Raw genomic sequence first — 142,226 nt, 5'->3', positions numbered from 1 at the left:
CAGCTTTAGCATATTAAAGCTTTATATAATAAAATACATTGTTCCATTTTCTTCCTCTCTTCAACAGCGCTTACCCTTATTAGTTGCTACATCAGCAGCAGGTTCCGCCTCGCCACTTGCATGTTCACTGGTGGTTTCTGAGGTGGATGGTATCTCTCGTGCTTGTGGATATTTTTGGTCGAGTTACAAAACGATCAATTTTTATATATAAAAAGGTATGGTCTTCCCAATGATATCGCAGCGTGCGTCCTTGTATCTGGGTCCTTAGTAAACTGGGGACTGAATAGGCTCTCGGCCAATCACGGGGAACCTGACAGAGCCAGCGTGTGTCATAAAGCTTCGTGATTGGCACGGGTCCTCCCCTTTGTGTACAGGAGGCCTGGCGGGACAGGTCCGGGGTAGTCTCCTGCTGGGAGTGAACCGGCGCCTAGCTTGAGATAGCTACTGTGTGTAGCTGAATGCATGCATTGCTGACTGAAAGATAACATCTTCTGCCTCCATTTCTCCGTTCGCTACAATATGTTGGATTCATGTTAATGTGCATTTAAAGACATTTCAATTTGTGGGAAAAAAATGTTTGGAAAAAGATTTTATTTTTAAGAAATATAAAAAATTGTCTAATCAACCAAAGATTTCGCGACCACCTTGCAGTACCTCCGCGGACCCCCTGGAGCGCAACCTAAGACAAAAAACAATAAAATGATTACATTGCCATAAACTGCACATGAAGAAAACACTATAGGACAGTTGCTGGCCTGGTCCTTTTGAAAAGGAAACAAACATAACATGTTAGTTGCCAGCCTCATTCAACAACTCAATATACAATTAAAGATTTAAAAACAAGGCATACTTTCACAGAATTATTTTCCAGCTCATCTAAATTCTGCAGGGTATGATTGAATCGCCATTGACTGCACCTTGGGTACTGGATGTTCTGTTGGGGAAGGGCTGTGGGACATCCTGTGGAGTTGAAGCAGGGATTTCATGGGGTCTTCCTTTACTTATCCAACCCAGGATCTCTTCATCTTCACTACTGCCGGAGTCACTGGCAGGAATGTTTTGGTGACTGGAAGACAGGCATGGGTTGGGTGTCAGTGACTAGCATCCACCTCAAGGACAAAATGTTTTTGGAAGACGGCAAAGGTTAAGATGGGTGTACTTGTAAACATCGTCTTCAATTCACTGAAACTGTGATTGCATTCCTCCGTCCACATGGTAGGCAGTACAGCTGCCGGCCTTTTTCTGCTTTCTTTGGCTACTTTGATGACATTTGCCACCAGTTGGTGTAGGGGCACAGTCAATTGTGCAAACCCCTTTACAAAGCGACGGTAATAGCTTATATCTTTGGCGGACAGGGGCCTCATCAAGAAGTGGAATCTCATCAGTACACACTAGGTCTCCCTCATGTTTAGCGAAGACTTGACTATACTTCCCTATCAGCTCCCTTGCCTGTATTTCTTCTGCGGGTGAAAGCCCTGGCCAACGTAAGGCTGAAATAGTTTCAGAAACAGTAACTGGGGCCTCTGCAACAACCTGTGCGCTGACTACCGTCACCGGTGCAACTTCCTCCACTTCACCCTCAACATGTTCTTCCTCAAAACTCAGTTCTGACCCCTCACTCCCCTCAACAACATGCAATGTACCCATCACGTGTTTAAAGTGGACTGCAGCTCCGGTGGCTCCCACATTAACCACCGCTTTCGACTGTCACTAGGGAAGAGGACAAAAGCAGGCCTGGAGCTAGAGCTGAGCCCCCAGGTTCTAAAAGCATGGTGGTGGGCGGAGCGTATGGACATTTTGGGCAGGTCACCTGCACAAACTTTACTGACCCAGCTGGTATAAACTCCCCAGTCCTGCTGAGGACATGAACACTACCCCCCGGAACTAGTGGGCAGGCTTCGAGTCTGTGAGAGTAGCGGAGAGCTGGCCCCCAGCCTGTCTCTGCCTGGATGGCAGACAAAGAGGCAAACAATGCGTCCCCTTGTTGGGCAAATAGCTCTCTGTAGCATTCTGTGATTACATTCATCCCCAAAAGCCCTGGCACATTGTGTTGCTGTAAGGCAGAAGCAGTGTCTTTTAACACCAAGACCCCACGACTTGGAATCTTTTTACCCAACACCTGGATATCCAACTCAAGATATCCAACATAGGGAATCTCTAGGCCGTTAGCAGCCTTCAAAGCTAACCACCCGCATGTTTAAAGTTTAGGGGCATCCCAGTGTTGAAACACCTGTTTAAAGACTGTCCCTCTCTTTGTTTTCGATCAAAAAACTGTTTCTGCAGGTTTACAAAGGAGGAGGAGGAGGAACCATACAGCTCTTTCAGAATGGTTAAAATGGTATCAGGAGGTTCCCTCTCCACCAAAGTACGAAATCTGAATTCAGTTTTTGCTTCCCCCTCCAAATGATCATAAAGAAAGGGCCTTCTCTCTGGCAGTCATGTGCCTGTCTCTCAAACATGACTGCAACTGTTCTATCCAATCATATATGGACATGTCAAGCTTAGAGCTAGAGCCTGAAAAGTAGGGACATTTTCTCTCTTTTTGTATGTACACAAAACGCTCAACTTGGGGTGTAGACAAGTTGGGTGATGCTACATTACCGCTCAGAGGTAAGCCACCTGTATTTGCACTGGTAGTAGCTGCATCTGAACTGGCACCTCTTTCTTGGAGTAGATGCTCATTAGCCACACGCAGTCTCTGTACCTCTTCACGCAGAGCCAACAGTTCCTCCACCTCTTGATCAACACTCATTTTTGTAGGTTGGTTAACAACTTTGCAAACATTTGACACAAGTGTTGGAGATAAATATACGATAAAGTTAAACAGCAATGGAGTCACATGTGTTGTCCATGGCCTTTGGTTTCCATTACATCCGAGGGCCTTCGTCCGGTTGTCCAGCACCAGCCACTGTCTCTATTTCAATAAACAAAACAAACCAAAGAAACCAAAATGACAGGAATTTATGCCTCTGTAAGTAATCCTGCTGACAACGCCAACATTTGGTAACCGTGACTGAGGTTACCTTGTTAAAGCTGTACAGACAACGCCACCTCCTGCTAAGGGGCAGGAGGAACTCGTGGACCCTAAATGTAAGAGTATGTTGTGGACCGAGTTTAAAGCTTCTCTTAATAGGTTCAATTATGACAGAGGCATGAATTCCAAAAATGTAACGTAGCTTTATTTAACAAGTATTGAAATCAGTTTAAAATGTCAATTAATGTAAAGTGTTTAAAAGGCAGATACAATTCAACACGTATATAAGTTACCCTCCTCAGTTGGGCAGGCCTGGTCCGCTGGGTTGCAGTGCCTGCTAATCGTGAGGGACAAAAACAAGAAAAGCCACACACCAAAACAACAAAAGCATGCAATATTCAAACCACAATCTCTATAAAATAATAACAGTGAGGTATTTAGCATACAGAAAAGAAAGTGTCACACCTTGCAGTCCCTACACTGAAGGCAGGCAGCTTTTCCACCCGGACCCAGTCATACCGCGGAGGAAGAGGAGCACAACCTAAGACAAAAAACAATAAAATGATTACATTGCCATAAACTGCACATGAAGAAAATGAACAAGAAAATACTAAAAAACACTATAGCACAGTGGCTGGCCTGGTCCTTTTGAAAAGGAAACAGCATAACATGTTAGTTGCCAGCCTCATTCACCAAGTCAATATAAAATGAAAGAGTTAAAAACAAGGCATACTTTCACTGAGTTATTTTCCAACTCAGCTTAATCCTGCCGGGGAAATGGTCACTTAATATCCGGGTTGCTGGGCCGATTGTGTGAATTAAACTCTGTAAAACACATAAATAGGTTGGTTAAAACACAATTAAAAACGTCTGTTAAAACGCCATTTAAAAGCAAATGGCTCGTAACAGACACGGTCTCGTGCCTGTCGGGAGAGTTTCCCTCTGTCAATGGTAAAATCACCTCTTGCACTCGCCTTAATAAAAAACTTGCATAAGTTAATTTCAAAGAGCATACAACCACCTTAAAACTGTTATTCCTACCTTTGTGAGAGCGAAAAGACCAGTGACCGTGCAGCCAAGAGAGAGACTTTCTTGAACTGACGGCAAACTTTTTATGACTTCCTGTTTACCCGGTCAACGGTCATGTGACCGCATCAGGTGACACGTCACGTGACAATGATGTGAGATTCCCACATCTCCATAGTACCAGTCCAAGCTAAAGCCAAAAAGGGGAACACAACAGGGGCGGATCTAGACAAATATTCATGAGGTGGCCAGAGGGTGGCAGGAGAATTTCAGGGGTGGCATCCCCTGGCAGAAGTATATGCTGATTTAATCGCAGTCATATCAATCAATGTTAACTTGGAAAGCAACAATATTGATATTTTAACTCAATAACATTAGGTGACATTATTGTGGCACATCAGTAAAGCCTTAAATATAAATATATAAGGTGGCAGACATCATTTAATGAATTTTAACTGAATGAGTTGGTTTCACTCTTAGACCAGCAGGGGTACCAAATATGCAGACTGCTGCAATAAGTACATTAATTAACTGTCTCATCGATGTGTGTCTGTATGAATATGATAATATTAACAATCATATTATTCCTATCAGCTGTCAATCACTGTTATGATTCACATCTTCACTGTTATTATTAAATAAACTCTATTTTTTGGAGGAGTTAATGATGAACGTTCCTCAAGATGCTTGCTCACCCTCCTTCACATTTGAAAGACCAGTAATTACTATCATAATTCAAAAGAATCAAAGGAACAGTTCAGCGCCCCACGACTTCATTGCAAACAGTTACAACCTGGACTTCACATCAGAAAGAACAAACATTAAAGAAATGACTAACTGCATCAGTTAGGGTTAAAAAACGTGTATTCATCTAAAACATACATCGCTGCAGTTATGATCCAGTGGAGAGTCCTTACCTGCTGGCCTAGTTAAATCAAAGTGGTTACTTCCTGTTGGCTGGGCAGTGAAGTTTTACACACCGTCTTATTTGACTTTCTCAGGACATGAAACTGTTTTTTGGGGGCAGACCCCCACAAAGAAGAAACATATATTTACACACGTAAGGTCATCATCTTAACAGTTTATTATTCTCATCGAGTCATCCGTGGGCAGAGCATCAAGTTGGCATGCCTATAACAGCTGAATGTGGCGATTACCATCTTGTTCAGCAAAACGCCTCACAAACTTATTAAGATTTAAAGCTATGGTGCGTTTTGATTCAATGCTGAGTACAGCCAAACTTGACAGGCTCTTCTCTGTCATAGTAGACCGCAAACAGTGGCTCCAGAGTATTTGTGTTGGGTAATCTATGGTAGGGCTAAACCATACAGTGGGGGGGCTCAAGTCAGTATTTGCAATGTAATTACATACACGTCCCCCTTGGCAGTGAAACGCCATGCGTGAGGTTTAGATTATTTCCCTGTCTCAATCCAAATTGAACTGTATGAAATAAAAAGGCACATTTGTCTTGTAGTAAATAAAAAGGGCGACCTGGAGCCAATCCTGCGATTTCCCCACAGGTGAAAGAGTTGACATGCTGAAAACCCAACCCCTGCAGGGGGGTCTGGGGGGATTCTCCCCCAGGAGATCTTTTCAAATACTAACATAAAATACACATTCTGGTACTCTCTTGAGAAGAAAAATAAATAAATATATCTATTACTACATGACGTATTTAAAAAAATGAATGCCATTTTAGTTTGTTGTTACTTTGTTCTGAAAGCTGAACCTGCTGCTCCTCACAGAGAGGAGAGGGGAGAGGCTGAATGACTTTACATTGTGGATAAGGGTGGATAGCCCCCATTGTTCTGTGTGTCAAAATGAAAGACAGACCACACACCTATCAATCATCAAACCGTGGGGTCTTAATTCATTACGTGTTGATTTCTATCAACACGTAATGTTGTATCGATGTTTATAGAGATGTACTACAGCAAAATTATTCTCCGTCGGGACTTCCTGCAGCAACACCACACCGTTATCTTGATTCTGATTGGCCAGATACATTATCAAAGATGTTCTATTGAGAAGACGACCACTACGTGACAAAAGTTTTCAAAACCGTTTCTAGTCTTCGGTATTTCCAGACAAGTGGCTACTGAAATCAATCTTACTAACTGCTGTCTGTGTGATTTACTCTGCGCGATTTGGCGGACTTTATTTTGCTTACTTTAACATAATTTTTAATGGTGGGGCTAAGCCATTTCTTGGTATGGCTGTAGCCTACCCCAGCCATACCCTGACCGCAAATACCTCCTTCCTTCAGTCTACTTGGATCCGAAATGCTTCTCGTTTTGCGCTGTCCTCCCGTTCAAATGAAATCGCCGCCAATCAGATTTCCAAGCTCGCGCCAGGGGGGGGAGGGGTTACAAGGCTCACGTCTTGTGCTGCATTCACTTGCACTCGGACATTAGAGATTTTCTCTCATAAATGTCAGATGAGCCACAACTTTTCTTTCAAAACAAAGCTGCCAAATGGGTTGGCAGCTGGGGTGGCAAGTAATTTTTCTGAGGTGGCAGCTGCCACCCCGTGCCACCCTGTAGAACCGCCACTGGAACACAACAGTGCATATGTAACAGAGTTAAAAATGTGCATACATAATTAGTAGTTATAAATTACGATTTACAATAGGTTGTGAATTATATTTCAATGAGATTGTTTTCTTTTAATATTTTTAAGTATTGTTTCTGTGGGAACACTTTCCCGTTGCACATCGTTTTCTACTTCCTGTAGGCCTATGTCATTTCCGCTTTCCCCTCACATTGAAGTGAGCACTGAGGATGTGCAACGCGGATGTGAAGAGAATATTGTTTTTGTTCTCAGAATAAATGCCAGAAAAGACACCCTGATGCTTTGCTGTCGCTTCCTGATCGATAACAGGTCGCTTACGGTTGCACTGCTTCATTTTGCACATTAGGGCTGATCCCTTGTGCAGGATGCTAGAATCCTGGCTTGGAAAATTTAAGAATCTGGCCCTGACCCTATTCACATCCCTACTATCTACCAGACTCATTGAAACAGCACTCACTAAACAGACCTAGTGCAGTAGCAACCCTTACCTCAACAGGACAAACACAACAGAGATGACGGAGGGAAAGGGGGATCGTCTGACTCCTCCCCTGGCTGTGAGCTTTCACTCATGGCCTTGACTGACGAAGAAGAAAACATTGGACTATAACGGCGTAAGGACTCACATGAAAAAGTGAACAATCCGATTGAAATTTAAACATTTAAATTATTATTTGTGTATGTAGCCGGATGTTTGACTAAATGGATGACGCTCATGAGACACTGTGTTGAAGTTATGATAGCTAAGTTCCTAAGATTGGCAGAGGACACAGCCCCTAGAGAGATAGGCATATCACTGTCATGTTCATTGCTTAGGCAGGCCTTAGCTGATCTGAACTAATGTCAGTATTCTTCCATCTTGTTGACTGTTACACCCTCTCTTGTAGAATATCAAGGACTCCACCCTGGGAACTATTTGTCCCACGCAGCCCTGTGTGTGAGGACTACTTCCATTCTTGCAAAGACAATAAATACATGTATCCTGATATTGAAGACTAAGCCGGTGACGAGTGATATTTTTCTAACAGAGGTGTTTGGGAAATATTAATCAGATCAGTACGAAAGGTTCTCAATTCCACCCTGAATGTACAAAGTCTCGACGAACAGGGACTTAACACAGTCTTCTGTGAAGCAGAAGCCAGTGTTGTAGTCAAGTCACCAATTCACGAGTCCAAGTCACTCTCGAGTCACCACTCTTCGAGTCCGAGTCTAAGTGCTCCTCTACATTGCTTTTATCCTGTCATGTTATACTAATCCGTCTATTGAACTGCTGTGAAGCGAGTTTGGCTACAATTCTTGTAATAGGTGCTATACAAATATAAAGCTTATTACTAATATTAATATTATTATTATTATTATTATTATTATTATTATTATTGTAAATGACCTTTAATATGTCTAACTATATTTAAAATGAGTTACCTTTTAGAGAAGTGATTATATTTGTATGCTAATATTTTCCTATGGTAAAGTTTTCGTTTTGCACTTTTATTTTGATATGAATAAGATCGGGACTCTTATTTTGAAGGAACTTTTACCGGTTAAATCGGTCTACTGATAAAGATTTAGCCCCAGAAAGCACATGGCTACTTAGCATGCAAAATGACATCATTCTGCATGTTAAGTAGCCATGTGCTTTCGTGTTATGGCTGAATCTTTATTTATTGATTAGATCACGTTACTCTGATGATAGTGTTCAAGACAGCCATGTCTGAACTCGATCCTTAGAGAAATGTGTTACGGAGCCTTCTCTTCAATATTGTTTCCACGTAACGAGTATGTTGCGCTGCTCTTTTCCAATGTGGAAGCAGAATGTGTGAAAGCATACAGCACGATGCGGGGTGTGTCTCTAGACATCTTTAGACTGGAATAGCGGGGCCCAGTTTGTGAACTCGCCTCACAGGTGCACACGCCAGGATAGAGGACATCAGACTCCAGAGAAAACTTGAGTCCAAGTCAGAGCGTCAATGTACAAGTCGAGTCCGAGTCATCGTGGGGGGGGAATTCACGAGTCCGAGTCCAAGTCAGAGCGTCAATGTACAAGTCGAGTACGAGTCATCGTGGGGGGAAAAATTCACGAGTCCGAGTCCAAGTCAGCGTACGCGAGAATTCACGAGTCCAAGTCCGAGTCGCGTCAATCAGTACGCGAGTCCGAGCCGAGTCACGAGTCCCGAAAATCGGCACTCGAGTCCGACTCCATCTCTGGCAGAAGCTATTATTAATAGCCGTCCCATCACCAAAGCTTCTACAGATTTAAACGACCTAGAAGCACTGACACCAAATCATCTTTTGCTCCTTAAGACGACACCATCCCTGCCACCAGGACAGTTTCAAAAGGAAGATATTTACGCTCGCCGCAGGTGGAGGCAAGTTCAGTATATTTTAGACTTATTCTGGAAAAGGTGGATTAAAGAAAATCTACCCCTACTTCAAGAATGACAGAAATTGTCTAAAATCAGACGCAACTTCACACCAGGAGATATTGTGATCATCGTGGATGACTCAGCGCCTCGGAATTCCTGGCTTACTGGAAAAGTTGCTGATGTAACAGGGACAGTTATGTCTCATTTGTATATAATATATTATGTAAATATGTCTATATAATTACACAAAATCTGTGTTTATTCTTGTTTCATCTTGTGTTAATACCTGACGCAGTAGGACTCACATCAGTATGTGGAACTATAATTTTAGCGTGTACCCCTACGTTCCTTATGTATGTGACACTGTTCCCCTTTTTTTCGCGGGGTTCATGCATCGTTCTCCCCTTTTGATACTGATCTCTGTGGGAGAGGTAGGCGGCTCTTCAGCCAGAAGCAATTTCCGTGTTTTAGTGTCGACTTTATGCACTTTAAGTTACTTTTTATTACTTATTTTTGTTGTAGTGTCTCACGGGTGTTCACAATGTATTTCTGTGTTGTTTAATTTGTATAGGGGCACGTTAAAGAGAGTACTGACTGGAGAAATGTTTTCTTTCTGTCGCTGTTTCGTCAGGTATGTTGTGTTACTTTTTACGTTATGCCCTTTTGATACTGATCTCTGTGGGAGAGGGGCACGTTAAAGAGAGTACTGACTGGAGAAATGTTTTCTTTCTGTCGCTGTTTCGTCAGGAGTGAAAATAAATGTACATCCTGAATGAAGCTACACGTCTGGGTCGTCGTCTTTCTACACAACACAACGCAGAGTCAGACACAGCCGGTTACACTTGGTGCCGTGACGACCCGTTGTATCCGCGACCAGCGCCGTCTGGTCCCCGGGGTAAAGCTGCTGCCCACCGGCGGGAAGAAGGAAAGACTGGAGTGTGTGTTTTTTTTTCCTCTTTTTTTTTTTTTTTTCCCCCCTCTCTTGCTGCGACGGCAGGTGCGTTAAAGGGACAGTGTACATATTCAAATTGAGAGATGCACTGAGTCTGAGAGGACACTTATCACTGAGTATATCTGTCTATCTGTGTTTTATCATTTTATTTTATTTTAGTGTTTTATCTCTTGTGGGTGGCTTTAAACTGTGTTTTGATTGCTTTGTGGGATTTTTTTGTTGTTGTCTTTAACAATATGGATGTTAGTGGGCATGATGTCACATTTGGGTTGGGGAGGGGCCAGCGACTTAAAGGTAGTGAAAGATTTGGGTTCGCTAGTGATTTCAACCCGACATTAACACCTGCTGCAAGCTCCACACCTATTATGCAGCCAGACCGTAAACTTACACAAGTAGTATCTGTTGAAGCTTTTGGGGAAATGATAACAAGTTTGGCTAAACAGATAGGTGAGAACATATCAAGCACCATGCACCAGCCCAGTGCTGCCCAGCCTCAGTCTCCCACCAATCCACACCCGTCCCACCAGGCTGATTTGTCTCAATTGAAGGTTGTGGTGCAGTCAGACACCAAGGCTCCGCCTTACTTCAGGGGTGATCGTGCTGATGTATTTTCTATTCATGAATGGGAGGACATGATGAGATGTTACCTGAATAGAGTGAAATGTGACACTCACGTAGAAAGGTTTGATCTGATTATGTCAAGACTAACAGGTAAAGCCAGGGATGTGGTGAAAGTGTCAATCCGCAGCCGACCTGACTTGAGTGCGACCGACCTGCCCACAGCTGTGTTTGACATATTAAAGGGTAACTTTAGTGAGCTGTCATACTCTAACTTGCCCATGAAAGATTTTTACGGCACTGTTCCACGTGCTGGTGAAAGTGCTATGGACTATTGGATACGCCTTAACAAGTCAATAGATGCTGCGGACGAGTGCCTCCGGAGGCGAGGTAAATGTGTAGATGACCCCAGTGCAGAAGTGGTCTTGATGTTCATTAATCACTGTCCTGACCCCAGTCTCGCCATATCATTCCAACTGAAGGCACCTGAGTGGTGGACCACGGCTGAGGTTCAGGAGCGTCTGGACGCCCATATGAGAAATGTGAGAAAAACAGCAGCGCAGTCTCATAATGTGGTGGGTCTGTCAGTTTATAGTCAGAGCCCTGTGACTGATTCTTTTCGCCCTGTCAATCTGGGGATGTCTCAGGCCTCATTAGCGCACCAACCAGACCCCCCTCCCAACTCTCTACCGGCCACTGCCCTTGCTTACAGTCAGCCTCAGCCAGACCATGCTAGGGTGAGTCCCCAAGTGTCCCCCTTATCCCTGCCTCTCTCTGCTGTCTCTGACCCAGCCCCTACCACCGTCAACCCACCTACTACCGACGCTGGTGTTCAACAGGTAGTTGCAATGTTTGACAGAGTTCTGGCTATGTGCAACGCTTCCATTACAACCAGTCAAAGGCCAGACTACCATCAGCCAGGTAACCACCAACAAGCCCACCGTCAGAATGGTCAGCCAGGCAACCACCAACAAGTCCACCGTCAGAATGGTCGACCCCGTTACCAGCAGGCATCTGAGTCCTTTCCATGCAAGGTTTGTGGCTCCAGGGACCATTCAACCCATGCACACTGCAGGCTTTACAGATTATGCCTTAACTGCTTCAGTCCTGGTCACATAAGAAATCAGTGCCCACAGGCCTCTCCTTCCTCAGCCATGCCACCTTCTCCCTCCAATGCTGGTTTAAACTAGCCCGCCCGTGCAGTGAGAGGGATAGCATGGGCGGCACTAGTGACACCCTCAGTGAGGAAAATGACTTAAGATCAACATATGTGAACTGCTGTAGTAATCTTCCTGATGACAAAACTGTGATTGCTGTGGGTTCACATAGAGTTGAAGGAGCCAATGACTTGTTTTATACCCCAGTGTTAGTAGGGGGTCAGTCAACTTTAAGGGATATGCTTGATTCAGGGAGCATGTCATGCACACTCAGCGAAGAGGCAGAGTCCAATCTTAGAGCTGCTGGTGTCCTCCCTTGTCCTCAGCCTGTGCCAGAGAAGGTGGTCCTAGTTGGCTGTGGTGGCCTTATGACACAACCCAGATGTATCTATGACCTGGAGATTGAGGTTTACGGTTCTAAATTCATTATGCCAACTTTCCTTGTCCCAGGGCAGAGAGACGAACTCATTATTGGTAGCAACGTCATCAGGCCCATATTACAGAGGATGAAGTCTGATGAGAAATACTGGGAGCTCATCCAGTCCAACACCTCAGACCCCGACTGTGAGCAGTTTCTTCAGTTGCTCAGCTGCATCACTCGTTGGTCTGGTCCTTAACTGCCTGACAAGGTTGGCACGGTCAAGCTACGGCAAGCTATCACTCTAGCACCACAGAAGGAGTATCTGGTGTGGGGAAAGCTACCTGGCAGTGTTCCTGTGTCCCCTGGGAGCACTGTCATTGTGGAGCCCACCTCCTCCCGTTCAGCCCCCAAAGACATTATTGTGGGACGGGTTGTGGCACCCATGTGGGGAGATCGTTGGGTCCCTATGAAGGTCCTTAACCCAACCAAGAGTCCCGTGACACTACGCCGCAATGCTAAAGTGGCCGATGTGTTTACTTGTGTCGCGATGGAAGACCTTCCCCTCTCTCAGGGTGTGAATAGGCCACAGACCAGTCAGGCAGCTGACCCTCCTCCCAACTCAGATGCCAGCTCTACCCACACTCAGCAGCTTAAAGACTGTGGATTGGCAGACATCGACCTCGAAGGCTGTGCGGTGTCAGATGAATGGAAAAAGAGACTCTCTGAACTGTTGCTCACTTACCAGGATGTCTTCTCCAAAGACAAGCTGGACTGTGGGGAAGCGAAAGAGTTCGTCCACCGGATTCATCTCACTGATGATCACCCCTTCAGGCTACCCTATCGCCGTGTCCCTCCAGCACACTATCACAAACTGAGAGAGGTGCTGTCTGAGATGGAGTTGAAAGGCATCATCAGTAAATCAGTCAGTGAGTATGCATCGCCGCTGGTCCTTGTCTGGAAGAAGTCAGGAGAGTTAAGGATCTGCACTGACTTTCGCTGGCTTAATGCCAAGACCGTCAAGGACGCCCACCCGCTGCCTCACCAGGCCGACTGTCTTGCTGCCCTTGGTGGAAACGCCTTTTTCAGCACCATGGATCTCACATCGGGGTTCTATAACATCCCCCTCCATGAGTCTGACAGGAAGTACTCGGCATTCACAACACCCTTAGGCCTGTATGAGTACAACAGACTTCCCCAAGGTCTTTGCAACAGTCCCGCGTCCTTTGTGCGGATGATGATGAGTGTGTTTGGTGATTTGAACTTCTCCAGCCTCCTCTGTTATTTGGACGACCTGCTTGTCTTTGCTCCATCCGAGGAGGAAGCCCTGAAACGGCTGGAGACTGTCTTCTCGCGGCTCAGAGCCAACAACCTGAAGCTGTCTCAGAAGAAGTGCTACTTCCTTCGCAGGACTGTGGGGTTTCTGGGTCACGTGATAGACAGCAGTGGCGTCTCAGTCGACCAAGAGAAGGTGAGGGTCATCTCAGCTTTCGGGAAAGAGGATCTCATGAACGACGACGGTTGCACCCCATCTCAGCGGAAGGTCAGGTCTTTCCTCGGGATGGTGCTGTATTATCAACACTTCATTCCTGGCTGTTCTTCCATCGCAAAGCCACTCTACGCCTTAACTGCAGGGCAGAAGAGGAAAGCCAAGGGCTCTTTCGGTCGGAGAAGAGCTGGCACCTTTCGAGAACTGACTCCTCAGGATTGGACCCCTGCCTGTGAGAAGGCATTTGATGATCTGAGACACGCACTCCTCAACAGCGTGGTGCTGGCACACCCAGACTTTGATAGGCCTTTCATCCTCTCCACCGATGCTTCCCTTGATGGTCTGGGTGCTGTACTGTCCCAAATGTCTGCTGGTGAGGAGAAGGCAAGACCCATCGCCTTTGCAAGCAAAACTCTCAGTCGCAGCCAGCTCAATTATCCTGCACACAGACTGGAGTTCTTGGCTCTAAAGTGGGCGGTTTGTGAGAAGTTTAGCCACTGGCTCAAGGGTCACAGATTCACCGTCTGGTCAGATAACAATCCTCTCACATATATCATGACCAAGCCGAAACTTGACGCCTGTGAGCAGCGGTGGGTTGCTAAGTTGGCTCCGTATTCCTTCGAAATCAAACATATTCCCGGCAGGTTGAACGTGGTGGCGGATGCCCTCAGCAGAGACCCTTTCGTGAAACCTTTGAGGGAACGGTTGCTGCGTGAACCCTACTTGGAGCTACTGGACCAGGTCTGTGACGTCAGTGATGGGTCTGTGCAAGATGCCTTCCGCCTCACCTGCCAACCACAGTCACTGGAGGGTCCATCTCACTCTGACGCCATTGAAGGTTCAATGTCTGAGGATGAGGTCTCTTCTCTTCTTTCCTCCTTGGACGAGTGGGACTCTGCTCCTAGGCAGCGTGCAGCCTCCCTGGTTGATCACCTCACCACCTTTGAACCACCTGGATAGGACACGTTGCATTCCCTATCTCTTTCTGAGCTGCAGTCACACCAGCAACAGGACCCAGTAATTTCCAGGGTCGCTCTCTATGTCGACAGGAAGCGCGGGCCTTCCAGACGGGAACGCTACAATGAGAGTCAGCCGACTCTGAGAGTCTTGAAGCAGTGGGATAAACTGACTCTTCTGAATGGCGTCCTCTACAGGGTCACGAAAGATCCCTTGACTAGACAGAAGAGGTCCCAGTTCGTGGTGCCGGAGTCGCTAAAGGCAGATGCATTATCTGGTGTTCACGACCATGCTGGCCATCAAGGTCAGCCCCGCACACTGTCTCTGGCCCGCCAGCGTTTCTTCTGGTACGACATGGAGAAGGATGTCCGCAATCATGTGAAGCACTGCCACAGATGTGTTCTCAGCAAGACTCCTGAACCTTCCGCAAGAGCCCCACTGGAGAGCATTAAGACCTCTGCCCCTCTGGAGCTTGTGTGCATCGACTTCTGGTCAGCTGAAGACCGTCACAACAAGTCTGTGGATGTTCTTGTGATCACCGATCACTATACAAAGTTGGCACATGCTTTCCCCTGCCAGGATCAGACAGCTAAGAGAGTAGCCAAGAAGCTGTGGGACAACTTTTTCTGTGTTTATGGCTTCCCTCAGCGCCTTCATTCTGACCAGGGAGCAAACTTTGAAAGTGAGCTGATTGCTGAGCTCTTGCAGTTGTCAGGGGTTGACAAGTCCCACACCACACCTTACCACCCTATGGGGAACGGCGGCACAGAGAGGTTCAACCGCACCCTGGGCAACATGTTGAGGTCTCTACCACTTCGCTCCAAACAGAAGTGGCCGCAGATGATACAGACAATGACTTTCGTGTACAATTGCACTGTCCATGAGACCACTGGGTTCGCGCCCTTCTATTTGATGTTCGGGAGAATCCCAAGGCTGCCAGTGGACCTTCTGTTCAGGAATGTACTTCATGATGTGACTGTGTGTGACTACAATGCCTATGTGAAATCCCTCTTGGAAGACCTGCACTGTGCCATGGCACTGGCCCAGAAAAACTGCACAGCGGAGCAGAGACATCAGAGTGACCAGTATAACAAACGGGTCAGGGGCCAACCTCTGTCTGTCGGTGACCAGGTGCTGCTGGCGAACAAAGGCGCCAAGGGAAAATGCAAGCTTTCTGACAAGTGGATGCCTGTTGTGCACACTGTGGTGGCCTCAAAACCAGCCCTCCATATCTACCGGATCAGGGATCCAGAGGGACATGAGCGTGTTGTTCACCGAAACCTGCTGCTGCAAGTCAACTTCCTTCCGCTGGAGGAGGCCTCGGATGGTGAAGATGATGCTCCTGTGCCCGCACCTACCCCTAGCATGACCGATACCGCTCCGGCATCTGATTGGCATGGGACAGAGGTGTCCGAGTTAGACACAGCAGCTGCAACAGCTGGGCCATCCCTAGCTGGTTCCCTCTCGGATGTTGACGGGGAGGATGGCCGCACCGCCTCATGGGTCCTTGAGCAGTCCCCTGTTGATGACTCTGTTCATCCAGACCACCCACCACCTCCTTCTGTGTTGGTCACCCCCGTTTCTAGTGACCCTGCAACTGCTGTAGAGACCCCAATGGCTTTCCCAGCTCCTCTGCCACAACGGCCCCCTGCCAATAAGCGTCAAGCATCACATGTAGATGGCCAGGTTACCTCACGATTCGGCAGAGTCATTAGACCTGTGCGCCGCTTCATTGAGTCCATGGCACAACTTGAGTCCCTTCTTGAGGGTTGAGATAAGGCCGCGTGCTGTTATTAATGTGTGAAATGTGGCGTGTTAGCCATTATTTGTGCTCTGGTGATATACTGCTGTATTGAGCCTTTTTTTATTTTATTTTTCGCTCATCCACATCGTTTGGCCAGGGTGTGGGGTGTAAACTGCACCTCACCTTGTCTGTAGAGTACTGTGGGTTCTTGCTGGGCCCAAGCGAGTCCCTCATTCTCTTATCCTTTAGGTAGGAAGCTCTTATTGCTGTTTCATATGGTTTTGTTGCTTGTTGTAATGGCCAGTGTGTTTATATGTGGATTGTTTTGCGACCCAGAATTTTGCATAATTCTAGCGGGGTGAGTGTAACAGGGACAGTTATGTCTCATTTGTATATAATATATTATGTAAATATGTCTATATAATTACACAAAATCTGTGTTTATTCTTGTTTCATCTTGTGTTAATACCTGACGCAGTAGGACTCACATCAGTATGTGGAACTATAATTTTAGCGTGTACCCCTACGTTCCTTATGTATGTGACACTGTTCCCCTTTTTTTCGCGGGGTTCATGCATCGTTCTCCCCTTTTGATACTGATCTCTGTGGGAGAGGTAGGCGGCTCTTCAGACAGAAGCAATTTCCGTGTTTTAGTGTCGACTTTATGCACTTTAAGTTACTTTTTATTACTTATTTTTGTTGTAGTGTCTCACGGGTGTTCACAATGTATTTCTGTGTTGTTTAATTTGTATAGGGGCACTTTAAAGAGAGTACTGACTGGAGAAATGTTTTCTTTCTGTCGCTGTTTCGTCAGGTATGTTGTGTTACTTTTTACGTTATGCCCTTTTGATACTGATCTCTGTGGGAGAGGGGCACGTTAAAGAGAGTACTGACTGGAGAAATGTTTTCTTTCTGTCGCTGTTTCGTCAGGAGTGAAAATAAATGTACATCCTGAATGAAGCTACACGTCTGGGTCGTCGTCTTTCTACACAACACAACGCAGAGTCAGACACAGCCGGTTACACTGAGACCATCGTTGATAAAAAGGGACTTGTACATACAGTATGCTTCGGATCAAGACCAAGACTGGTTTCCTGAGCAGACCAATTAACAAAGTTAGCCTTCTTCAGGAGGCAGAGCACTTTTGCCAAGTCTAAATGGACTATTTTTGCCTTTTTGCCTGCCTTTTACTGATACTGATTAGTGAGTAAAGATCACTTTTCCAGAAGACTGCAATAAATGAAGTCAAGATTTTTTATTCAAGAAAGAGATCTGGACGTATATTGTGTGTGTATTGTCATTTATTATAGTGTAATTATCATTTTGTGAAATTATGATGATGAGTCCGGAAGGAAGCATCATCCTCTGGATCACATGGCCGGACAAGGTCACGAACGAGGCTGTGCTGGCGCGTACGGGCAGCAAGCCAATGCTCCAAACACTGAAGGTCAGGAGACTGCGGTGGCTCGGTCACCTTCGCAGAATGCCAGATGGCCGCCTGCCAAAGGACATCTTATACAGCGAGCTGAGCGCTGGTTCCAGAGGCAGAGGACGACCACTGCTGCGCTTCAAGGATGTCGTAAAGCGTGACATGAAGGCCCTAGACATTGCAACGGACATCTGGGAGAGGTTGGCGGAGGACCGGACGAAGTGGCACCAGCAGCTGCGGGAAGGTGGTGACAGACTTGACGAAGACTGGATTCGTGGACTTGCTCAAAAACGTGGACGTACTGTACCTCTCTGATTGCACTGTACAATCTAAGGGGCCCCCAGTGTCTTGCAGCGCCACTGGTCAGGGGTTCATTTTTTACACTTCTTCTTCTTCTTCTTCTTCTTCATCGAAACACTCTTCTGATCCCATCAGCTTAGCTCTTTGAGATTTCACAACAAGTCCAACAACAACAACGAGACAAACCAGTCCCAAACCAACGTATCCTCTGGGACCATCTGGTTGTTCATTGTTGGCGTGTCCATTCATCGGGTTTTCATCGTTGATTTCTTTTTCAGAACCTGAGGACACAAACAGACAGCAGTGATGCTGACGTTCTTCAGGAAAACAGAAGGGAGACTTCAACGCACATGTGGGCAATGATGGAGACACTTGGAGGGGAGTGATTGGGAGGAACGGCCCCCCTGATCTGAACCGGAGTGGTGGTTTGTTACTGGACTTCTGTGCTAGTCATGGATTGGCCATAACAAACACCATGTTCGAACATAAGGATGCTCATAAGTGTACGTGGTACCAGAGCGCCCTAGGCAGAAGGTCCATGATCGATTTCGTTATCGTATCATCGGACCTGAGGCCGTATGTTTTGGACACTCGGGTAAAAAGAGGGGCGGAGTTGTCAACTGATCACCATCTGGTGGTGAGTTGGGTCGAGTGGCGGGGGAAGCCTCTGGATAGACCTGGTAAGCCCAAACGTGTAGTGCGGGTGAACTGGGAACGTCTGGAGGAGGCCCAAGTTCAGGAGGCCTTCAACTCACACCTCCGGCGGAGCTTTTCGGGCATTCCTGTGGAGGTTGGGGACATTGAACCAGAGTGGTCGCTGTTCAAAGCCTCTATTGTCGAAGCCGCGACGGGGAGCTGTGGTTTCAAGGTCCTAGGTGCCTCAAGGGGCGGTAACCCTCGAACCTCCTGGTGGACACCGGTGGTCAGGGAAGCCGTCCGACTGAAGAAGGAGGCCTTCAGGGATTTGTTATCCCGGGGGACTCCCGAGGCAGTTGCAAGGTACCAACAGGCCGAAGAGCAGCAGCCTCAGCCGTGGCCGAGGCAAAGCAGCGGGTGTGGGAGAAGTTCGGAGAAGACATGGAAAAGGACTTTCGGGCGGCACCAAAGTTGTTCTGGAAAACTGTCCGACACCTCAGGAGGGGGAAGCAGGGAACCATCCAAGCTTTGTACAGTAAGGATGGGACTCTGTTGACCTCAACTGATGGAGTGTTAGGGCGTTGGAAGGAGCACTTTGAGGAACTCCTGAACCCGACAACTCCGCCCTCTATGTTAGAGGCAGAGCTGGAGTATGACGGGGGATCGACACCAATCTCCCGGGGGGAGGTCACCGAGGTCGTCAAACAACTTCACAGTGGCAAAGCCCCGGGGGTGGATGAGATCCGCCCAGAAATGCTGAAGGCTCTGGGTGTTGAGGGACTGTCATGGTTGACACGTCTCATCAACGTTGCGTGGAAGTCGGAAACAGTACCGAAGGAGTGGCAGACCGGGGTGGTGGTTCCCCTTTTTTAAAAGGGGGATCAGAGGGTGTGTGCCAATTACAGAGGCATCACATTACTCAGCCTCCCCGGGAAAGTTTACTCTAAGGTACTCGAAAGGAGGGTCAGGCCGATTGTCGAACCTCAGATTGAGGAGGAACAATGCGGATTCCGTCCTGCTCGTGGAACGACGGATCAGCTTTTTACTCTCACAAGGATCCTGGAGGGGGCCTGGGAGTACGCTTATCCAGTCTACATGTGTTTTGTAGACTTGGAGAAGGCGTATGACCGGGTTCCCAGGGAGTCACTGTGGGAGTATGGGGTGAGGGGGTCTCTACTCAGGGCCATCCAATCTCTGTACTCCCAAAGCGAGAGCTGTGTCCGGGTCCTCGGCAGTAAGTCGGACCCATTTCAGGTGAGGGTTGGCCTCCGCCAGGGCTGCGCTTTGTCACCAATCCTGTTTGTAATATACATGGATGGGATTTGGAGGCGTAGTCGTGGGGGAGGGGGTCTGCAGTTCGGTGGACTAAGGATTGCACCACTGCTTTTTGCAGATGATGTGGTTCTGATGGCTTCATCGGTCTGCGACCTTCAGCACTCACTGGATCGTTTCACCACCAAGTGTGAAGCGGCTGGGATGAGGATCAGCACCTCCAAATCTGTCGCCATGGTTCTCAGCAGGAAACCGATGGACTGTCCACTCCAAGTAGGGAATGAGTCCTTACCCCAAGTGAAGGAGTTCAAGTATCTCGGGGTCTTGTTCTCGAGTGAGGGAACAATGGAGCGTGAGATGGGTCGGAGAATCGGAGCAGCGGGAGCGTTACTGTAGTCGCTTTACCGCACCATTGTGACGAAAAGGGAGCTGAGCCAGAAGGCAAAGCTCTCTGTCTACCGCGCCATTTTCGTTCCTACCCTCACCTATGGTCATGAAGGATGGGTCATGACCCAAAGAACGAGATCGCGGGTACAAGCGGCCGAGATGGGTTTTCTCCGCAGGGTGGCTGGTGTCTCCCTTAGGGATAAGGTGAGAAGTTCAATCATCAGGGAGGGACTCGGAGTTGAACCGCTCCTCCTTCGCGTCGAAAGGAGCCAGTTGAGGTGGTTCGGGCACCTAGTTAGGATGCCACCTGGGCGCCTCCCTAGGGAGGTGTTCCAGGCACGTCCAGCTGGGAAGAGACCAAGGGGTAGTGTTGGGGATTTGGAGGATGTTGAAAACCAACCTCGTCTCCGCGTGTCGTTTGATAAGCTGGGTGAATTCGGGAGAAGGAAAGGATTAAGAAACACCAGAATACAAGTTAAACAATAATCTTGCTTTAATGATATACAGTAACAGCCCAAAATACACATACAAACACAAAGACAAAGGAAGTACTTCCTGCTCTTCCTCCAATCTCACGGATCTGGTCAGTTTGAAGAAAAGAAGAGGCTCGTCTAAAGAAAGCATCGGCTTATATCCAAAACCCCAGGAGGAGCTATGCGGCTGCCCCCCCCCCCCCCCCCGAGGGGTCCTCCACTTAGAAAAGACAGCCAATCAGCGCGAGCCAGAGGCGACCCTTACATTCGAGATAACAAACCCCTCCTCGCAAGTTTCACATACTTTTGGCATTTTATAAAGATAGTTTTAAGATATAGTTTTTTATAGTTGGATTATACAAATAACACATGTGAGTTACCTTAACCTCAAACAATAATAACAAGAGGAAAACATCAGCTCTGATCTCAAGCAGTAAAAAGTACCGCACACTCATTTAGCCTGCAGCTCTTCCAGACACTTGAGCTATTGTTCTTTAAGAATATTCCCTGCAGAATCTTTATTTCAAATAAAAGGTTTCCCATTGCATATTTCCAGCTTCCTTTACACATACTGTTATTATTAATACAAAGTAATCAACCACACACATCTATTTAAAACAAGTAGATTTCCCTGATCATTTGACATGCTGCTTCCATTTCCCATAGAGTAATAAAACATGTTTAAGCTAATTTCTCCACACTGTTTGTAGCCCTCCAGTACCCACATATGAAAGAATAAAAGCAGAGGAATCAAATAAAACACTAATACAGGAATAGTTGATAAATGATTATACAGGACATCTGATCACAGTAAGAAATACACACACATATTCTCTAGGAAGTGACCCTGGTTATAGGTCCGAATGTCCTGTCCCCTGAAAGTCATGAGTTTTGGTTGATTAACAGAAGTTTAATTGTTCTTGTGGCTTAATGGCTTCCCTGAACTTCCCTTCACCCCAAAGTCAGCTTGCTAGGAATGAATACATTTTATTGATAAGCTCAAAAGGACGTTTATCTTGGTTACTGCTGGGTGACCCAAGTCTCCAGGCCTGCAGGATGTGTAGGAGATAAACATTAATTCTACAAGACTTTAACTACATTATCTGAAAATGTATCTGGGACTTCCCCTGTTAATTGCAAGCACTATTGATAATTAACAGAGAGACCCTAGGGGCCTCTTCTTGGTATCTGCTAGGCAGAAGTCACTCAATGCAGAAATCACAAGTTTAACACATATTCTATATAAGGTGACATTAAAATGAATATACCAGATTGAACTTTCCTGCCATAACACGTTACTTTAATACTTCAAATAACTCAAATAATACTTCAGTAGACCTAGGACCAGTTGGAGGGATTATATCTCTTCTCTGGCCTGGGAGCGCCTTGGGACCCCCCAGTCAGAGCTGGTTGATGTGGCCAGGGAAAAGAAAGTTTGGGGCTCTTTGCTGGAACTGCTACCTCCGAGACCCGACCACGGATAAGCGGGAGAAGATGGATGGATGGATGGATGGATGGTCTTTAAAGTCATTTAACTTATTTAACGTATCTTCTCTTGCACTTTATGTATCCCATCTACCGCGTCAAGGTAGTGATTCAAGGAGAGGAGATTATTCAGTTTGGAAGCAGGTGATGGAGAACAGTCAGCTGTGAAGAGGTCTGTCAAATGTCTGGTGTTCTCTTTGTGTACTAATCTCTTCACCTTAGCTCTTTTACATTTTACAAGCATCCCACCACCAGCAGCAGCAGCAGTGGGACAAACCCCGGCCCATCTCGCAGTGCAGCTTGTCCACTTGGTGGCTGTCCAGCCCTTGGCTCCACATTCTCAGACCCTGAGGACAGAAAGAGAGAGCAGTGAGGAAACGACTGGACCTCCCCTCATGTTAGAGAACAGCTGATCATGAAGGAGATGAAGAACAGAATCTGCTTCCTCTCCAGTCTCATGTCAGACATTATCTACCGATCACAGAGCATCAACATCATCTTTACACCAATGGAGGAACTCTTCAGGAGAAACACAGACTCACCTTCAGAGATGGTCAGATGGACAGAGTTCACAAACTCTCTCTTGTTTCCCAGGTCTCTCTTTCTGCGAGTATACACAAGTTATTGAGCCGTTTCCGCTCTACATCCTGAACTCCTCCCTTCGATGCAATGCACTTCCGTTTTGACGGACTGGGTTTGTTTTGCTAGCTAGCTCCGTTGTGCCGACAAAGCACTGATATCGCAGAGACAAAGAGGATATAACAATTACAACATGAAGAAAAGTGGTTCGGGAACTTACGTGTGCGGTAGTTGGTTGCAATCACTCGAGAAAGCACCTGAACGAGTGGTTAGATAGAGAGTGCTACGACCACAAACCAGCACCCAGCACCCAGCCATGTTGTTCATTAAATACAGATAAACACAACAAATACTGCATGCATTGTATTTTTTAATATTATATATGAATATTTTCATAGTGATGTAATTGTGTGGGCTGCTTTTATATTTTAATTTGTAATACCTGTTAGGATTAAACATGTGATCTTTCTTGTTGAAGCCATTTCTTTAGTTTCCTCTAAACAATTCATTCATTCAGTGTTATTTATGTACAGTATGAGCTTAATATGAATGATGAACTGTGTTAAAAGAAATTGTAGCACTCTAAGGAACATATGAAATGCAATAATGCAATAACAGTGCAATAATGAAATTAAATTACATCAAACTTTATTTTCACTCAAACAGTACAGGCACATATGATATATTGCACAGCATAAAGAGATCATGTAAATTGTGCATTATGTAAACAACAGACAACTGTTGGCTCCTGTGGGCATGACCTAAATAAGGCAGTTTATTTTGGTTTTATGCTGGGCCACGTCGTCATGTTATCCTCCCAGTTTTGCACTGAATTCGGGTGGGGGAGAGTAACGCCATCTCCAGTCAAAGAAGTAGAATCGTGTTCCCAAGCTAGCATCACTGTTAGCATCGAAATCGCTGTGTTTACACCAGTGCCCGTCTGACTGTTTACACCGGTTTACACCGACAGACGCTGTGCAAAAGACTTCCGGCGGAAATGAAGTGCATTTGTGTAGGGTTATGGCGCTACCCGTGGTTTGTCGCGTAAACTTGTCTATAGGAGTGAGTTATAACCTCACACTGGTACGTTCCTGTGTCGTTGACGGTGACGCTCTTCAGGAGAACAGAAACGTCTCCGTTCTCCATCTTTGGATCACTCAGCTCAACACGACCACGATAACGTGGATTCTGGTAGCTTTTAATCAGCTTGTTATCTCTGAAGTAGAATACGTATCTCTCCAGCCCAGGTCTGCTCCACTCTACCACTGTGATATCAGCATCTGTGGGACCGTTGCACTGAAGAGTGACGTCTTCTCCAGGCTTTGCCTCCACCTTTTCTAAATGTGGAGAAAAACAGAAAGGCAGAAGTCTTTGCAGTTACACCCCCTCGAGAAATGTCAGCTGAACATGTTTTACAAATCGCAATCCGCGCCTCTTTCTCTGATATTTTTAAATATCTCCAAGCGGCAGACATGTTGGCTGTGAGCCAGCCGCGAGCATGGTCGCGCGCCGTGCTTGTCGCAGCGTTTTGATTACGTCTTCACAACAACACGTTACCAAACTTATAGGTGCATTTGTTGTTGTTGAAGGCCTGGCTGTTACAGTCTTTATTTACACTAGTTTGTTGTAGGCCTCCTGGCCTAGATGTTTATTTTAAAGCACCTTGGCTTTGTTCTGAATGCACTTTGTTGTAGTTATCCTACAGAGAAAAGAAAATGCACTTGACTTGGAATTAATGTACTGTATGCATTCAAAAGTGCTGAATAAATGTTTTATGGACCCATAATAGTGATTATTATTTAAGTTAAGTGTTGCCATAATCACGTCTTTTTCCATAATCAGGTAGCTGAACAACATTGGTAAAAAATGTATACATTATATATATATATATATATATATATATATATTAGACCCTCCAGAAAAACGCGATTCTGCGATCGCAGAATTTACCGCATAATCAGCAAAATGGCGCAGATTTCTAAAAGGCCGCATATTTATCAAAAGGCCGCATAATCCCTGCATTTTTCCACACAAAGTTGAGAAAAAAAAAAGTTAACTCGTCTTGACGTGACTTCATCAGCTCGCGCATCACAGAATGTAAACAACACTGTATAGAGTGAACGTGTGGAGCTCACACGATAGAGAAAACACCAAAATGAAAATATCTAATCCATCTCATTTACCGACGAACATTTCTACTAAAGACCGGGCAAAAAGTGGGGTGAAACTATTCTGCACTCCGTGCAACTGTATGTTGGAGCATAAGAGAACATCGACGGTGACGACCCGCTTTGATTCATTCAAACATTCGAAAATGCTTTCTGCTGCTGCGGACAAGAAAGCCAAACAACTCACGTTCACGAGGCATCAACATCCAAAACCCTTTCGAGGGCTACAAGAAACGAGGTGAGTAGCCTACAAGATTGAAGCTGGTCAGATAACGAACGAGTAAATGAAAACAGAATGAGGCGGAGAAGTGTGTGTGTGTGTGTGGGGGGGGGGGGGGGGGTGTGTGTGTGTGTGTGTGTGTGTGTGTGTGTGTGTGTGTGTGTGTGTGTGTGTGAGAGATTAAAATAGCCCAATTGCTTTTACAATAAATAAACATTGAATTTGTTTAATTGAATAGTAAAGGGGTTTAATGTTAGTGGCAGGTTGTGTGTGAGAGAGAATAAATAAGACAGCCCAATACTTTAAAAAAAATCGATAATTTTTTCCCGCATATTTAGCATATTTCGCAACTTTCCGCATATTTCCCAATTACCGCAGTTTCACCGCATAAAATCACATAAAACCCCGCATGTTTAATCGCATAATCAAGGAATTTAGCCCGCGTTTTTCTGGAGGGTCTATATATATATATATATATTTCTATTAATAATTTTCGGCCTTTCGGCATTGCGTTTTCTGTTTCCTATTTTCGGTATCGGTTTCGGCCAATAATTTCCCATTCGGTGCACCCCTAATTAGCACATTTTAATCTATGATACTTTATACCTCTAGTAAGTAAGTGATCATGGTCGAGCTCACTGTCCTGTGCGAGGAAGGCATGGAGGCAGCCTTTGAAAGGAAGAAGGACAAATACAGAAAGCTTCATGAACTCATAGAGGGAAAAAAATAGCACAGTATGTGGAAAATATGAAAACAGCACGTTGAAAAAAAGTAACGTTACGTTAGAATAACATGAAATAATTCACAGTAAAGCATCTAAAAAAACATTTAAGAAAGTCAGGTTATTAAAGTGATCAAAACTGTATTGTTAAATCAGTGTTAAAATCACAAACTTTCCATTTAGAGTTTGATTCTTTAAGAAACTCAATTCATTACAAAATAATTCTTAGTTTACCAAGTTGTAAAGTTTTGCATCAAATCTGTTCATAGTCTTAGTATAGTATTTCATATATAATTTAGAAAGAGTCACAGTGTAGAATGTCCGTACATTTATTTTAAAAGTACTAGTATAGTCTGTCAACAAGTATCTTGAAAAAAGAAATAATAGTATGTAGTTAAGAATTGTATTATTTAGTTTGTCTGCAATGTCAGTATAGGATTTTAAAAAATAAAGCAAGTCATAGTATAGTTTGTCTAAAAGATCTTGAAAAAAAGTCATGACATTGTGTTGACATGGTTTTGAATAAACACATCACGTCAAATTGTATCAAGTGCATCAGACAACTCCAATTACTCCATTTGAACCATATTATAAATATTAATCCATAGGTTAATCCAATGTGTCTGTCACTTTTAAAAATTATTGATAATCCATATTTTACATAAAAATCGGAGAATAAAAATGAACTGCTAATGGTAGCCAGCAGAGTGTATGCAGCTTCCGGTTTTGGCTACGCGTCACTCTCACTCCTTCTTTGGTAACGTGTGTGTGTATGTGGAACTTCCCCTCTATTCCATTGGCTCTAGCGGTTAAAAAGAGATGTCAATCATCAACATCGACCAAGGGGGGCCAGAGATAGGTCAAATCCACCCAAATGACCCAAGAAGTGTTTTTTTGGTGCTAAATCTCTCTGAAAAGGTCAAATATCACTTGTTTTGCATTAATCTAGATACAGGGTACTTATTATATGTTATAGTTTGGATTCCTAAAGCTTTTTGTCTACCATCCAATCATTCAAGGGTGGTTTTCACTAGAAGTAATTCAATCTGAATTTGCTTTAAAATAAAAACATCTATACTGATTCTGACTTTTCTACATCCAACTCACAGGTGTAACCTTGCTTTGAGAAAAAAGATGATTAATTTAACCCTTTTAGAAGGGAATGGTCATTTGTTCTGGGAATGTCCTTTTCTAGCCTGAGACCTGAAAAACAGGCTCAGGGCTTAACAGGTTAAGTTAATGTTAGTAAGGAGAACATGTAAAGTGGGTCTGAAATTCATCCTTTCACACTGTTCTCGAATAGCTCCTGACACGTCTAAATATAACTGTTTGACTCTATCAAGCTAAACTGATACAGCTCAAATACATGAGCATAATGTAAAAACCACAGAGATGACTATGAGAGGGCCGTCAGTAAACAATAGAAAAGCACATACGCACATTTTACACGTCTCTGTTCCAGCCAACACAGCCATAATCAAGTAATGTGCACATTATGCCAAATCGTCTCACAACAATCACAACAGTCAGTTAGATAAGGGTGGGTTAAATGCAGATGAAATTTCCAAACATTGATCAATGAAGTAATCTATTATTAAACTTGTGCCATTGTGTCACTCTAAAATGACGCGAATAGTAACTTACTCACCCGTCACTTGTAAATAAAGTCCATGCTACGAAGGAAATTCATGACAGAAGTTTAGCTCAGGACACGCTGCTAGGCGCAGGGGGCTTACTGTCATTGAACATCAAAATCTGATAGCATCTATTTCCACATCTACACTCCATCAGCTGATTATTTCTATTTGCCTCGCTTTATGAGTTTCACATCACTTGTGCCTTGTAACGCAGAGTTTGCAACGTCACAAATAAATGGGGCCAATCTTGAGTCGGATGTGAATGTGTAATCTAACATTTTTAGTACGGATAAAGGACAAAAGGAGTGGAAATACAAATTAAATGTATTGAAATGTGAACCAAAAGTTATCAAAGATGAACCATCAAAAATGTTTTAAATAAAAAGCACATAATAGACAGAAGTTTATCATTCTATCAATACTTTTGGGGACTTGTTCACACACCTTACTCAAAGCTAATTGGGGACGTTCACCCTAGTGAAGCCTTTCTTCACTAGTACATCAATACCTTTAGGGTTGACTAACAGACTATTGGGGGGAACTCCCCACCACAGTAAAATCATTTTACCAATGAGGCTCAGTCATTTACATTAAAGGGTAGAATTCTAAACCAAAGGAGTTAGTGAAAACCATAAATTATTCCTCCTTTTTTCAGTCGCCCAATGAACATGCCGTCCGATATGAGTACCGGCTCAGCTCTGTGTGTGTGTGTGTGCTCAGCTCAGCTCTGTGTGTGTGTTCAGTGTGTGTGTGTGTGTGTGTGTGTGTGTGTGTGTGTGTGTGTGTGTGTGTGTGTGTGTGTGTGTGTGTGTGTGTGTGTGTGTGTGTGTGTGTGCGCGCTCAGGTGTGTGTGTGTGTGTGTGTGTGTGTGTGTGTGTGTGTGTGTGTTTATTATTATATTATTAAGATCAAATTACATTATTATAATAAGAGGAAGTGTTAGAGCCAGTTTTTTGTTTTGGTCAAAATAATTTTGCCATCAATCAATCAATGAATGAAAAACTTGGGTCGCAGGTTCCTCAACAGTGCATTACAAGACATCTATCAATATGTGTGTATACACATAGTCGTATATATTGCTGTGTTGAAGCACTTATTTTAACTGATATTATACTTAAGCAATAGCTCACGACAGGCCGTGGTATATGCTCATTATATCACAGCTAAGGGGCGTGGTTCGGCCCGACGCGAAGCGGAGGGTCGCCAAATATCACGGCTAAGAACCAATCAGATTGCTTGATTTGACTTGTCCGTTTTATAAATATGAATTATACTCTTATATAAGATGTATGTAGATAGTATAATAAATGTGCAGAATGACAGTTTAATGGTGGAGGTAACATGTTTTTAAATATATCTACGGTTGTAGTTGAAGAGTTTGTAAATTAACATGAACCGAAGCTGTTGCCTGGCAACGCAATCACACAACGTCACGTCCGTTAATTCCACATCCACCTGGATTAACATTGATTTAATACATTAATGTAGCCTTTGTTTCTGCTAAAAGAGGTGTCGACCAGCTGGGGCAACAAGAAAATTGGCAAAATCGAGTGTGGTTATTAAAAAATAAATCATTATTATATTAATATTGACAATAACAACGGACCTTCGGGTAGCATTTGATTGGCATTTCCGGGTATATCTCCACTGGTTGGACCATGTTAACAATACGGTGTAACTGTCACTTTTGAAGGGACGAAGTTCTGACATGTTCACGTCTTGTCGTGATACCGGGTTGGTTTTTTGAAAACAAAAATGTGTAACTAATGCACCATAATGCATTCTGACGAAAAATACAAATGATTATGAATACAAATTAAATAAAAGAAGCCTCCTGAGTTACTACAAGCTATAAAGTAGATTTTAAAAACGTTTCATAGAATAAAAGCTTACTGCGTGTGTGCACCACGACAAATGAGCCTCATTCACTTTACATTGGCGTTGTTTGCGTTTTGCAGACACGTAAATGTAGCAGAGTCCGTGACTACATACTGCGGTGTTAAGGAGTCTTGGTGGAGTCACGTATTCTGGTGAGACAAGAGAGGTTTCTCAATACTCTAATTTCCCCTCCTCGACTCCTCGACTCCTCTGTCCTCCGGTAGTGACCCGGAAATGGATTTCAGCGCGCCATGTTGAAGGACATCTAATTTCTCTGAATGCACTTCGAGGACCGAGGATCGAGCGTCGAGGAGGCTCTCTGGAGGAGCTCTAACCGACGAGAGAGGAGAGAGGAGAGAGGAGAGAGGAGGCTCTCTGGAGGAGCTCTAACCGAGGAGAGAGGAGAGAGGAGAGAGGAGGCTCTCTGGAGGAGCTCTAACCGAGGAGAGAGGAGGCTCTCTGGAGGAGCTCTAACCGAGGAGAGAGGAGAGAGGAGGTTCTCTGGAGGAGCTCTAACCGAGGAGACACTGATGGGTCCTCCACGGCTCCTCCACGGACGCATTTCCGGGAACGGTGGAGGCGTGACGCACGGCTGGACTTATCTCAGCCAATCACAGCTCTGCATGCATCCCCTGGATATTATTTTAGTAACTGCTCATCACGACGCGATGTTTCCAGTGAGAGCAGCTGAGAGGTCCGTGCAGAAAGCAGAGCAGTGTGTATAATATATATCACTCAGTGTAACAGACCTACTCTCTGTATCTGCTTTAGTTTAGTAGATATCTACAAACAAAGAGTCCAGATGTTCTAAAACCATTTAGTGCTTCACAAAATAAAATACACAACGGCTGTAGCCTGATGATGCTTTAGGAGCTGTAGGTGTGTGTGGTACAGTGTAGGTGTGTGTGTGTGTGTGTGTGTGTGTGGGTGTGTGTGTGTGTGTGTGTGTGTAGGTGTGTGTGTGTGTGTGTGTGTGTGTGTGTGTGGTACTGTGTTTGTGTGTGTGTGTGTGCGTGTGTGTGTGTGTGTGTGTGTGTGTGTGTGTGTGTGTGTGTGTGTGTGTGTGTGTGTGTGTGTGTGTGTGTGTGTGTGGTACAGTGTTTAGGTGTGTGTGTGTGTGTGTGTGTGTGTGTGTGTGTGTGTGTGTGTGTGTGTGTGTGTGTGTGTGTGTGTGTGTGTGTGTGTGTGTGTGTGTGTGTGTGTGTGTGTGTGTGTGTGTGTGTGTGTGTGTGTGTGTCACTGTGAATGAATCAAAGTAAATATCTAAGTGGTCATGAACACATCTGTCCATCAGACAGAGGGCTGCTGTACCTCCTGTTATCATTAATGGACGTCTCTTTAAAATGACCGCACAGAGGAGAGGAGTTCTCATTTCTCTAACCGCCTGCTGCTTCCCCTCCTCTCTCCTCGGTTCCCCTCCTCGGCTCCTCTCTCCTTGGTTCCCCTCCTCTCTCCTCGGTTCCCCTCCTCGGCTCCTCTCTCCTCGGTTCCCCTCCTCTCTCCTCGGTTCCCCTCCTCAGTCCTCCGCTCGCATCTCCTGTGGGCGGGACTAAGTCTCGAGGATAGGAGTCGAGGAAAGGAGTCGAGGAGGGGAAATTAGAGTATTGAGAAACCTCTCAGGTTGGTTGTTGTGTTCACTCTGACTGAAAGAGTATTTTCTAATTTATGTGGAAGCTATTTTATTTAAATGAACCGCAGAAGCCTTGTAGCTAAGAGTAAAACTGATAACCTGAAGGATTAGTAGATGTGTTTCAAAAGGTGTTCAGAGTGGTTGAAGGAAGCGGTGACAGGAAGGAAACGCTGGTGTGGGCTACTTTCAGAGAAACAGTTTGATGTCACATCACAAAGAGGTACAATGGGTCCAACAAGTCTTCAACGCCTCGTCTGTAAGTACAATCTTTATACTGTTAGCATGAGGGAAGACGTTCAGATATCATAAACACATCTGAGAGTTCACTGACCTGCACAACAAGCATCCAGAGTCTGGAGAGATGGAGCTCTCTTTACTGTTTGGTACGTTCAGGAGGAACTGCTAACTAATATGATTGTTGTGGTGCATTCAAGTTCATGCTGAAAGAGAAGTCTGGTATTTCCTCAACTTCTATCCAGTCTGACTCGTGCTAACTTTGCTCTACATTAATGTGTTCTAAAAGCACCATACAGACCTGTTGAAGTGTCCTGTGTGTCGCAGTAAACTCACACTGTGGTTTCTCCTCAGTCCTCACCTCCCTGCTGAGCTGCTCCACTAACCAGGGTCAGTACACTTTCTCCGTCTGAGAAACTCAAAGCTGTGTCTCTGTTGACCTGATGCATCACTTTAGTCTCAGAGTAACTGAACTCTTTTCTGTCCTCACAAACTGAACTCTGCATGTTAGATTCATCAGTGAACATATCAGTTCTTCTTCTTCTTCAGTGTTTAATAAATCTTCCTCCCTGCAGCTCGTCTGACGGTGACTCCCAGCAGCTCTCAGGTATTTAGAGATGAACCTGTCTCTCTGAGATGTGAGGATGCCTCTGAGGGATGGACTGTGAGGAGAAACACCAGCATTGATAACAGAGCTGAGTGTAAAGACTGGGGAACACCTGCTGGTTCCTCCTGTAACATCAGCTCCATGAACCCTTTTGACAGTGGAGTGTACTGGTGTGAGTCCACAGAGGGATCCACCAGTAACACCATCACCATCACCGTCTCTGGTAAGATCAGCCTCTCTGTTTCCGCATCAATACTAAAAGTCATTTAAGAAGTTCATCAGAAAGAGGAAGCTGGATGACCTCAGAGCTGCTAGCTTGTGCTAACCACAGGGTACAAAACACACAATCTCTCACACACACTGTCATCCACTAAGATACTCCTCAATTCAGTCTCATACTTTGGTACTGGGAAAAACTGATGTTTAACATATTATTTATTTCTAAAATATAATTATTTTAGAGAGAAAATGCTCTTTTTCTAAAGTGTCCTCTGAAGTGCTGAAACTCCAGATGGTCCTCACAAGGATATACAAACAAGAATACAGTCCCTGGAAATCATCAAATACTCAACACTTCGTCTGATTAGCTCCAGATTCAAAGGTTTGAATGTCACATGAACATAAGCTGCAGTGTAGAAATGGCAATGAAAATCACTTTATGTGACGTCTTCTCCATTTGAACATAAATACAGTTTGTCCTGCCATCTCGCTCTGTGTTCAGGTGGATCAGTGATCCTGCAGAGTCCTGTCCTCCCTGTGATGGAGGGAGATGACGTCACTCTGATCTGTAGAACAAAGATGGCCGACCCCCCCTCTGCTGATTTCTACAAAGATGGCGTCTCCATCAGGACTGAGTCTGATGGTCACATGACCCTTCTCCATGTTAACAGGTCTGATGAAGGCCTCTACAAGTGTAGAGTCCAGAATAGAGAGTCTCCAGAGAGCCGGCTGTCTGTCTCAGGTGAGGAGCTTTCCTTTGGTTTCAGGACTCATTCCTTCAGATGTTCACCTGACCAGGTGTGATTCTCTCTGCAGAAAAACCTACGACCACCGTGAGGCCGCCCACCTCTTCCTCCTCCTACCCGTCTACTACCTCCTCTGCACCTCCTGCCTCCTCCCTCCACCTTGTGTTCAGGGTGATCTGCCACCTGGTGGTTTTCTGCCCGTACTGCATCTCTACTTTCCTCATGGTGTCTATATATCGAGAGAGGGCCAGAGGTAACTTCTCTCAGTTTGTTCATCTAAAGCAGCGGGTTTCAAAGTGTGAGGCGCGCCTCCCCTGGGGGGCGCCAGAGAGCTTCAGGGGAGGCGCAGCGTGAGAAAAAAAACAACGAGAAAAAGACGAGTAAAGTGATGCTTGCACACTTGTGGCTGTCTGTGGAGACCGAGTTCCCCCACCTCGCCAAAAAGGCTATAACAGTGCTCATTCCCTTCACCTCCACCTACCTGTGTGAGTGCTCATTCCCTTCACCTCCACCTACCTGTGTGAGTGCTCATTCCCTTCACCTCCACCTACCTGTGTGAGTGCTCATTCCCTTCACCTCCACCTACCTGTGTGAGTGCTCATTCCCTTCCCCTCCACCTACCTGTGTGAGTGCTCATTCCCTTCACCTCCACCTACCTGTGTGAGTGCTCATTCCCTTCCCCTCCACCTACCTGTGTGAGTGCTCATTCCCTTCCCCTCCACCTACCTGTGTGAGTGCTCATTCCCTTCACCTCCACCTACCTGTGTGAGTGCTCATTCCCTTCACCTCCACCTACCTGTGTGAGTGCTCATTCCCTTCACCTCCACCTACCTGTGTGAGTGCAGGTTTTCCACATTGACTTTGATCAAAAGCAAGTACCGGTAAAGGCTGCAGCCAGAGGATGATCTGCGTTTATTCCTCTGTGCATCAAACACGCAGACTCATTGTTCCCACTAAAGTAGGGGTGAGTGTAGTAAGGAGGCAAAGTTGACGTTCAGTGTGTTGCCGGGAGCATGTAAGGATTTATCCACCATGTCGAAAATGTTAAAAAATGTTGTAAAGATATGTCTTGAGAACACGGCGTGCGGAAATATACGGGTCGTGCTGCAGCTAGATGTGCCTGTCCTCTGTAAGAAGGTGTAGGCGACTGACATGCAAGGAAGAACGGCTGTCCACAGGCTGTTCCAACTTTAACAACTGTATTAACTTCCAGGGTAGTGAATTGAACATGCAATTGTAATTGGGTGTGTGGTATATTTTCATGCACAGACACGCATGTTCCACAACACACAAACTGAACAACACTCAATTTTCCGATCGCTACCAGCGTCCTTGAGATCTTGTTATAACAACAAGTGCACGTTACTGATGCAATATGGTTGAGACCATTCGGGCTTATTCTAGAGGGGTGCAAGGAATAGTCCAAGTAGTGGGAGAGTTTTATACAATATGTTTAAAACATAAAGATAAAAAGGTTTAAAAAAGGTATTGTTTCATGTTTTAAGGAGGTGACGCTACTCAGCCAATCAAATCGGTGCAGTCAGCACGATAGATTCAAACACACACAGAGAGACGAGACAAGAGGAGAGAAACAGTCTTCATGTTCTCTTACTGGACCTCTTTGAAATGCAATTGAATACCCCTGCATTATAGCAACAACAACAATGATAATAATAATAATAGCAATAATAGTTGGGAGGGGGGGCGCGGCTGTTCTTATGTTCTCTGAGGGGAGGCTCACCTACCCACACTTTGAAAAGCCCTGCTCTAAAGGGATTTAATCTCAGCCAGAACTCTTGATATGTTTTCTACATTTTCTTTCTGACAACAGGAAGTGACCAGTCTGTCTCCATGGCGATGACCCCGCCCACCCACGCTGAGCAGGGATTGGACGATGACTACGATGATGTCATGTCTGCTGTCACCACGGAGTATCAGTTCTGACCTGATCTTAAGGCCCAATTCCAAACCACACCCTCCCCACTCCCCCTCCGTCTGTAGTCTCTCTCTCCGTCTGTAGTCTCTCTCTCAGTCTGTAGTCTCTCTCTCAGCTGAACGAGGCTCCTCCTTCCAGGTGGGGGGGGCAACAACGGTTTCAAATCAGCTTCTGTTGAATAAAACATTAAAGAAATAAAACTCAAAAAATATTTAATGGTGTTTATTTTATGTTTTTGTAAAACACTTTTTGATTTAAAAACTGATGTTTATAAGATTCTAAGTTTTTCCAACAGTCTGCAAATATACACAACTTTATAATAAAATGCACACTTTTACCATTTTCTATCTAAACGGGTATATGGTCCTGAGTTAAAAACAATACGAGCTAACAGGAAGTCGTTAACATCTCTATGTCCATATTAAATGTCTCTTGTTTTGCAGTTACTTACTAAGAAAAATATCACATTTTATTTGTGTATTCTCTATTTTCTTATTTGAAGCGTTGCACTGCTTACATCGGACCAAATCAGATTAATATAGTTTTAATGTATTTAATATGAATTGTTACCGTCACTATTCAAGAGGAATATATTTGAATATTTGGATACAGTTAAAAAAAAGGCTCACATTAAACTTCCTTTTTTTGGTTATAAAGCAGAAAAGAAAGCACATTTCCTATTTAAATCAGATATATAAATATATACTGAGTTTTTGTAGTAATTTGCTAAATTACTATTATATTTCTTTTTTTTGTATATTTAATTTGCTGTAAAAAAAATGGTTAAAATATATTTAATAATATCAATTACTTGAATAAATAAATGTATCGTAATATTTCTACCTTTCCTCCTATTTGTTGTATGCATTAAATACAAGTCCTTGAGAACCTGCTCGACTAAATTAAGATTTAAAAAAAATCTTCCACAGCTGGTTTTTAAACATTATTTATTTAGGGAAATACAGATAAGCACTTTATAACCCTCCGATTCCAAACCTGGCTCATTGGTCCAGAGTGTGATGGTGTAAGACAGTATTAGATGTATTGTTAATATCTCACCGAGCAGCAGGGGGCAGCAGAGCTCTGCACATCAACCTTTATCATCAGGGTTAAAACATGAGTTCAGTTCTGAAAACCCGTCAGAATCTACCAGTGTATTCTGTATGAACATGCATCGCAGCATTAAGAGTCATGAAGTCCCTCTTTCTAACTCAAACTAATGATAACAAAGAGTGAACCGTTCAGATCGAGCTCCAAACACACATTTCCTGGATCCGTGAACTTCCTGGTTTTACATGTTATTTGTAATACGATACGATATACTGTATTGTCCCCGTAAGGACATTTGTTCTGGACTGTCCTGCAGTTCTGCATACATGTACATATACACACACAATAAACATTAAAATACATTCACATATCATCACTCATGCACCGTTTGAACAAACACAGACGCACATCCGTCAGTAGGCTATGTGCGTCTGTGATTGTTCAAACGGGCAACCTGTTGCACAACCCTCATGGCCAACATTTAAAAGTATATTACATGTGAGTGTTTCGAAGCTTGATGGCAGGAATGAGTGCTTAATGCTTATAGCAGTTCAGCTCGTGGGAACCCTGACTCTTATTTATAAGCAGCACGTAAAGAAGTTCGGAGGGAAAATATATGCATTAAAAACCTGCAGAAACACACACTGAGCAGAGAGAGAGAGTGTGTGTGTGTGTGACAGTGTCTGCCGAAAGAGCAACACTTCACCCAGACAATGTCAAAATGCTGTTGTTCTTGAACAAGAACACATAGACTTGTACTCTTGGATATTGAGTCTTGTATGTACATCACTATGTATGTAGTTGTGTTGTGTAGTTAGTAACACATGTAGAGTTCTAGAAAAGACATGGTGTATACACAAGTTGGAAGGGGGCACAATAAACCTGACGAGTTTGAATTTGAGTTGATTATGAGTTTATTTTCAATTGATAATTAGCTCACAATAAGTTCACTTTAGTTACTCACACAACTTGACACAAGTCCGGACTTATAAGTCCGGACCTGAACCTGAACCTCTGGACTTGAGTCCGGACCTGAACCTGAATGTGAGTCCAGGTACACAGCACTACTCATGTCTAATCCTATTTTTGGTTAACAGTGATTTGAATTCTCTATTAGTAAATTCGCCACCGTTGTCTGAACGTAAACATTTTACTTTTCCATAAGGTGCTGAGTCTGCCAAGAACCTCTCTGTGGCATGTATTACATCACTTTTGGATTTGAGAAAATAAACAGTTATGGCACCCGAATAGTCGTCCGTAAAAGACTGTACATATTTGTGCCCTTCTAAGCTTGGAGTTCTCATGGGACCGGCTAAATCAGTGTGGACCAGCTGTAAAGGTTCTGTAGCCTTTCTGTCTGGCTCCCTATTCCTTGTCTGGGTGAATTTTCCTTTTGTACAAATTTCACACAGCTGTGCTGGCCTGACTGCACTGCCTCTTATCTCCATGCCTTTTACCACACCCAGTATCTTTTGTAAATCCTCATAATTGCAATGTCCCAAAATGTCATGCCAAGTTTCAATGTCGTGGCAAACATTACATTTATCAACATTTTTCTGAACAGTTGGCAAGTAAAACAGATTACCACTTTCATGGAAGTCAAACCGGTTGTTACCACTCTTGGTGATCATGTGGCTGTCCCCCTTCTTGAAAGTGACTGTCGCTCCTCCATTTGTTGCTCTTGCCACTGAGAAGATATCGTGTGGATATGTCGGCATATACAGTGCCTCATGCAGCTGTGCTCTCTGCTGACGTCCATCGTTGTCTAGCAGATAGATCAGCGCCGTCCCTCTGCGTTGCGCCATCCCGCTGCATTTGGTCCCATCCGCCAGCTCGATTGAATGGGTGTCGGGCTGGAATGTGTTGTCAAAGCTCTTGAACTTGGCGATATCGTTCACTATGTGGGATGTCGCTCTGGCGTCCACCATGATGCCCTTCTTCTTTACGTTGGCTGTTGGCCTCTCGCTGTTTGCCTGCTTGGCCATGAAGCAATGATCCTCGTCGCCGTTGTCCTCCTCTTCTTCCTCTGCAACCTTCCTGGCTCCGTCTTCTTTTCCCTTTTTCCTGCACAGGGACTCTGTGTGTGTGTTGCTCTTGCAGTGACTGCACCACACTTTCTGGGTGCACTTGCTTCTAATGTGTCCTTTTTCTCCACACTTGTAACAAGTCACTGAAGTCAGAGTGGCTTCTCCATTCTTCCTGTGTGTCTTGGTGCCTTGTCTACTTTGCCTTGTGTTAGTCTTCATCACACTGTCCATAGATCCAGTCGTCCTCATCTTCTCAGATTCTTCATAGACCCTCAGTCTTCTCTTGAAGTCTTTAAATGTAACCTCATCCTCGTTCTGTGTTACATGGACAGCCAGTGGCCTGAATGAATCTGGCAGTCCATTCAAAATGGTGGCTACAAGCAGCCCATCACTCATGTTCTCTCCTGCATCACGTAGAGCTGCAATTATATTCTCAGCCCTTATCATGTAATCAGTAACAGTTTCATTGTCTGCCATTTGTATGGTGGTCAATGATGTATACAGGTTTAGAATCGTTGGCTTGCTTTTTCCTGAATAGTGCTCCCTCAATAATTTCAGGGCTTTCCTTCCATCCTCGGCGGCATCATGTCTTATCAATGACAGGCTCTTATCATCCAGGGCATTCACTAACTGTGCATAACAGTCTTCATTTTTTCCTGGATCTGCAGCTAATGCGGCTTCACCCGTGGGCACTCGCAAAATAGTGTCTTTTAGCTTCAAAATGTGCAAACGGCTAAGGAATCTCGTCTCCCACAGATCATACTTATCTTCTGTTCCATCGAATAAAATCTGCTGGGGTGTTCCTAACGTGGATGCTTTTACGTTGCATCCACGTTAACACGTCTTCTCTTTATACAGTTCACTTATCTCCAAACATTGGGAAACTTGTAGAAACACCGTGTCTTCAGTTTACGCGGGAGTCTCTCAGCGCCGTCTTCATCCAGGTCCCACTAGTAGCTTCTCTTGGCTAACAGCTCGTTCTTCTGTTACCTTGTTGCTCTAGACTGGCATTCCTGGGCCCATAACCTGTTATGCAAAGTGCGTTGCGGTGGAGATTTAATAGAACTCAGTAGTAGACAGCTTCCTTTAGCCTTCATTAGGCATATTTATTTATCGTGGTAGGAGAGATGCGGTTGTGCTGCCGCTCAGCTCTCGATCCAAACAACATCTGAACGGATAAGTTAGAGGCCACATGTAGTGCAAGGTATAGTCAGTGACGTCACGTCCTGGACGCACTGCAGACAACATTGCCCTCTGCAGGACACAATGAGAAAGGCCGCACATAATTGTACAACATTTAACAGAGACAGGGTTGGCTGTTAGCTTTATTTATTTCTCCGACATGTTTAATTTTTTTACTGTTTATTAAACTTGGGGACAACATTACAACCTTTGTATTCAGCTCATGCTGCTTTAAGGTAGGGCTACAAAAGAGCCTATTTTGAATATTTCCGCCAGATTTGATCATCTTTTATTTAGGTTAAAGTATATTTAATGTATCGCTCACTTCCGGCGCCGCGCGAGTGGCAGCGTTTTACAGCAGCTCTTACTCACACTGAGTAGTTTTCCTTATATTTACCTATATTATCTTTTTATTTTTATTATATATACTTTGTTTAACTTATACTTGCACTATGGAATTCAAGCCCGTACCTTTTGTACTCTTTTTAGCTTTGTTTATGTTCTCTACCGTGTCTGGGGTTTCCACGTGTGGCGAAAGTCTCATTGTTTACACTTGGGATCAGCTGTTAGCATTCCATAGCATGGCGATGCTAACCGGCGATACGCCCGCTGTTCCCCGCGAGCTGAGGAGAAAGAGACGGGGACGCCGTGCCGGGGCAAAGCTGCGAGCCAGGAGGAGACGATACAGATTTGTCCTTCCATTTATCACCATGGGGAATGTTAGATCTCTCCCAAACAAGATGGACGAGATCGCGGCGCTGACCCGGCATGAGAGGGAGTATCGGGAGAACAGTATCCTTGTGTTTACTGAGACGTGGCTAACGGAGCTAACCCCGGACACTAACGCATCACTGGACGGTTTTCATCTGCTGAGGGCGGACAGGACGAGAGAGAGCGGTAAGAGGAAAGGAGGAGGGCTGGCTTTGTTTGTGAATGATAGATGGTGTAATTCAGGGCACATCACTATCAAAGAACTAATCTGCAACAGGGACATAGAGCTGTTAGCATGGGGCCACACTATTTACCTCGGGAATTCACGCATGTTATCGCGATAGCTGTATATATTCCCCCCTCTAAAAATAAATAAATGAAGAGGCATGTGACGTCATCATCAGCTCTACTGTAAGCAGACTGCAAACACAGCACCCAAATGCCGTTCTCCTGATCTCTGGAGACTTCAATCAGGCCTCTCTCTCAAAAACTCTGCCCACTTTCAAACAATATGTTACCTGCACCACCAGAGGCAATAAAACACTGGACTTACTGTATGCCAACACCAAGGATGCAAACAGCTCATCCCCCCTTCCTCCCCTGGGCAGATCTGATCACAACCTGGTTCACCTCCAGCCTGTGTACCAACCTCTGGTTCACAGGCAGCCGGTGCCCACACGCACCGTGAAGAGGTGGTCTGAGGAGGCTCTGAAAGACTGTTTCGACACTACTGTGTGGGATGTGTTCACTGACTCTCACGGGGAGGACATCAATGGCCTTACAGACTGCATCACAGACTATTAACTTCTGTGAGGAAAACGTCGTACCCACCAGGACCGTACGGTGTTTTCCCAACAACAAACCCTGGATTACCCCTGAAATAAAGGCTCTCCTGAAGGACAAAAAGAGGGCCTTCAGATCTGGCAACAGAGAGGAGCTGAAGACTGAACAGAGGGAGCTGAGGTGGAGAATCAGAGAGGGGAAAAACAGCTACAGGAAGAGGATGGAGGAACAGCTGCTGCAGAGGAACGTCAGTGGAGCCTGGAAAGGCCTGAAAACCATCTCTGGCTACAAAGAGCCAGACTCCCAGGTCAAACGACCTGAATATCTTCTTCAACAGATTTGATCAGTCAACCTGAGCCTGAAGCAAGGGAGGGTACCACAACTGTGGAAGACGTCCTGTGTGGTACCTGTGCCAAAGACCCCTCACCCTAAGGAATTCAACAGCTACCGGCCGGTGGCGCTGACATCACAGCTGATGAAGACCCTGGAGAGGCTGGTCCTTGGACACCTCCGAGCCCTTGTGAGACCATCAATGGACCCGCTGCAGTTCGCCTACCGGCCTGCCATCGGGGTGGATGACGCTGTCATCTACCTGCTGCAGAGGTCCCTCTCCCACATGGAGAAGTCTGGGGGCACTGTGAGGATCATGTTCTTTGATTTCTCCAGTGCCTTCAACACCATCCAGCCCCTGCTCCTGGGGGACAAGCTGCAGCTCTCGGGGGTGGATCACCACCTCACCTCCTGGATCCTGGACTACCTCACCAACTGCCCACAGTACGTGAGGACCAGGGAGTGTCAATCAGACACCATCATCAGCAGTAGGGGGGCCCCACAGGGGACGGTTCTGGCCAGTGTTTGAATTACCCATTTGCTTTCGGGGGAGCCCTATTTTTCAGAGCACATCCTGCTACTAAATATATCACACGCACGCTCTGTTGACTGGCGCAGCAGCGCGGATTCAATCAATTGCTATAAAATCACTCTGCTACTAATACAGACGGTGTCACTACGCCGGCGGCTGTGGCCGTTGTTGAAGAATCTTCAGGCTCCGCATCGGCAGGCCTCTCCCTCGGTGTGGAAGTTGAGTAAAGTTAGAATGATATTGGCAGATTCAGATTTCACGGATCAATAACTCATGAACAAAACGTTATTCAGACACAAATGACGTCTCCTAAGTACCGTGGTAAGGTTGACAACGAACTACAATCAGATTTTTATCAAAAAAAGCCAATATGCGCTGTCCTCAGAGCTGGACACATTACATTGGTCTCTATCTGCAGCCGGAGAAGAAATGAGTGCTCAGGGACCGTCTGCAAAGTGTAACACCGAAAAAAGAGAATACAATAATATTCAATCACTATTATACAGCTTATTACTACCAAACTCACTACACACATCAAAAGTCTCCTGGTGGTCAGACTTCAGCAGAGAGTTTGGAAGAATGTGCTTTTGAATAATGTTGGGGAATATTTATACTGTAAAATAGTAACGTTATTGAAGATGATGCCATATTTATTGAAGATTTTACATTATAAATATTCACCAAAATTATTCAAAAGCACATTCTTTCAAACTCTCTGCTGTAGTCTGACCACCAGGAGACTATTGATGTGTGTAGTGAGTTTGGTAGTAATACTTTATAATAGTGAAGTGATTGAATATTATTCTATTCTCTTTTTTCGGAGTTGCACTTTGCAGACGGTCCCTGAGCACTCGTTTCTTCTCCGGCTGCGGATAGAGACCAATGTAATGTTTTTTTTATCAAAATGTGATTGTAGTTCGTTGTCAACCTTACCACGGTACTTGGGCGACGTACTTTGTGTCAGAACAACGTTTCGTTCATGAGTTATTGATCCGTGAAATCTGAATCTGCCAATATCGTTCCAACTTTACTCAACTCGGTGAAGAGCTGTCAAACTCGACCCTAACACCGCTTACAGCCGGCCAACTAAAAGTTGTTTTCCGTTCACGTTGTCATTTTTAGACTCCTTTGCTTCTTTGCTTGTGAATCCAAAAGCTGTGACGCTTGGCTGTTTTCGTTTTGCCATATTTTTTATCACAAAGCCAGAGTTAAAAAATTATCAATATGAACATTTCAAATACCGCGCCGGCATCGCCACCATAACCATAGCAAACGTAAGTAGCGTAAAGAATGCAGCGCCGCCACGTACAGATGGCAACACCCAGAGATATTCACAAATATAAAACAAATATTCAGAAACTGTAATGAACAATAACTATTGTTTATTTCAAGAACTGTTATTTACAGAAACTCAACATTTCTAATCTGTGTGACACAAATATGCCCGATTGTTTTGGGCTCCCCCTAGTTATCTCAAAGTCAGCCTTCAGGGGAGCTCCCTCCCTCTTCGGGGGAGCTCCCTCCCTCTTTAGGGGAGCCAAGCTCCCCTGGCTCCCCCCATTTCGAACAGTGGTTCTGGCACCGTTTCTCTTCACCCTCTGCACTGCAACCTGTCGCCTGCAGAAGTTCTCTGACGACTCCGCCATCGTTGGCCTCATCTCCAACGAGGACGACAGGGAGTACAGGGAGTACAGGGAGCTGACGCAGGACTTCACCCTCTGGTGCCAGAGGAACCACCTCCAGAGGAACCTCCTTCAGCTGAATGCAGCGAAGACCAAGGAGCTGGTGGTGGATTTCAGACTGCGCCAACACTCCCCCCCGACACCAGTGAACATCCAGGGAGCGGACATTGAGATTGTGGAATCTTACAAATACCTGGGTGTTCATCTGAACAATAAACTGGACTGATCATTCTGCTGCTTTGTACAAGAAAGGACAGAGCAGACTCTTTCTGCTGAGGAGACTGAGGTCTGTCGGGGGGCAGGGGGCACTCCTTCGGACCTTCTTTGAGTCTGTTGTGGCATCAGCCATTTTCTATGGTGTGGCCTGCTGGGGCAGCAGCATCTCGGCTGCTGACGGGAAGAGACTGAACAGACTGTTAAGGAAGGCCAGCTCTTTCCTGGGGAGTCCTCTGGACACTGTGGAGGTGGTGGGAGACAGGATTCCTCTGGACACTTTGGAGGAGATGGGAGACAGGAGTCCTCTGGAAACTTTGGAGGTGGTGGGAGACAGGAGTCCTCTGGACACTGTGGAGATGGTGGGAGACAGGAGTCCTCTGGACAATGTGGAGGGGGTGGGAGACAGGAGTCCTCTGGACACTGTGGAGGTGGTGGGAGACAGGAGTCCTCTGGACACTGTGGAGGTGGTGGGAGACAGGAGTCCTCTGGACCCTGTGGAGGTGGTGGGAGACAGGAGTCCTCACTGTGGAGATGGTGGGAGACAGGAGTCCTCTGGACACTGTGGAGGTGGTGGGAGACAGGAGTCCTCTGGACACTGTGGAGGTGGTGGGAGACAGGAGTCCTCTGGACACTGTGGAGGTGGTGGGAGACAGGAGTCCTCACTGTGGAGGTGGTGGGAGACAGGAATCCTCTGGACACTGTGGAGGTGGTGGGAGACAGGAGTCCTCTGGACACTGTGGAGGTGGTGGGAGACAGGAGTCCTCTGGACCCTGTGGAGGTGGTGGGAGACAGGAGTCCTCACTGTGGAGATGGTGGGAGACAGGAGTCCTCTGGACACTGTGGAAGTGGTGGGAGACAGGAGTCCTCTGGACACTGTGGAGGTGGTGGGAGACAGGAGTCCTCTGGACACTGTGGAGGTGGTGGGAGACAGGAGTCCTCACTGTGGAGGTGGTGGGAGACAGGAGTCCTCTGGACACTGTGGAGGTGGTGGGAGACGGGAGTCCTCTGGACACTGTGGAGGTGGTGGGAGACAGGAGTCCTCTGGACACTGTGGAGGTGGTGGGAGACAGGAGTCCTCAATGTGGAGGTGGTGGGAGAGAGGAGTCCTCTGTGGAGGTGGTGGGAGACAGGAGTCCTCTGGACACTGTGGAGGTGGTGGGAGACAGGAGTCCTCTGGACACTGTGGAGGTGGTTGGAGACAGGAGTCCTCTGGACACTGTGGAGGAGGTGGGAGACAGGAGTCCTCTGGACAATGTGGAGGTGGTTGGAGACAGGAGTCCTCTGGACACTGTGGAGGTGGTGGGAGACAGGAGTCCTCTGGACACTGTGGAGGTGGTGGGAGACAGGAGTCCTCTGGACACTGTGGAGATGGTGGGAGACAGGAGTCCTCTGGACACTGTGGAGATGGTGGGAGAAAGGAGTCCTCTGGACACTGTGGAGGGGGTGGGAGACAGGAGTCCTCTGGACACTGTGGAGATGGTGGGAGAAAGGAGTCCTCTGGACACTGTGGAGGGGGTGGGAGACAGGAGTCCTCTGGAAGCTGTGGAGGTGGTGGGAGACAGGAGTCCTCAGGACACTGTGGAGGTGGTGAGAGACAGGAGTCCTCTGGACCCTGTGGAGGTGGTGGGAGACACGAGTCCTCTGGACACTGTGGAGGTGGTGGGAGACAGGAGTCCTCTGGACACTGTGGAGGTGGTGGGAGACAGGAGTCCTCTGGACACTGTGGAGGTGGTGGGAGACAGGAGTACTTTGGACACTGTGGAGGAGGTGGGAGACAGGAGTCCTCTGGACCCTGTGGAGGAGGTGGGAGACAGGAGTCCTCTGGACACTGTGGAGGTGGTGGGAGACAGGAGTCCTCTGGACACTGTGGAGGTGGTGGGAGACAGGAGTCCTCTGGACCCTGTGGAGGTGGTGGGAGACATGAGTCCTCTGGACACTGTGGAGGTGGTGGGAGACATGAGTCCTCTGGACCCTGTGGAGGTGATGGGAGACGGGAGTCCTCTGGACACTGTGGAGGTGGTGGGAGACGGGAGTCCTCTGGACACTGTGGAGGTGGTGGGAGACAGGAGTCCTCTGGAATCTGTGGAGGTGGTGGGAGACAGGAGTCCTCTTGACACTGTGGAGGTGGTGGGAGACAGGAGTCCTCTGAACACTGTGGAGGTGGTGGGAGACATGAGTCCTCTGGACACTGTGGAGGTGGTGGGAGACATGAGTCATCTGGACACTGTGGAGGTGGTGGGAGACGGGAGTCCTCTGGACACTGTGGAGGTGGTGGGAGACGGGAGTCCTCTGGACAGTGTGGAGGTGGGAGACAGGAGTCCTCTGGACACTGTGGAGGTGTTTGGAGACAGGAGTCCTCTGGACACTGTGGAGGTGGTGGGAGACAGGAGTCCTTTGGACACTGTGGAGGAGGTGGGAGACAGGAGTCCTCTGGACACTGTGGAGGTGGTGGGAGACAGGAGTCCTCTGGACCCTGTGGAGGTGGTGGGAGACATGAGTCCTCTGGACACTGTGGAGGTGGTGGGAGACAGGAGTCCTCTGGACCCTGTAGAGGTGGTGGGAGACATGAGTCCTCTGGACCCTGTGGAGGTGGTGGGAGACATGAGTCCTCTGGACACTGTGGAGGTGATGGGAGACAGGAGTCCTCTGGACACTGTGGAGGAGATGGGAGACAGGAGTCCTCTGGACACTGTGGAGGTGGTGAGAGACAGGATACCTCTGGACACTGTGGAGGTGGTGGGAGACAGGAGTCCTCTGGACCCTGTGGAGGTGGTGGGAGACATGAGTCCTCTGGACACTGTGGAGGTGGTGGGAGACATGAGTCCTCTGGACACTGTGGAGGTGGTGGGAGACATGAGTCCTCTGAACACTGTGGAGGTGATGGGAGACGGGAGTCCTCTGGACACTGTGGAGGTGGTGGGAGACGGGAGTCCTCTGGACACTGTGGAGGTGGTGGGAGACAGGAGTCCTCTGGAATCTGTGGAGGTGGTGGGAGACAGGAGTCCTCTGGACACTGTGGAGGTGGTGGGAGACAGGAGTCCTCTGAACACTGTGGAGGTGGTGGGAGACATGAGTCCTCTGGACACTGTGGAGGTGGTGGGAGACAGGAGTCCTCTGGACACTGTGGAGGGGGTTAGAGACAGGAGTCCTCTGGACACTGTGGAAGTGGTGGGAGACAGGAGTCCTCTAGACACTGTGGAAGTGGTGGGAGACAGGAGTCCTCTGGACAATGTGTAGATGGTGGGAGAAAGGAGTCCTCTGGACACTGTGGAGGGGGTGGGAGACAGGAGTCCTCTGGACACTGTGGAGGTGGTGGGAGACAGGAGTCCTCTGGACTCTGTGGAGGTGGTGGGAGACACGAGTCCTCTGGACACTGTGGAGGTGGTGGGAGACAGGAGTCCTCTGGACCCTGTGGAGGGGGTGGGAGACAGGAGTCCTCTGGACACTGTGGAAGTGGTGAGAGACAGGAGTCCTCTGGACACTGTGGAAGTGGTGGGAGACAGGAGTCCTCTGGACACTGTGGAGGTGGTGGGAGACACGAGTCCTCTGGACACTGTGGAGGTGGTGGGAGACAGGAGTCCTCTGGACACTGTGGAAGTGGTGGGAGACAGGAGTCCTCTGGACACTGTGGAGGTGGTGGGAGACATGAGTCATCTGGACACTGTGGAGGTGGTGGGAGACGGGAGTCCTCTGGACACTGTGGAGGTGGTGGGAGACGGGAGTCCTCTGGACACTGTGGAGGTGGGAGACAGGAGTCCTCTGGACACTGTGGAGGTGTTTGGAGACAGGAGTCCTCTGGACACTGTGGAGGTGGTGGGAGACAGGAGTCCTTTGGACACTGTGGAGGAGGTGGGAGACAGGAGTCCTCTGGACACTGTGGTGGTGGTGGGAGACAGGAGTCCTCTGGACACTGTGGAGGTGGTGGGAGACAGGAGTCCTCTGGACCCTGTGGAGGTGGTGGGAGACATGAGTCCTCTGGACACTGTGGAGGTGGTGGGAGACAGGAGTCCTCTGGACCCTGTAGAGGTGGTGGGAGACATGAGTCCTCTGGACCCTGTGGAGGTGGTGGGAGACATGAGTCCTCTGGACACTGTGGAGGTGATGGGAGACAGGAGTCCTCTGGACACTGTGGAGGAGATGGGAGACAGGAGTCCTCTGGACACTGTGGAGGTGGTGAGAGACAGGAGTCCTCTGGACACTGTGGAGGTGGTGGGAGACAGGAGTCCTCTGGACCCTGTGGAGGTGGTGGGAGACATGAGTCCTCTGGACACTGTGGAGGTGGTGGGAGACATGAGTCCTCTGGACACTGTGGAGGTGGTGGGAGACATGAGTCCTCTGGACACTTTGGAGGTGATGGGAGACGGGAGTCCTCTGGACACTGTGGAGGTGGTGGGAGACGGGAGTCCTCTGGACACTGTGGAGGTGGTGGGAGACAGGAGTCCTCTGGAATCTGTGGAGGTGGTGGGAGACAGGAGTCCTCTGGACACTGTGGAGGTGGTGGGAGACAGGAGTCCTCTGAACACTGTGGAGGTGGTGGGAGACATGAGTCCTCTGGACACTGTGGAGGTGGTGGGAGACATGAGTCATCTGGACACTGTGGAGGTGGTGGGAGACGGGAGTCCTCTGGACACTGTGGAGGTGGTGGGAGACGGGAGTCCTCTGGACACTGTGGAGGTGGGAGACAGGAGTCCTCTGGACACTGTGGAGGTGGTTGGAGACAGGAGTCCTCTGGACACTGTGGAGGGGGTTGGAGACAGGAGTCCTCTGGACACTGTGGAAGTGGTGGGACACAGGAGTCCTCTAGACACTGTGGAAGTGGTGGGAGACAGGAGTCCTCTGGACACTGTGTAGATGGTGGGAGAAAGGAGTCCTCTGGACACTGTGGAGGGGGTGGGAGACAGGAGTCCTCTGGACACTGTGGAGGTGGTGGGAGACAGGAGTCCTCTGGACTCTGTGGAGGTGGTGGGAGACACGAGTCCTCTGGACACTGTGGAGGTGGTGGGAGACAGGAGTCCTCTGGACCCTGTGGAGGGGGTGGGAGACAGGAGTCCTCTGGACACTGTGGAAGTGGTGGGAGACAGGAGTCCTCTGGACACTGTGGAAGTGGTGGGAGACAGGAGTCCTCTGGACCCTGTGGAGGTGGTGGGAGACACGAGTCCTCTGGACACTGTGGAGGTGGTGGGAGACAGGAGTCCTCTGGACCCTGTGGAGGGGGTGGGAGACAGGAGTCCTCTGGACACTGTGGAAGTGGTGGGAGACAGGAGTCCTCTGGACACTGTGGAGGTGGTGGGAGACGGGAGTCCTCTGGACACTGTGGAGGTGGGAGACAGGAGTCCTCTGGACACTGTGGAGGTGGTTGGAGACAGGAGTCCTCTGGACACTGTGGAGGGGGTGGGAGACAGGAGTCCTCTGGACACTGTGGAAGTGGTGGGAGACAGGAGTCCTCTGGACACTGTGGAAGTGGTGGGAGACAGGAGTCCTCTGGACCCTGTGGAGGTGGCGGAAGACAGGAGTCCTCTGGACCCTGTGGAGGTGGTGGGAGACAGGAGTCCTCTGGACACTGTGGAGGTGGTGGGAGACAGGAATCCTCTGGACCCTGTGGAGGTGGTGGGAGATAGGAGTCCTCTGGACACTGTGGAGGTGGTTGGAGACAGGAGTCCTCTGGACACTGTGGAGGTGGTGGGAGACAGGAATCCTCTGGACCCTGTGGAGGTGGTGGGAGATAGGAGTCCTCTGGACACTGTGGAGGTGGTTGGAGACAAGAGTCCTCTGGACACTGTGGAGGAGGTGGGAGACAGGAGTCCTCTGGACACTGTGGAGGTGGTGGGAGACAGGAGTCCTCTGGACACTGTGGAGGGGGTGGGAGACGGGAGTCCTCTGGACACTGTGGAGGTGGTGGGAGACGGGAGTCCTCTGGACACTGTGGAGGTGGTGGGAGACAGGAGTCCTCTGGACACTGTGGAGGTGATGGGAGACAGGAGTCCTCTGGACACTGTGGAGGTGGTGGGAGACAGGAGTCCTCTGGACCCTGTGGAGGTGGTGGGAGACAGGAGTCCTCTGGACACTGTGGAGGTGGTGGGAGACGGGAGTCCTCTGGACACTGTGGAGGAGGTGGGAGACATGAGTCCTCTGGACACTGTGGAGGTGGTGGGAGACTGGATTCCTCTGGACACTGTGGAGGTGGTGGGAGACGGGAGTCCTCTGGACACTGTGGAGGTGGTGGGAGACGGGAGTCCTCTGGACACTGTGGAGGTGGTGGGAGACGGGAGTCCTCTGGACACTGTGGAGGTGGTGGGAGACGGGAGTCCTCTGGACACTGTGGAGGTGGTGGGAGACGGGAGTCCTCTGGACACTGTGGAGGTGGTGGGAGACAGGAGTCCTCTGGACACTGTGGAGGTGGTGGGAGACAGGAGTCCTCTGGACACTGTGGAGGTGGTGGGAGATAGGAGTCCTCTGGACACTGTGGAGGTGGTTGGAGACAGGAGTCCTCTGGACACTGTGGAGGTGGTGGGAGACAGGAGTTCTCTGGACACTGTGGAGGTGGTAGGAGACAGGAGTCCTCTGGACACTGTGGAGGTGGTGGGAGACAGGAGTCCTCTGGACACTGTGGAGGTGGTGGGAGATAGGAGTCCTCTGGACACTGTGGAGGGGGTGGGAGACAGGAGTCCTCTGGACACTGTGGAGGTGGTGGGAGACATGAGTCCTCTGGACACTGTGGAGGTGGTGGGAGACAGGAGTCCTCTGGACACTGTGGAGGTAGTGGGAGACAGGAGTCCTCACTGTGGAGGTGGTGGGAGACAGGAGTCCTCTGGACACTGTGGAGGTGGTGGGAGACAGGAGTCCTCTGGACCCTGTGGAGGTGGTGGGAGACAGGAGTCCTCTGGACACTGTGGAGGTGTTGGGAGACAGGAGTCCTCTGGACACTGTGGAGGTGGTGGGAGACAGGAGTCCTCTGGACCCTGTGGAGGTGGTGGGAGACAGGAGTCCTCTGGACACTGTGGAGGTGTTGGGAGACAGGAGTCCTCTGGACACTGTGGAGGTGGTGGGAGACAGGAGTCCTCTGGACACTGTGGAGGTGGTGGGAGACATGAGTCCTCTGGACACTGTGGAGGTGGTGGGAGACATGAGTCCTCTGGACACTGTGGAGGAGGTGGGAGACAGGAGAATGGCAGCCAAGCTGTCCTCCCTGCTGGACATTATGTCCCACCCCCTCCAAGACACCCTGTCCCCACTGTGCAGCACCTTCAGCGACAGGCTGCTGCACCCCACCTGTCACACGGAGAGATACCGCAGGTCCTTCCTTCCTGCAGCGGTCAGACTTTACAACCAGCACTGCCCCTATAGATCCCCCCCCCACACACACACACCACAACACAGATAGTCTGGCAGCCAAGGCCCTAACCTCGTTTTGGTTGTTAAAGTTTTTTTTATTGCTGATTATTAATCACTTATATGTATATAATGATACCCAATTGGGTGTGGAGTTCTCACCTTTGGGGAAATTGAGATAATTGAGAAAATCCAAGATGGCCGCCACCGAACGCTTAAAATCCAGATTTGTTTTATTTGTTTATTTAGTTACAATGCTTGTAATGATGTTTCCAATCAGCAGAGCTGGCAATGATGTTTCCAATTTGGGAGAAATAGCTGTCAGCAGATCTTGCAAAGTGTCTGAAACCGACTGGCTGGCTATATGTTTATCAATGTGTTTGTTGTATGAAGACTTATCGTGCTCCACGGCCTTGCATTCTCGCACAACTTGTTTGCTGACTTTGGCAATACTTCGTGAGATGTCATCCTCTTCATCATCTTTCACTAGTTTGAGCGTTTTGGCAGTATTTTCTGTGAATGTGACTATGCTTGCAAAGCCTGGGGCGGATAGGACAAGAAGTTCACTGCCAAAATGCTGCCGCAGCTCTTCGAGAAGTCTTCGCCTACTAAGTGTCCTGCCAGAGTTGCTTGAGTATTCATGGAATAATTCGAGTGAGTTCCATATCCGATGTTTGTCAGCTTTCAGCTCCTTCAAAGTATGATCCAGGCCTATGTCAATGATCGCTCCAGTTGCTTGTTCAAGGTGATCATGTTGTGATAGATATTTGTTGGTGAAAAAGCGACTCATACAATCTCTGTGATAGCGTGCCTCCACTGCATGCAAGTCACTCAACGCACCTTGCACTCGATGCCTGACATCATTGGCCCAACTGTCTGCCCTGGAATCGCATTTCTCAAGTAAATACACCTTATATGGCTCTCCACTATGCTCCGAATGAGTAGAACGACAGAGGTACGCAGGTCGCCATCGTTCTGGATGTCGTTCATTCTTGTTTAGTTCACATAGCTGCCCGCAATACAGACAGTGGTGCATAAAGTCAAAGACGCTTGACGAACGGCGAAGGCGTTTTGTAGACGGTCCGGCTTCTTCATCAGTGTCAGCTTTCAAATATTTTGCCAAATTAGTTTTTGATGTGTACCGTGAAACACAATTTTTGTGATAGAACACACTCAGGTCTGGATCGGTGCTGAACTGAGTTTCCAGCTCAGTGAACAAACTGTCTTTGTACGTCTGGCTTGCTTGTATGATTGAGATTATCCGGGACGATCCGGCACTTTTAGAACATGGCTGCCTGTCATCACATTGGTCTCCGTATTTCGACTTGAATATGCACTGTTCATCCATCACTTCTGCAAAGAGACAAAGAACTATCATTACAATAATGGTTTCATCTGATTCCTTGTATCTGAAAACATATAAAACGACATATTGGTCATTATTGTCCCTTCTATAGTCATGGAGATATTAACACATCTGGATTTTAAGCGTTCGGTGGCGGCCATCTTGGATTTTCTCGATTTTCTCAATTTCCCCAAAGGTGAGAACTCCACACCCACCTGGATATCATTATATACATATAAATGATTAATAATCAGCAATAAAAAAAACTTTAACAGTCAAAACGAGGCTAGGCCAAATAATCCACTTTGGCTGCCGGACTAAGACTAGAACACCCCTTGCTGCTAAATACAAATCAACTTTGTGCAATATGTGCAATATGTGCAATCAATATATATATATATATACCATTAATAACTGTAATATATACCGGGCTGCTAAACCCTAAGAACTGCTACAGGATTTGATTTGTAGATTTGATTTGTTTTTGATCTGGATTTTTGAAAATGATGTAACTTTTTTAGTTTTTATCTTTTTTTAGCATATTGTTTATTTTATTATAACTTCGTACTTTTTTAGCATATTGTTGTGTTGTTTGTTTATTATATTGTAACTTAGTACTTTAACGCATTTCAGATATGCAACACGAAGCTGTCTGTGGCTCTTTCTGCTGTAACGCTGCAGATGTCCCCTCAGTGGGACTAATAAAGGGATTCTGATTCTCATTCTGATAATCCCATAATAATAACTCAATCACAAATAGACAGCATAGCCTTTTGCTTGATGTTAGTTGATGCTGTCAAAGGGATGCAGCTGTGACTGTTATTTCATCTCTTGAGTTTTTTAAAAACCAGAACAGTACATCATTTGAAATGATCCTTTAGGGATTGTTAGTCTGTGTTTAATATGATTAATTCCCTTTTTTCTTTTTGTCTTGTTTTTCTCTGTAATTAGGAAAATTCTGGAGAAATGGATCTGCTGGAGAAGGACTCCTAATCTGAAAAGTGCTCAGCGGATCATCAGGACAGAGCTCCATCCACCTGGACCCCCCGTGGTGCTGGAGAAGGACTCCTAATCTGAAAAGTGCTCAGCGGATCATCAGGACAGAGCTCCATCCACCTGGACCCCCCGTGGTGCTGGAGAAGGACTCCTAATCTGAAAAGTGCTCAGCGGATCATCAGGACAGAGCTCCATCCACCTGGACCCCCCGAGGTGCTGGAGAAGGACCCCTAACCCCAGCGGATCATCAGGACAGAGCTCCATCCACCTGGACCCCCCGAGGTGCTGGAGAAGGACCCCTAACCCCAGCGGATGGTCAGGACAGAGCTCCATCCACCTGGACCCCCCGAGGTGCTGGAGAAGGACCCCTAACCCCAGCGGATCATCGGGACAGAGCTCCATCCACCTGGACCCCCCGTGGTGCTGGAGAAGAACCCCTAACCCCAGCGGATCATTAGGACAGAGCTCCATCCACCTGGACCCCCCGAGGTGCTGGAGAAGGACCCCTAACCCCAGCGGATCATCAGGACAGAGCTCCATCCACCTGGACCCCCCGAGGTGCTGGAGAAGGACCCCTAACCCCAGCGGATCATCAGGACAGAGCTGCCATCCACCTGGACCCCCGTGGTGCTGGAGAAGGACCCCTAACCCCAGTGGATCATCAGGACAGAGCTCCATCCACCTGGACCCCCCGAGGTGCTGGAGAAGGACCCCTAACCCCAGCGGATCATCAGGACAGAGCTCCATCCACCTGGACCCCCCGAGGTGCTGGAAAAGGACCCCTAACCCCAGCGGATCATCAGGACAGAGCTGCCATCCACCTGGACCCCCCGTGGTGCTGGAGAAGGACCCCTAACCCCAGCGGATCATCAGGACAGAGCTCCATCCACCTGGACCCCCCGAGGTGCTGGAGAAGGACCCCTAACCCCAGCGGATCATCGGGACAGAGCTGCCATCCACCTGGACCCCCCGAGGTGCTGGAGAAGGACCCCTAACCCCAGCGGATCATCAGGACAGAGCTCCATCCACCTGGACCCCCCGAGGTGCTGGAGAAGGACCCCTAACCCCAGCGGATCATCAGGACAGAGCTCCATCCACCTGGACCCCCCGAGGTGCTGGAGAAGGACCCCTAACCCCAGCGGATCATCAGGACAGAGCTGCCATCCACCTGGACCCCCCGTGGTGCTGGAGAAGGACTCCTAATCTGAAAAGTGCTCAGCGGATCATCAGGACAGAGCTCCATCCACCTGGACCCCCCGAGGTGCTGGAGAAGGACCCCTAACCCCAGCGGATCATCAGGACAGAGCTCCATCCACCTGGACCCCCCGAGGTGCTGGAGAAGGACCCCTAACCCCAGCGGATGGTCAGGACAGAGCTCCATCCACCTGGACCCCCCGAGGTGCTGGAGAAGGACCCCTAACCCCAGCGGATCATCGGGACAGAGCTCCATCCACCTGGACCCCCCGTGGTGCTGGAGAAGAACCCCTAACCCCAGCGGATCATTAGGACAGAGCTCCATCCACCTGGACCCCCCGAGGTGCTGGAGAAGGACCCCTAACCCCAGCGGATCATCAGGACAGAGCTCCATCCACCTGGACCCCCCGAGGTGCTGGAGAAGGACCCCTAACCCCAGCGGATCATCAGGACAGAGCTGCCATCCACCTGGACCCCCGTGGTGCTGGAGAAGGACCCCTAACCCCAGTGGATCATCAGGACAGAGCTCCATCCACCTGGACCCCCCGAGGTGCTGGAGAAGGACCCCTAACCCCAGCGGATCATCAGGACAGAGCTCCATCCACCTGGACCCCCCGAGGTGCTGGAAAAGGACCCCTAACCCCAGCGGATCCTCAGGACAGAGCTGCCATCCACCTGGACCCCCCGTGGTGCTGGAGAAGGACCCCTAACCCCAGCGGATCATCAGGACAGAGCTCCATCCACCTGGACCCCCCGAGGTGCTGGAGAAGGACCCCTAACCCCAGCGGATCATCGGGACAGAGCTGCCATCCACCTGGACCCCCCGAGGTGCTGGAGAAGGACCCCTAACCCCAGCGGATCATCAGGACAGAGCTCCATCCACCTGGACCCCCCGAGGTGCTGGAGAAGGACCCCTAACCCCAGCGGATCATCAGGACAGAGCTGCCATCCACCTGGACCCCCGTGGTGCTGGAGAAGGACCCCTAACCCCAGTGGATCATCAGGACAGAGCTCCATCCACCTGGACCCCCCGAGGTGCTGGAGAAGGACCCCTAACCCCAGCGGATCATCAGGACAGAGCTCCATCCACCTGGACCCCCCGAGGTGCTGGAAAAGGACCCCTAACCCCAGCGGATCATCAGGACAGAGCTGCCATCCACCTGGACCCCCCGTGGTGCTGGAGAAGGACCCCTAACCCCAGCGGATCATCAGGACAGAGCTCCATCCACCTGGACCCCCCGAGGTGCTGGAGAAGGACCCCTAACCCCAGCGGATCATCGGGACAGAGCTGCCATCCACCTGGACCCCCCGAGGTGCTGGAGAAGGACCCCTAACCCCAGCGGATCATCAGGACAGAGCTCCATCACCTGGACCCCCCGAGGTGCTGGAGAAGGACCCCTAACCCCAGCGGATCATCAGGACAGAGCTCCATCCACCTGGACCCCCCGAGGTGCTGGAGAAGGACCCCTAACCCCAGCGGATCATCAGGACAGAGCTGCCATCCACCTGGACCCCCCGTGGTACTGGAGAAAGCAAAACGCAGATCAAGAACATCCTCCACCCAGACCTCTGCTTACTGCCGTCCTACAGACTTGTGTCTTAGTTTCAGAATTTGATTTTGTATGTTTCCTTTCTTTTAATAGATATCTAACGATTATAGCTTGAGTCTGTCTGATTCCCCAAACAGCTGCTTCTATATACTTGCTGCACATATAATACAAATAAACAACTTGATAAACACACTTTTGCTGATATTTGTGTTACTGCTGGTGATGTTAAAGTACATGATTGATTTCCTCTGTCTCAATGATGAAAGTTATAATAATAGAAGACATGAAGCTGCAGAGAGAGGATGGATATATTCTTACCTCTACTTTGTGATTACATGAAAATACAAAATTAAATAGTAATTGTTAAACACATTGTTTATTTCATTTACTGAGGTTTTAACCATTATTTCCAACATGTGTACATAAGCAGTGGAACAATAGGATATCTCCAGGTCATTCAACTGTCTTCAGTTACATTTTATTAATAAAAAAAATAGGTCAGAGAAAATGTTTAATTGTGTATTTCAGCAGAGCGGGGGGTCACGGTGCTGCTGGACCTGGAGGTGCTGACCTGGTGTCAGTGGGACATCATCTGGGCAGGTTTAGGGGAAGAAGGAGAATATAAACTGTTATGATCACAGCTATTAAGATTAGAACACTAATATTGTTAACAATCAATCTATCCAACATGTTTTTGTTCATTTAAAAAACATATTGTTTTATTAGTACAGAAAAATTAAGACTTATTTTCAATATGAAATAATATGATTAAATTACATCAGCTATATATAATTTACTTATTAACTTACTAATGTAACATTACTGGGGGCTAAAGGAACAGCTTCATCTTATTTACCTGCCCATGGTCCTCTTTATTTAATCGCCGACGGTGATCTCCAAAAAATTGTTAAAGTAAAGTTTCTGGATCCTGGAGCAGCGCAACTGAACAGCGCATATCACGTGACGTAAATGCAAAGTGCTCCGTAGGCTGGACCGTCTAATTTCGTAGGCCGCTCGGTCCAGCCTACCCGGTCTTCGTGGGCTGGGTTCTCAATGGACCGCGTTGGCTGCCCCCTGAATTGAGACACGGCTGAAGAGTTGATGTCATTGCACCAAGAAGCAGAATGAAGGACACTTCTCTCCTGCTCCGTGAGTAACCCTGAACACATTGAATACTTCCAGATATGAAAGAGGGATAAAGGATCATGTTTAATAGATGAGAACAAATGGGGTTTGAATGTTATAAAAACAGTGAAAAAGTGATCAACAATATCTCTCTCCTGAATGCAGGACTGGTGTTTCTGTTTTGAATGTAATAACTTCAAACTAATAAAGTGTTGTGTTTGATCTCCGGTGCTGAGCTCCCTGTTCTGCTGCTCAACAAACGCTGCAGGTCAGTAACGTTTAGATTCTCAGGAGGAAACACTTTGCTGCTGTTTCTCTTTTCCAAACACACAGAGACATTCTCTTTTCAAAGAATGCTTTAAAGCAGGGGTGTCAAATTCAAACTTACTGAGGGCCATTCTGACGGTTGTGAATAAAATCAGGGGCCATGACATTCATTACAGTGATTCTTGTTATGGTTACAACTCATATACATGACTCAGAGATAACGTCAATGCAGCCAAACTGGCGTGTTTATTCACAATCAAACCAAACACATGACTGGCGAGAACCTGCCAGGAGAGGGCACATGGATGACAGGACCATAACAAATATGTTTAGAACTAGGCTAGCAGGTGGATTAAATAAAATAAAAATAGTGTGTTCCCCCTTCATATTTGTGGATAATTCTTTATATCAGCAAAATAAGATGAAAGTGCTGTCAATAGCATCAAGTGCAAAACCAATGCTGTTTTTAAAGATAATAATAATTTTAAAAAAAAGAGAAGTGCACAATTAAACAAACTACATCAGCAGTCTAGCCTACAGTAGGTTCAGTTTATAACAAAATAGTTCACAATTAAACAAAACCATTAGGACTACTACTGTATCTTTCAACACAACAAATGTTTTCTGTGATAACACAAAATAGTCAGTGCAACAAGGCCTATCTGAAATGCATTGTAGTTTAACTTTTACCAGACACTCTGCACCTTTTCTTACAGATGATCTCATCTATTCTAGGCTTAATGTCCTTTGCTGTGGCCACTTTCAATACCGACGTCAGATGCTGGTCAGTGATCCGGGATCTGTGGGATGTCTTATTCAAGTTCATTATAGAGAACATCTGTTCGCACGAGTAAGTGCTCCCGAACATGGACATGATGTGTGCAGCATGAAGACGCAACTCTGGCACAGATTCAGGGAGGAGAGGTGCAAACTCAGCAGCCCCGACTGACTGGTACTGGGTCTTCAGAGCGCTGTTACATTGCAGTTCAATGAGTTCCAATTGCAGGTGCTCAGGGGCAGTGTCGACATCAATTGCAAAAGGATTTGCGAACAGGTCAATGTTGAATTTCTGTGATTCAAAATCAGCAAACCTCCTGCTGAATTCCTCTTTGAGTGTGTTCAGTTTGTCAGCATACACTTGGGTCGGGAGTGGAATGGTGACGGTGGCGCTTATTGTTTGACAGGTAGGAAAGTGGGTCAAATTACCTCTACGCATCTGCCCCTCCCACAGACGCAGTTTCAGTTCAAATGCCTTCACGGAGTCCTGCATCTCTGTGATCAGCTGCTTTCTTCCCTGGAGTTTCACATTCAGTGAATTGAGGTGCTCAGTAATGTCACACATAAACGCCAAGTCGCCCAGCCACTTTTCATCCTCAAGCTCGGGGACGGGCCTCTGTTTGCTTTCCATGAAACGAGCGATCTCAGTGCGGGTGTCGTAAAACCTCCTCAGCACTTTCCCCCGACTCAACCAGCGCACCTCTGTGTGATAGGGCAGATCCTCTTGCACAGAGTTCTCCTCCTCTAAAAGAGCCCTAAACTGCCGATGATTCAAGCCCCGTGCACGAATAAAGTTCACAGTTTTAGTCACAACAGTCATGACATGTTCCATGCCCAACACCTTACCGAGGGCTTCTTGGTGGATGATGCAGTGGTAAACTACCAAGTTTTCTCCTGTGTCCCCCATGGCCTTTCGGGTCAAACCGACCAAACCCCGAACTTCCCCGCACATCGCCGGTGCACCATCCGTTGTCAGTCCAACAAGTTTACTCCAGGGTAGCTCCATCTTGTTCACGCTCTGCTCCACTTGGGTGAAAATATCCTTTCCCGTTGTTGTCCCGTGAATCGTTTTCACGTCTAAAAGTTCCTCAGTGACGGACAGCTGACTGTCAACCCCGCGGATGAATATGGACAGCTGGGCTGTGTCCGTCCTGTCTGTACTCTCATCTACAGCTAGTGAATATGAAATAAAGTCCTTGGCTTTTGTTTTTAGCTGGCTCTCTACATCGGAGGCCAGTTCATCAACGCGACTAGCCACAGTATTACGGGACAGGCTGATGTTTGAAAATGCCTGCTTCTTGTCAGGGCATACAACGCTGCACACTTTTTCAAGGCAGTCTTTAATAAACTCTCCCTCGCTAAACGGCTTGCTAGCCTTTGCGATTTCCTCTGCAATAATAAAACTTGCCTTGGTAGCAGCCTCACTTTCACTACTGATGCGGGTGAACATGCTTTGCTGATGTTGAAGGTTGCGTTTCAAGTCTTTGGCTTTCTGCAGCCGCTGCTCCATGGACATGTTAGCATATTGCTCGCCATGTTTCGTTTCGAAGTGTCTGCGGATGTTATACTCTTTGAACACTGCCAGCGACTCTTGACATACGAGACACACTGGCTTTTGTTTTAATTCACAAAACAGGTATTCAGCTTCCCACCTCTCCTGAAAATGTCGATAATCTTTGTCTACTTTTTGTTTTTTCGCCATCGTTTGTTTATGCTAGCTTTCAATCTCCTTCGCAAAGCGTACCTTCAGAGAAGGTTACTCGGCCGTTACTGACGTAGTGAGACGTGCGACAGCGCCCTCTTGTGTTTCAGCGTTGCATTGTCACAGACACAAGCTCGCGGGCCACATTAAATTGATGACCAGGATTGACAGGAGGGCCAGATTCAATATTGCAGAGGGCCATGTTTGGCCCGCGGGCCTTGTTATTGACACATGTGCTTTAAAGCTACATTTATTTCTGCTCACTAAACTATATGGTGTTGAATATTTGATCCTGTTTGAGTGTTTGTTAACGTCATGAAACCACTGTCTCCAATGGTGTAGTGGGGATTTTTTTACTGGGGGGACGCTATTTTTAATTAGCTCCAAACAATGCCACACAAGTGTGCACGCGCGCAGTGCACTCACACTACCGGTATGCGTAATCCTACTTTAGTTACTGTACTGCAAAAAGCAGACGGCGAATCATACTTTTTTAAGGAAATCGTTTTTATTTTTTATTATAATTACTGTGAAATGTATTATGTTGTTGTCATTATTACAACAAATACACACTTGCAACTGATATGATTTTATATTTATTAGACTATTGAATAAAAGATCATGCTCCAAATAAGTGGGGGTACAGTAAGGTGACCAGATTTTCAAAATGAAAACCGGGGACAATTTGAGTTTTGTGGCCAATATCTCATTAACATATCCAATTTTCTTCCCGGTTAAAGAAAAAAGGGGGACAATTCTGGTTTAATGTAATTCGAACATTTGAACTGTTGGATACAAACAGAAGGAAGACAGCTCATATATGGGAAGACAGCTCATATATGAGATTTCAAAAGTATTTTATTTTGAAACTCTACATCAGATTGTGAGTGACTAGATGGGGGTGTCTTGCTCTCACCCTGGAGTGAAATAAGTCTTTGATTATTTGACAGTAATTTATTTATTCTTGTATAAAAACAGAAGGACGATAGACCATATATGAGATTTCAAAAGTATTTTTTTTTGAAATTCTACATCCGTCCTGCTTTTCTCTGATTGACTAGATGGGATCTCCTGCTGTCACCCTTATTATTGATCACATTATATAGTACATATTTCTTAATTTAAGCTCCAGTATATATGAATATGTTTGGTGTGTTTTTTTAGGTATTTGTTATTGACCGAGTAATCGCTTTTATTTTGAAGGCAGTTTTTACAGGCCTCTACCGTAATGTATAGGATATTCGCGCACCGCAATACAACGTCCGGGCTGGCTTGACTGTGTTTTCCGAAGTGGGGGCTGGCTTGACCTGAGTCGGTTGACCCAGTGTTTCCTGACATGCAACGTTTTATTTCACCTTGCCGGAAAACGGGGACGTCTGGTCACCCTAGGGTACGGTGTACCCCCGTGTCCAACGCCCACTACACCACTGACTGTCTCTGGACACTCTGACGCCTGAACGCCTGCAGTCAGCACACTCTAAAAACAAATGCCTTGGCTCAACAAAGAAAATCAACGCAACAGTTTGCATCGATGTTTATTGAGTTAAGACAACTTCTAATTAAATTGTCTTAAAGCAACAAAGTTATTTGAGTTAGGGGAGAATCAATCAATCAATCAATCAATGTTTATTTATATAGCCCAATATCACAAATGTTACATTTGTCTCAGTGGACTTCACAGTTTGTACAGAATATCAGTATGACAATACGACACCCTCTGTCCTTAGACCCTCACATCGTACAAGGAAAAACTTCCAGAGAAAACCCCACAGTTTAAAGGGAAAAATGGGAGAAACCTCAGGGAGAGCAACAGAGGAGGGATCCCTCTCCCAGGACGGACAGACGTGCAATAGATGCCGTGTGTAAATTGAAAAGATAATACATTTGCAACATAGGTAGTCCAAATGTTTTGAAATGCATGTGTGTATTATAAGAAGATGAATCCACGAGGATATCCATCCAGGACTTATGATCCAGGACCGCAGCCACGACTCAAGATCCAGGACTCGCAATCCATGACACAGGACCGCAGGATCATCCATGACTCCGGATCCCGGCGTATATAGACACCAAAAAGAAAGAAATTTGGGGAAGCTGGGTTAATCGGAACATGAGAGTACACAGGTATAGACAGAGAGAAGGAAGAAGTAAGATGTCCCCCGACAAACTAAGCCTATATCAGCAAAACTAGGGGCTGAATCTAATCAGCCCTAACTATAAGCTTTATCAAAAAGGAAGGTCTTAAGCGCACTCTTAAAAACGGATAGGGTGTCTGCCGTCCGAACACAAACTGGAAGCTGATTCCACAAAAGTGGAGCTTGATAAGAAAAGGCTCTGGCTCCCATTGTACTTTTAGAGACTCTAGGAACAACCAACAACCCTGCATTCTTGGAACGCAATGCCCTAGTAGGACAATAGGGTATAATGAGTTCTTTAAGGTAAGATGGCGCCTGCCCATTAAGGGCTTTGTAGGCGAGAAGAAGAATTTTAAATTCTATCCTGTGTTCTATAGGGAGCCAGTGTAAGGCAGCCAGAACAGGAGTAATGTGGTCCCTTTTCCTAACTCTGGTTAGTACACGAGCTGCAGCATTTTGAATCAGCTGAAGCGACTTGACTGACTTCTTGGTACACCCTGATAATAAGGAGTTACAATAATCCAGCCTTGAAGTAACAAATGGATGGACTAGTTTCTCTGCATCGTTTTGAGGCAAGATATGCCTGATTTTTGCAATGTTACGTAGATGGAAGTAGGCGGAAATTGAAATTGATTTTATGTGGGCGTTAAAGGATAAATCCTGATCAAATATAACACCAAGATTCCTTACAGTCTCACTGGAGGCCAAATTAATGCCATCCATAGTTAATATATCTTTAGATAATTTGTTTCGTAGATTCTTCGGGCCAAGTACAATAACTTCAGTTTTGGTCGTGTTTAACATCAAAAAATTTAAGGTCATCCACGTTTTTAAGTCCTTGAGGCAGTCTTGAATTTTATTTAGATGATTAATTTCATCAGGCTTGATTGATAAATATAGTTGAGTATCATCCGCATAACAATGAAAGTTTACAGAATGATTCCTTATAATATTGCCTAACGGAAGCATATATAGGGTGAACAAAATAGGTCCAAGCACTGAGCCCTGTGGCACTCCATGGCTAACTTTGGTTTGCATGGAAGATTCATCGTTGACACGTACAAACTGAGAGCGTTCAGATAGATAAGACCTAAACCAGCCTAAAGCAGTTCCCTGTATGCCAACTAAGTGCTCTAGTCTTTGCAATAGGATATCATGGTCGATAGTATCAAATGCAGCACTAAGATCGAGTAAGACAAGAATAGAGACAAGTCCCTTGTCAGAGGCTATTAGAATGTCATTTGTGACTTTAACCAGAGCTGTCTCTGTGCTATGTTGTGTTCTAAAGCCAGACTGAAAATCTTCAAATAAATCATAGTTTCTTAAGTAATCACACAGCTGTTTTGCGACTGCTTTCTCAAGAATTTTTGAGAGGAACGGAAGATTAGAAATAGGTCTATAGTTGGCTAAAACCTCTGGATCGAGGTTGTGCTTTTTAAGAAGCGGTTTTATCACTGCTACTTTGAATGATTTTGGAACATAGCCTGATAATAAAGACATATTCATAATATTTAATAAAGAAGTGCTAATTAATGGAAAAACTTCTTTTAACAGCTTAGTTGGAATCGGGTCTAAGATACACGTTGATGGTTTAGAAGAGAGAATCATTGAATTTAATTGTTCAAGGTTTATGGCTGAAAAGCATTCTAGTTTACTATCTAGTGTAATATTATTAGAACTTACGTTTCCGGGAGCTGTTGATAACACTATACTGGTCAAAGGCAAGAGGTCATTGATTTTGTTTCTAAGAGTAACAATTTTATCGTTAAAAAAGCACATAAAATCATTACTACTGAGTGCTATGGGAATAGAAGGCTCAGTCGAGCTGTGGCTCTCTGTCAGCCTGGCTACAGTGCTGAAAAGAAATCTTGCATTATTCTTATTCTCATCTATTAATGAAGAGTAGTATGCTGCTCTCGCTTTACGCAGTGCTTTCTTATATTCATTGAGAGTAATATGCCAAATTAAACGAGATTCTTCAAGTTTAGTGGAACGCCATATCCTTTCAAGTTGTCTCGACTTTTGCTTTATTTTGCGGGTTTCGGCATTATGCCATGGAGCTAATCTATGTTGTTTTATTTTCTTCTTTTTCAAAGGAGCAACAGAGTCTAATTTTATTCGCAGCGCATCTGTAGCACTATCAACAACATGATCAATTTGGGGTGGTGTACATTTTGTATAAGTTTCCTCCCCTACATGCAGACATGCTATCGAGTTAAGTATTGGTGGAATCTCTTCCTTAAATTTGGCTATAGCACTAACAGATAGGTTTCTGCTGCAGGAGCTTTTGGCTAATGCTTTGTAGTCTAGTAACAGTACTTCAAAAGTTACTAAGAAATGGTCGGATAAAGCAGGATTATGCGGTTCGACTAATAGTTGCTCAATTTCAATACCATAAGTCAGAACAAGGTCAAGAGTGTGATTATAGCAGTGGGTTGGTTTATTTACACTCTGACAGAAACCAACAGAATCTAATATAGAGTTAAATGCAACAGTAAGGCTATTTTTATCATCGTCAACATGAATATTAAAGTCACCTACGATAATTACTTTATCTGTTTTAAGTACCAAAGCTGATAAAAACTCAGAGAATTCTGATAAGAATTCTGAATAAGGACCTGGTGCACGGTACACTGTAACAAATAAGATTGGCTGCAAAGTTTTCCAGGTCGGATGCGTAAGACTGAAAATGAGGCTTTCAAAGGAGGTATAATTTAATTTTTGTTTAGTATTGATAAGTAAACTTGAGTCAAAGATTGCTACAACTCCACCTCCTCGGCCCGTGCCTCGGGCAATATGAGTATTGATATGGCTGGGTGGAGTGGCCTCATTTATGCTGACATATTCTTCATGTCTCAACCAAGTTTCAGTGAGACAGCATATATCAATATTATAATCTGATATTAAATCATTTACCAGTATTGCTTTAGATGCTAGAGATCTTATGTTTAAGAGACCACATTTAATCTTCCTGTTTTGTTGCACTGTAGTAGTTGTTACATTTACTTTTATTAGGTTATTATGTATGACACCTCTATTAGATTTTACCTTAAATTGTCCTTGGGCAGACACACACACCGTTAATATTGGGTATTTTATTGGGGTCGGGATTCCTATGGATGACTGCCTAGGAGAGAGCGCAGAGAAGCGTGTAAGACTGCGACTCTGCCTCCTGGTCTCAACTCCAGTTTGTCATGGATTAAGTCCACAGAGCCCTGAAATGTTTGCCGAAATGAGATTTGCACCTTCCAAAGTAGGATGAATGCCGTCTCTCTTAATCAGACCAGGTTTTCCCCAGAAGGCTGTCCAATTATTCACGAAGCCCACATTGTTTGCTGGGCACCACCAAGACAACCAGCGCTGAAATGATGACATGCGGCTATACATGTCATCATTGATCAGATTGGGGAGGGGACCAGAGAAGATTACGGTGTCCGACATTGTTTTAGCATAACTACACACCGACGCCACATTAAGTTTGGTGCATTCTGATTGGCGTAAACGAACATCATTACCACCGACGTGAATAACAATCCTACTGTATTTACGTTTATTTTTAGCCAGCAGTCTAAGATGCGCCTCAACGTCGCCCGCTCTGGCCCCCGGAATGCATGTGACTGTGGACGCTTCGGTCTCTAAATTCACGTGTCTCATAATAGAGCTACCAATAACCAGAGTTGGCTTCTCAGCGGGAGAAGGCTTGTCCTCTACAATCATAGGAGTTTTTAATTACCACTTACTTAATAATTGGTAGCATAAACACAAGTTTTGAAGTTGATTACTCAAAAAATTAAGTTGTTCCAACTTGTTTTACCACATGATTTAAAAGGAATTTTAACTTGTATGTACTTAATTATCCTCATTCGGGATACAAGTTTTTAAGTTGATTACTCCAACAATTAAGTTGTTCCGACTAGTTTTACCACATGATTTAAGAGGAATGTTAAGTTGTATGTACTTAATTACCCTCATTTTGAACACACGTTTTTAAGTTGACAACCATTTATAAATGAAGTTGCTCCAAATATATTTTATATAACATTTTATAGTTTGGCTGCAGCGCGCTGATTGGCTGCTGGAGAATGAGGTGAAATGTAATAGGTTAAAGAGAACGCCTGTGATGAGCTGATTATATGCAGCTGCGGAGTGAATGTATACACACCCAGTCTTCCTGAAAGAACTTGCGCTGAGCTTCATTTAAATCTTGAGAAAAAAGATAAATAACACATTTAAATTGCCCCACAAATAATAAATAAACACATTAGCCATATTACCATGGGAAATGGGGACACAGCAAATAAATGCTGCCATCATAACGAAGTTAGAGGCCTTTGCATATTTAAAACCAGTGCCTAATATGTAAAATCTGTAAGGTTTTTGTAAAGCTACAGAAACAAACTCTCAATGGCCCCAACCTGCAGATCACACACATACAATTTAGAAAAGATGTAAAAAAGATGTTTACACTGCCGACAGTCATTATTTCAAACAGTATGAACACATTTAATGCAGAATGCTTGCTCATTCATTTGTTTCCCTCGACCATGATGGTTGCCATGGTATGGTCAGATCCTGGGATGGACCGGTCACTGAGGAAGGCGATATTCATGTCCCTTTGAAGCACATTAGGTTAGCGCATTAGAGATAATGAATTAGGTAACTGCATACTTTTGAAACTGTCACTCTTAGCTAATTCAGAGCCATTATTACCAGCTGCTAAAGTAACGCTGGTATTGTTTTCACCTGTTGAGTCTGCATGTGTGTGTCGTCATGGCAATGTGGTCCTGAAGACACACAGAGGTGCTTTTGAGTGCTTTGCCTAGTGTTTGAATGCATGTGGACACATTTTGTCAATCACAACCGTGCAAGTTTTAATGAACCTTCTCATCTTTTTAGCAGGTTCCACACAATATTTGAACTGGTTAAGTGAAGAGCAGAAGCCATTGCTGTCAACACCTATCCATGCTGAACGTTGCTAAGATATTATTGATTGGGGTGTGGCCAAAAGTGCAGTATGCTTCAAAATGTAACTGACAGAGAGCAGTGCTTTGTCCTGTGTTTTTTACACTCTGCCCGTGGATTTCATTTTTTTCATTTTTAATTACGTCGCTAAACTCCTTGAAAAGGTCCTCTTCCTTTTCTCCAATGTACACGACAAGGCAGCGGATGGCTTTAGTTCTCTGCGTACTTCAATTGTATTGTACTATTTTTTAGAAAGGAAAAAAAGAAAAATGACCTAAATTATTATATTCTGAATGGGTGACTGCCAACAACTTGCATTTCAATGACAACTCTAAATAACGATCCTACCTCAAGAAGCATGTCCTTGATCTGCTTCACGAGATTCATTTTTAATAGAAAGCGATATCACAATAGTAACCAAAGTATTTGTACTCTCACAGTAGCCTCTACTACTTTGTATCCTCTCACAGAACTACTCACAGTTAAAAAGCTGCTCATTTTGGTCAAACAGCAATTTGCCTATACAGTGCAACTACAAGGCTACCTGTATTTGAATGACAAAAGATGACTCACCTTAAAATGTCCTTTGTATATTTCTATTTGTCTTAACTGTCGGAACTTGTCCAGGCATGTTAAGTGGGAGTGGACTTGAAATCCTTAACTCAAGGTGTAGAACAATTAAGTTATCAAGCCAATTGCATTACTTACTTCAACTTTAATTTTGTTTTAAGTCAATTAACGCAGAAATCAGAGTTCAAATTACACACAATATTAGGTTGATGTAATTACCAACATTATTACGTCAACACAACTTATAAATTAATGTTTGCAACTTAAAATGTTTATCTAAATCAATTAACTCACATTTTTATCTTGCAATCATGCATTTAATTAAGTGGAGGTGAAAGGTCGCCTGAATTCGTTTTTAGAGTGTAAAGCTCACAGATCTATTAATACATGTGAGTGGTTCTTCCAGTATCTGCTGCCACAGCTGCTTCATAGCATCAAGACGCTGCTTCCCTTCACGAGACCCTCAACTATACCACCTTTAAGAACTCTGTACACATCAGAGGGTCCAACCCTACCACGCTTTATGAGCATCAAGACGCTCGGTTCAAAGCAACTCTTTTTGTTGTGAGGATATAAGAGGAACTTCCTGATGAAACCATCGTCTGTCTTTTTGGAGATGTTTGTTCTGTCTCTGTTTGAAAAGTGGAAAAGGTGAATTCCTTTTGACTCTGGGTTCAGCTGTAGGGCCTGTTGTGATCTGAACTAAAGACAAGTACATTGACAACAGTGGACTTGGCCACGTAAGAGATGGGGCAGCTTTAAAAGAACTCTTTAAACACAATGTGTTATTGTTTGTATTGTTATGTGTTCGGCCCCTGATGTGAACTGCAAGTGTTATTTCCCCTCAGGATAAAGAGTTCACTAAAACTAACCAGACATGGCGCTCCCTGCAGTTTGAATATTGCATGAGTCCACATTGTGACTCTGATAACATCTCCATTAGTTGAGCTTCCCTTATTACCGTAATGAGGGTTTACTTGGAGCAGCAAACTCTCCTGAGAGAAAGAGAGCTTGCTGCGTAACCAGTAAAAAGAAGCTCTGGAAAACTTGATTCTGGGAAGGCTTTTATTTTTTAAGTTTGACTCAGAATCCAATAACTCCCTGCAGCTCGTCTGACGGTGACTCCCAGCAGCTCTCAGGTATTTAGAAATGAACGTGTCTCTCTGAGATGTGAGAACGCCTCTGAGGGATGGACTGTGAGGAGAAACACCAGCAGGACAAACAGAGCTGAGTGTGGAGTCGGCTAGGGAAGATCTGCTGGTTCCTCCTGTAACATCAGCTACATGGACCCAAGGGACAGTGGAGTGTACTGGTGTGAGTCCACAGAGGGATCCACCAGTAACACCATCACCATCACCGTCTCTGGTAAGATCAGCCTCTCTGTTTCCTCATCTATACTAAAAATCATTTAAGAAGTTCATCAGAAAGAGGAAGCTGGACGACCTCAGAGCTGCTAGCTTGTGCTAACCACAGGGTGCTACACACATTCTCACACACACTCTCATCCACTAAGATACTCCTCAGAACAGTCTCATACTTTAGGGACTGGGGAACATTTAATTTATATATTTTATTTTCTTCTATAGCCTATTATCAGAAATATAGAGTTAGTTTTGGATGGTAGGACGATAAATGATCGTTTCTTCAAACAGGACTGGACTCATATATATAATAAAGTCTTTAAACGAAGTGGAACGGCTTCAAAATCCCTCCTATTTTCCTAGTTATTCATTATTAATAATTATAGATATTATTATTAAAAGCACTTTTTATTGAATAAGAGTTTTACTAATCATTAGTGAAGGTCTGTATGGAGAGTTTCAGAGTTTATGAAGTTCAGATTGAGGAAAGGATCTACTTATGCTAAGCTAACTGACGCCATATAGTCACATTGTCCAATGTCGTTATAACAGTGATACATTTGAGGTTTGTTACGTTATTTTTGTCAAGTGTATTTTAATGTGAGTAAAGTCCATTGTTCTACTTATTGGACGTTTCAGACTTCAGCATGCTAACGTTAGCTTTTCAGTTAGCTACACAACAGCCTCACTTGGCAGGTAGTGGGTTCATTAATAATCTCTGCCACAAGTTATTGATCACGTTCATTCTCCATCTCGCTCTGTGTTCACATACAGCGGTGTTCCTGCAGAGTCCTGCCCTCCCTGTGATGGAGGGAGATGACGTCACTCTGACCTGTAGAACAAAGATGGCCGACCCCCCCTCTGCTCATTTCTACAAAGATGGCGTCTTCATCAGGACTGAGTCTGATGGTCACATGACCCTCCTCCATGTCTCCAGGTCTGATGAAGGCCTCTACAAGTGTAGAGTCCAGAATGAAGGAGCGTCTCTAGAGAGCCAGCTGTCTGTCTCAGGCGAGGAGCTTTCCTTTGGTTTCAGGACTCATTCCTTCAGATGTTCACCTGACCAGGTGTGATTCTCTCTGCAGACAAACCTACGACCAGGAGGAGCTTTCCTTTGGTTTCAGGACTCATTGTGTTTCTGTAGCAGAGCATAAACATGCAGCCCTTCACATTTTGGATTATTACAGAAAATAATCTGCCATAAAATAAAAGTAATCTTAATAATACTAAATTCAGGGTGTTGGGACGTATTCCTGCTCCACCATGTAAAGCCTAATGTTAGGAACTACTGTCCATTTGTTTCAACCTGAAACACAAATACTAAACAAATCAAGATGGACGGTGACATTTTATTTCTGTGATTTTAAATATTTGTTTGTTCTTTTTAGAGAAACCCCCCACCACTACAAGACCTCCTACTGCCAGCTCTGTTTTTTCCTCTTCCTCTTCCTCTCCCTCTTCCTCTTCCTCTCCCTTTCCCCCCTGGTTGCTTCTTGCTGCATCCCTCTCTGTTCTGGTTCTGCTGGTTCTGGTTGCTCTGGTTGTTCTGGTGCGACGATGCATCCGAAGGAAACCTAAAGGTAACAGACACAGACAACAACAACAATCTCAAATTGTGCAGCAGCTCAATTTAAAAACACTTTTTCCAGGGGAATTTATTGCAACCAAAAGAATCCCTTTTTCAGTTGTGAGCTAGGTTAACAATTATTAACATATACTTTGTCTTAATTAACAAAGCGATTTTATTGAATCAAAATGTAATAAATGTTTCCACCTTTTCCATGTTTTGATTAATGCACAAAGAAACACGAATAGATGCACATTTAGCTATATGTTAGCTTAGCATAGCTCAGACCGACCCGATCTCCATTCAGAACATATTTTAAACATTTGTCATCATAAGGACTGACCTGAAAAAACATGAACTCAGAATTAACAGTAATAGGTATTATTATTATGTTGTAATTCTGCATCATTTTTATATATTTATTGCAATTAAATAAAGACAAAATGTTAACTTTGGGTTCTTTCTGAAGTTCTTAAGTTAACATGTGAACTCCCAGAGACAGTTAACACACTCAAACATTGAATGTGTGTCTTTAATATTTGAGGTTTAGTGTTCGATTAATAATGCATTTTAATATATAAGTTATATGTTGTGCTTTTGACCCTAATTATCAACTGTCTGCTAAAGACAAGGACAAATCAAAACAATCCTTAGCATATTCATTCGTGTTCAAATTGTGTTAAAATTCAAAGTAATGTTTTGGTCCTTTGTGTTTCCTTTCAGCTGCTGAAGTGGAAAAGGGAGAAGACGTCACATACAGCGATGTCAAAATATCCCAAAGCCGGAAGAAGCCAATCAAACAGAGCCGACGGGGCCAAGGTAATGATTGGTTCTCAGGGACAGTGTGTTAGTTCTTGTCCTTAAGAGGACACTTAAGAACAAGACAAGTTTCTCTTAAATTAGGATCTTTTAGAAGGGAATACAATCAATGTTTACTGGTCCCCAAGGTTTCAGACTGTAGTGAGCTCTATCTTAGTGGATGATAGGGTGTGTGAGAATGTGTGTGGTGTACCTTGTGGTTAGCACAAGCTGGCAGCTCTGAGGTCGTCCAGCTTCCTCTTTCTGATGGAAAACACTTCAGAAGTGTTGACCTGCACACACTGCCCTGCAGGACTGTTAATAACACAAAGAAATAATATGAATACATTATAAATATTCAAACTAACACTCTGATTACATACAGTATATAATTATAATTGCGCATATGTGTAGTTTGTCTGACGTACCGACATGTTCATTTTGGTCAACATGTCGACATTTCTTGATAAAATCTTGCAGCTGTGGTTGCTAAGTTTCCATCGCAGTTGTTGAAGCTATTTTCCACTTTCCGAGAAGCAGAAGTGTAAAGAAGAACAACTTGTTCACATCTTTCTTAAAAGAAGAGTGGTTCCCATGAGACGGAGGGTAAAAAGAGCGGGAATGTAGGGCCGGCAGGTTTCGCTGCTCGAAGTGTTACTTTGTGCAGAAACACACACTCACATGTCTCCATGCTTTAATGTTCAAAAAGCTCTTTATTTCTCTCCTACTGCATGTGCTGCAGCACCTCTTTTCACCCTCTGTCTGAAACCAGAGCCCAGTCTGCTCTGATTGGTTAGCTGGCCGTTTCTGTGGTGATTGGTCAACCAGCTTAGAGATGTCACCAAGTTTATCAGATACAATGTGTTGGAGCGCTAGCCAATAGGAGCATGAGTGTTCCATAGTGATGTCACTATGTTCAGGAAGTAAACAAAGGAGTTTTTACATTTCTAATGAAGTTCTAAGAAACACAAATCAATAGTGTAAGCACCGACATTACACCCTACATTCCCGCTCTGTTTACCCTCCGTCTCGTGGGTCAGCTCTGCTTGTAAAACCACAGCAGGTTCATTTCCAGAGAAGTGCTGATCTCATCTTGACTTTTGGGTTTTTCTCTCCAACGCCCCGTGTATTTTATTCGGGGCGGGCAGCTCTGTGGTCGTCCATCTTCCCATTTCAGAAGAACACCTTTTATTGCCTTTCATCATTCTCACGATACATGCTAAACCATAGCTGCTTTATTGATGTCATCAGGGACGTGCACAGACATGTTGGGGGGCGGGAGCTCAAGTGAGAAAAAGTGCACTTCCCATAATCATTTATAGAAAAATGTTTTAAAACAAAAAGTTAAATATAGTTGCACATCTCTGACTTACTGACCAATTTATTTTAATACCCTCAAACAAATGAGCAGCCAAAAATCTAAATGAAGAAGTTACTGTTTGCTTTTTATTTTTGGTCTATTTTGCTTCCATGTTTTCTTTCACTCTAATAGAAAGAAAACTTCCAAAGAACACATATACATGGTGTTCGTGTTACTGCATGTCTGAATTCATCTTTAGATTTAAAGCTAATCTGCATATTTAAATACTGACTTGACGTAAGTAACTATCTGGGGAAGTTGTGAGGTGATGTGTTTGATCCTTTTCACCTGCAATGCCTTGTTAACCGCATGCAGATTAGCGCATTTTAATTAGGCCTAGTTAACGCCTAATTTGCATATCAGTGTGGTGATTGTGATGACGTTATTAGATACACATTTGACTGTATTCACTTGTAGTGTCTCCCCTTAAGTACAGTAGGCCTACATTCAGGGGCGCCGCCAGGGATTTAAACGCAGCACAGTATCTACTGACACTGAGCTGTGAACATATAACACTGTGCAGACGTGCAACATTCTGCTGCAGTAGAATCAGCTATTTGATATCCGGCTAACATTCCTGCCAATAGAGTGCCACAGTGACGGAAAACCCTAATCGATAGATTTATGATCGATAGATTTATGATTTGAAAAACTATAAAAGTAGGGTAGACATGTGGAGATTATCCGACTGAACAAAACGTGATCCCTCTCTTAAATGTGTTTCAACCACAGACCTTATTTGGAGCTATTTTCCAAAATCCTATGGAGAAATTGCATTCAGGGCCGTGGGAAGTAGGGGTGCTGAGCCCTGGTGGAGGACAGGGGATCTGCACTTCCACAAGATTAAATGCAAATATAATACAAAAGAAAAACGAATTTTCAGCCTTGATGTAACAACATTCATAATTAAGTAAAGATAACACCCTTTTCACCCCGGTTACATTTTCTATTTGCCCCGTACGATGGGCGCTGTAAGTGATGAAAGTGGGGGGTGTTGGCTTATCAGGCTCCCGCAGCTCACAGCCAAAGTGGGAGAGAGAGAGAGAGATAGATAGATAGAGAGAGGGGGTGCACCGGTAAATCATTCCAATGTATACTATAGGACAGTAAACCAAAAATATTGTTTAAAACTGGAGAGATTTAAAAATATGCATAAATAAATAAATGTTAACTGGTAAAATAAGATATAAATGAACCACAAAAATAAAACAAGTTAGCCTACATGTATTTGTTATTGGCTATGGTAGGTTATTGGTTATGTTCACATACAAACCGATCTTTTTCACATGGGTGTTTAGAGTTGTACCCCCTAGATCAGTCTCTAGTAATTGGGCACTCAAAGTGCACCAGATTGAAGTATTTTACCTTAAAATGTTAAAAAAAATCTTCCCGGGGGGGCACCCCAGGACCCCCCTAGAGGATGTGAAGTCCACCCCCCAATTAAAACATGTTATAATACTAAATACATTTGAAGCCTTTTTATATAAGCTGTCCACCATATCAATACGTTTCTCTTTTTGTAGTATATTGGTCTTTTGTAGAGGTTTTTCATTGCCAGCAAAAATCTTGCCTTGGGCAGCAAATTGGTCAAAACTGGCCCTGTTGTCATCCCCACAGCACCCCCCATTTGAAACATGTTCCCACGGCTATGATTGCATTGCTTATTTGTCGAAGGAACCCATGCGCAGCTTACTTCCTTCCAGGTTTTAGGACGCGTCACTGTGGCACTCTATAGGCCTCAATACTCATCTTTTATGGTGTACATGCCTTTTTAATAATAACATTTTTGAATGGAACATTCATAAATCCAAATAAATATTTAACTTAAAAATACATGACCTCTTAAATTAAAACAAAGTGAACATTAACACCAATATTATCATTTATAAAATGCTATAACACAACAATTAACATAAGCAGCAGATTTGTATTATTTATATACATACCAACTAATAAAATAAACGGGTATTAAAGTATACACGGAAATGGAAGTGAAAAGGCCTGGTGGTGGTGCTAAATCAGAGCCTGTTCTCAGTTTTTTTCTCATCATGCATCTTCTGTGTAGTGATCCAATATCGTTACCATAGCCTTGCCCTTTAACAGTTATCACGAGCCCTGGCTCAGCCTTACTCACCAAGAGCCCAGCGCCTAGCCTTCTTACAGGCTAAGTCACTGATCAAGTCCTTGAAGTCCGGCTTTCTAGCCAACTGGCTTTCAATGGACAGCATGGCAAGACTGCAAAGCCTTATGGGGGGAGAGGGCTGCTAAGCCAGCTGAATCCTGGCCACCCTATTGGCCACCCCAAACACCCTCACCACGGGCCAAACAATTTTAGAACATTAAGAAAAAAATGTTTAAGGGGTATGACACCGGAGGAGGCCGGACCAAAACCACGGCGCAGTCGTGACGCGACGCAGAAGGACCCGGTGGAATCGAGGGGTAATGTAGTGTGAGTGTATGGCCAGAGGGCAGGACCAAAAACACATGTACTACCTAATAGCATTGTGAGGCTGAACAAAAGGACCTTATGAATATGTAAATGTAGTCTTTAAAAAAAAAAAAACATTTACTGACTTTGTTTGATAGCTTCAAGTAATGTTGTAAAATTACAACCGGGGGCCTTCAGGGCTAAGGGCTATTGTTTATTGTTATTTACTTTAAGATGTTTATTCTTAACCAATCATTGAATTTAAAAACTCTTATTTAAATGATGTGTGTGTCTCTGTATTCCCGATGATACACTGAGAGAATGAGCTCATAGGGCTGCTGATCACCATAAGCTAAACACTCTGTATATTGCATTACATTTGTATAGTGTAAGCTTCGTTGATACTTTGCCTGCGGGAATACGAAAAAAATAGTTAGATATACTGAATATTGTGTTGTTGTAGGTGTTCAGCCCCGAGCCTGTTTTCCAGGTCTCAGGCTCGAAAATGACATTTCCAGAACAAATGACCATTCCCTTCTAAAAGGGGAAAATGTATAATCTTTTTTCTCAAAGCAAAGATAAACCTGTGAGTTGGATGTAGAACAGTCAGAATCAATATAGATGTTTTTATTTTAAAGTAAATTCAGATTGAACATAGTAAATTATAGTGTCCGTCAAAACATTATGTTTTACTTATAGTGAAAACTATCCTTGAATGATGGTAAGGTAGACTAAAAGCTTTAGGAATCCAAACTATAACATATAATAAGTACCCTGTATCAAGATTGATGCAAAACAAGTGAAATTTGACCTTTTTAGAGAGATTTAGCAAAAAGAAACCACTTCTAGGGTCATTTGGGTGGATTTGACCTGTCTCTGGCCCCCCTTGGTCGATTTTGATGATTGACATCTCTTTTTAACCGTTAGAGCCAATGGAATAGAGCGAAAGTTCCACACACAAACACACACACACACACGTAACCAAATAAGGAGTGAGAGTGACGTGTAGCAAAAACCGGAGCTGCGACACACTCTGGTGCAGCTAATATTTATTGTCCAATTTTTGCATACAAATTAAATTATGGATTATCAATTATTATCAATAATTTTTCAAAGTGACAGACACATTGGATTAACCTTCAGCCGCGTTTTTTCTCATTTTAATGCCATTGAAACAACTTTTGATCAGAATAACAGCTAAGTTGAGCATATCTCCGTGTTTTGCTACGTAAAGCTACGGTTTTGTTTCGGTAAAAATGGTTCGTATCATCAGTTAGCTGAGTTTCTTCCCGTTAGGAGGGTATGACACATTTTAAATATTAAGAAGCCCTGAGGCACAGTGTTGTGAAAAAAAGAAAAGAAAGACCCGCCGAGGGGGTCTTTGGGGCTTAACAGGTTAAATAACCCCTTATTTTCTAGTGAGATTAATTTTTATGTTCATATAATAGTGATTTCAATACCACCCCAAAATGATCACTGGTTCCATCCTGGCCACCCCACTGAAAATGTCCTGGCTCCGCCACTGGGGGAGGGACAACTGATTTACTATGAATAGCTGCTAAAAATGTACCTGCATTTATTAAATGTCAACTAAAAGAGCAGTGAAATGAAAAACCTATATTAGATATTAACAGTACTTAATGTCAGCAAAACATTACAATTATTATTTACAATGGACTAAGCTTAGCTAACAGACTAATGTCCATACCCATGGACCACACCCACCTGCGGACATATGTGTAATTCATGGCACAATTCACGGGATCGAAAGATACGTTTTTTCTCCCCATTGACTTCAATACATAATTTTTCCGAAATAAGGTCCCATGAGTTCCACCGGAAAGGGAGGGACTTGGCCTCTCTATGTGTGCACGTGCCTGATTGTTATATTATATGTATTATATTAAATGTATAATATTACATGTAACTCTGATGATGTGTTTCACCGTGCAGAGAGCGGTCCAGCTGCAGTTTACTCTGAAGTGAAGACGAAGAGAGACGTTTGTTATGGAGAGATCACGATCAACACAAACAGGAGGAGAGGTACACCAACAGATGCTAATTGTTCCCTCTGCTTTCATTCACTATGCTAAGCTAAGCTAATAATGTCCACTGAACACTCACAGAAAAAAGTGTAATTCCTAAAATATTTCTTTAAATACATATACTGTGTGATATTAACAAAAAGAGTGTTACATAAAAACAAAAAACTTTTAATACACATGATATAGAAATGTACATTTCTTTACTTAAACCCTTTAAATAACCTAAAAAAAGGAATTTTGTTATTTCACAAAATAATACCTTAAATTGAATAACTATTACAGATTAAATCAGTTCAGTTAGCTCAGCTCTGCACACACAGTGCAGATATACATATGATTATGTTATTAAAGCAGTGACTTCCTGCTTTCATTCAATGCTAAGCTAACATTGCCGGGGCATTAATCAGAATGAAATATGGTGAAAACATTGAATATAATCGGTCTTAATTAGTTGAATCCCAATTTAATTAAATTTGTTCCCCTATTTGATTAAAGTTACAAAGAGACGCAAATAGATGAAGATTTAGCGAGTTGAACTTTTCAGACCAATAACCACGTTTCCTGCAATACACAATCATGAGTATATGTATGAATTCGATTCCTGTAATCTCACCTCGATGCCCAATATTTTCATCCATTAGTGAGCTTTTGATTGTTTCACATGATTTTTTACTGCGCTTTAAGTTGAACATTTCAAAGTCTTTTTATTTATTTATTTTTTCTTAATGACTCTTGTCCAGTTTTGGGTGGGTTATTATTTGTATTTTATTTCCTTTTGTTTTCATTATCATTCCCTTATCCTGTTCCTGATAAAAAAAAAAGAAAAAAAAAAAAGGGGGGGATTTCATACATGTTTGACGACTGCTACTTCATTGTTGTTTTTTCTCATGTTTCCCAATAAAAATACATATGAAAAAAAAAAAAGTTGAACATTTCAGATTTTAAATGTTTCTTTCACATTGTCCTAAAAGTCGATATTAATCAAGGTACATGTTTATTTCAGCCGCTGAAGTGGAAATGGGAGAAGACGTCACATACAGCGATGTCAAAACATCCCAAAGCCGGAAGAAGCCAATCAAAAAGAGCCGACGGGGCCGAGGTAATGATTGGTTCTCAGGGACAGTGTGTGTGTGTACTTGTTCTGATATCGATCTGAGGACCATTCGGAATAAAAGTCCTTAAGAGGACACTTAAGAAAAAGAATGTTCTCTTAAATTAGGATCTTTTAGAAGGGAATACAATCAATGTTTACTGGTCCCTACGGTTTCAGACTGTAGTGAGGTCTATCTTAGTGGATGATAGCGTGTGTGAGAATGTTTGTGTTGTACCTTGTGGTTAACACAAGCTGGCAGCTCTGAGGTCGTCCAGCTTCCTCTTTCTGATGGAAAACACGTCAGAAGTGTTGACCAGCACACGCTGCCCTGCAAGACTGTTAATAACACAAAGAAATAATATGAATACATTATAAATATTCAAACTAACACTCTGATTACATACAGTATATCATTATAATTGCAAATATGTGTAGTTTTTCTGACGTACCGACATGTTCATTTTGGTCAACATGTCGACATTTCTTGATAAAATCTTGCAGCTGTGGTTGCTAAGTTTCCATCGCAGTTGTTGAAGCTATTTTCCGCTTTCCAAGAAGCAGAAGTGTAAAGAAGAACAACTTGTTCACATCTTTCTTTAAAAAAGAGTGGTTCCCATGAGACAGAGGGTAAAAAGAGCGGGAATGAGAGATTCAACTTTGTGCAGAAACACACACTCACATGTCTCCATGCTTTAATGTTCAAAAACCTCTTTATTTCTCTCATACTGCCTGTGCTGCAGCACCTCCTTTCACCCTCTGTCTGAAACCAGAGCCCAGTCTGCTCTGATTGGTTAGCTGGCCGTTTCTGTTGTGATTGGTCAACCAGCTGAGAGATGTCACCAAGTTTATCAGATACAATGTGTTGGAGCGCTAGCCAATAGGAGCATGAGTGTTCCATAGTGATGTCACTATGTTCAGGAAGTAAACAAAGGAGTTTTTACATTTCTAATGAAGTTCTAAGAAATACAAATCAATAGTGTAAGCACCGACATTACACCCTACATTCCCGCTCTGTTTACCCTCCGTCTCGTGGGTCAGCTCTGCTTGTAAAACCAAAGCAGGTTCATTTCCAGAGAAGTGCTGATCTCATCGTGAAGTTTGGGTTTTTATTGAAAACGCAAAATGTATTTTAATCGAAGCGGGCAGCTCTGTGGTAGTCCACCTTCCTGTTTCAGAAAAACACCTTTCATTGTTCTCATGCTACAGGGCCCGTTATACCATAGCAGCGTTATTATCGTTATATTAAATGTATAATATTACATGTAACTCTGATGATGTGTTTCACCGTGCAGAGAGCGATCCAGCTGCAGTTTACTCTGAAGTGAAGACGAAGAGAGACGTCTGTTACGGAGAGATCGTGATCAACACAAACAGGAGGAGAGGTACACCAACACATGCTAACTGTTCCCTCTGCTTTCATTCACTATGCTAAGCTAAGCTAACAATGTGCAATGAACACTCACAGAAAAAATAGCAAAAGAGTAATTCCTAAAATATTCCTTTAAATGCATATACTGTGTGATATTAACAGAGTGTTACATAACAATTTAAACTTTGAATACACCATATATTAAATTAATAAATTAAAACGGATAATAAAATTATAAATACAATTTACAAAGATCTATTAAATACTGGGATTTAAAATGATTAACAATTTATGACTTAATTATTATGAGCTCAGAATAAACAGTCTTTCATGAAGCTTTTAGTATAACAACAAACACAATAATACATGTTAAATAAAGACAAATATTTTTTATACAAATTAAAGTTTTAAAGCAAATGTACCTGCCCTTTAGATGACCTAAAAAAACGAAATGTTGTTATTTCACAAAATAAAACCTTATATTGAATAACTATTATAGATGAAATCAGTTCAGTTAGCTCAGCTCTGCACACACAGAGCAGATATACATATTATTATGTTATTAAAGCAGTGACTTGCTGTCTGCATGTACATTTAATAAAGTTTGTCCTGTTTTTAGCAGAGATCATCCCCGAGCCGGACGTCCTGTACTCGTCTCTGAAGTAAACCTGAAGAAGGACTCCTCTGGACATCTTATTATTCTCTGTGTTACTAAAGTGACCCTAAAGTGACTCTAAAGTGAGTCTATAGTGACTCTACAGTGACTCTTGATCAGAGGAACAAAAGCTGTTCTGCTGCTGTGGTTCTGTGGGTTTCACTTTGCTGACAAACAGCTCCATTTGTTCTGGTTTGGTCGCGGCTAACCAAGAACAGAAACAAACCTGATAACAGAGGACACACACGGCAGAAACTGTTTATATTGTGTATATCAAATCATGGTGGAAGAAGTACTCAGATACTTTTTGAAGTAAAACTGCAACTACTTTGGTTTAAAATGCTTAATCACCAGTAAAATAATTAAACATTTGAATAATAATGAAATATGGATAAAGAAACTTCACAAATATCAAATAATAGAACAAATATATATATTTTAATTCTGTCACACAATTCGCTTCCTTTAAGAGGTCAGTCCTTACCCAGACATATCTACTGTGAGTCTCTTCCTTCTCTTCCTTTAAGAGGTCAGTCCTTACCCGGACATATCTACTGTGAGTATCTTCCTTTAAGAGGTCAGTCCTTACCCGGACATATCTACTGTGAGTCTCTTCCTTCTCTTCCTTTAAGAGGTCAGTCCTTAGCCGGACATATCTACTGTGAGTGTCTTCCTTTAAGAGGTCAGTCCTTACCCGGACATATCTACTGTGAGTATCTTCCTTTAAGATGTCAGTCCTTACCCGGACATATCTACTGTGAGTGTCTTCCTTTAAGAGGTCAGTCCTTACCCGGACATATCTACTGTGAGTCTCTTCCTTTAAGAGGTCAGTCCTTACCCGGACATATCTACTGTGAGTCTCTTCCTTCTCTTCCTTTAAGAGGTCAGTCCTTACCCGGACATATCTACTGTGAGTCTCTTCCTTTAAGAGGTCAGTCCTTACCCGGACATATCTACTGTGAGTGTCTTCCTTTAAGAGGTCAGTCCTTACCCGGACATATCTACTTTGAGTCTCTTCCCTCTCTTCCTTTAAGAGGTCAGTCCTTACCCGGACATATCTACTGTGAGTCTCTTCCCTCTCTTCCTTTAAGAGGTCAGTCCTTACCCGGACATATCTACTGTGAGTCTCTTCCTTTAAGAGGTCAGTCCTTACCCGGACATATCTACTGTGAGTCTCTTCCTTTAAGAGGTCAGTTCTTACCCGGACATATCTGCTGTGAGTCTCTTCCCTCTCTTCCTTTAAGAGGTCAGTCCTTACCCGGACATATCTACTGTGAGTCTCTTCCTTTAAGAGGTCAGTCCTTACCCGGACATATCTACTGTGAGTCTCTTCCCTCTCTTCCTTTAAGAGGTCAGTCCTTACCCGGACATATCTAATGTGAGTCTCTTCCCTCTCTTCCTTTAAGAGGTCAGTCCTTACCCAGACATATCTACTGTGAGTCTCTTCCTTCTCTTCCTTTAAGAGGTCAGTCCTTACCCGGAAATATCTACTGTGAGTCTCTTCCCTCTCTTCCTTTAAGAGGTCAGTCCTTACCCGGACATATCTAATGTGAGTCTCTTCCCTCTCTTCCTTTAAGAGGTCAGTCCTTACCCGGACATATCTACTGTGAGTCTCTTCCCTCTCTTCCTTTAAGAGGTCAGTCCTTACCCGGACATATCTACTGTGAGTCTTTTCCTTTAAGAGGTCAGTCCTTACCCGGACATATCTACTGTGAGTCTCTTCCTTCTCTTCCTTTAAGAGGTCAGTCCTTACCCGGACATATCTACTGCGAGTCTCTTCCTTTAAGAGGTCAGTCCCTACCCGGACATATCTACTGTGAGTCTCTTCCTTCTCTTCCTTTAAGAGGTCAGTCCTTACCCGGACATATCTACTGCGAGTCTCTTCCTTTAAGAGGTGAGTCCCTACCCGGACATATCTACTGTGAGTCTCTTCCTTCTCTTCCTTTAAGAGGTCAGTCCTTACCCGGACATATCTAATGTGAGTCTCTTCCTTCTCTTCCTTTAAGAGGTCAGTCCTTACCCGGACATATCTACTGCGAGTCTCTTCCTTTAAGAGGTCAGTCCTTACCCGGACATATCTACTGCAAGTCTCTTCCTTTAAGAGGTCAGTCCTTACCCGGACATATCTACTGTGAGTCTCTTCCTTTAAGAGGTCAGTCCTTACCCGGACATATCTACCGCGAGTCTCTTCCTTCTTTTTCTTTAATTGCCAATCATATGCTACAAATACAGGTAAATGGTCGCTTATGTCATTTATTATCAGCCCACTCTTAGCACCGTTTTCCATGACCTGTGTAAATATATTGTGGATCAATGTTGCACAGGTTGATGTTATTCTACTGGGCTTGGTGATTAGGGGATGAAGCCCCCTGCTGGGGATTGCATCCAGGAAATCAGAAGTTGTTTTGTTTTTAGATACATTTAGAAGGTCGATGTTAAAATCCCCACAAATAATACATGTTTTATTTTCATTTAGGCCATCCATTAATACTTCTAAACTATCTTTACACATCTCTACATTTGATCCTGGTGCTCTATATGCACAAGTCACAACAACATTTATCTTCCTTTCCATTTCCATTTCTATAGTTATGCGTTCCATTAAATCACCACATCGTCACAATTGTCATTTTTTCAACCAGTGTGCATTTTAAGATGCTGTATTCAAATGTGTAACAAAATATTATATACCATACAAACCAAATTATATTGGTTACATATACAAATAGATTCATGTACAATTGACCAAATACAATGAATGAACCATTAATATTGTTAATACTTATTTATACAAAAACAATCTTAACATGAAAAGTGTATTGTTGTTTATTATTAAGATCATTTTACATTATTATAATAACGTGTTAGAGCCAGGCTTTAGTTTTGGTCAAAGTAATATTGCCATCTAGTGGCGACCTTGTGCACTGCATGGTGAATAAAATACTACAATTCCCATGTTGCAGCCAATTAAGAGACAGAGGTGGTCAACCTGTGTGGAAGATGCCGACACAATTATTACAATTATTTAACGTTTATCATCGAACAGAATATATAAAGAGAATCTTAGTTTGCTTCAATAAACGCTTTTATGTTGAGTTTTGCCTCTTGTGTTGTGTTCACTCTGACTGAAAGAGTATTTTCTAATTTGTGTGGAAACGATTTTATTTGTATTAACCGCAGAAACCTTGTAGCTAAGAGTAAAACTGATAACCTGAAGGATTAGTAGATGTGTTTCAAAAGGTGTTCAGAGTGGTTGAAGGAAGCGGTGACAGGAAGGAAACGCTGATGTGGGCTACTTTCAGAGAAACAGTTTGATGCCACATCACAAAGAGGTACAATGGATCCAACAAGTCTTCAACGCCTCGTCTGTAAGTACAATCTTTATACTGTTAGCATGAGGGAAGACGTTCAGATATCATAAACACATCTGAGAGTTCACTAACCTGCATAACAAGCATCCAGAGTCTGGAGAGATGGAACTCTCTTTACTGTTTGGTACGTTCAGGAGGAACTGCTAACTAATATGATTGTTGTGGTGCATTCAAGTTCATGCTGAAAGAGAAGTGTGGTATTTCCTCAACTTCTATCCAGTCTGACTCGTGCTAACTTTGCTCTACATTAATGTGTTCTAAAAGCACCATACAGACCTGTTGAAGTGTCCTGTGTGTCGCAGTAAACTCACACTGTGGTTTCTCCTCAGTCCTCACCTCCCTGCTGAGCTGCTCTACTAACCAGGGTCAGTACACTTTCTCCGTCTGAGAAACTCAAAGCTGTGTCTCTGTTGACCTGATGCATCACTTTAGTCTCAGAGTAACTGAACTCTTTTCTGTCCTCACAAACTGAGCTCTGCATGTTAGATTCATCAGTGAACATATCAGTTCTTCTTCTTCAGTGTTTTATAAATCTTCCTCCCTGCAGCTCGTCTGACGGTGACTCCCAGCAGCTCTCAGGTATTTAAATACAAACCTGTCTCTCTGAGATGTGAGGACGCCTCTGATGGATGGACTGTGAGGAGAAACACGAGCATTGATAACAGAGCCGAGTGTGGAGTCGGCTGGGGAAGACCTGCTCGTTCCTCCTGTACCATCAGCTACTGTGACCCTTTGGACAGTGGAGTGTACTGGTGTGAGTCCACAGAGGGATCCACCAGTAACACCATCACCATCACCGTCTCTGGTAAGATCAGCCACACAACAAACTCAATGAGTCATTACATGTTTCCATCAGCCGACCACAGAGCTGCTAGCTTGTGCTAACCACAGGGTACAAAACACACATTCTCACATGCAAAGCAAACGCTATAATCCACTACACCTCAGTACTGTAGGGACTAGTAAACATCATGTTCACAGTTTTATTTCTCCCTAGAATATTCTAATTTTAGGGAAAAGTCTCTTTTTCTAATGTGCAATAGTACAATAATAGACACACACACATGTCATGTTGTTTTTGTCTCTGTGTTCACATACAGCGGTGTTCCTGCAGAGTCCAGTCCTCCCTGTGATCGAGGGAGATGACGTCACTCTGATCTGTAGAACAAAGATGGCCGACCCCCCCTCTGCTGATTTCTACAAAGATGGCGTCTCCATCAGGACTGAGTCTGATGGTCACATGACCCTCCTCCATGTCAACAGGTCTGATGAAGGCCTCTACAAGTGTAGCATCCAGAATGAAGGAGAGTCTCCCGAGAGCCGGCTGTCTGTCTCAGGTGAGGAGCTTTCCTTTGGTTTCAGGACTCATTCCTTCAGATGTTCACCTGACCAGGTGTGATTCTCTCTGCAGAAAAACCTCCTACAACCACCATGGACCCGTCCACCTCTTCCTCCTCCTCCTCCTCGACCATGAACGCGCCTACTACTCTCTCCTCCCTCCACCTTGTGTTCAGGCTGCTCCGCCACCTGGTGGTTTTCTGCCCGTACTGCATCTGCACTTACATTGTGGTGTCTTTGTATCGAGAGAGGGCCAGAGGTAAGAAACTTATTTTGTTCAAATGAAACACCGGATTTAACCAGAAATTGACCAAGCTCTATCACCGGGTCAGGAAGTTCTGGTGTTGATATTCTTAACACATTTTCTTTCTGACAACAGGAAATGACTCTGTCTCCATGACGATGACCCCGCCCACCCATGCTGAGCAGAGATTGGACGTTGACTACGATGATGTCATGTCTGCTGTCACCACGGAGCATCAGTTCTGATCTGATCTGAAGTTTAAAAAGTCTGAACTCCTCTGTAGATCAGAAACTCCACGTGTCTTATGGGTTGATATGATTACACATTGTACTAATAACTTGCACACCATCTTTAAATTGGTTCCAAAAGATTGTTTGTTTTTGCTTGACAAATAATGATGTGTTACTGAATTAAAGTATATTTTGCAAAGAATTTTTCTTTTTAATGAGTTATATTAATGAGTTAAAGTACTTAAGTTGAGTTTAAGTGCTTTGCCACAATCCTTTGCACAACAGAATAGCAAATGGTCAAAGTTTGAGGGGTAAAGTTGTAATTGTCTGCATACATCATGCCAGAGTCCTGCATCGGGTCGGGTACCCGCAAAAAAAGTGATTTGCGGTATTTTTTCAAACGCTTCTTTCCTGGTTCGGTTCTGGGTAAAACAAAGATGATGCGGGTCGGGTCTTGGGTGTTGCATAATAAATATATTAAAATAATAATAATTTAGTTTAATGTTTAAATCCTCAGACCTCTCCCCCGTGGGACCGCGCATAATCATAACCTCTGCAGCGCATCAATCTGCTGCTGAGCGCGCCACATTCTGAATGGCTGAGGTGAAGCTCTCTAGCGGAGAATACAGCATTTTCAATAACACTTCCTCAAGAGCGAAATCCAACGTCTCGGAGGCTTTTGGTGTCCTCCTAGATGAGAAAATAACCAACATCCCAGGCTTTTTGAGACAAATACGCAACTGCGTGTGTTAATAATTGCACGTTTTCACTGCTCATATAGCCTATATGCGGGTTCAGGTCGGGTCGCGGAACTAATTGGCAATATGTGTGGAGCAGGTTCGGTATTGCACGTTGCCGGTGTGGGTTGGGAGCGGGTCTTGAAAATCAGACCCGTGCAGGACTCTGCATCATGCAACAACAATTACAACATCAACTGCAGTATTAGTAGCCTACTTAAAGTGAAGTAGGCCTACAGAAAAGATGTACATTACATAGAAGGTACAACTTGTTAAAGCGAATCAATGTGAACATCTAAATTAAAATAATTAAAAGCGAGTCGTAACTGAGGAGTTCTTTTACCCAGAAACGTCCCTAAATCATATTATTTTAAGTATTGACCTGTTTAGCACTGAGCCTGTTTTCAGGCCTCAGGCTAGAAAATGACATTCCCAGAACAAATGACCATATCTTCTAAAAGGGTAACATTAATAATCTTTTTTCTCAAAGTAATGATAAACCTGTGAGTTGGATGTAGAAGAGTCAGAATCAATATAGATGTTTTTTATTTTAAAGAAAATTCAGATTCAGAATGCATGGTAAAAAAATGTAAATTATAGCGTCCGTCCTAAAAAAAACAACATTACTTATAGTGAACACTGCCCTTGAATGATGGGATAGTAGACTAAAAGCTTTAGGAATCCAAACTACAACATATAATAAGTACCCTGTATCTCTGGAACCCATCGGCCAGAATGCCCAAACCCGGAAGCTGTCATACACTCTAATAGCTATCATAGCAGCTATATATGAAAACTATTTTGCCGAATATGACGATGGATTATCAGTAATCATTTAAAAGTGACAAAGGCACATTGGATTAACCTTCAGCAGCGTTTTTATCATTTTAATGCCATTGAACACAACTTTTGATCAGAAAACAGCAACAGTAAGACTTATTTTCCGTTTTGGTAGAGTTGTGTTTCGAATAGCTAAAAATAGTTTAAAACCTCTTTACACTGACTTTAAGATTTGAATGGAGCTATAGATTTGAAAACGATACACTTTGAAACCGGCTCCCAAAGTGGTAGGCCTGGAGCTTGCCGCTCCGTGTGTACGCCTGTTACGTCCCGTCCCTCTACCAAGCGGTAGTGGCTCGTGGGAAGACCCGCAACATAAAAACAACCACGCCAAACACAGAATTCAGTTAGCGACGGGCATGTATTGGCAGCATGCCAGCTAAGGTCAGAAGAGCTTTATTTAACAGCTGGTCTTATGTCTGTGACCCCTCCACATTTTGCAAATATGGCAGTAGTAGCCATCGATCATCTTAAGATAAGATAAACTTTATTGATCCCAAGTTGGAAACATTTGCGTTACATCAGCATGTGTAACAGTTGTAAATATGCAGTGGTGTTTATTTGTAAATCATTTAGTATAATCACACAAATTCTGTGTTTTATATTTAATAATTTTGTGTTCTTTATTCATTGATTGTTCAATACCTGACAAGGTCGGAGATGAAAAACTTGGGTCGCAGGTTCCTCAACAGTGCATCACAAGACATCTATCAATATGTGTGTTTACCTCCACCATTAAACTGTCATTCTGCACATTTCTTATTATATCTACATACATCTTATAAGAGTATAATACATATGTATAATATCAGTTAAAATAAGTGCTTCAACATAGTTAACATTGCTGGAGGTATACACAAAGTTTTTCATTCATTGCATAACTACACCGTTTGTGAATATGATGTCAATAAACCTTAGGAAATCTTGAAAGGGATGTGCAAAATAGTCATTATATACAGTCTTTAATTAACTATTAGAGAATAACGAGTAATGAATATACTTTATAGGGATCCTATTAATATCTAATAATAAAAATAATGAATTTCAATGCTTTAACCACCAGGTGTCCCTTTCTATCAGCTGTGCACCTTTATGGTGTAAATACAGCCTATCTACCGATTGGATCAAATATAAAAGTCAGCTGAATTAGTGTTGATCCTGTGAGGAGACGTATTGTGTGAATATAAATGTAAGATTTTGTTTATTTGCTGATATATTTATGATCCACGTCACGTTTTCAGTGTTGGCAGCAGTTCCTCATGTTTGTGGAGAAGTCTTCTCATCAGGGCTCTATAAATAGAGAACTACGGCAGATACGTAATATTTAATGCAGCCGAACCGTGTATTACAATGCCGTTATGTGATGACTTTCAAAGAGAAAAGCAAGAACACTCGGAATAAAGTATTATTTTGTTTTTTTAAAGTGTTTTCGGTCTGTTTCCGGTATTTGTTTATGACGATGTGATTTGACATGTGAGACTGGAATTGCACAGGGGAAAATAACGTATCTATGCCACAATTTTAGATGCAGATTTTGTTAAACTAATACGTTTGCGCTGTGGACCAACACTATACATTGACGGGCAAGGGGGTAGCAATAAAGATAACACCATTAAACAGTTACACAACGTAACAGAAATAATATTGATAGCAGCGTCCCTAGCAACCACCTTGGTAACAATGAAAACATTGAATGGACACCATTTCCTGAAGTAATCTTCGTAATAACTAGCAAACTAAAGATCATGTACATCCACTGCACACATAATCTGAAATAACAACTCATATTTCTCGCATCAAATGACATCAAAACACATTTTAATGGCCAAACTAACTTTAAAATAGACATTTTCCACCGAGAATAAAACGAAGTCCGGCCATGTTTTTTTTTTCTGCAGGGAGAAATTTGAAGATCACGTGACATAGACGCCAGCCATTGGAATGAATGGTGAAAAAAAACGTAGGGATCTTACAATTTCAGAGGCGTTTTTGTAGAAATACTACGTCCTACGTTGTGGACCAACGTAGTTATTACACGTTTTTTTGTGAGACTGGGTTGGAACTACATGTTGCTAAATCCACCGCGGAGAATAACCTGAAGGGGGTCTTATTCGCTGCTTTGGTGTCTTTTGTGGCGGTAGTACAGCGCCACTTACAGGCCCGGCATATGTACTACAGCCTCTCCAGCGGTTTCGAGCGGTTTCATTTGGACGGACACATTTCTTGAGCCGATTATGTGTGGACGGAAGAGTTTTTTTAAATCAACTTTGGTTCGAAATCGGTTTCGTCACCGTGTGGACGGGGCCTTTGTCTGCTGATATTACAATTAATCCCCTCTCAATGAATCACTTTTGCATAGGTTATTTTGGGAACTTACGATCAATTTATGAAGGCCCTGACACACCAGTGGCGGCGCTAGGGGGTGGCTACTTGGGCTCAAGCCCCGGATCTTTTCTGAAAAGCCCTGAATGTTTCACTTAAAGCAATCTTTTTTTTTTTAAACGTCTCGTGAGTAATATGCAGTACTGGAGTCCAATCTAGAGGCAGCAGTTGAGGGACAGTACCCTGCGTACTACGTAGCCGTCCCTGCCCTGAAGAAGAAGTGATCCTTCTTTACCGTGAGTCTGCTTTATGCGCTCCGCAGTAGCCCCGCTGCGAGGCTCCGGCGAGTTCACAGTTCCCCCCGTTCAACAACTTCAAAATTCTGGCTAAGCCCCGGATCTCCTAAACACCAAGACCATTGCCCAATTCCAAACCGACCCCTAACTATGAACAAAAATAAAAATCTTTGATATTAGTTTATTCTTTTGTAAACTTATTTTTGTTCTAAAATATGATGTTCATGAGCTGATTGGTTTTTGCAACAGTCTGTAAATATAAAAAAATTTGCAATCAAATTCACACATTTTACGTTTTCTAGACATCGGCAGATTGAAAAAAGACATGAAGTTGTTAACATCTGTCTGACCATATTAAATGTATCTTGTTTGTACAAAGCGTGTTTCATGATGTACAAAAACAGCACCTTGGTTTCTTTTTCTTTTTTGTTGTTATATTCTCTACTTGCTTGTAAAGCGTTTTTGAGCACAAGAAAAAGTGCATTATAATTACCATGTGTTATTACTATTATTATACTTCGAAGCGGAGTTGCTCTGTCTGCAACATAAAACTGCCTCTGTGGAAGCTGGAAATTAAATTACATTTGGTATAACCCTTCCACCACAACATGTTAGTGATTCATGGAGATTATTTGGTTTAGAAGCAGGTGATGGAGGACAGTCAGGTGTAAAGAGCTCTGTGTTCATTTCACACATTTCTTGCTCATCAACACATTCTTCTAATCCCTCCTTTTTCACCCTTCTTTTTCATGTATGAAGAAATACACCAAGGCCAATAAACGCTACCAAAGCAACTCCCAAAACAACTACCAAAACAACTCCCAAAGCAAGGTGTCCAACGAGTCCCTCTGGTTGTTTCTTATCAGAACCTGGGGACAGAAACAGAGAGCAGTGAGGAAATGACTGGACCTCCCCTCATGTTGGAGAACAGCTGATCATGAAGGAGATGAAGAACATAATCTGTTTCCTCTCCAGTCTCATGTCAGACATTATCTACCGATCACAGAGCATCAACATCATCTTTGAACCAATGGAGGAACTCTTCAGGAGAAACACCAACTCACCGTCAGAGACGATCAGATGGACGGAGGCAACCAGCTCTACCACATCGTTGCTGGTCACCAGACACTCGAACGTTCCTGTGTCATTGACACTGACGTTCTTCAGGAGAAGAGTAAAGTCTCCGTTCTTCATCTCTGGATTTTTCAGCTTAACACGACCATGATAACGTGGATTCTGGTAGCTTTCCATCGACTTGTTAACTCTGGAGTAGAAGACGTAATGCTTCAGCTCAGATCTTTTCCAGTGTAACAGTGTGACGGCAGCATGTTTGGGACCGTTGCACTGAAGAGTGACGTCTTCTCCAGGCCCTGCCTTCACCTCTGGGAGAAAATCAAGTAAAAGCAGAAAGGCAGAAGTCAGCAATGCATTTCTTTCTAACAAGAAACTTGTACAACCTCTTATTTCGCAACGAAAAATGAAATTTCGGTGGTGCTCGATATCTATTTGATATTGATATTGATAAGACTTTGAAACCACTTTTCTTACAACTGTATTGACATTTACATATATGGGGCGAAGCCTGCGAGCTAGTTCAGGCAGTCAACTCAAGCACCTATGCTAACGCCCCTTGCCACTCTACAACCAACCAAACAGAGTCTTCTTAATATGCCGCTCTATTTAACCTGCCAGCTTTCTCTCCATGCATTGCTTGCTGCTGCTATTACTGCGGCTACCTTTACGTCGCTGCTGCTTGCTGCCCCACCACCACCCCAGCTTCCTCCTGTAGGCTCGGGGGTGAGTTATTTGATCATCACTCATGGTGCTATGTATATCTGTGAAGTGATGATGCCCGAGCCTAGACGCCAAACTCAACTACATGCTGCTTCTAATAAACATGTTAAAGAAACACGTGAGTTGTCTGACTGAAATATGTATATACATTTATATATATATACGTATATACAGTATGTATTTATATCTATATACATAGATATAAATATGTATGCATAAACATATACCTGTACATACAGTACACAGTATACATACAGTAGAGGAAATAAGTATTTGATCCCTTGCCGATTTTGTAAGTTTACCCACTTACAAAGAAATGAACAGTCTATAATCTTAATGTTGGGTCTAATATACTAACGAGAGACAGCTTATTAAAAAGAATATCCAGAAATGTACATCATATAAGAGATATTAATTCATTTGCATGTAAGTGTCGGACATAAGTATGTGATCCCCAGGTTTATATGCCCAGAGAGTAGGAATACTCTGTTACAGTAAAAGTCCTGAATTCAAAATGTTAACCAGGTAAAAGTAGAAAAGCATTAGCATCAAAATATAGTTAAATACCAAAAGTATAGACGCTCAGCTGGATGGAGGCAACCAATGGTTCTCCTGCATCTCTCTTGCTGCTGTTTTGGGGGGAAGTCAGAACCAGACACTGGTATTTTCCCGTGTCTTTGATGCTGACGTTCTTCAGGAGAACAGAAGCATCTCCGTTCTTCATCTCTGGATCTTTCAGCTGAACACGACCTCGATAACGTGGATCCTGGAAGCTTTCATTCGCCCTATTATCTCTGAAGTAGAGGACGTAGTCATCCTTCAGCCCAGTTCTTCTCCACTCTAACTTTGTGACGGCAGCATCTGTGGAAGTGTTGCACTGAAGAGTGACGTCTTCTCCAGCCTTTGCCTTCACCTCTGGAAAATCAAGTAAAAACAGAAAGGCAGAAGTCAGCAGTGCATTTCTTTCTAACAGGAAACCTTTTACGACCTCATCATTTTTGCAAAGAAAAATGCCATTTTAGGGGGTGTTCGATATCTATTTGATGTTTTAAACAATGTTTTGAAACCACTTTTTCTACAACTATATTTATATTTACATATACAGTATATGTATAAATACTTATACCTGTACATATACATAAACATATAGAGGTGACACGATGGACTCACGAACACTGGATGTGGAAAGTAGGCTTATATGCCAAGAGTGTAGGAATACTCTGTTACAGTAAAAGTCCTGCATTCAAAATGTTACTCAAGTAAAAGTAGAAGTACTCAGATCTTGTACTTGAGTAAAAATAGAAGTACTCAGATCTTGTACTTGAGTAAAAGTAGAAGTACTCAGATATTTTACTTGAGTAAAAGTAGAAGTACTCAGATCTTGTACCTGAGTAAAAGTAGAAGTACTCAGATCTTGTACTTGAGTAAAAGTAGAAGTACTCAGATCTTGTACTTGAGTAAAAGTAGAAGTACTCAAATCTTGTACTTGAGTAAAAGTAGAAGCACACAGATCTTGTACTAGAGTAAAAGTAGAAGCACTCAGGTCTTGTACTTGAGTAAAAGTAGAAGTACTCAGATCTTGTACTTGAGTAAACGTAGAAGTACTCAGATCTTGTACTTGAGTAAAAGTAGAAGTACTCAGGTCTTGTACTTGAGTAAAAGTAGAAGTACCCAGATCTTGTTCTTGAGTAAAAGAAGAAGTACTCAGATCTTGTTCTTGAGTAAAAGTAGAAGTACCAGAGTGTAGGAATACTCTGTTACAGTAAAAGCCCTGTATTCAAAATGTTCCTCAAGTAAAAGTAGAAAAGTATTCTCATCAAAATATAGTGAAAGTAGCGACAGTAAAAGTAGTCGTTGTGCAGATTGGTCCATTTCAGAATAATAGATATGATATGTTTTATAATGATTGATCATGAAAGTGTTCTCAAAGCTGGTAAAGGTGCAGCTAGTTTGAATGACTTTGTATACTGCAGGGTAGCTGGTGGATTTACTCCAGGTGGAACTAAAGTCTGATTTAAGACGAGATGACTCTTTGAATGATAGGCCCGGGTCCAGAACCAAATGACTCAGGGTGCCTCTGAGATTACAGGGGGCGCAGCAGTAGTAGGTTTACATGAGCAAATAGTGGCCGGCAACAGCAATGAGAAATAGCATTGATGGTCCCCAATGAACAGATTATGGCATTTGTTATGTTTTGAAACCAAGCAAGTGAGAACATTTCAAGTAAGTTAAAAGTGCAATCCTGAAATATTTCATATAGTCCAAAGTGTGCTATGGCAAAGAAAAGATAAGATAAGATGGAACTTCATTAAAAAAAGCACACAAGCTCCAAAACTGTACTGATAAAACAAATGAGGCAAATATTATTTGAACCAGCTCATGGTTTGAAATGGCAAACATTGAAAGGCAAAAGTATTATTAAAACCATGTACTAATCATCACCTTGGTCCCATCATATACTCTGGGAAGAGAACATTTACTGTGCTTGAAAACTGGATCACATCATCATGTGAGGTTGACTTTGTGACCTGGAGAACATTTCAGCTGCAACATCAGCTCGTTGATAAGCTTGGGATATGAGATATGTTTGTAGCCATTCGTGGTGAAGGCATCTGTGCTATTGTATGCTTTATTCGACCCAACATTTCTACAGGCATGGCAGAATATGGCTCTATTTTCACATGAATATTCTAGCCATTGTCTATTTTTACACCACAGGCCAAGCCCCCAGGAAGTGTCCAAACGTTTGTTTGAAACGGTGGTACTACAAGTCCGTGATGTCACCTGGCCAAGGAACACTTTTTCCCATTGACAAACATGGGGAAAGAGACGTCTGTAAATCAGCGGATAATTTTTTTTAAACTTAATAAACTACCCACTATGAACACTTTTAGAGCCGTTATTAGAATCATGAAGTCCTTAAAGTTGTAAAATGCACTAAAATCCGAATCTAGATTTATTTTCTCTCTCCATTCATGGGGCTTTCAGACCAACGCGGTTCCAGGGCCGGTTCGGAGCCTGAAAAGCCCCGTTTTTTGCTGTTCACACTGCAGCGGATTCGGCTCTAAGCTCCGAAACCCGTTGAAAAAAAAACACCGGTAAAATGTGCCGGCTTATGCCACAATAGGATAGCAACAAGTAGTCAAGATATTCAGTTTAGCTTCTATGCTAACATCAGCCATTTTATACCATGAGAAACTTTCATAACAGCCAAAAAGCGGGCAGCACTGCAGCGGTCAGTAAATGCAGCTGAACACATTAATAAACAAAGAACCACGGCACTCTGGAGAAAAGTACAAGGGTTGAGTAGTTATTTAATTTAATCTGGCTTCGTACGATTAAAAGCAACACGATCATCGACACGACGCCGTTGGGGAGAAAATCAGCTACGTAAACGGTGACGTCATGATGCAGCAGCGGAAGCACCAGTCTCTGCGGTGTGAACAAACCGGGGGCCGCACATTCGGGTTATTCTGCTCTGACAGCCAGGCAGAATAGGTAAAAAACGTTGGGTCATTTTGCCTTCATGCGCCAATGAGCAGCTCTCAGAAGAAAGAACGAGACCCCGCCTCTGATGCTATGTCCAGTTATTATTATACATCCATGGTACAGGCAGGCTCTGTTTTTTGCCAAGGTCCCCTGGCACCTGCGGGCCGCCGAGCAGCGGTGGTGTTTCAGGCAACGAAGACTGCTGCTCCGGGGGCGAGGGTGGCGAGTCGGGCGGGAGTAAGCTTGTGTCCATGACGGCGGGTAACGTAACGTCTCAACAAGTCCTCCAACTCATATGACCAAATGGGCAGATTGTTCAGGCCCTTATTACGACCAAATATGTTGTTTGTTAAAGCGCTTAATACGTCCTATAATTACGTTTTAAAGTTTTCGCCCTCTAGTGCTCCCGTTGAATGCAAACGTTACAGATGGTCATTTATTCACAAATAACCCTCTCTGTAAAATCCTAAATTGTAGGATAGTTTGGCCATTAAAACGCTTTTTGATTAGATTTCTAGCGAGAAGTGTATATTGTACTTTTAGGATCCACGTCCAGTCGATATGTAGGATCTATAGTTTGATAGATATTATGAAGCTGTTTTGAGGTATGCGGCAGCCTCCATGTAAAGTTACGGGTTGAAAACAGTGTTTCCGGTCTCGACGTTTTCATAATAAAACCAATGATCAAATGATTTAACAGTGATATCTGCAGTACTCATCAACTAAAAAACATCAGTTTATCCTTGTTAATTATACGATATTTATTTGTTTAAATTGTGTCCAATGCTTTTGTGTTTTTCCCATAGGTTTTTCTCTTTTGATTCTGAGAGACACCTTTCTTTTTTCAGAGGTTTTGATAGGCTAAAACATTGATTGTTTTAGGCGCAATGCATGTTGGGATATGGTGTTTATATGATATGAAATCGTAAAAATGTTTTTTTTTAAATAAAATAGTTTATTCCGAGTGTTCTTGCTTTTCTCTTTGGAGTCATCACATAACGGCATTGTAATACACGGTTCGGCTGCATTAAATATTACATATCTGACGTAGATATTTATTTATAGAGCCCTGATGAGAAGACCTTTTGACAAACTGTAAGAAATGCCGCCAAAACTGAATATGTGACGTGGATCATAAATATATCAGCAATTAAACAACATCTTCCATTTCTTTTCACACAATATGTCTCCTTGCAGTATCAACACTAATTCGGCTCACTTTTATATTTCATCCAATTGGTAGATAGGCTGTATTTACACCATAACGGTGCACAGCTGATATAAAGGGAGTTTTTTGTAGTTTTTAAAGATATTATTTACTACCTTTCCAACTCATCATGCAGTTCACTGTTACAGGTCCATACAGGTTCATGGCACAATGCATAAGCTTCAAATCGAGAGACTGAAACTGTATTTTCCTTTACCGTTCTGTTTTAATTTCACAATAAAGTTAATAGTCATATTGTGCTGTCTTAAAGGCATTTTATAATGTTATAATTTGTTTGCAGTTCATAAAGTCACCACTAGGAGTGCTAATGGTCATGTTATCTTTAAGTTCACCGTTGTTAGCGTCACCTCCGGTTTACGGCATCGCCACTTCCGGTTTAACGTTAGAGAAACGGCATGGCCAGAGAGTGTATTTCTCCAAATATAATCTGCTTCCATCCACAAGACACATCCTAGAGGCAATGCTGTAAGTTCGTCTATTTGACCTCTATCATGTGAAAGATCATTTATTAGGAAGAATATTGTTACAAAGATCATTGATTAGTTATGATTTATTTACAACTTTGTTAAACACTGTAAAGAATGCAGGAAAGCAATTTAAGTTTGTATTTACATTAAGAACAATGTATTGTGTTTATTTACAGTTTTCATCGCCATGTCTATGAAGAATTGTGACAGTAAACGGTCAAACTTACTACGACTCTGTCTTCATTGGCTGCGGTTTAACTCAGTGTTTACACCAGAGTTTCAACACACTGCATGAGAACACTACACATATTATGTTTGATATTATTATGTTTTATTAACTACACCACTGTTTTTTTAACCCGTGCCGCCTAGTGGTTAAAGCACGTTATTGAATTTTGTTGTTGAATATATTTTATTTGATGAAAACATTTAAATATTAAGAGTAGCCTACATACAACATTTGGGGGAAAGTAGAAGGCATGATAGAAATATAGAATACAAAATATCAAGAAGATACTGTAGTGATCTCGGCAATAAAACAGTTTAGTGCAGGACGTCCAAAGTCATTAACAGGAGGATGTGCAAAACAGACAAACTACTAAGGCTTTATTTAAACATTAAAGATTACTTTAAATTAAGGTCTTCTTTTGAATAAGAACAAAACGTTGGGGTTATCCACAGATAAATATGAAGTCTGACAAAGTACTTAACGTCCAATATATTGCATAGTTTATTTTGGCACTTGACAATCACCTTCCCTGAATTTGACTCAGGTGTAACTAAAGTCTGATTTAAAGGTTGTTTATATTTCACATCATTAATCAGAATCTGCAAAGTAACTAAAATAAATGTAGTGGAGTAAAAATACCAGGTTAACCTCTGAATTGTAGTGGAGTAGAATTACAAAGTAGTATGCTAATGTAACAAAAACATTTCCCAACTTGGGATCAATAAAGTATATCTTATCTTAAGATGATCGATGGCTACTGCCATATTTGCAAAATGTGCCTCTGAACCTTGACAAGTGTATGTTTCAGGCTTATCAATGAACAACAGGAGGGGTCACAGACATAAGACCAGCTGTTAAATAAAGCTCTTCTGACCTTAGCTGTCATGTGGGTATATTAATTCACCCATTTATTAATTATATGTTTTATATGTGGACACAGTTTAATACTGGCAACTTCTAATTTTGGGAAATACGAAAACGTCTTGGACCCGGGGGGCTGGACCCTTCCAATTCCAGTTTTGGAAAGTCTGCCGTGGTTCCATTCCATTTCAAAGCGCTGTTGACGCTCAGCGTAACCTTGTCGCACTGCCACTCTAACATCCAATCACAGGGCTTGATGACTAATCACGGGGTTTGTAAAGCAAGGCGGATGTTGTAGTCCCAAACGATAGCTGGGGATTCTGGGTAGTGTAGTGTCTTCGGAAACGGTAGTGTCTAAACTCCGAAAACACTATTTGTTTCTCTGAATCGAAGGTTAAAAACACAAAAGCATTGTACACAATTTAAACCAATCAATATTGTGTAATGAAGGATAAACTGATGTTTTTAGTGGATGAGTAATGCAGATATTGCTGTGTAATCATTTGACAGTGAGGGGAATATATCCGGTTTTATTATGAAAACTTCAAGACCGGAAAAACTGTTTTCACCCACGCTAACTTTACATGGAAGCTATATACACGTTATCCTGGCGAGACCTGAAATCATCTTCGTAATATCTATCAAACTATAGATCCTAAACATCGACTGGAGGTGGATCCTAAAAGTACAATATACACTGCACCACAAATCGAATCAAAAAGCATTTTAATGGCCAAACTATTGTACAATTTAGGATTTTCCAGAGAGGGTTATTTGTGAATAAACGTCCCTCAATGCAATGAACGGGCCGGGAGCATGTTGTTTCTTACACGACCACTAGAGCACCTCTAGTGGTCGTGTAAGAAATAACATACACTTTAAAACGTGTCTCTGGGTCGTAATAAGGGCATGAACAATCTGCCTATATCGTCGTTTTTTGTAGGAGGACAGGCTGTAACGTCCCCATCTGAACTGTTGCTATTGTCTGCAGTAGATGCAGTCAGTGGCTGCGCCTGATATTTTCTTTTGGGGGTGCTGTGGGGTAGCTCAAAGTTTCATAGAGGGTGCTCACACATGTAGGGTTTCCCATTAAGGTACCAGGCGCTACAGTTAAATGTTCTACTGCAACACTCCCCACACACACACACACAGTACACCTGCGACTGTTACAATGAAGGTTCGATAATCAGCTCACGGCATATAGGTGTAAGCAGGGGTAAAGTGCTATTTTTTATAAGTGGGGGTGGGGGGATCCTCACCTCCTCTGTGCGGTCCGGGGGCATGCTCCCCCGTGAAGACTTTTTTTTAAATATTGAAGTTAACCTGTTAACCCCTGAGCCTGTTTTTCAGGTCTCAGGCTCCAAAATGACATTCCCAGAACAAATGAACATATCTTCCCTTCTAAAAGGGTTACATTAGTAATCTTTTTCTCAAAGCAATGATAAACCTGTGAGTTGGATGTAGAAAAGTCAGAATCAATATAGATGTTTTTTTAATTTAAAGTAACAAAATGTAAATTATAGTGTCCGTCCAAAAAAATAAACATTATTTATACTGAAAACCAACCTTGAATGATGGGATAGTAGACTAAAAGCTTTAGGAATCCAAACTATAACATATAAGTAGCCTGTATCAAGACTGATGCAAAACAAGTGATATTTGACCTTTTTAGAGAGATTTAGCAAAAAATACCACTTCTGGCGTCATTTGGGTGGATTTTCCATACAGATGTAGCACTTCATTTCAGACGCCTACCTGTGCGGGTCCGTGATCTGCACGGGTTGGGCCCCTGCTGAAAAGGAAAACCCCCCCGCAGGACTTGATACGCCCCCTTGATAAATAAATGTAATTTTAATGAAACCAGCTGCAATGGATCATGGATCCGTGCCTCTCAGGTGTGTGTATCAGTGTTGGGTCTAAAGCGTTACAAACTAACGCATTACTGTAACGCAACTACCTTTTGCGGTAACTAATAACGTTACTAGTTACCTATTCCTATTAAGTAACACCGTTATAGTAACTGTGATTTAAATGGGTTACATTATGTGATGGAACTGAACCGAATCTCCCTGCGGATGTAATTCACAGTTGAATACATCGATGTCCTCTCACAGTACCATGGAAAAGTGAAAGTGACCAGAGAGGAGTGATGATTGGTTAACGCGGGGTAACATTTCAGGGTAAGCCGATCAGAGACAGAGTTGGGCGGGTCTTGCCTTATGGGGAAAATACACAGACACACAAACACTTGCTAACACACACATACACATGGCAACGCCCACCACCAGCACACACACACACAATGGCAGATGCAAGTATCAGCGAGAGCAGCAGCGCATTTACAACTTGGAGATATAACCACTATTTTCAATTTGTGGGGATAAAGGACGCACAACATATTACGGTCAAATGTAAACTGTGTGCAGGACAGAAAGCATTGTCCACATCGAATAACAGCAATGCAGATCTCCTGAAGTCGCCAAAGACCCCACCGTCTCAACCACCGGCAGTGGCCCAGATGGAGCAACACCATCTAAACAGCCAAAAAACGATTTTTTTAAAATCGCCACATGCTAATTCTTCTTGTGAGACTTGTGTTTTGCTTCGGTAAAAATTGTTCATATCGTCAGTTAGCTGAGTTTCTTCCCGTAAATGTTAAGAAGCCCTGAGACACAGTTTCGTGAAGAAAAAAGAAGGCAGCCGGGCTTAACAGGTTAAAAGCATCAATCTGGTGCACTTTGAGAGCAACATGAAGAGATCTACAGGACTGTCTCAGAAAATTAGAATATTGTGATAAAGTTATTTATTTTCTGTAATGCAATTAAAAAAACAAAAATGTCATACATTCTGGATTCATTACAAATCAACTGAAATATTGCAAGCCTTTTATTATTTTAATATTGCTGATTATGGCATACAGCTTAAGAAAACTCAAAAATCCTATCTCAAAAAATTAGAATAGTTCCTCAGACCAAGTAAAAAAAAAAGATTTATAACAGCAAAACACAATCAAACATTTGAAAATGTTCATTAATGCACTCAGTACTTGGTTGGGAATCCTTTTGCACGGATTACTGCATCAATGCGGCGTGGCATGGAGGCAATCAGCCTGTGGCATTGCTGAGGTGTTATGGATGCCCAGGATGCTTCAATAGCGGCCTTTAGCTCATTAGCATTGTTGGGTCTGGTGTCTTTCAGCTTCTTCTTCACAATACCCCACATATTCTCTATGGGGTTCAGGTCAGGGGAATTTGCATGCCAATCGAGGACAGTAATGCCATGGTCAGTACACCAGTTACTGGTGGTTTTGGCACTGTGGGCAGGTGCCAGATCATGCTGGAAAATGAATTCCTCATCTCCATAGAGCTTTTCAGCAGACGGAAGCATGTAGTGCTCTAAAATCTCTTGGTACACAGCTGCATTTACTCTGGGCTTGATGAAACACAGTGGACCAACACCAGCAGCTGACATGGCTCCCCAAACCATCGCTGACTGTGGGAACTTCACACTGGATTTCAAGCAACTTGGATTTTGCTCCTCTCCAGCCTTTCTCCAGACTCTGGCGCCTTGACTTCCAAATGAAATACAAAACTTGCTTTCGTCTGAAAAGAGGACTTTGGACCACTGTGCAACTGTCCAGTGCTTCTTTTCCTTAGCCCAAGTCAGACGACTCTTCCGTTGTCTTGAGTTCAGAAGTGGCTTGACCATGGGAATACGGCTATTGTAGCCCATTTCCCGGACACGTCTGTGAACAGTGACTTTTGATACCTGGACTCCAGCTTCAGTCCACTGTCTTTGAAGCTCCCCCAAATTCTGGAAGCGACTCTTCTTCACAATGCTGTTAAGGCTGCGGTCATCTCTCTTGGTTGTGCAGCGTTTCCTGCCACATTTCCCCCTTCCAACAGACTTTTTGTGGATGTGCTTTGAAACTGCACTCTGTGAACAGCTTGCTCTTTGAGACATTTCTTTTTGTGTCTTACCCTCCTGATGGAGGGTGTCAATGACGGTCCTCTGGACAGCAGTCAGATCAGCAGTCTTCCCCATACTTGTGATTTAGTTTACTGAACCAAGCTGAGTGTTTTTCAAGGCTCAGGAAACCCTTGCAGGTGTTTCGAGTTAATTAGACGATTCAAGTGATTCGTTGAACACCCTACTAGTATACTTTTTCATGATATTCTAATATTTAGAGATAGGATATTTGAGTTTTCTTAAGCTGTATGCCATAATCAGCAATATTAAAATAATAAAAGGCTTGCAATATTTCAGTTGATTTGTAATGAATCCAGAATGTATGACATTTTTGTTTTTTTAATTGCATCACAGAAAATAAAGAACTTTATCACAATATTCTAATTTTCTGAGACAGTCCTGTATGGATACATCGCTCAACACCCAGATGAAACAGAACTGTAAACAGATTTACTTTTTCTTTATGGATATTTTACAAATCACTCTCCTTTTAAACTGTATTCTTGTTTTACTGCCATATAGTATTTTATAACTGTTTTTCCTTTATTCTCTTATTTTTTTTTTAACTATAATGATCATATGAAGGTGTGCCGCCGAAATAATCTTGTGAATAATTTGTGACCAAACCGTTTGAGACCCAGTGAGATAACTTAGACTAAAGTTAACTATCTAAACCCTCAGAGAGTCCTTTAGCTCACCTGAGCCTCTCAGTCTGAGAGGAGAGCTCTCCTCCAGCTTGTTGTGGAACAAACAGCCCTGTATGTCCGTTAGTGCAGCTAGCTAACCAGATGCTAACAACTAGTGTTAATTTCGTCAGCTATTTTTTTATTTAGTTTTAGTCTTATTCCTGTGTTAAATTTCCTTTTTAGTTTTAGTCATATTTAGTCAGCTTCATCCAAGTCTGAGCATTTTAGCTCTTATTTTAGTCAAAGAAAACTAATTATTTTAGTCTACTTTTTGTCAATGAAAACTGTTGAGTCTTTTTTAGTCATCAGATTATACAGAACATTTCAGTCAAACTAGTCTAGCCAAAACCAATAATTTGTCATTTTAGTCAAACTTATTTCACAATAAGATTATATCTTGTCCTTATTTGATGAAAAAAACAGGTTGAATGATTAAGAATGCAACTTTGCAGAGAGCATCTGGTCAGTTTGTGGTGTTTTTTCCAGCTGTGTTATGGCCACATTGCTTCCCTTCTGGTAAAACAATGCATTCGCTTTTTTTCTCCGCCTCATGGTAGCGAAAATGGGCCCAAATATCACATTGTTTCTTTCTCCCAAGCAGTGGTGGCTTTAGACTTTTTCACTGTCAGTCATTTTGACGGACAGGATCGTAACATTTCCGTCATAATCCATTATTACCCGTCGAGTGCACAATTTATCACTCACTCGCGCTAACGGGGGGGGGTATTCGCCCTGTTGTTGCCATTTCATTTTCTGTTAAATAAGGTTAGTTAGACCATGAGTTAGACCATGAGTTAGACCATGAGTTAGACCCTAGTCTTCCTGACAGTTCACATTGTGCCGCTGGCCCGGTGTTACGGCTCTTCTACACTACAGGCATCAAAAAATCTTGAAGCTGGGCGTGTCTGAAGCTTGGCGATTTTTTGCGAGCAACGCCACCAACAACCAATCACATGAATCTCCCGCCCCCGACATACAAAGCAATAGCAATGTTAAAACTAAGTAAACTGGATATAAACTTTCCAAACAGGCGAAAAACCTACCAGTTTCACCCACTGTCTCTGCCACCTCCCTCCATGCCTGGTTCCTCCGGCTTGTATCCCGGTAAATAGTTCTGGTCGTAAAGAACCGGGTGATTTGCTACCGTAATATCTCGTTTGGGATATGAGGAAATGAACTGCGGTCTGGCTCTCCCAGCTTGCACGCGGTTTGATTGGCTGCGCTTGCACTGGCGGGATTTGCATAAACGGGATTTGATTGGCTGATGCTAAGCATCGAGCATCAAAAGTTGAACATTGTTCAACTTTTGATGCCGATAGATGCTCGTGATGCTTGCAAAGCCATGCCATGCTCCCCACAATGCAGTTCGGCGAAGATTAAAAATCTTCTACGTCACCCCATTCAAGTGAATGGGCGAAGCGTTGAGAGCATTTTTTGATGCCTGTAGTGTAGACGAGCCGTAATTCAAATGTACCACCGCGCGCAGCACAGACACACAGCTGCTGCCCAGCCGCAGCACCGGAAATGGAACTGCTGGGAGAAAAACTGACTATCAGAGATAACGTTATCTTTGATAATATTTCGTCTCGTCACTTTTCCTCAACGATATTGCATGATGATTTTGTTGCAGTTATTGTTTACTGCCGTCGGTGCCGTCTCGTCATCGTCTCGTTTTCGTCATGGAAAAAAAGGTCGTTGACGAACATATTTCGTCATAGTTTTAGAGTCTCTCTCTCTCTCTCTCTCTCTCTCTCATTTCAATGATATTGGAGCACCGAGGAGTCAGGCCTAGGTTAGCATGGTTAGCTCGGAGCTACCATGCGGAGTGTAGCATGGAGCACACATTAGGCGCGCTCACACCAAGTACTTTTCCCACAATAACTTAGTTGTAGAGAACTCTTTTAGTTCTCTAGAACTAAAAGATCGCGTTCAGACCGAAATTAGTTCCTGGGGGAGGATTAGGCAAATGAAGCCGCTGACGTCACTTCTTCTTCTTCTGCTTTGGGTTTACTGGCAGGCCGCAATACAACTTAAAGTTGCAATCCACCAAAAAACCGAGAGAAGAAGAAGAAGAAAAACTTCCGCTTCCGCTGTATGCGTCTGTTTACCTTCCGACCTCAGGTATGGAGTTGACTGAAGTTGTGGTTTTGGTGCTCGTGTTATACAGCTTCGTAACTGAGTTATTTAAGCCAATAAGTCAGCCACAAATACAGATCGTCGACCAGTCAAATGCAATAGCAATGCTGATTCGGAGGCGAATGCGGTTAAGAAGCCTTAACAAAAGGATTAGACGATGAAAAGCACGCGCTATGGACATGTTTCGCCGTAGGACAGCTGAGGATGATGAGCATTATCACGCCCAAAGAACAGCAATGGTAAGTTCAGTAAATCACATTAAAGGTGGGGTAGGTAAGTTTCGGAAACCGGCTCGAGATACACTTTTTGTTATTTTCCATGGAATGCTCTTAACATCCCGATAGCAATGAATATCTGAATTCCTTTGACAAAAAATCCAGAAAGAAATGTCATCTGTGGAAGCCGTAATACTGTAAAAACTACAACCAATAACGGATTGGATTGCCGCCCTGTCTGTCAGCCTTCCATCTCGTGCACGCACAAATGTATCTCGTGCCCTCATTGGGCGTGCCGTCATTGGGCGTGCATTGCAGCAGTACTTAAATGACTCGCCAGCAACAGGCGGCCACTTTCACCATGGCAGAGTTAGGTTCAACATCGTCTACTGGTCGCAAAAGGAAAAATGTAACGGAGCAAATTAAGAACCAAAAGAAAGTGGGAACTAGGAGAAGTCAAACCAGAGTCAATATCGGAGTTGCTTTGGCTGTGTAGTCTTGCTAACCTAGATGTGTTTAGCTTTGCCTGATATGTAACGTTACTGCAGCCTGCTCTCGCGGAGGAGGTGCTCTGTAAGGAAGTCTGAAGGAAGGGGCGGATTCTTTTTGGCTGTGTACTTTCACATTTTAGTGCACTCGAGCCGGTTTCTGAAACTTACCTACCCCACCTTGAATACTAATGTAGGATTTGAGAGGAACTCAGTACACTAACTCCTAAGATGTTCCCTTACTATAATTAATTAAAGATATTGAACTCACAACACTGATAATTACAAACTTAACCATTTCTCTTTCTATAAATAGTGCTTGCGTTGATGGACGCCATTTTGAAATACAATGAAATTATCTTTTTCAAAGCCACATATTTGGGCTGGGACACAATAAATAAAGCTTCGCCAGTTTATAACCGATGAAACATGATGGTATCAGAATAATCACTTACATGTGATGTATAGGATGCTACACAGGTCACTGTAAAGATAAAGTGTCAGAGGAGAAATAAGCAAGATACGTGATCTGTTTAATCACCATGTAGATTCTCTTTTATTTATCAGCAGCAGATCAATAAGTGTCAGTATCAAAACAATATAATAACAGTGGCAATATATATATAATAACAATAATAGGTAGGCTCAGCAGCAGACACACCTTAGTGCAAAGTTATGTGTCAGTATTAATAACAGTGGCAATATATATATAATAATACAAAATTGACTGTCCCAGATGTAGGCAATTTGGGGTGAAGTGTCTTGCCCAGGGACACAACGACATGCTGACTGCAGTGTGGTCTGAACCTGTGCTCCCCTGATCCGAACACCAACGCACTCATCCACTGCGCCACACGCCTCCCAACAAGTCATTGGATAGTTTATTTAGACCATGGCATGGTGGTGTCAAGAGAGCGGTCATCCCGTGCCCACTTTCCTAAGAGGAGAAATAAGCGAGATACAAGATCAGTTTAATCGCCAAGTAGTTTTACATACTAGGAATGTGTTTACTAGTAGGTTGTCAACAGAGACAACATTGGACATGGTGCAGGCAGGGACAGTGTACAAAATGCAGGTGTAAAGTAGAAGGTAAGATAGGATCAATTAGCTGACGCTCAAAGTGCCCTTATTTATTGTTTTGTGCTTGATGTACGCTTGAACTTTGTTATATTTTGTCAAAACATGATTAAGAGTTTTTTCTTACCGGAAGTCATGTGACCTCTAGCCCCGGATGTTTACGTTTGTGAGAGAGTGAAAAGGGCGCGAAAAGTGTAAACAATGTATGTTCACGGTGTTTCATAATTGTACCAAGAAATAAATAAACTGACAATAGTTCGATGCGTAACCTTCTTTTAAGAGTAGTTACAGTGTGTTTATATGTACCTTTGAGTTTGGTTGGAATGGGAGATGAGCAGGCGATACTGTTGATTTCCGGAGGGGGAAGCTCACTAGTTTCGAAACCAGAGAGAAACACCTCGTCGCCTGAAACACACAAATAGTGCCATGAGTTAGTGAAGCAAATTACAGAACATTGCACACTTATTCACAAGTCAAAACGTTTTCATAGCGGCCGAGAATAGCTAGATGTTATTATCTAGCTCGGTTCCGGCCTGCTAACAGTGTTACCCAGTTCAGCCTAGCATTGCTAACTTGATCTACTGAGCAAATAAAGTACATATGTGACCAGTATTGTGCAGATGAAAACAGTGCAGTGCATGTAGTATATTTTACCTAATTCGTCGTCGTTGTTGGGCCATTCAGCCTCGCATCCGATCGCGCCAGAATCAATCGTCGAAGCTGTGCCGGACAATGAGGGTCTGTGGCCGAGCAGAGCATCCAAATGATCGTACCACTTGCTGGTCCTCCGACCGTTACCACTCTTGTTGTTGTGGTCTTTTATTTTTTTGTAGTCCTGCTTCAGCTTCTTTATTTTGTCCCATCATGACTTAGCGCTGTGGACGATTCCCATGGCCGCTAACTTTACCGAAACACACTGATACATTTTCGCGTTGGAAACTGCCTTCAGTAGAAGTTTCTGGATCCCGTACTCCGAGTAAATCTCCAGAAGCGCCGACACATCATCATCACTCCACCGCTCCGCTGATTTATTTGGTGTTGCCATAGCTGCTTTCACAAAAATAATCTCTTCGTTGGTACGCTGCGCTGAGATTGTAATGCGAGCAAATAAATGGCGGCTTCACAAAAGTTTTTGGGAGTTTTTACGGGGCGTGGTTTGCATTCCGCCCAGCCAATCAGACACAGGAACCTTTTTCTCCCACGAAAGTCCCTGCTCTCTAGCAGGAACTAAAAAGGGGGTAAAAAAGGTTCTCTAGAACTAATTTAGTTCCTGGGGCTTTTTGGTGTGAACGCAACTAAATCGTATTTCTCAGGAACCTTTGTGGGAAAAGTGCTTGGTGTGAACGCACTATTGTGACGGAAACAAAAAGCAAACTATTCTCAGACCCTGAGGACAGAAAGAGAGAGCAGTGAGGAAACGACTGGACCTCCCCTCATGTTGGAGAACAGCTGATCATGAAGGAGATGAAGAACAGAATCTGTTTCCTCTCCTGTCTCATGTCAGACATTATCTACCGATCACAGAGCATCAACATCATCTTTAAACATGCCAATGGAAAAACACAAACTCACGTTCAGAGACGCTCAGATGGACAGAGCGCACAAACTCTCTCACGCTTTGATTACTGGAGTCAGTTATTACCAGACAAAGGTATTTTCCCGTGTCGCTGATGTCGACGTTCTTCAGAAGAACAGAAGCGTCTCCGTTCTTCATCAGTGGATCTTTCAGCTCAATACGACCTCGATAACGTGGATCCTGGTACGTTTCCATCGATTTGTTATCACTGTGGAAGAAGACGTAACGCTTCAGCTCAGGTCTGCTCCACTTTAACAGTTTGATGGCAGCATCTGTATAAGTGTTGCACTGAAGAGTGACGTTCTGTCCAGGCTTTGCCGACACAGGATCTACAGAATAACAGAAAGGCAAAAGTCAGCAGCATGTCTTTGACTGTGATCTGCTCACCTTACATTTCTACTAGCTTTAAAACCTGCACAGATCTTCCACTTTACATTCTGCTATGCTTCACTTTATCCTTCAGAGTAATTGGTTTGCCCATCTCTGTAACCCAGGTGAACAGCTCATTTTAATACAATATATATCCATTTCAAAATGTCAAAGGCCGGCGGGGGCTTGGACATCCGCTCTTACTTTATGTGTTTTTACTCAAGATTCTGAATGAATGAGTTTTACTTGTAAGTTGTATTAAATGTGTTTCCTTTTTCTTGAGTAAAGGATCAGAGCACTCCCTCCTCCTGTGTGAGTGTGGAGGAGGACTATATTTAGAAATGGAGAAGGCTCTGAGCAGTGTTTAGGACGGGCGAGTTTGTGCAGGAATTTAAAAAACAGTTTATTCCCTGCCAAGCGATTCCCTGTCAAACCTGTTTCCTCCTGAGCCTGCAGTCCCACCTCCTGACTCGAGACCGCCTCCAACACCGGACCTCCTTTCTCCTTCCCTAAACTGTATTATTGTGTTTAAAGCTCCTGCCTCGTGTCTCTGCTCTGCTCCTTGTTCCTGGCCAGCTGTACCAGAACGATTATTGTTATAATACATAATAAATAAATACATAAATTAAACAGTTCGATTAGAAAGTGCTAGAGACAAAATGGTGAAAGTAAAATACTGGAATAAGTCAACTGTAGTGCTGTGTACCTGGACTCACATTCAGGTTCAGGTCCGGACTCAAGTCCAGAGGTTCAGGTTCAGGTCCGGACTTATAAGTCCGGACTTGTGTCAAGTTGTGTGAGTAACTAAAGTGAACTTATTGTGAGCTAATTATCAATTGAAAATAAACTCATAATCAACTCAAATTCAAACTCGTCAGGTTTATTGTGCCCCCTTCCAACTTGTGTATACACCATGTCTTTTCTAGAACTCTACATGTGTTACTAACTACACAACACAACTACATACATAGTGATGTACATACAAGACTCAATATCCAAGAGTACAAGTCTATGTGTTCTTGTTCAAGAACAACAGCATTTTGACATTGTCTGGGTGAAGTGTTGCTCTTTCGGCAGACACTATATCACCATACATACAAAGGAGTTAGCTTAGCTACACTACCAAATATGGCAACCAGCATCCCACGCTGTCAGTGTCCACTATGTCTAAGCCAGCTTCCCTTGACGTCACACAGATCTCGCGAGCAGTTGCGATATTTTGCGAGACTTCGTGAGTTCAGTAATGGCCGCCATATCAGAAGCCAAAACAATGTTTTTCGTCTTTTCTGAGCGCAAATTTCTCGATCTATGGAAGGTTTTAGATGGTTTAGAACACAAAGGAGAATATACGGAAGTACCGGTTCCTGACGTTCCGGTTTTAACCGGACTTGAACCGAAACTTTTTACAAGTCCAGTACTGGTTCGGCGCACCGGTACGCAGCACTAGTCAACTGTGAACATGTGAAAAAGACAAAAGGAAAATGTCATTTACAATACGTAGCACGATTCTATCCTTGGTCTGTTGGAAGGTCGCACTTATTGAGCTGGTCCTCAAACATGTGGAATAATGGTTTATCTCTTACTGTCAGAGAGGGCAATGGTACACACATCCTTTACTCAAGTAGAAGTACACATCCTCACGTTTAAAAAGTAAATACTGACTAAACTTCTTTACTCAAGTAGAAGCATGGGCTTACTGTACAACCAGAGGTGGGAAATAGTGGAGTACAAATACTTCGTTACTGTACTTAAGTACATTTTTCTGGTATCAGTACTTTACTCCACTACTTATTTTTCTGACGACTTTTTACTTTTACTTCTTACATGTTGAACACAAATACCTGTACTTTCTACTTCTTACATGTTGAACACAAATACCTGTACTTTCTGCTTCTCTCATGTTGAACACAAATACCTGTACTTTCTGCTTCTCACATGTTGAACACAAATACCTGTACTTTCTACTTCTTACATATTGAACTCAAATACCTGTACTTTCTACTTCTTACATGTTGAACTCAAATACCTGTACTTTCTACTTCTTACATGTTGAACACAAATACCTGTACTTTCTACTTCTTACATGTTGAACACAAATACCTGTACTTTCTACTTCTTACATGTTGAACACAAATACCTGTACTTTCTACTTCTTACATATTGAACTCAAATACCTGTACTTTCTACTTCTTACATGTTGAACTCAAATACCTGTACTTTCTACTTCTTACATGTTGAACACAAATACCTGTACTTTCTACTTCTTACATGTTGAACACACATACCTGTACTTTCTACTTCTTACATTTTGAACCCAAATACCTGTACTTTCTACTTCTTACATATTGAACTCAAATACCTGTACTTTCTACTTCTTACATGTTGAACTCAAATACCTGTACTTTCTACTTCTTACATGTTGAACACAAATACCTGTACTTTCTACTTCTTACATGTTGAACACAAATACCTGTACTTTCTACTTCTTACATGTTGAACACAAATACCTGTACTTTCTACTTCTTACATGTTGAACTCAAATACCTGTACTTTCTACTTCTTACATGTTGAAAACAAATACCTGTACTTTCTACTTCTTACATGTTGAACACAAATACCTGTACTTTCTACTTCTTACACTTTGAACACAAATATCTGTACTTTCTACTTCTTACATGTTGAACACAAATACCTGTACTTTCTGCTTCTCTCATGTTGAACCCAAATACCTGTACTTTCTACTTCTCACATGTTGAACACAAATACCTGTACTTTCTGCTTCTCTCATGTTGAACCCAAATACCTGTACTTTCTACTTCTTACATGTTGAACTCAAATATCTGTACTTTCTACTTCTTACATGTTGAACTCAAATACCTGTACTTTCTACTTCTTACATGTTGAACCCAAATACCTGAACTTTCTACTTCTCTCATTTTCCAAACAGGCTGGTTCCTTTAGTCTGAATGTGTGTTTGGTGGCGTGATCATTATTATTTAGAGTCATTGCGTGCCTATTGATTTGAACACGATCCGTGTATCCATCATTTCCTGGTCTTCTCTAAAGAAGAGGGACCAATGGAAACGTTGTCATGTTGCCGTTGTTCAGCATGGAAACATTCATTAGCTAACAATGACATTATTGTTCTATTAATATAAAGGGATGTAAGGTACTCTTTAAAACAGCTGCTAGTTATGGGTACTTTTTACTGAAGTACATTTCAAAGCCTCTTTACTTTGACTTGAGTAAAGAAGTTTAGTCAGTACTTCTACTTTCACCAGAGTATTTTTAAACACGAGTATCTGTACTTCTACTTGAGTAAAGGATGTGTGTACTTCTGCCCTCTCTGTGTATATCTATGTACAATAAATCTGAGTAATGATTTATAAAAGTCCACAGACCACGGCTCAAAGTGTTCAGGGAAGACTAATAACATCGGCAGAAAAATGCATGTTGAAGCGAGAGCAAGCAAAGAACTGCATACAATCCAAACACACACACACACACACACACACACACACACACACACACACACACACACACACACACACACACACACACACACACGCGTACCTTCTGGAGCCTGAGCAAACTGAATCCACACCACAAACAGGTGCACAGCCACATGTTGCACTGGTGTTAAAGCAGCCATGTTAGCAGCTATGACGAGCAACACAAATCAATGAAACTGAACTGATTCATCTGCCCAATCAGAGACATGAGAAAGAGGAGGGGACAAACCATGGTCACATGACTTAGGGAACTGTCGATGCTTGTAAGCAAAAAAAAGTCAGTTAACCTAACCTATTAAAACCTTTAGAGAAACTTTAAGAAGTTAAAAATAACAACTCAATGTATTCAGGATGTGTGTGTGTGTGTGTGTGTGTGTGTGTGTGTGTGTGTGTGTGTGTGTGTGTGTGTGTGTGTGTGTGTGTGTGTGTGTGTGTGTGTGTGTGTGTGTGTGTGTGTGTGTGTGTGTGTGTGTGTGTGTGTGTGTGTGTGTGTGTGTGTGTGCCAGGCTGTGAACACGGAACAAGGAAATAAGGAAACCGGTTTCACACACAGGAAGTTTCTCCAACCTTCGAGAACAAATTACAGGAAGAACTTCTTCAGCCTCCCCTTCAAAATAAAAGCAAACATTAAATAAAGTTGCTGATTGGAGGATTTAAAGAAGCAACGGGATAATAAAGAATAACACAGACATTTTAATCAACTTAAGAGAAAGAGGCATGTGCGACAAACAGTATTTAATAACACAACAAATCAAATATACACACACACATACACACAAACACACACACACACACACACACACACACCTAATACTCACCTGCTGAGCGTCCCTCTCTGGCCATTTGCATTTGAGCTCTGTTTTGAATCTATTCAAATGTGAAATAGACATCCATTTAAGACTTGTTGTAGAAACAGGAAAAGTCAGTGAACAAGGAAGCACATCAAAACAACAAACTCTTCTTTATTCATACAGAACACAAGAGGTGAGTATAGAAACATTAATTATTAGTGAGAATATGTATTTAATTGAGTCTTGGTTGAAAATCTGCATTCCTCGTTGCTAATTTTAGTTAGGAAAAAGACTAATTTTTTCACAAACTATTTTGACGTGTAAAATACTTGCAAGAAATCCCTTCAGAGTAGAAAACGTTTCCATCTCGGTTCAGAGTTTTATACTCCTCGTTATGATGGCTTTAATTTGGGTGAGAAAGCCCGTTCAGAAACAACAATACTCACGTTCTGGGTAAAAGTGACAGAAACAACAGTCTGGATAAATATTTAGACATGCAAGTAAGTTGCTTTGAAAGACCCTCGTCTCGCTTCTGTTGTTTTTAATCCCTGCTGTGAATGGATCCGTTCTGAACGCTGGGATTTTTAGATGCCTTTAATTGAGGTGCGAAAGCTCGGAATAATCGGTTCTGAACGACATCACGCAGATTTTTCACCGCACTATTTACGTTTTGGATAAAGGTTCAGGTGGGATGGACAACAGCTTGAACACATATTCACGTGCAAATAAACAAGTCCCGTCCGCACAACGGGAGTGTTTGTCGTTAGTTGCAGTGTGAAAGTTTTTCGGACCATATTACAACGGTCTTTTGGCCCCATTATATATTTCTACGTGAAAGTAACTGATTGGAAAACATTTTGGCAAATGAACTGCCGAGAAAACCCCTCATCCTGTTTCCTGTGTTGTTGTTTTGTAAACCTAGTTTTAAATAAATCTGTTCTACTAAAGCTTGGGGAAAATAGGCCTTGCTTCGAACTATATTACGCTTCTTTTTCAGCGCATAATATCCGCGTGCTAGGTAGAAGTCCTTGTGACAAAGACACCAGTTTTTTGATTGATGTCTTTAATTGCGGTGCGGAAAGATCTGCCTTGTTCATGACTTTTATTTTCAAAACGTAATAAGTGTTTGTGATAAAAACAATACTTGGAAAATATTTTGTCGTGCAAATCCACACACAGAAGAGGCCGGGTTGCAGAAGGGTTTAGAAGTGATGCTCGGTGGTGACGTCATCGTACTGTCCGTCCGATGCCTCCTCCTCGCCGCGTGGAGACGTCTCGGAAACAGGCTTCCTACTTCCTGCAGAGTCACAGAATAAATGTGTTCAAATATTTGAAATCAGGATTATTAATTTTACCTGTGAATATGAAACTTGCGCCCTCAAACCAAAATGCAGATTTCCCCGTGAAATGTTAAAGTGATGCCAGAAAACTATATTTCTGTCAGAAACGGTATAATGAATCCAGAAATCTGAATTTCAAACGGAGCGTCAGACGCAGAGACATCTTTGTTTTTACGGAGCTCCGAAGTCACGTTGTTGATATATCTTATAAACAAGATCAGAGACACAGCACTCATATCTAAAAACCCCTGATATACCATCGTGCAATTTAGACTTTATTTGTATTTGAATTTATTTCCAATCCGTTAACATTATCAGCTACATTCATATTTTTACATGTTGTCCCTTTTTTAACCTTTGTCTTTACCATGTTGTACTAATCTGTTATCTGTTTTACTTATTGTGTTTGTTATTATTAATGATGTCTGCGTTGGACTTAATCTGCACTATACTCTAGCTTTGACAAAAAATACATAAAAATGTAATCTGTGGAAGCCGTGGTGCTGTAAAAAGCACGACCAATCATCTGAGCCGGCTAAAGTAACTGGATGTCCTACCTGCCTGTCAGCCTTCCATCTGTGCACACACTTATCTCGTGCCCTCATTGGTCATGTGCGCGTTCGTGTGTGTTGGAGGAGGGGCTCTGTGAGGAAGGGGCAGATTTGTTCCGGTAGTGTGTTTTCAAATTCTAGCGCACTCGAGCTGGTTTCTCCAAAATGACCTACCCCACCTTTAGAGCTCAGGTGTTTAGCAGTCTTATTGCCTGTGGGATGAAACTGTCCCTGAGTCTGGTGGTTTTAGACCTGATGCAGCATTCGGGGTCTTCAGGTAACTTCAGGGTTAACTCTGAGTCTATCTTTTTTGTCAAAGCACTTCAGATATTCATTGCTATCAGGATGTTAGGAGCATTCCATGGAATATAACAAAAAGTGTATCTCGAGCCGGTTTCTCAAACTTACCTACCCCACCTTTAAGTGTCTCGATAAACATTCATCTGTTTGTCATCTTACAATTTATTTATCTAAATAGTTATCACTGTAATAAACGGTATTTAATTGAATCTTGCTGTACAATATTTTATTTTACATTATGTTCTTCTATATATCATATTATATGTACGTGTATATAGACCTCTTTCACAATTAAAACATTTTTTTTATTTTTTTAGGATTTTCTTTATTGTTTATGTGTTATATTCTGTAACTATGTTGCATCATTGGAGGAGCTCGGGTTAAACGTGTGCATGGCCATTTCTACACTGTAGCTTATGTGCATATGACATTAAAACCTTTGAATCTTGTATTTGTATTGAATCTAGTACAGGCCTCTGATCATGAAGGTGATGAAGAACAGAATCTGTTTCCTCTCCAGTCTCAAGTCAGACATTATCTACCGATCACAGAGCATCAACATCATCTTTAAACATGCCAATGGAGGGACTCTTCAAGAGTTGATAGGAACTCAGGAGTCAGGAATAAGGGGAAATAATTAAAGCAACTAACTGTTCAGACTTTACTTTTATCAACAAATATTTAATACAGTTTACAAAAAAGAAATGTAGAAAAACTTCACAGACAACATAGAGTGGGAAAAATCAAATACACACCGAGGTCGTGACGAACAGCCAACAAGAAAATGTTGCATCAAATCCCTTCGTTCTAACAACAGCGCACATTGTAGACGTTTTTTAACTTTTCAATAAAGGTTTTTCAGGCAGAGGATCGATCGCAGGATTCGTGTTATATCTCCCTATAAGATATGTCGATAAGTGGATCCCTCAATGCTTAGGGCTTTTATTGTGAAAGGCTCGGAGGAAGGAGTGGATCGACGGATGACACGGTGTTTCTATGCTAGATAATACTCAGGTTCTTGGTGAAACAACAGTTATATTTTAACGTTAAATTCATTGCAGGAAAAACTCCATCTTGGTTTGGAGTCTCCGTGTTGTACTTTTATAATCCTCATTCCTCGGTGCTAAATTCTTGCGTGAAAGAACTCGTGAAAACAGCTGTTTAAAAACATATGTTGACGTGCAAATGAGTTGTTATTAACCCCCCCCAAAAAGCCTGAGTTAAGTTTCTGTGTTTTAGTTGTTATGAACATCGTTATGATCAACTCTGTTCCGTTGATGCCTTTAGTCGCTGTGCTTGTTTAGAAACTAAATCACACCACCGTTGAGCCGCTTGATTTTTGCGTTTCGGGTGGAAATTCTAGTAACAAAAACAACAAATTGGAAAAATATTTTGACATGTAAAATATTTCACCAAAGTCTCTCTTGTTTGAAACGAGTACCTCCCTGATGCCTTTGACTGCAGTGTAGACGCTCAAAATAATCGACTGAGCGATATTACAGCTTTCTTTCATCCCATATATTCACAGGGCTTCATTCACACTGTAAATAATGCAAAATCAAAACTTGGAAAATATTTTGTCAACACAAAAAACTAGCCCGGTTTTTAAAGGTTCAGAAGTTATACTCGGTGGTGACGTCGTCGTTTTGTCCGTCCGTTGCCTCGTCGTCCTTCCTTCTTCCTGCAGAGTCGCAAAATAAATGTGTTATATATCCGATCAATTATTTTAAAATCAGGATTATTACTTCTATCAGTGATTGGAGAGGACTCCCTATCTTCAGGAAGGTTTTTACTTATCTGCTGGAAAAAGTCAAATGTGTCGTTTTTCAATATTGGGCTATAAAAAGTGAAGTTTTATGGACTGACAAAGCAAAATATGAACATTTTAAACCTGCTTCACATCAGCACATTGTTAGGTGAGTGTTACCTGGGGGGTTGCGTCTGTAAATGGACACCACGAGGAAGGTGGAGGCGCAGTACGGGGAGAAAACCACCAGGTGGCGTAACACCGTCAGCACTAACCAGACCCAGTCTGTACGGGGAGCTGTGGCACCTACAGAAACATTATACATTTTCCATATTTGACTACACTGAAACATACTTTTGGGGCCAAAAAATTAAACAACTTTTAATAAAAAACACAAATATCTGATTCACAGAAAAGTTCAAACTCTTAAGCGTAGATGAATAACTCTAGGACTACCACAAGTTTCAGGTTTTTGTACGTAGGACATTACTTTATATTTCTTACTTGAAATTATGTGCTTAATAAATTAACTAACCTTAACTTTACATGTCCTTTTAAATAATGCCTTTATTTACAAGAAGTGCATTTAATGCAGTTATAAAAAAATAAAAATCATTCCTAAATGAACCACCAGATGTCACTGTGCATCACTTTACAATCAAAACATACAATGACTGTATTTTTTATTATTAAGGACTAAAATTAGGCTATACAACCTGGAAAGTTGTGCTTAAATAATTAGTTGTGTTTATTTAATTTATTGTATTCATTTGAATTTGTATATTTTATTAAACAGAATAAATTGTATTCATAAATTGACCAACTCTTTGAAATTCCAGTTTCCCCATGGCGATGAATCGGGTACTTTTGATTACTTTTATTTCCCCGACCCCTCTCACCTCTGACAAATAAGAAGCTGGTTGCAGACTCTCCTTCATTACTGATGTAACACTTGTAGACGCCTTCATCATAGCTGGAAACTTGGTGGAGGGTCATGTGACCTGCAGGCCCGGTCTTGAGGAAGGAGCCATCTTTGTAGAAATCAGCGCGGAGGTCATCGCGATCCTTTGTTTTACACATCAGAGTTACGTTGTCTCCCTTCATCACAGCGAGGATCGGACTCTCCAGGATCACTGCTGTTTCTGAGCACGGAGAAACATATGTAAAAACTAGCTAGCACCTTGTGGAGATTTCAACTAAACCCACTAACTAGTAAATGTATCTGAAGCTAACTGACGAGCTAACGTTATCCTGCTAAAATCCAAAACATGCAATAAGGAATGTTATCCTGCTAAAATCCAAAACATGCAATAAGGAATACGATGGACTTAACTTACCTGAATCTTGATAATTCAAAATAAACGTCACTAAAGCTCAACAAAACAAAAAAAAAAAAATAGTGATATAATGCTAAAGTGTACAATGTTGTGTAGCTAACTGACAAGCTAACGTTAGCATGCTAATATCTAAAATGCATTTAGATAAAAAGGTGCAATAAGGAAAATGCTGGATGTAACTTGATACATCAAATTAAACGTTACTTAAATAACACAAAAAACCTCAAATAATGAAATGACGACAAGTTGTACTAACGTAGAAGCTAATATTAGCATGCTAATATCTGAAACCTGTTCAGAGAATACTAATATCAAATACTTCATTTATGATATCATGACCTCCCTATTGTTTGTTTTTAGGGATTGATAAGTGGTTATTTTGTATATCGGCTTTAAAAAAAACTTTATTTAAATAATACAAAAAGCCTCAAATAATGAAATGTACATTTCTCAAAGTTATTGAAGTGAATGTTATTTTGTATATATTGATTGTTGTGCTTTTATTTATGTCTTCAATGTGTGCATATGTACAAATATGTCTGTTGTGTATATATAGGATATACATATTTTTATAAATATTTTTATATATCTTTGTTATTGTATTCGGGATTGTGGGAAAGGGTATTTCGATCTCTGTACACACAAACTGAAAGATTGACAATAAAGTTGACTTTGACTTGACTTGACAAGTGCAACTGTTGTGTCGCTAACTTACAAGCTAATGTTAGCATGCTAATGATATCGTTCTCTTGTATATTGTCTTTACCCTGGACGCTGATGTTGAGGCTGTTGCTGCGCTGCTTCACCCGAGACTCACACCAGTAGACGGCGGTGTCGGCCTGTTTGGAAGTGTAGATGTTGCAGCCACAGGAAGTGATATTCCCCCAGTTGTCTCCGCAGCCGGACGTCTTTCCTCCGGGGTTCACGGTGGGCACGCCGGTGGCGCTGGTGCTGAAGGTGGTGATGGTCGACCTGAAGATCCTCCACCCCTCCACGCTGCTGTTATCCCCGCAGCTCAGGGACAGATTCCTGTACTCAAACACCTGAGCCGAGGCCGGAGAGATGACCAGCGAGGCCGGGCCCGAGCCATCTGCAAGGCAAGTTTATTAAAGGTCCCCTATTATGCTATGTTTCATCAATATATCACAGGTCTCAGATATATACAGAGTCTGTCTCTGATTGGCTGAAACACAAAACAGATCATTGCAGCATTACCCATAATCCCCTCTGTTTCCAAAGTGCTGATTCTCTGTCTGTTACTTTCGATGAAAATAAGGAGCCCCTCCCTCAATGGTGCTCTAGGAGGAGATTCAGGTTATGAGGGGGGGGGGGGGTACCTTGGTGATTGGCTAATGGTTACACAAGACAAAACATCGTTATGACATCCTAAAGTGGCCAAAATCTGATCAGCTCATTTCCAGACAGGTTTTTATAGAAATGGATCAAAAAGAGAGAGAATCTTTGTTCCTGAAACTTTCAGAGTCTCTTTCCACAGAGGGGACACATGTTGATGTAGAAGAGACATGAAGAAGAGGGGACACATGTTGATGTAGAAGAGACATGAAGAAGAGGGGACACATGTTGATGTAGAAGAGACATGGAGAAGAAGGGACACATGTTGATGTAGAAGAGACATGAAAAAGAGGGGACACATGTTGATGTAGAAGAGACATGGAGAAGAGGGGAAACATGTTGATGTAGAAGAGACATGAGGAAGAGGGGACACATGTTGATGTAGAGGAGACATGAAGAAGAGAGGACACATGTTGATGTAGAAGAGATATGAAGAAGAGGGGACACATGTTGATGTAGAAGAGACATGGAGAAGAGGGGACACATGTTGATGTAGAGGAGACATGAAGAAGAGGGGACACATGTTGATGTAGAGGAGACATGAAGAAGAGGGGACACATGGTGATGTAGAAGAGACATGAAGAAGAGGGGACACATGGTGATGTAGAAGAGACATGAAGAAGAGGGGACACATGTTGATGTAGAAGAGACATGGAGAAGAGGGGACACATGTTGATGTAGAAGAGACATGAGGAAGAGGGGACACATGTTGATGTAGAGGAGACATGAAGAAGAGAGGACACATGTTGATGTAGAAGAGATATGAAGAAGAGGGGACACATGTTGATGTAGAAGAGACATGGAGAAGAGGGGACACATGTTGATGTAGAGGAGACATGAAGAAGAGGGGACACATGTTGATGTAGAGGAGACATGAAGAAGAGGGGACACATGGTGATGTAGAAGAGACATGAAGAAGAGGGGACACATGTTGATGTAGAAGAGACATGAAGAAGAGGGGACACATGTTGATGTAGAAGAGACATGGAGAAGAGGGGACACATGTTGATGTAGAAGAGACATGGAGAAGAGGGGACACATGTTGATGTAGAAGAGACATGGAGATGAGGGGACACGTGTTGATGTAGAAGAGACATGGAGAAGAGGGGACACGTGTTGATGTAGAAGAGACATGAAGAAGAGGGGACACATGTTGATGTAGAAGAGACATGGAGAAGAGGGGACACGTGTTGATGTAGAAGAGACATGAAGAAGAGGGGACACATGTTGATGTGGAAGAGACATGAAGAAAAGGGGACACATGTTGATGTAGAAGAGACATGTAGAAGAGGGGACACATGTTGATGTAGAAGAGACATGGAGAAGAGGGGACACATGTTGATGTAGAAGAGACATGAAGAAGAGGGGACACATGTTGATGTAGAAGAGACATGAAGAAGAGGGGACACATGTTGATGTAGAAGAGACATGTAGAAGAGGGGACACATGTTGATGTAGAAGAGACATGGAGAAGAGGGGACACATGTTGATGTAGAAGAGACATGGAGAAGAGGGGACACATGTTGATGAAGAAGAGACATGGAGAAGAGGGGACACATGTTGATGTAGAAGAGACTTGAAGAAGAGGGGACACATGTTGATGTGGAAGAGACATGAAGAAGAGGGGACACATGTTGATGTAGAAGAGACTTGAAGAAGAGGGGACACACGTTGATGTAGAAGAGACATGAGGAATAGGTGAGCTTTAATATAGCAGCTTTCAACACAAGGCAATTGAATTATTTTAATGTTGGTTCCAATGAATTATTGGAACCAACATTTCAGGATTATTTTTGAATTTGTATACATCATGACTTTTCTGTCTTATTCCCAAAATATCTACCTTTTCATTATGTTTCTAAATTTCCAGACTTTTAACGGCATTGAAATGTAATCAAACTGAAAAGATGTTCATGTTGTATTGACTTATTTAGTTTGAGGTTGTACGAAACACACTAATCTAAAACCAGACACTATTTTAAAGTGTTTTTATATTTAAGTAATCTACATAAAGAGTGTGTTTCCTAACCTTCCATTATTACCCAGCTCTCTGGAGACTCTCCTTTATTCTGGACTCCACACTTGTAGGCGCCTTGATTAGACCTTGTAAAATTGTAGAGGGTCATTTGACCATCAGACTCAGCACCGATGAAGACGCCATCTTTGTAGAAATCAGCAGAGGGGGGGTCGGCCATCTTTGTTCTGCAGATCAGAGTGACGTTATCTCCCTCCGTCACGGGGACGGCCGGACTCTGAAGACTCACTGGTCCACCTGAACACGAGACAAAGACGATAAATAACAAAATAAATCAATAAAAGGCAAAGGACAAACTCCTCTTGATGCTTTCCTGGAGTTTGAGGTGTTTTAAGGAGGTTTGCACGCTGTTAGTTTCAACAGTTTTCAAACAAAGTTGTGAAACAGCATCCGGACCTTCTTTACGCCAACACTTGAAATGCCATGTTCCCTACCCAGAGGTCATCACCACAGTTACTACGAGTATGTTTTTAGAGTTACATTTGCTACCCAACAATGCTGTACGATTTCAATAGTTTTCAAACAAAGTTGTGTGGTGGAAATGTATCGAGACTAACTAACTAATAATAATAAAATGTGAGGAAACCTTTACGTTATACTGAAATGAAGATTATTGGAATAAGACTGTGTTTTTGGGAGTTTATTCTTAAAGAAGGTGAATCGTTACAGAGTCAAGCAGTCTGCATCAGGAGGTCTGCAGAGGGTCTGATGTTCAAATGTTAGCACAGAGAATAGAAGAGGAGGGGCCGAGACAAACAGAAAAGATAAACAAACTATATATAGGATTCTTTAAAACACATCTGCTAGGAAATGGAGAAACATCAAGTCTACACTCCACAAGAGAAAAGACCAGTAAGCTTGGAATAGCTCTAACATCATTTATGACTCATTTGGGTTATTTACTGCTACCTGTTGTTAGAAAAAGAAGAACAGAGGGTGAAGTTGAAATGCTCCTTCAGTCTGATACCATTTTCCACAACAGTTGTGAAACAGCATCCGGACCATCTTCACGCAAAAAGCTTTAAATGTTGGAGCCAGGTGTTTCATTGGGTGTGACGATGTGTTAGCTTAACAATAAGAGTTCTAGGTGTTTGCCACTCGCCTCGTCCAATGAAAATAATTTTGAGAAAACTACTTCCCCATTTTTAATGAAACTTTGTTTATGAATTAAGCTAAGACAGAACTAAATCATTTATTGAGCCTTTCTAATTGACAGGGCTTGAATTATTCTTATTGTTGTTAACATTTCAAGATCTCTCCTTCGCCTTAGAGTTCTGGGTGGTTTCTAGCCTCGTCCAATAAGGAGGGTTTCAACAGAACTTCTTGCCTCGTAGCTGTTTACTTTTTCTCCAGTAAAAAAGTAAGAGAACCTCTTTCACCAAGTAGTCATGCATGAAGCATTACTATTCTCCGTTAAGGACTCTCTATAGTAGTGTTTCCTCTCGTGGTCTGTACTCATACCAACCACTTCCTTTAAATGTAATCTGTTCCCTTAAAACTATCATGTGAATTCCCAAGGTGTGTTCCAGCCAGTCTCTGTCTGAAACGTGTTCGATTCCAGATGTTGTTGGGATTATGATTATTTAACAACCAGTATTGGGAAATACCAATCAGAAAAGTCTCATTGAGGTCCAAATATGTGATTATAAAGGTCACGTATAAAAAGCTGTACTGAAACCGGAGCGAGGACAGAAAGTATTTTTAGATTTTTGTCATGAATTGTGAATCCTACTGTTAGAGCCATTTTCCTTTCATCATTATGGTTTGAATGTTTGTCTTATTAATATAAGGCTTTAGAGTAAACTCTTAACTATTTATTTTTGTGAGTCACACTACGCTTTAACAGATGTTCATTTAAATCTCACTTATTTGCTGTTTAATGTTAGAAACGGATTAAAACGCCAGGACACCTACCGACGATGGAGATGTTGACGCCGTTGCTGCTGTCTCCGTATTTCGACTGGCACCAGAACACCCCGCCTTCGGACAGTTTCACCGTGGTTATGTTACAAGTAGACGCATTTAGTTTGCCCCAGCCCGATCCACACTTCACACTGAGGAGACAACATCAGTTTATTACTAAGACAAGTGGAAATAAATCTGCTTTATTCATCATTTATAGCAACAATAAGCCTTGTTGCTCCATGTGTCCATGTGTTTTTTCGAAATGGATTTTAGTGAAACACAACATAAAACAGAAGAAAATTAGAAATAAGAAATAAACCGTTTTTGTTGCTTCATGAACTTTGGATTTCATATATTTATATATCTAAATTAATATTAATACACCACTGTATATATATTATATTATAAAAATGTGTACATATGTGTTTACCGTAAGCCCTTGTGATGATATACATTTAATTAGTATATGTATTATTATTTTATTTTATTTATATATTTTTTATTCATTTTACTTTAATTTAATTAAGTTGTTATTATTATAATTTTTTTTTTTTGTATTAATATATATTTTTTTAAATGTAAGTGGGGCAACTGTCACAAAACTCAATCCTCCCCGTGGATTAACAAATATTTCTGATTCTGATTTTAGACATTTGTGCATTTCACTAAATGCTTTATGTGACATTATGTAAATCTGTTAAATGTCCTATTAACAGAAGATGTTTTTATTGCCTAACTTTTCAAACATTCCCTGCATACTACAAACCTGAGGACAAAAGTGGGAAACATTGCAAATAAATAAAATATAAACAATTAGGATTATAAATAAAGTGTGAAAAATGGACAATATGCTGGTTTTTAATGATATTAATGCGGTAAAACCGAGATAAGATTCATATTTTGTATCAGTAAACGTACAGGTCGGTATCGTTTCTCCACGGCGTCCATTCCCAGGAGCTCGAACTATTGCAGCTCACCAAAATGTTGTCATACTCGAAAAACTGAGAACTGTTGGGGATGACCATCACCGACGCTGAGAGAAAGAAAGAGAGAGGAACAAACCTCTAATTTATTTCCAAATAATACTCCATACTTGTCCGGTTGCGTTAAACCAGGCTATGTACTGTGTTTGTGGTCAAACATTATGCACTTTTCAGTCTAAAGAGCTGTGAAATATCCGTAACTTTTGAAAAGTTTATTTCAAATCGAAGGACTTGACAGAAAATGTGCCGATTGAGCGGTAAGAATTTAAAAGTCCTACAATGCTTTTCAAATATTGCAATCTAATATCAGATTAAAAAAGAGCCAGAAACAAATATGGCTATGTAATCATTGTACTTAGTTTCTTTAATTATAATATACACATTTTTACAGTATTAATTGTAGTACAATGTGCACATTTTTACATTACATTACATTTAGCTGAGGCTTTTATCCAAAAGAGACTTACAATAAGTGCGTTCGACCAACAAGATACAACCTTGAAGAAAACAGAATCATATAAGTACATCAGGTTTCATAGAGCCAAACATTTCAAGTGCTACTCAACTGGCTTTAGATAAGCCAGTCCTTTGTTAGTATATAAGTGCTTTGTTAGTATCTAAGTGTTCTGTTAGTATGTAAGTCCTTTGTTAGTATCTAAGTGTTCTGTTAGTATGTAAGTCCTTTGTTAGTATCTAAGTGTTCTGTTAGTATGTAAGTCCTTTGTTAGTATCTAAGTGTTCTGTTAGTATGTAAGTCCTTTGTTAGTATCGAAGTGTTCTGTTAGTATGTACGTCCTTTGTTAGTATATAAGTGTTCTGTTAGTATGTAAGTCCTTTGTTAGTATCTAAGTGTTCTGTTAGTATATAAGTCCTTTGTTAGTATCTAAGTGTTCTGTTAGTATGTAAGTCCTTTGTTAGTATCTAAGTGTTCTGTTAGTATATAAGTCCTTTGTTAGTATCTAAGTGTTCTGTTAGTATGTAAGTGCTTTGTTAGTATCTAAGTGTTCTGTTAGTATGTAAGTCCTTTGTTAGTATCTAAGTGTTCTGTTAGTATGTAAGTCCTTTGTTAGTATCTAAGTGTTCTGTTAGTATGTAAGTCCTTTGTTAGTATCTAAGTGTTCTGTTAGTATGTAAGTCCTTTGTTAGTATCTAAGTGTTCTGTTAGTATGTCAGTGCTTTTTATTTTGTATTCAAATTGCCGGTAGATGTGTAAGCTTTCTGCTGTCCTGATGTCAATTCCACCATTTTGGAGCCACCTTAAGTTCTTCTGTTAATATTTTTATGTTTATTTAATCTTTTGAAATCAATATTACTCACAGGAAATATTAAGCAGTCTCATTCTGAGTGTAGACATTTGAACGGCTCTTTCTTTTAATTATGTTTTTATTTGCTCAGATGGCCTCTTTTTGAAACAAGCACACAAACCGTTAAAAGACAAGAAGCGGCGAGCAACACACATCAAAGTTCATCAAGTCTTTTTAGATTTTAAATGGTCTTTAAATAATGTTTTATACAAATAGATGAGGTTTGAAAAAACTTACCACGACCGTTGACAAGCGTCTGGAAGAAACTCAACGTCACTGAAACATAAACTCACAGTTCAAGCATTCAGATCTTAACTTTCTTTGAATTCTTTAACCGAAACAAGTCTAAAAGTTAGTTAGTTCCTGGTGATTATAATTAGATTTGAATGACACTTTCTACTTTACTTACAGAGTAAATGCAGTGTTGTTCTCATGGTTTCTGTAGCTCCTCTGGACTTCTGGTCGGAAATGTGGTGGGGTTCAAAATCATCGAGAATATAAACCACATGATGGTGGCGGGGGAGGGGGGGAGGAAATGATACCTGCTGACATTTTAACGTAGAGACACATCCTCTTGTTACACATCTCACTAAAAGACCAACAGCCACATGAATAGCAGCAGTAAAATAGGTTTAAAGCAAGGTGTCATTGTTTCTAGCCATGATTTCTGTCTTAACTTCGGAAATCTGGAGGCGTTCTAGATAAATAATCTCTCCAATAGTCTTCTGGGTCAAACCATTGGGACTTTTACCAGGAAAACCTCGACCAGGACGATCCTGATTCCCATTGTTAAGTTCCCTACCCAAGGATCATGAACACAGTTACTGTTTTAAATAGTTACATTTGGTATCTGTTATCCACCAATGCTGTACGATTTCCAATACAATGGGCCTACATTTAAAGGAACAAAGGTCATAGCCTGTTGCTAGAAACATTGCCTACTGGTCTTGTTTAAGGACATTGGGAACATTGGAATGAACCTTACTAAACTAGCTAAAGTGACATTGAAGTGGACTGGTTTAATTTATTCTCCAGGCTTCAAAGTTTTCGTTGCTGCAGGACAAGTCACTAACTCGGAGGACGTCATGATTGCAAGCTTTAAAGATCTGTAAGAGGATTACTAAACCACAATGTTTTGTGCATTTGTTGCATTTCTCATAACTCGATATGCATCAATACATTTTACAACAAAGCAATCCACCTTTCTCCAGCAGAGTGCCATGGCTTTAGACCTTAAAGTTGAAGCGAACAGAACCACATCATCTGCAAAGAGAGACACACTTCTGACCTCCACAAATAGAAACTCTACTCCTACTAAAGATCAAGATTGATACCTTTACAGCAGCGTTAGCTTAGCTTAGCATACAGACTGTAAACAGAGGGAAACACCTAGCATTGCTCAGACCAAACTCCAGGTCCAGCTCCCCTTAAACCAATAATACCCGCCCTCTTACACACCTGTTCAAATCTGCCTACTCACTGTGCTCCCCATTATATGTTTCATTTATGTCCACTTGATTGTCTCCTCCATGATTTCCTGTTTGTGTTTTTATCATGTTCTGCTGCCTATTAGCCTTTTCTTTTTTAACAAATTGTACGGTGTCCTTGGGTGTCATGAAAGGCGCCTGAAATAAAATGTATTATTATTATTACTGGTCAAATGCCAAAAGGTTTGAGCTAATAAATATTGAGTATTTTTGAGTTTTATAGTATTTAGTTTTGTGTTTCTTTCAGGCTATAGACCTTTGGACACACGAACACTAACTACCCCTCCAAGAGGTTTCGTGTTGCTTGGATAATCATTTTAGACATTACATGTAACAGTTCTTTGATATGGTCTGGCCCCTCAGTACCAGACCCCCCCATTAGCTTTTATATCCTGTTCAAACTGGTTTCACACTAGGTGGTTTCTTGAAGATGTCTGCAGTGTGGTCTGAGGTGTGAGTTTGCAGCAGCAGATGGAAACAGGAAACTCTCGGTGTTTGTACAAGATACGCTAAAGGTTGATTTCATATTGTTGTGTGCTATTGGGTGAAGCTCTATCACATGATTTTACCCAGACAGCATTACTGTGTGTGTTCAAGTAGTTTGTCTTCATTGAAGAGGTCCATTTAGTAAATAATAGACTTCAAATATGCTATGGTCAAGAGGAGCTGTGACCTGAATACTTCACTTATTTCTGCTTGTAAAAAATTTACAAGATTTGGTTGTGGGATTAATGGATTTGGATGTCAACCATGAAATCACCCTTTTGTAAAAAAAAATCTATGTTTTCCCCGAGTTTTTATCCCAAATGCTTTAAGTTCGCTCTTGTAAATTAACCAATTCAATTTTATAAAAATACAAAAAACAAAATCACTAAAATATTTAACTTTAATGTTCAAAATTCTCAGTTTGTTCTCGCAGTATGACACCCTCTCTTTTCTCCATCATTCATGACTTACAGTAGCCCTAACCTCGTATAAAACCCACTCATTGTTGATGTTTAATTTCTATGCGAGCTTTATTTGTCATTTAATTCAACAACTCTGTTTTACCTCTGCTCTAGTGTTTCCACCATGCTTTCTGCAGGTGTAGGTGTTATATCCTCTGCACACATGCTGATCGTAAACACATCATTGGACATCAAGCCTTCGACTTCAGTTGAACTCTGGCATTACTGACATTACAATGTGAAAAAACCACAAGCCTTTTTTCTTGTTGAGTTGTGTCTCTACATCATCCCAATGTTTTTTCAATGACTGGCCTGTTTCCTCTACTCTCCTGTGACGTTGTTTTAGTGCCAGAAGCTTTCGTAAACTCGTTTTATCCAGTTTTAAGTCACATGTTTACATCTTGGTGCTGTTTAAAGAAGGGTTTTAGTGATGGGACGTCTGGATCTGAAGTTACCAGAGAAACAAGCTGAGCTAACGTTAGCAGTTATCTAGCAATTCTTCCATCCCAATTCAACCAAACAGCATCAGAGAAATACACATTTTTAACGTGAAATAGCTAAACAATTACATATTGTACGTTTAAATAAAGCGGCAACCCTGATGACTTAACGTAACAATGTTTATTTCAAGTTTTTATTAAGCTTTTATAAAAAGAGCATGAAACAAATCACAGTTTATTACAATACATATCTTAAAATTACAATAATATTGGAAGCAATGAATATAATTAGATTAGATTGATTAATTTCTGCTTCTACGTAAAATATTCCCTCATTAATCCAGTTCTGACTGATTGTATGCTTAAATAATGTCAACGCGTTAGCCCGCTAACTAAAGTACCTGCTCAGCTAATTACCATTAGCGCCCTATAACAACAACAACAGGAGTGCTTGTTGGATCGTTAAAAAGTTTCTGAAACACCCAATTTTGGATGCTGGGTTTGAAAGCCTCTCACCTTATCTTTTATCATTCATCATACAAATATTTCGGTAACTTTTCGTATGAACAAGAGAGTGCTACGTCAATCAAAATATCTGAAAATAAATTCCCGTATCTCCATGTTTAAATGATATAAGAGAAAACGGGAAACAGACTTTAGGTGTGGTCGGACAACTTTGTACAAGACTTCGTAAGAACGTCTATGCAACGAATATAAATGAATATAAGAAATATAAAACTGTAGTTTGTCCAATCAGAGGCCTCACAGCTTGCTCTCGAGGGCCGTGTTGACTTTTTCTTGACCAATTATGTTGCAGCTTGGATCTGTGGCTCCGCCTTCTGCATCATCTGTTGGGATTAAAGTTAATTATTAAATAACAATTATTTAATGGATTTGCATAATGTGATTATTTCCACAAGTCTGTAAACAATTTTTAATTTACATTCTTGTGAAATGTCCCTGTATGTGAAAACCTACATGGAGATAAAGCGGACCCGGATGCATTCTGAGGACTTCATTATGTGTTTGTGGGAGTGTGTGTGTGTAGTTGTGTGTGTGTGCTGACCTTTGACCTGTCGGTCCAGGAGGCGTGGTCCTGCCAGTCCGATACCAAGCGCTCCGATGGGCGCTGTGACCAGGATTGCTAACACGGCTAACGTTAGCACGTCCAAACCAAACTTAATCAAGGTCTCGTCACCCTCCTCCCTCGCCATGTCCAACGCCTTGGAGCCAATAGCAGCCTGGAACACACAAAAAACGTTCTAAAATCCATATATATTAACTGGATGTGGACATGTCTCATTGAGGAGGTTCTGGCGGTTCTGTTATTGGGTTCTAAGGGGATATTGAGAGGTGTTTATGGTCATATATGTCCTTGAAGTAATCTCATGGTGTCATTGACAAGGTTTAACGATACTATAGTAGGTTTTAGCGGTAATTGATTAAGCTTTAAAACGTAATCGAAGAGGTTATAGAGATCCTTTGAAGAGTTCTAGAGTTACCTTGGGAGATTTGTAATGCTCATATGCTGATTAGTTTATTAGCTGATAATAGTACCTGGCCACTCCCTGATGTTCATACATTCCAGATAACCAATAATTAATGTCATGGGGATTAAACCAGTTCTTGTATACAGTTTATGTCTTTCTAGGACGTTGTAGGATTCCTGGAGGTGGGTGTACGATAGTCTATCTGTCTATAGTCATTGTTTTACCCATTATTCAAGGTAAAGTATGAAGAAGGTGTTATTGATCATCTTGGTGGTTCACACACACACCTGTACGGTGGCTTTTGGCAGCCAGGCCACAGAGATGAAGATTTTCTCCTTCAGGTTGAATCCCGCGAAGTGAACCAGCGCGAAGGTGACGAGCAGACGGATCACCAGGCCGATGCTGATGCAGGCCAGACCCAGACCTGAACACACCGACAGAAGAGTGTTAAACTTCCTCAAGTCGTACATAAACTGTTCGAAATGTTGGAAAGTAAAGCTATAGGCCAAGTCATACTTCACATCCTGCAATTTTATTCCACACTCACACAGCGTTTGCCCCTCTAGCTAGTTTGCTTAGAATAAGAAGCTAGCAAACTGAATGGTTGTTTTGATGAGCTTCCCCCAGATTGGGAATAAGTGTTCTAGGAGGTAATAAAGACCATCATATTGAAGTGACTGTTATTTTTGTATATAATGATTGTTGCTTTTATTTAGGTCTTAATGTCTGCATATGTATAAATGTGTCTTTTGATATATATAGGATATACATTTTTGCATACATATTTTTATATATATTTGTTTTTGTATTCGAGATTGTGGGGAACGGTATTTCGATCCCTCTGTTTGTACACACAAACTGGAATATTGACAATAAAGTTGACTTTGACAAAGAGGTTCAAGAAGTCTGATAGGAGTGTCTAGTGGTGATTACAAAAGTGGAAGTTCACATGTAAAACTCAAGGACAAATCCAGCGACTCCCAAATGTTTCAGTTGCCTATATATCAATCAGGGATGGGCAACTTTGAGGATTGTGAGGGCCAAAAAAAAAATTCCTCACTACCAGAGGGCCACTTCGTGACCATTCACTTCCATCGGCAGGATACTATATCCACAACATTTAAATAGCCAACTTTAGCTACTAATTTAATGAAAATAACTAAATATATATAGGCAATAAATGTTTATTGTACCAAACACTAACACTGAGTTTAACAACGAATATTCATCTTTGTATTGTGTTTCTATGCTTCCCTCACATTCCATACATAAAACCAAGAACATATGCATTTTTCTGAACTTCACCCACAGCTGGATCAGTAAGCTATACATCTTAATGAGATACTTGTGGCCTCTCCTGCTGCTGCACAATAGACTGAATGTCAATATCAACATTTGTACATCCGATTTGCATGAGATGGAACAGTGTCTCATCTGTCAGTCTGTTTCTCTCCCTTGACTTGATGTGCTTCATCATAGAGAAGTTGCTCTCGCAGATGTAAGTGCTGCCAAACATGCTGGCCATTGAGAGCGCAAAATCCCTGAGGAGTGGAAAGCGGGACTCGGGTAGCAGTCTCCAAAAGGAAATTCCCCTCTCCTGGCGCTTTGCTAGAAAGGGGTCTGACTGTAGTTCGCACATTTCAAGCTGCAACTCAGGGGGCTGCTCGATGATTGCAGCCGAGAGGGGGTTAGTGAATAACTCGATGCGTGGCTGCATGGTGTGGAAATCTTGAAAGCGCTTCTTAAACTGCTGCTGCAGTGTTTCTATGTCGGCTCTGTACTTGGGTAATGTTTTCTCACATTCGGGGACATCTTTGCGCATCTCTTCACATGACGGGAAGTGCGCCAGATTAGGACGGTCGGCTGAAAATCCGTCTTTAAACAGAGTCAGTTTAGTAACAAATGCGTTCATGTGCGCATATAGATCCAACACGGTTTGGCATCTTCCCTGTAACCGCATATTCAGGTGATTAAGATGCGAGGTAATGTCCGCAAGGAAAGCCATGTCGAGAAGAAAATCTGTATTCCTGAGTTTTGCGCAGTACGCACTTGTATCACATTGGATGGTGTCCTCCAAGAACACAGGGATTTCTGCGCGTAGCGCAAAAAACCTCTCCAAGCATTTTCCACGGCTCATCCACCTTATCTGTAAATCACCGTATGCGGCGTTCACTTCATCCAAAAAGGCTATAAACTTCCTGTGATTGAGAGACTGGTTCCCTCCTCGAATGAGATTAGTAGTCTTGGTAACTAAATCCATGACATGGCTAACGTTCGTTGATTTGGCACACAGAGCCTCCTGCAATATCAAAACGAAATTTGATTTAGCCTGATTTTTTTTTTACAAAGAATGCCCACATTCAAAACCATTAGAATAGATAACAATAATGTTACCCACCTGATGTATGATGCAGTGCACTATTGGACAGTCAACGCCACTCTGGCGGAGGAGGCCGGCAAATCCAGTGCGCTTTCCTTGCATTGCTGGCGCACCATCGGTAACAACAGCTGAGAGCTTGTGAAATCCTCCGTGCGCACTTACAACATTTTCAACAGCGGCGAAAATATCTTGTCCTTTGGTAGTGCCATGCAAAGAAGCCAGTTTCAATAACTCCTTGTGCACTTCAAATGAACTGTTAATGTCCCGTGTGTAGATGAGAAGCTGGCTCACATCAGTCACATCAGTGCTCTCATCCAACGCTAAGGAAAAGTATGCACAGTCATGCATGACTTGTTTTACCTTTTGTTCGACATGATTTTGTATTTCAAATATTCTTCGTGTCACTGTCCGACGGGACAAAGAGACGGTTTCAAAGTTTTTAGCCATGTCATCTCCGAATGCTTTAGCCATCTGGACTGCACAACTTTTCACCATTTCGCCGTCAGACAGGGGCTTCTTAGCTTTAGCAAGCTCAAGGGAAACGGCATAAGACGCCGTGAGAGACGATTGCTGTGTAGTCGTGGCTCTGGTAAAAAAGGTCTGCTGCATATTTTCCCTTTCAGGTCAGCAACGATGGCGACTCTGGCAGCTCCTGTGTGCTTTTCATATTTGTCTTTATGGGTGCTGTTGTAGTGGCGACTTAAATTGTAGTCCTTCATTGCCGATTTAGTTTCAAGACACACCAAACACATAGGTTTGCCTTTGAATTCTGTAAACAGATAATCTATTTCCCATTTTGGCTGAAAGAGACGGTTTTCTAGGTTCAGTTTTCTTTTTTGGGCGCTCATGTTTCTTTTCCCGCTAACGGAGGAAAGCCGCGAGGTAAACAGAAGACAATATACACTTGGCTGCAGGCCTCATGAATTTGGGGGGAGCGCCCTCTAGCGGTGAATATTATTAATTACAAGTGGGGTCTGGTTCAAATGATTTGCTTGTTTACAACTGTGAAACCAATATATTTTTGTAAATTGACTCGCGGGCCGCCCAAAGTGAGGGCGGTGGCCACATGCGGCCCGCGGGCCGCCAGTTGCCCATTCTAGCCCAACGTAAAGGGCATGAGTTAGCAACAACACTGTTTGTTTGTACGGTTCTCATGGTTCTTACCCACGGTGCTCGGGCTCAGGCTTGCTATTCTGATCTCTGCTCCAATCAGACCAAAGAGAAGCGGCTGGAAAACATCCCAGGACCGACCCACCATGGCCGCCACCGGAGCCTGAAGATAAGCATGAAAAACTCAAACAGTGCGGACTAAAAGACGTAGCGTAAAGAGGTCAAGTAAGTAAGTCATTTGTCTTAATTTACATTATTTAATTTCACATTCTGTTCTTGTACATATCATATTCTATTGACATGTATATAGAGTTTTTGCCCTATTTTGTTTTTGCATTTTATATGTTGCATTGTTGGAGGGGCTCAGGTCAGAAAAATGTCATTGCCATATCTACACTGTAGCTTTGTGCATATGACAATACAACTTTGAATCTTTGAATCAAGTGTTTGATCCAGATTAAAGTCAGATATCTTGTGTGTTACCTTTTCGGTTTTCCAGCCCAGAGCAGCCAGAAAGGCCAGCACCAGCGTGGAGAGACCGCCAGCTCCGGCAAAACCAATAACGTGGCTGAAGAAGACCGAAAATATGGAGAGACCCAACAGCAGGATAGTCCTCGTCAGAACCAGGTCCTCCTGCAGACAGACGGAGAGCCATTCAATAACTCATCTATGATTCACCTGTAGTGTCTCGATCTAAAACAGCACAGCAGCTCAGGAACAGACCCAGGATCAGCCAACCACCCATTTAATTTAATTTCTGAACTATTTAATTTCTTCTTGCAACATTTTGATTTATTTTTTGCACAATCTTTTCTTATTTTTGGTTTATTTTACTAATTTATTTGATTGCAATGTAACATAAATTCTTGCTCAATTGTATTAATGTTTTAATGTATTAAATCTATTTTATTTTTGCACATGTTCATCGTTTTAATCAGCACTCACCTGGTCGTTGCTGGGGAAGAAGCAGAGGAACAGACCCAGGATCAGCCCGGCTATGACCCCCCCCACCACCTCCAGCAGACCCTTCAGGATGTTCATCCACATGGCCCCTGCAGGACAAACATGGTATATATAGACCAGGATAAAACCAAATAAATTAAAAACAGTATATTCCCCTCTACAGACCTGTGGAGAAGGTGATTCCCAGACAGGTGGAGAACCCAGTTATGGCCAGAATATCGTCAAAACTCCCAGCAGCCATCAGGAGGGTTGGGATTCCCTGAACAACAACACAGAACATCATGGAGCATCATATAAATACAGAGAATACGTTCACGGGGACTTCAGTTTGATGCTGGCAGGTTGTAGTTGTTTTTAGATTATATAGGTTCCATTGGTTTTTGTACTCTGTCACGCCCTGGCTCAAGGGCGGACAAAAGAAGGAGACCACACATGATTCATATCGAATTAAAGTACATTTATTAAAGAAACTAAGTTAACTATGAAGTCAGTTAATCCGTAATGTGTGTAGGGTGTGAACATGCATCAGTATATAAAGCAAAGACAAACAAACCAAAATCCATAGAGCCAAGCAACCCAAGAGGAGAGCGAAGGTGTTTCTCAATGTCGAGGAAGGCTCCTCCAGAGCCACTATTTTAAGGATGCTACGTCATCGAATCCATCCGAAGGACTGTTCCAGTTTCCAGGATCCTTGGAATTCTACCGAGGACTGTATCCTCCGTTGTGGGAATTTTCGACGATGCACAAGTGTATCCTCCGCGGTCTTAAAATCCCCACAATGCTTTGCGCACGGACCAATTTCCCAAATCTTTGGCGGGAAATGTAAGGCGGGGCCTCTCATATGATACACACCTGCACACTTGCTAGCCTGTTCCATTCTTCGTTCTCCGAATGCCAGGAAGGATTCTTGCCTAGCCTCTGATGGACCTTACTCGGAAGACATGTCCTACCAAGGAAGCATCCTCGACATTGAGAAACACCCACAGACTTCTCAGGCACCCATCTATATCATAATAGAGTTATTTAAGGAGGTCCTAGGGGTTCTTGTACTCATTGAAAAGATAATAGAGATATTTAAGGAGGTCCTAGGTGTTCTTGTACTCATTGAAAAGATAATAGAGATATTTAAGGAGGTCCTAGGGGTTCTTGTACTCATTTAAGGACCTAAGGATGCCATCATTGCTCTTTGTGTTCAGCCTGCACATGTAGTAACGTTTGCAGAGCGGCTCCCCCTGGTGGCAGACTGAAGAACAACAGGTGAGTTATTTACCTTCTCCACGCCTAATCCTTCCCTCTGCAGCAGCAACATGGAGGGGACCACGACCGCCGGGGACACCGCAGCCAGGACGAAACTACACACACACACACACACACACACACACACACACACACACACACACACACACACACACACACACACACACACACACACACACACACAGTAAATATACTGCATACTATACTTATAATTGTGTGTGTGTGTGTGTGTGTGTGTGTGTGTGTGTGTGTGTGTGTGTGTGTGTGTGTGTGTGTGTGTGTGTGTGTGTGTGTGTGTGTGTGTGTGTGTGTGTGTGTGTGTGTGTGTGTGTGTGTGTGTGTGTGTGTGTGTGTGTGTGTGTGTGTGTGTGTGTTACCCCAGGATGAAGCCCCACACCCAGGGAAGCCCCAACAGGAAGTGAGAAACCATGGCCACGACGGAGGCCTCCACCACGCAGGGGCCGACCGCCAGACGCACACACACCGCCTTCAGTCGACTCAACGCCTGCAGAGACACACACACACACACACACACACACACACACACACACACACAATTATAAGTATAGTATGCAGTATATTTACTGAGTGTTCAGTGCTCTAAAAACACTCCATTATAAATAAAAATCCTGAACTCAAATTGTTACTTAAATAGAATTCATTCATATTGTTAGCTAAATAAACTTAAAACAAAATAAAAAAAGCGATATTTTATTTTTACATTATTACAGCTATTTTTGCAAACTTGTATATATTTGTTCAAATATTTATAATGTTTGCCCTACTAAATGTTTTGCATTTTTCTCTTTTGCACAATCTTTTGCTATATTACATGAATTCCTACATTTGCATATTATTTTCTTGATTGTATTTATTCTGTATGTGTGTACCGAGGGGTCCAGGCCCAGTCCGGCTCGGGTCAGGATGATTGAACTCAAAACGTTACTTAAGTAGAAGTTCATTAGTATAGCTAGCTTAATACTTAAAACAACATTTAAAAAGTGTTATTACAGCTATTTTAGCATTTTCTTGTTTACCTTTTCAAAATGTTAAATATGTTTGTCCGATTACAGTTTTTGCTTTGTTCTGTATATATTTGTGTTGCTATATGTCATACCTTTTTGCACTCTTTTAGATATTTTCTTGGTGTTGTTTGTTGAGTGTGTGTGTGTGTACCGAGGGGTCCAGGCCCAGTCCGGCTCGGGTCAGGATGACTGCCAGCGCGATGTTCCTCAGCGCTGCAGACCAGTGAGTGTCGATGTAAACGGCGTCCGTGACGTACGGGACGTTACGCAGCAGCAGGCCGGCCAGCAGCATGCCTGCAACACGGGACAATAAATAATTTAAACATATTTTATTATTTATATTTAAAACACATTATTGGGTCATAAATATTATTTTTTATTGTTAAATTATTATATGTATTTTGTTATATTTATATATATATATATATATATATATATAACTTTATTTTCATTTTGTTTATTTAATTTTATTAGGATTTATTACATTTATAGTCATATAAACATTTATAAATATGATCAAAATATAATATAAAAATAGATCTATACTTTTGTCATATTTTTTTGAATAATTTATGTCATATCTAATATTTTGAAAACAATTATTCGAATGAAATGTAATAATTTTTGATGTCAGTTTTATTGGGTATTCCATCAGAGAGGTGTGAGGTGTTGGGTCGTACCAAGTAGAGGAGGGAAGGGGGGGAGCGTGGGCAGCTGGATCAAACCAACCAGCTTCCCCCCGAGCACCGAGCAGAGGAACAGAACCACGAGTCCAAAGAGGTTTCCTCCAGGTAAACACTCACTTCCTGTTATAGACCACACCACCCCGAAGAGCAGGGCGAACACACACCCTGCACACACACACACACACACACACACACACACACACACACACACACACACACACACACACAAACACACACCAGAGGAATGTTACAAATAGTGCAAGAAATGTTTTTAATATTTCCAGAGCAAATTGAATTGTGCAAACAAATAAAGAGACACACACACACACATAAAAACACGAGCACACACACACACACACAAAAACACGAGCGCACACACACACACACACACACACACACACACACACACACTCACCTTTCGTGATGACGAGGTTGAGGAGGCCTCGAGGTCGTGGACATTTGTTCTTCAATCGGATACAAGACGAGCAGCAGGAGTCGGCCATCTTTATCTGCTGACAACATTAGCCACTTTAATGAGAACTTTAACAACAGAAACAGTGATAGCAACTTTAGCAACAATGATGATCACTCTGACAACTGTAGCATCAATGACAACTTTACTGAGCAACAGAAATATTGGTGGCAGCTTTATGAACTGCAACACTTATGAAAACAGCGTTGCCATGAATCCTTAATATCAGAATTTCCTTGTTAATGTTTAAAGTTTTATTTCAACAGATTTCTGAAACATGGAACTTCTCCTTCTGAATCTCTGTTCCAGTGAAGGAACAGTTGGTATTTTAGGCAACATTGCAACTCATTTTCCCCGTCATAACTCAGAGACAGGTCCTCAGTTTGCAATCAATACATTACAGCAAACATTTAGCAGAAGTTGCAGAGAATTTAACATTTGTAACTTTTCTTCAGTTTCAATAGGAGTTCAACCAGGAGCTGATCAAAGATAATTCAGATTACTTTAATAAAGAACAGTTGAATCCAACAACAACTCACTTCCTGTTGCTCTGACAATTGCTATTCAATCACAACAAAACAAAATCAGCTTTATTTACTTTGCTCTTTTTGGTGATTTTTGGTTTTAAGTAAGCCTCAGAGTGTCTCATTGGCGTGGTTCTTATAGCATTGAAACACACACACTCTCCTCCACACGCTCACAAACACATATTTAACATGAAATTAAAACCTGAGGATGTCCATGCAGTAGAGTGGAGGCTGGCCACACATTTTTTGGCAAACATGTGCAAATTTCTCGCAGTTTCTTTGCACATTTTCTATAAATAGTTGATCTTTTCACAGGGTTATCTGATGGCAACTCCATGTGTGTGTGTGTGTGTGTGTGTCTCTGTGTGTGTGTGTGTGTGTGTGTGTGTGTGTGTGTGTGTGTGTGTGTGTGTGTGTGTGTGTGTGTGTGTGTGTGTGTGTGTGTGTGTGTGTGTGTGTGTGTGTGTGTGTGTGTGTGTGTGTGTGTGTGTGTGTGTGTGTGTACTCACCTCGTCCAGTTCGTCCGTCGTCCTCCTCGGCAGGACGGTGATCTCTCTGTCTTCCTGACGGACCTGAACTTTACACCCTCGCTGTGTGCGTGTGTGTGTGTGAGAGAGAGAGAGAGAGAGAGAGAGAGAGAGAGGGAGAGTGTGTGTGTGTGTGTGTGTGTGTGTGTGTGTGTGTGTGTGTGTGTGTGTGTGTGTGTGTGTGTGTGTGTGTGTGTGTGTGTGTGTCACAAAAGGGACATGAAGGGTGTAAAAGAGAGGGAGAGAGAGAGGGACAGTGAATAAAAGAGTTGAACTTTGTCCACCAAACTGGCCATGGGAGTGTGAGAACTTGTTTTACTGCATTAGTGAATAAAAGAGTTGAACTTTGTCCACCAAACTGGCCATGGGAGTGTGAGAACTTGTTTTACTTCATTAGTGAGGTCCGTCCTAAAAACATAATAGCATTGTGGAGACCGGTCCCCAAAAAAGGCTTTGGATTATTATAATGTTTTTTTGCCAATAAAATCCTCATATACAGGGTCAAAGTCCCCAATATTTTTTTTATTGAATCTCAGCATTTTTCAAGAGGGAAACACACACACAGATTTTCTCACATTTGTTCTTCCTCTTTTTCTTTCCATCCATCACTCTCAGTCTGTCAGTTAATAAAATAGAGGTATTTGTTTATAACATTAATTATTAAACCGGCAGATACACTCACTCACCTCTGTGTGTGTGTGTGTGTGTGTGTGTGTGTGTGTGTGTGTGTGTGTGTGTGTGTTTTAACTTATTATCATTACTGTATATCAAGACATACAAATGTAATTTAGATTCATTTCATTTCAATTTAATATGATCTTCAAATATATAGATATTAATATATCGTAAAAATGTACAAAATAAAAAAATATATATAATAGAAAATATGAATATACAAGACATATAGCAAAATAGTATATAATATAGTTAAATCAAAAAGTCTACATGAAGAAAATAATGCTTATATAAAGTTTGTTGCTGATAAATATATAACTTATTATTGTTTACCGTGTTCACCTGTAGTGTTGTTAAGGCAAGGACATTTATTTGAATAGCACAATTCATACAGTGATGCAATTCAAAGTGCTTTAAAGTATCAAACAGATAAAAACACAATACATTTGAGTATGGTCAAAGTGAGAAGAAATACAAAAACACAAAAAATAATTAAAAGAAAGAAAACCATGTTTAACAATTCAAAAAATGGAAAATTAAAAAGCCATGTTAAAAATAAATGTTTTTAGACCTGATTTAAATTATTCTAAAGTGCTGGCCATTCTCAGATGGGGAGTTGGTCCGCATTAAGGCCCAGATACACCGGCCCGGAATCGGCAGTAAATGGGAGTCGGGCCGAACATGAGCGTGGACACGCCCTATTCGGAGTGGTGTGCGCCGCACCGTCGGGTCTTTTCTGCCGACCTGACGCCTTTTCTTGCCGATTCAACATGCTGAGTCGGCGTCGGGAACACCACCGGAAAGCGGACAAAGGGATAACACTGATTGGCTGTTCAGCCAACGAATCCGTGCATGAAAAGCGTTAACGCAAGTGAGGGAGGTAAACAAATGATTTAAAATGGAAGATGGAACACACACGGACGGCTATTTCACCTCATGGGTTTATAGAGCTCCTGTTCGTTCATGTTTTCAATGGACGAGAGTGAAAATGGAAAGAAAAACGCTATTTGTTGTTTGTTTATATCACGGAGTCTGTTCTTCTTCTCTGTCTTCCGGTTGTTCCGGTTGTTGCCTCTTTTGAATGATGAATACACACTACCGCCGCCTGCTGGTAAGGAGAGTTATTGCCACTCAAGCATACGCAGTTCATACGTGCTCGGCTGTGATTTGCGGTGTGTTCCAGTGCGCGAAGCCGGCAAATACGCAGGAGAGTCCAGCGACGTAACAGTCGATGTCGATGTCGGCGTCGGCGACTTCTCAACTGTCGGGCCGGTGTATCTGGGCCTTTAGGAGCATGAATGCAGAAAGCTGCTTCCCCACGCTTGGATCAAATGGAACAGTGAGCCGGCCTGAAGACCTGAGGGGTCTGCTGGGTTCGTACCGCTGAAGGAGGTCCTTGATATATTTGGGTCCTAGCCCGTTTAGTGCTTTATATGTGTGAAATAAAATCTTAAAATCAATTCTATCACTCACTGGAAGCCAATGGAGCGATCTCAGCACTGGAGTGATGTGATCAGTTTGTCCGGGTTAACACTCTGGCAGCAGCATTTTGAATTAGTTGAAGTTTACGGAGTGATCTTTTTGTGAAGATGCTGTTGCAGTAGTCAAGCTTGCTAAAAACAAATGCATGGACAATTTTTTCAAGGTCCTGCTTGGACATAAGGTCTTTAATAAGCGTGATCTTTTTTAGATGGTAGTAGGCTGATCTGTTGATTGCTTTGATGTGGCTGTTAAAATTGAGGTCAGAGTCTAAAATGATACCTATGTTTCTTGCTTGACTTTCGGGTTCGAGTGATAGTGATTCCATTCTATATCTCCTTATCTGAGTCAGCTGAGCCGTATCTGGCCGTGCAACACTCACAGTGTCACATACTGTATGCAGAAGTATTATTTTAAGCAACACATTAAGTTGAGGAAACACTCGAGTCAAATGTAATGAAAGTCAGATGGTGAGTTAGACGGGGCAGTGATATCATAAACCTGTTAATGTACGCATTCAAACTCTTGTTCTGTTACCAGCTGTATTCACCTTGCAGGTGCAGCTATGTGGCTTTGATCCTGGATAAAGTCTTTAAGTCATGGATGTTTAAAGTTTAACTTGTTCATATGTCTAATATTATAGTTGACTTTTCATTCAGGAAGTATGACGCTGCGCTGTCAGTACGCTTCTCCATGTTTGTGATTGGTCGAATGCTCCAGATACCACCCCTTTCATGTGAACGGACCTAACTAGATAGGACACGGCTGGCTTGAGCGATCCACTTGATAACCCGCGTCGTAGTACAGTTTAGCGAGAGCGTGTATGTTTTGGATTAGACCAACCGGCTAACTCAAACATATCCAGGTTAGGTTGAACCAGCTTCGGAGTATACCCCCCAGGTGTGCAGTGACTTTAACTCTCTCTTCTTTGGTTGCAAAAACAACTACTTTACCGCGTAAATAAGATATGAAATGTTGTTATTTTTTATTATTTGAGCAAGTGGCAGCATGTACAAGTTAAATAATTACCTGAGTTTGTTTTCTGAGCGTCCTCGCTCGCCCGGAGGTAACGCTTCGTGGATTCTTCGTCCATCATCTGAAAACAAAATCCACATATTTCTTAAAGTAATAATAACAATTAGGTAAAAGGTTAAAAAATACAATTCAAAAATATATAATATTATATAAGTATGAAAGATGTTATATATTTTTTTAAATGCACTTTTCTGAAGCATGTTTATTTTAATAAATATTTTTGAACAATGTTTTAATTAAATGATCACCATGTTTCTGTTTTTTATTTTAATATTTGTTATGGATATTCTGTTTTCTGCAGTACAGTGCCGACATCTGGTGGAGAAGGGTTAAACTACAGTTCAGACCTCCTTTGTGTGCAGGAGTTTATTTTTCATTTTTGTATCTCACACTCATAAAAAAAACACTTTACCAATTAGTTTGATAACTCGTAATTATTATGTTTTTCTGGCAACTTTTATTAATTGCTCTTTTACAATTTAAGATTTTATTGTGCATTTATATGACATAAATGTATTTATTAATATTTGAATTATTGACATCCATATGCCTTTAAAATCTGTTATATTATCAAATATTTTTAGGACAAACACATCTGGATTTTCTATATTTTGCATTTGGTGTCGCCATCTGGTGGTGAACAGTGAGACTGCAGTTCAAACCTCTTTTGGCTCCCCGAGTAAATTATATTTTTTGTCTTGCAAAAATGAATTACTTAACTTAAGTTGCTATATTGTGCAGCTTGAGGGATATTAAAATGTA

At 42.8% G+C, this 142,226-nt stretch overlaps 9 protein-coding genes and 2 long non-coding RNA genes across 20 annotated transcripts in view; 4 read left to right on the top strand and 7 right to left on the bottom strand.

Moving 5' to 3' along the window:
- Positions 1–4,135, bottom strand: part of LOC307031605 — a 4,608-nt gene extending 473 nt beyond the window's left edge. Inside the window, exons 1-5 of one of the 4 annotated variants that reach the window (XR_013805999.1) lie at positions 4,016–4,135; positions 3,708–3,799; positions 3,024–3,515; positions 918–2,914; positions 1–679 (exon numbers count right to left, since the gene is read on the bottom strand). The exon at positions 1–679 is cut by the window's left edge and continues 473 nt beyond it. This is a non-coding gene — a long non-coding RNA (uncharacterized lncRNA). Of the gene's footprint in view, positions 680–917; positions 3,516–3,707; positions 3,800–4,015 lie in introns of all 4 variants that reach the window. The other 3 variants (XR_013806000.1, XR_013806001.1, XR_013805998.1) reach the window with 3 other exon arrangements.
- Positions 4,136–9,132: 4,997 nt separating this feature from the next.
- LOC307031583 (uncharacterized protein) lies at positions 9,133–12,155 on the top strand. Of its 2 annotated transcripts, none has more exons than XM_079668798.1 (2): positions 9,133–9,562; positions 9,679–12,155. In XM_079668798.1, exon 2 carries the CDS (start codon positions 10,120–10,122, stop codon positions 11,629–11,631), a length of 1,512 nt encoding a protein of 503 aa, XP_079524924.1. In that variant the 5' UTR covers positions 9,133–9,562; positions 9,679–10,119; the 3' UTR covers positions 11,632–12,155. The 2 variants fall into 2 exon arrangements, with proteins under 2 accessions (XP_079524924.1, XP_079524925.1); XM_079668799.1 differs by having other exon boundaries at positions 9,344–9,362.
- A 12,517-nt stretch (positions 12,156–24,672) lies between these two features.
- LOC307031596 (Fc receptor-like protein 5) lies at positions 24,673–34,914 on the top strand. Of its 3 annotated transcripts, XM_079668832.1 has the most exons (7): positions 24,673–25,113; positions 30,852–31,217; positions 31,550–31,585; positions 31,771–32,025; positions 32,524–32,763; positions 32,838–33,020; positions 34,599–34,914. In XM_079668832.1, exons 2-7 carry the CDS (start codon positions 31,076–31,078, stop codon positions 34,709–34,711), a joined length of 969 nt encoding a protein of 322 aa, XP_079524958.1. In that variant the 5' UTR covers positions 24,673–25,113; positions 30,852–31,075; the 3' UTR covers positions 34,712–34,914. The 3 variants fall into 3 exon arrangements, with proteins under 3 accessions (XP_079524958.1, XP_079524957.1, XP_079524959.1); XM_079668831.1 differs by lacking the exon at positions 24,673–25,113 and having other exon boundaries at positions 30,417–31,217; XM_079668833.1 differs by lacking the exon at positions 24,673–25,113 and having other exon boundaries at positions 30,417–31,344.
- Positions 34,915–57,701: 22,787 nt separating this feature from the next.
- LOC307032933 (general transcription factor II-I repeat domain-containing protein 2-like) lies at positions 57,702–59,315 on the bottom strand (the record flags this gene model as incomplete). Its single annotated transcript, XM_079671208.1, has 1 exon — positions 57,702–59,315. One exon carries the CDS (start codon positions 59,313–59,315, stop codon positions 57,702–57,704), a length of 1,614 nt encoding a protein of 537 aa, XP_079527334.1.
- Positions 59,316–68,229: 8,914 nt separating this feature from the next.
- On the top strand, positions 68,230–80,535 carry LOC307031595 (uncharacterized protein). Its single transcript, XM_079668830.1, has 8 exons — positions 68,230–68,533; positions 69,304–69,540; positions 69,918–70,109; positions 70,820–70,915; positions 76,636–76,725; positions 77,731–77,826; positions 79,113–79,202; positions 79,809–80,535. The coding sequence occupies exons 1-8, from the start codon at positions 68,452–68,454 to the stop codon at positions 79,853–79,855; spliced, it is 930 nt and encodes a 309-aa protein (XP_079524956.1). The 5' UTR covers positions 68,230–68,451; the 3' UTR covers positions 79,856–80,535.
- LOC307031611 lies at positions 69,999–78,161 on the bottom strand. The gene is made up of 3 exons (XR_013806012.1): positions 78,056–78,161; positions 71,109–71,209; positions 69,999–70,103 (listed from the first exon to the last, which is right to left on the bottom strand). It is a non-coding gene; the product is annotated as an uncharacterized lncRNA (long non-coding RNA).
- Positions 80,536–82,925: 2,390 nt separating the features above from the next.
- LOC307031597 (uncharacterized protein) lies at positions 82,926–85,229 on the top strand. Its single transcript, XM_079668834.1, has 6 exons — positions 82,926–83,212; positions 83,545–83,580; positions 83,763–84,020; positions 84,316–84,552; positions 84,627–84,812; positions 84,933–85,229. The coding sequence occupies exons 1-6, from the start codon at positions 83,182–83,184 to the stop codon at positions 85,040–85,042; spliced, it is 858 nt and encodes a 285-aa protein (XP_079524960.1). The 5' UTR covers positions 82,926–83,181; the 3' UTR covers positions 85,043–85,229.
- A 4,160-nt stretch (positions 85,230–89,389) lies between these two features.
- Positions 89,390–111,528, bottom strand: LOC307031589 (polymeric immunoglobulin receptor-like). Its single transcript, XM_079668818.1, has 5 exons — positions 111,380–111,528; positions 107,434–107,766; positions 91,584–91,931; positions 90,287–90,604; positions 89,390–90,091 (listed from the first exon to the last, which is right to left on the bottom strand). The coding sequence occupies exons 1-5, from the start codon at positions 111,456–111,458 to the stop codon at positions 89,970–89,972; spliced, it is 1,200 nt and encodes a 399-aa protein (XP_079524944.1). The 5' UTR covers positions 111,459–111,528; the 3' UTR covers positions 89,390–89,969.
- Positions 111,529–113,026: 1,498 nt separating this feature from the next.
- LOC307031585 (sialoadhesin-like) lies at positions 113,027–125,456 on the bottom strand. 3 transcript variants are annotated; one of them, XM_079668802.1, is made up of 11 exons: positions 125,374–125,413; positions 125,202–125,240; positions 124,128–124,157; positions 123,596–123,710; positions 122,687–122,826; positions 120,767–121,009; positions 118,151–118,474; positions 116,947–117,189; positions 116,228–116,353; positions 115,927–115,981; positions 113,027–113,406 (listed from the first exon to the last, which is right to left on the bottom strand). In XM_079668802.1, the coding sequence occupies exons 1-11, from the start codon at positions 125,396–125,398 to the stop codon at positions 113,400–113,402; spliced, it is 1,347 nt and encodes a 448-aa protein (XP_079524928.1). In that variant the 5' UTR covers positions 125,399–125,413; the 3' UTR covers positions 113,027–113,399. The 3 variants fall into 3 exon arrangements, with proteins under 3 accessions (XP_079524928.1, XP_079524927.1, XP_079524929.1); XM_079668801.1 differs by lacking the exon at positions 113,027–113,406 and having other exon boundaries at positions 114,954–115,981; XM_079668803.1 differs by lacking the exons at positions 113,027–113,406; positions 124,128–124,157 and having other exon boundaries at positions 114,954–115,981; positions 125,374–125,456.
- Positions 125,457–128,004: 2,548 nt separating this feature from the next.
- On the bottom strand, positions 128,005–138,390 carry LOC307032340 (sodium/hydrogen exchanger 9B2). 2 transcript variants are annotated; one of them, XM_079670232.1, is made up of 13 exons: positions 138,258–138,390; positions 137,165–137,258; positions 136,744–136,914; positions 136,215–136,357; positions 135,416–135,543; positions 135,052–135,133; positions 133,947–134,040; positions 133,764–133,870; positions 133,302–133,451; positions 132,873–132,981; positions 129,616–129,752; positions 128,905–129,079; positions 128,005–128,686 (listed from the first exon to the last, which is right to left on the bottom strand). In XM_079670232.1, exons 2-13 carry the CDS (start codon positions 137,250–137,252, stop codon positions 128,601–128,603), a joined length of 1,470 nt encoding a protein of 489 aa, XP_079526358.1. In that variant the 5' UTR covers positions 137,253–137,258; positions 138,258–138,390; the 3' UTR covers positions 128,005–128,600. The 2 variants fall into 2 exon arrangements, with proteins under 2 accessions (XP_079526358.1, XP_079526359.1); XM_079670233.1 differs by having other exon boundaries at positions 137,165–137,261; positions 138,258–138,303.
- Positions 129,762–132,150, bottom strand: LOC307032344 (general transcription factor II-I repeat domain-containing protein 2A-like). The gene is made up of 2 exons (XM_079670239.1): positions 131,727–132,150; positions 129,762–131,627 (listed from the first exon to the last, which is right to left on the bottom strand). Exons 1-2 carry the CDS (start codon positions 132,054–132,056, stop codon positions 130,662–130,664), a joined length of 1,296 nt encoding a protein of 431 aa, XP_079526365.1. The 5' UTR covers positions 132,057–132,150; the 3' UTR covers positions 129,762–130,661.
- Positions 138,391–142,226: the final 3,836 nt, after the last annotated feature.

The sequence above is a fragment of the Notothenia rossii genome (assembly GCF_949606895.1).
Source record: "Notothenia rossii genome assembly, chromosome: 3".
NCBI classification, from domain to species: Eukaryota; Metazoa; Chordata; class Actinopteri; order Perciformes; family Nototheniidae; genus Notothenia; species Notothenia rossii.
This window is presented reverse-complemented; position numbering and strand designations above follow the sequence as displayed.

Excerpts from the sequence above, each read along its gene's own strand:
- LOC307031583 (XM_079668798.1), top strand. The coding sequence starts at position 10,120 with ATGGATGTTAGTGGGCATGATGTCACATTTGGGTTGGGGAGGGGCCAG.
- LOC307031589 (XM_079668818.1), bottom strand. The coding sequence starts at position 111,458 with ATGGCTGCTTTAACACCAGTGCAACATGTGGCTGTGCACCTGTTTGTG. Across the intron at positions 90,605-91,583 it reads GCTGAGCGTCTATACTTTTG|AGGTGAAGGCAGGGCCTGGA; the intron begins GTATTTAACTAT and ends ATTTTCTCCCAG. Across the intron at positions 90,092-90,286 it reads CCATCTGATCGTCTCTGACG|GTTCTGATAAGAAACAACCA; the intron begins GTGAGTTGGTGT and ends TTCTGTCCCCAG.
- LOC307031585 (XM_079668801.1), bottom strand. The coding sequence starts at position 125,398 with ATGAGAACAACACTGCATTTACTCT. Across the intron at positions 124,158-125,201 it reads GACGCTTGTCAACGGTCGTG|GTTGTATCTTGTTGGTCGAA; the intron begins GTAAGTTTTTTC and ends GTTTTCTTCAAG. Across the intron at positions 116,354-116,946 it reads CAGCTTCTTATTTGTCAGAG|GTGCCACAGCTCCCCGTACA; the intron begins GTGAGAGGGGTC and ends ATGTTTCTGTAG.
- LOC307031595 (XM_079668830.1), top strand. The coding sequence starts at position 68,452 with ATGGACCCAAGGGACAGTGGAGTGTACTGGTGTGAGTCCACAGAGGGA. Across the intron at positions 70,110-70,819 it reads CATCCGAAGGAAACCTAAAG|CTGCTGAAGTGGAAAAGGGA; the intron begins GTAACAGACACA and ends GTTTCCTTTCAG. Across the intron at positions 76,726-77,730 it reads CAACACAAACAGGAGGAGAG|CCGCTGAAGTGGAAATGGGA; the intron begins GTACACCAACAG and ends TGTTTATTTCAG.
- LOC307031597 (XM_079668834.1), top strand. The coding sequence starts at position 83,182 with ATGGATCCAACAAGTCTTCAACGCCTCGTCT. Across the intron at positions 83,213-83,544 it reads AAGTCTTCAACGCCTCGTCT|TCCTCACCTCCCTGCTGAGC; the intron begins GTAAGTACAATC and ends GTTTCTCCTCAG. Across the intron at positions 84,813-84,932 it reads GTATCGAGAGAGGGCCAGAG|GAAATGACTCTGTCTCCATG; the intron begins GTAAGAAACTTA and ends TTCTGACAACAG.
- LOC307031596 (XM_079668832.1), top strand. The coding sequence starts at position 31,076 with ATGTGTTTCAAAAGGTGTTCAGAGTGGTTGAAGGAAGCGGTGACAGGA. Across the intron at positions 31,218-31,549 it reads AAGTCTTCAACGCCTCGTCT|TCCTCACCTCCCTGCTGAGC; the intron begins GTAAGTACAATC and ends GTTTCTCCTCAG. Across the intron at positions 32,026-32,523 it reads CATCACCATCACCGTCTCTG|GTGGATCAGTGATCCTGCAG; the intron begins GTAAGATCAGCC and ends CTCTGTGTTCAG.
- LOC307032340 (XM_079670232.1), bottom strand. The coding sequence starts at position 137,252 with ATGGCCGACTCCTGCTGCTCGTCTTGTATCCGATTGAAGAACAAATGT. Across the intron at positions 135,134-135,415 it reads GTGTGGGGCTTCATCCTGGG|TTTCGTCCTGGCTGCGGTGT; the intron begins GTAACACACACA and ends GTGTGTGTGTAG. Across the intron at positions 133,871-133,946 it reads GGGAATCACCTTCTCCACAG|GGGCCATGTGGATGAACATC; the intron begins GTCTGTAGAGGG and ends TTTGTCCTGCAG.
- LOC307032344 (XM_079670239.1), bottom strand. The coding sequence starts at position 132,056 with ATGCATGACTGTGCATACTTTTCCTTAGCGTTGGATGAGAGCACTGAT. Across the intron at positions 131,628-131,726 it reads TGCACTGCATCATACATCAG|GAGGCTCTGTGTGCCAAATC; the intron begins GTGGGTAACATT and ends TTGATATTGCAG.